General features: G+C 40.7%; 5 protein-coding genes across 9 annotated transcripts; 2 read left to right on the top strand and 3 right to left on the bottom strand.

Annotated features, from left to right (window-relative positions):
* Positions 1-15,330: 15,330 nt before the first annotated feature.
* LOC119730570 (SR-related and CTD-associated factor 4-like) lies at positions 15,331-36,358 on the bottom strand. Of its 2 annotated transcripts, none has more exons than XM_038203547.1 (13): positions 36,174-36,358; positions 31,384-31,512; positions 30,623-30,691; positions 29,885-30,077; positions 28,424-28,599; positions 27,277-27,585; positions 26,857-27,090; positions 25,893-26,128; positions 24,133-24,401; positions 23,378-23,478; positions 23,052-23,159; positions 22,482-22,659; positions 15,331-22,349 (listed from the first exon to the last, which is right to left on the bottom strand). In XM_038203547.1, exons 1-13 carry the CDS (start codon positions 36,201-36,203, stop codon positions 19,324-19,326), a joined length of 5,058 nt encoding a protein of 1,685 aa, XP_038059475.1. In that variant the 5' UTR covers positions 36,204-36,358; the 3' UTR covers positions 15,331-19,323. The 2 variants fall into 2 exon arrangements, with proteins under 2 accessions (XP_038059475.1, XP_038059476.1); XM_038203548.1 differs by having other exon boundaries at positions 28,424-28,596.
* A 336-nt stretch (positions 36,359-36,694) lies between these two features.
* On the bottom strand, positions 36,695-42,672 carry LOC119730342 (lanC-like protein 3). The gene is made up of 5 exons (XM_038203189.1): positions 42,132-42,672; positions 41,225-41,354; positions 40,820-40,943; positions 39,609-39,830; positions 36,695-38,693 (listed from the first exon to the last, which is right to left on the bottom strand). Exons 1-5 carry the CDS (start codon positions 42,539-42,541, stop codon positions 38,329-38,331), a joined length of 1,251 nt encoding a protein of 416 aa, XP_038059117.1. The 5' UTR covers positions 42,542-42,672; the 3' UTR covers positions 36,695-38,328.
* LOC119730341 (fatty-acid amide hydrolase 2-like) lies at positions 42,168-48,689 on the top strand. Of its 3 annotated transcripts, none has more exons than XM_038203188.1 (7): positions 42,168-42,286; positions 43,463-43,670; positions 43,982-44,201; positions 44,291-44,500; positions 44,836-44,955; positions 45,941-46,197; positions 46,666-48,689. In XM_038203188.1, exons 2-7 carry the CDS (start codon positions 43,497-43,499, stop codon positions 47,287-47,289), a joined length of 1,605 nt encoding a protein of 534 aa, XP_038059116.1. In that variant the 5' UTR covers positions 42,168-42,286; positions 43,463-43,496; the 3' UTR covers positions 47,290-48,689. The 3 variants fall into 3 exon arrangements, with proteins under 3 accessions (XP_038059116.1, XP_038059115.1, XP_038059114.1); XM_038203187.1 differs by lacking the exon at positions 42,168-42,286 and adding an exon at positions 42,809-42,938; XM_038203186.1 differs by lacking the exon at positions 42,168-42,286 and adding an exon at positions 42,809-42,996.
* A 15,829-nt stretch (positions 48,690-64,518) lies between these two features.
* On the top strand, positions 64,519-87,982 carry LOC119730456. Its single transcript, XM_038203373.1, has 3 exons — positions 64,519-64,941; positions 83,788-85,289; positions 87,213-87,982. Exons 2-3 carry the CDS (start codon positions 83,820-83,822, stop codon positions 87,420-87,422), a joined length of 1,680 nt encoding a protein of 559 aa, XP_038059301.1. The 5' UTR covers positions 64,519-64,941; positions 83,788-83,819; the 3' UTR covers positions 87,423-87,982.
* A 5,587-nt stretch (positions 87,983-93,569) lies between these two features.
* LOC119730455 lies at positions 93,570-126,272 on the bottom strand. 2 transcript variants are annotated; one of them, XM_038203371.1, is made up of 16 exons: positions 126,183-126,272; positions 118,935-119,098; positions 117,674-117,832; positions 116,366-116,467; positions 112,253-112,366; positions 110,572-110,660; positions 110,148-110,231; positions 107,129-107,243; positions 101,788-102,241; positions 100,006-100,759; positions 99,177-99,332; positions 98,244-98,319; positions 97,913-98,104; positions 96,968-97,096; positions 96,090-96,355; positions 93,570-95,579 (listed from the first exon to the last, which is right to left on the bottom strand). In XM_038203371.1, exons 1-16 carry the CDS (start codon positions 126,220-126,222, stop codon positions 93,641-93,643), a joined length of 4,833 nt encoding a protein of 1,610 aa, XP_038059299.1. In that variant the 5' UTR covers positions 126,223-126,272; the 3' UTR covers positions 93,570-93,640. The 2 variants fall into 2 exon arrangements, with proteins under 2 accessions (XP_038059299.1, XP_038059298.1); XM_038203370.1 differs by lacking the exon at positions 126,183-126,272 and adding an exon at positions 123,201-123,518.
* Between the last annotated feature and the right edge of the window lie 6,192 nt (positions 126,273-132,464).

Genomic DNA, 132,464 nt, shown 5'->3' with positions numbered 1-132,464 from the left:
ATGATTTTTCTCTCAATAAATCGATTATTTGTGCCCAAATCTTCGAAATGATGGCAGTTTTGAGTACTGTATATTTCTCTCCTTGCATCAAAAGTCACTTCTGCGTCGTTTGGAGAAAAGTCATTTTTTGGCCAAATTTGATGAAAAATGTAATTTTTTCATTTTTGGCAAAAAAATGAAATTGCGTCAAACCTCCAGGAAAGATGCCTAAAGGACCCTAGAACACATTCCAACTCGATTTGTGGATAGATTTGCCTTTAGACATGAACAATGCGTCGAAAATTTGGGTCAAAATCAGTGAAAAATATGATTTTTCTCTCAATAAATCGATTATTTGTGCCCAAATCTTCGAAATAATGGCAGTTTGAGTACTGTATGTTACTCTCCTTGCATCAAAAGTCATTTTTGCGTCGTTTGGAGAAAAGTCATTTTTTTGCCAAATTTGAAAAAAATATAAGGGGTTAGCCTTTCTTTTTTTCTCGATTTTGGCCAAAAAATGAATTTTCTCCAAATTACTCAGAAATGCTTAAGGATGCTTTGGGAGCATGATTTAATATTCAATGCCCAATCTGTCCAATGCAGCCAAATATGAAAAAAATGTAAGGGGTAAGACTTACTTTTTTTTCGATTTTTGCCAAAAAATGAATTTTCTCCAAATTAATCAGCAATGCTAAAGGATGCTTTGGGAGCATGATTTAATATTCAGACCGGCAAAATTTGCTAAATTTTGGCCAAAATTGTGACATTACTGGGTAAAAATTCATATATTTGACCTATTTCACCTCAAATCGACGACGTAATATTTCCTTTTTAAAGGCCTTTCTGTCCAATGTAGGAGTGGAAACGTGTTCTAGGGACCCTGAGGCATCTTCCTAGAGAGTTTCAAGAAATTTCATTTTTGGGCCAAATTTGAAAAAAATGTAAGGGGTTAGCCTTACTTTTTTTCTCGATTTTGGCCAAAAAATGAATTTTCTCCGAATTACTCAGCAATGCTTAAGGATGCTCTGGAACCATGATTTAATATTCAGACCGGCAAAATTTGCTAAATTTTGGCCAAAATTGTGACATTATTGGGTAAAATTCATATTTTTGACCTATTTCACCTAAAATTGAGGACGTAATATTTCCTTTTTAAAGGCCTATCTGTCTAATGTGGGAGTGGAAACGTGTTCTAGGGACCCTGAGGTATCTTCCTAGCAAGTTACAAGAAATTTCATTTTTTGGCCAAATTTGAAAAAAAATGTAAGGGGTTAGCCTTACTTTTTTTCTCGCTTTTGGCCAAAAAATGAATTTTCTCCGAATTACTCAGCAATGCTTAAGGATGCTCTGGAACCATGATTTAATATTCAGACCGGCAAAATTTGCTACATTTTGGCCAAAATTGTGACATTACTGGGTAAAAATTCATATTTTTGACCTATTTCACCGCAAATTGAGGACGTAATATTTCCTTTTTAAAGGCCTATCTGTCCAATGTGGGAGTGGAAACGTGTTCTAGGGACCCTGAGGTATCTTCCTAGCAAGTTACAAGAAATTTCATTTTTTGGCCAAATTTCAAAACAATATAGGGGGTTAGCCTTACTTTTCTTCTCGATTTTGGCCAAAAAATGAATTTTCTCCAAAATACTCAGGAATGCTTAAGGATGCTTTGGGAGCATGATTTAATATTCAGACCGGCGAAATTTGCTAAATTTTGCCCAAAATTGTGACATTACTGGGTAAAAATTCATATTTTTGACCTATTTCACCTCAAATCGACGACGTAATATTTCCTTTTTAAAGGCCTATCTGTCCAATGTAGGAGTGGAAACGTGTTCTAGGGACCCTGAGGCATCTTCCTAGAGAGTTTCAACAAATTTCATTTTTTGGCCAAATTTGAAAAAAATGTAAGGGGTTAGCCTTACTTTTTTTCTCGATTTTGGCCAAAAAATGAATTTTCTCCAAATTACTCAGCAATGCTTAAGGATGCTTTGGGAGCATGATTTAATATTCAGACCGGCGAAATTTGCTAAATTTTGGCCAAAATTGTGACATTATTGGGTAAAAATTCATATATTTTACATATTTTACCTCAAATTGATGACGTAATATTTCCTTTTTAAGGGCCTATCTGTCCAATGTAGGAGTGGAAACGTGTTCTAGGGACGCTGAGGCATCTTCCTAAAGAGTTTCAAGAAATTTCATTTTTTGGCCAAATTTGAAAAAAATGTAAGGGGTTAGCCTTACTTTTTTTCTCGCTTTTGGCCAAAAAATGAATTTTCTCCGAATTACTCAGCAATGCTTAAGGATGCTCTGGAACTATGATTTAATATTCAGACCGGCAAAATTTGCTAAATATTGGCCAAAATTGTGACATTACTGGGTAAAAATTCATATTTTTGACCTATTTCACCGCAAATTGAGGACGTAATATTTCCTTTTTAAAGGCCTATCTGTCCAATGTGGGAGTGGAAACGTGTTCTAGTGACCCTGAGGTATCTTCCTAGCAAGTTACAAGAAATTTCATTTTTTGGCCAAATTTCAAAACAATATAGGGGGTTAGCCTTACTTTTCTTCTCGATTTTGGCCAAAAAATGAATTTTCTCCAAAATACTCAGCAATGCTTAAAGATGCTTTGGGAGCATGATTTAATATTCAGACCGGCGAAATTTGCTAAATTTTGGCCAAAATTGTGACATTACTGGGTAAAAATTCATATATTTGACCTATTTCACCTCAAATCGACGACGTAATATTTCCTTTTTAAAGGCCTATCTGTCCAATGTAGGAGTGGAAACGTGTTCTAGGGACGCTGAGGCATCTTCCTAAAGAGTTTCAAGAAATTTCATTTTTTGGCCAAATTTGAAAAAAATGTAAGGGGTTAGCCTTACTTTTTTTCTCGATTTTGGCCAAAAAATGAATTTTCTCCAAATTACTCAGCAATGCTTAAGGATGCTTTGGGAGCATGATTTAATATTCAGACCGGCGAAATTTGCTAAATTTTGGCCAAAATTGTGACATTATTGGGTAAAAATTCATATATTTGACATATTTTACCTCAAATTGTCGACGTAATATTTCCTTTTTAAACGCCTATCTGTCCAATGTAGGAGTGGAAACGTGTTCTAGGGACGCTGAGGCATCTTCCTAAAGAGTTTCAAGAAATTTCATTTTTTGGCCATATTTGAAAAAAATATAAGGGGTTAGCCTTACTTTTTTTTTCGATTTTGGCCAAAAAATGAATTTTTTCCAAATTACTCAGCAATGCTTAAGGATGCTCTTGGACCATGATTTAATATTCAGACCGGCAAAATTTGCTAAATTTTGGCCAAAATTGTGACATTACTGGGTAAAAATTCATATTTTTGACCTATTTCACCTCAAATTGAGGACGTAATATTTCCTTTTTAAAGGCCTATCTGTCCAATGTGGGAGTGGAAACGTGTTTTAGGGACTCTGAGGTATCTTCCTAGCAAGTTACAAGAAATTTCATTTTTTGGCCAAATTTGAAAAAAATGTAAGGGGTTAGCCTTACTTTTTTTTCGATTTTTGCCAAAAAAATGAATTTTCTCCAAAATACTCAGGAATGCTTAAAGATGCTTTGGGAGCATGATTTAATATTCAGACCGGCAAAATTTGCTAAATTTTGGCCAAAATTGTGACATTACTGGGTAAAAATTCATATATTTGACCTATTTCACCTCAAATTGACGACGTAATATTTCCTTTTTAAAGGCCTTTCTGTCCAATGTAGGAGTGGAAACGTGTTCTAGGGACCCTGAGGCATCTTCCTAGAGAGTTTCAAGAAATTTCATTTTTTTGCCAAATTTGAAAAAAATGTAAGGGGTTAGACTTACTTTTTTTTGATTTTGGCCAAAAAATGAATTTTCTCCGAATTACTCAGCAATGCTTAAGGATGCTCTGGAACCATGATTTAATATTCAGACCGGCAAAATTTGCTACATTTTGGCCAAAATTGTGACATTACTGGGTAAAAATTCATATTTTGGACCTATTTCACCTCAAATTGACGACGTCATATTTCCTTTTTAAAGGCCTATCTGTCCAATGTGGGAGTGGAAACGTGTTCTAGGGACTCTGAGGTATCTTCCTAGCAAGTTACAAGAAATTTCATTTTTTGGCCAAATTTGAAAAAAATGTAAGGGGTTAGCCTTACTTTTTTTTCGATTTTGGCCAAAAAATGAATTTTCTCCAAAATACTCAGGAATGCTTAAAGATGCTTTGGGAGCATGATTTAATATTCAGACCGGCAAAATTTGCTAAATTTTCGCCAAAATTGTGACATTATTGGGTAAAATTCATATTTTTGACCTATTTCACCTCAAATTGACGACGTAATATTTCCTTTTTAAGGGCCTATCTGTTCAATGTAGGAGTGGAAACGTGTTCTAGGGACGCTGAGGCATCTTCCTAAAGAGTTTCAAGAAATTTCGTTTTTTTGCCATATTTGAAAAAAATGTAAGGGGTTAGCCTTACTTTTTTTTCAATTTTGGCCAAAAAATGAATTTTCTCCAAATTACTCAGCAATGCTTAAGGATGCTTTGGGAGCATGATTTAACATTCAGACCGGCGAAATTTGCTAAATTTTGGCCAAAATTGTGACATTATTGGGTAAAAATTCATATATTTGACATATTTTACCTCAAATTGTCGACGTAATATTTCCTTTTTAAAGGCCTATCTGTCCAATGTGGGAGTGGAAACGTGTTCTAGGGACCCTGAGGCATCTTCCTAGCAAGTTACACGAAATTTCATTTTTTGGCCAAATTTGAAAAAAATATAAGGGGTTAGCCTTACTTTTTTTCCGATTTTGGCCAAAAAATGAATTTTCTCCAAAATACTCAGCAATGCTTAAGGATGCTCTGGGACCATGATTTAATATTCACACCGGGAAAATTTGCTAAATATTGGCCAAAATTGTGACATTACTGGGTAAAAATTCATTTTTTTTGACGTATTTCATCTCAAATTGACGACGTATTATTTCCTTTTTAAATGCCTATCTGTCCAATGTGGGAGTGGAAACGTGTTCTAGGGACCCTGAGGCATCTTCCTAGAGAGTTTCAAGAAATTTCATTTTTTGGCCAAATTTGAAAAAAAAGGAAGGGGTTAGCCTTACTTTTTTTCTCGATTTTGGCCAAAAAATGAATTTTCTCCGAATTACTCAGCACTGCTTAAGGATGCTTTGGGAGCATGATTTAATATTGAGACCGGCAAAATTTGCTAAATTTTGGCCAAAATTGTGACATTACTGGGTAAAAATTCATATTTTTGACCTATTTCACCTCAAATTGAGGACGAAATATTTCCTTTTTAAAGGCCTATCTGTCCAATGTGGGAGTGGAAACGTGTTTTAGGGACTCTGAGGTATCTTCCTAGCAAGTTACACGAAATTTCATTTTTTGGCCAAATTTGAAAAAAATGTAAGGGGTTAGCCTTACTTTTTTTTCGATTTTGGCCAAAAAATGAATTTTCTCCAAATACTCAGGAATGCTTAAAGATGCTTTGGGAGCATGATTTAATATTCAGACCGGCGAAATTTGCTAAATTTTGCCCAAAATTGTGACATTACTGGGTAAAAATTCATATTTTTGACCTATTTCACCTCAAATCGACGACGTAATATTTCCTTTTTAAAGGCCTTTCTGTCCAATGTAGGAGTGGAAACGTGTTCTAGGGACCCTGAGGCATCTTCCTAGAGAGTTTCAACAAATTTCATTTTTTGGCCAAATTTGAAAAAAATGTAAGGGGTTAGCCTTACTTTTTTTTCGCTTTTGGCCAAAAAATGAATTTTCTCCGAATTACTCAGCAATGCTTAAGGATGCTCTGGGACCATGATTTAATACTCAGACCGGCAAAATTTGCTAAATTTTGGCCAAAATTGTGACATTACTGGGTAAAAATTCATATTTTTGACCTATTTCACCTCAAATTGAGGACGTAATATTTCCTTTTTAAAGGCCTATCTGTCTAATGTGGGAGTGGAAACGTGTTTTAGGGACTCTGAGGTATCTTCCTAGCAAGTTACAAGAAATTTCATTTTTTGGCCAAATTCGAAAAAAATGTAAGGGGTTAGCCTTACTTTTTTTTTCGATTTTGGCCAAAAAATGAATTTTCTCCAAAATACTCAGGAATGCTTAAAGATGCTTTGGGAGCATGATTTAATATTCAGACCGGCAAAATTTGCTAAATTTTCGCCAAAATTGTGACATTATTGGGTAAAATTCATATTTTTGACCTATTTCACCTCAAATTGACGACGTAATATTTCCTTTTTAAAGGCCTATCTGTCCAATGTGGGAGTGGAAACGTGTTCTAGGGACCCTGAGGTATCTTCCTAGCAAGTTACAAGAAATTTCATTTTTTGGCCAAATTTCAAAACAATATAGGGGGTTAGCCTTACTTTTTTCTCGATTTTGGCCAAAAAATGAATTTTCTCCAAAATACTCAGGAATGCTTAAGGATGCTTTGGGAGCATGATTTAATATTCAGACCGGCGAAATTTGCTAAATTTTGGCCAAAATTGTGACATTACTGGGTAAAAATTCATATTTTTGACCTATTTCACCTCAAATCGACGACGTAATATTTCCTTTTTAAAGGCCTATCTGTCCAATGTGGAGTGGAAACGTGTTCTAGGGACCCTGAGGCATCTTCCTAGAGAGTTTCAACAAATTTCATTTTTTGGCCAAATTTGAAAATAATGTAAGGGGTCAGCCTTACTTTTTTTCTCGATTTTGGCAAAAATATGAATTTTCTCCAAATTACTCAGCAATGCTTAAAGATGCTTTGGGAGCATGATTTAAAATTCAGACCGGCAAAATTTGCTAAATTTTGGCCAAAATTGTGACATTATGGGTAAAATTCATATTTTTGACCTATTTCACCTCAAATTGACGACGTAATATTTCCTTTTTAAGGGCCTTTCTGTCCAATGTAGGAGTGGAAACGTGTTCTAGGGACGCTGAGGCATCTTCCTAAAGAGTTTCAAGAAATTTCATTTTTTGGCCAAATTTGAAAAAAATGTAAGGGGTTAGCCTTACTTTTTTTTCGATTTTGGCCAAAAAATGAATTTTCTCCGAATTACTCAGCAATGCTTAAGGATGCTCTGGGACCATGATTTAATATTCAGACCGGCAAAATTTGCTAAATTTTTGCTAAAATTGTGACATTACTGGGTAAAAATTCATATTTTTGACCTATTTCACCTCAAATTGAGGACGTAATATTTCCTTTTTAAAGGCCTATCTGTCCAATGTGGGAGTGGAAACGTGTTCTAGGGACTCTGAGGTATCTTCCTAGCAAGTTACAAGAAATTTCATTTTTTGGCCAAATTTGAAAAAAATGTAAGGGGTTAGCCTTAATTTTTTTTTTGATTTTGGCCAAAAAATGAATTTTCTCCAAAATACTCAGGAATGCTTAAAGATGCTTGGGATCATGATTTAATATTCAGACCGGCAAAATTTGCTAATTTTGGCCAAAATTGTGACATTACTGGGTAAAAATTCATATTTTTGACCTATTTTACCTCAAATTGATGACGTAATATTTCCTTTTTAAGGGCCTATCTGTCCAATGTAGGAGTGGAAACGTGTTCTAGGGACGCTGAGGCATCTTCCTAAAGAGTTTCAAGAAATTTCATTTTTTGGCCAAATTTGAAAAAAATGTAAGGGGTTAGCCTTACTTTTTTTCTCGCTTTTGGCCAAAAAATGAATTTTCTCCGAATTACTCAGCAATGCTTAAGGATGCTCTGGGACCATGATTTAATACTCAGACCGGCAAAATTTGCTAAATTTTGGCCAAAATTGTGACATTACTGGGTAAAAATTCATATTTTTGACCTATTTCACCTCAAATTGAGGACGTAATATTTCCTTTTTAAAGGCCTATCTGTCTAATGTGGGAGTGGAAACGTGTTTTAGGTACTCTGAGGTATCTTCCTAGCAAGTTACAAGAAATTTCATTTTTTGGCCAAATTTGAAAAAAATGTAAGGGGTTAGCCTTACTTTTTTTTTCGATTTTGGCCAAAAAATGAATTTTCTCCAAAATACTCAGGAATGCTTAAAGATGCTTTGGGAGCATGATTTAATATTCAGACCGGCAAAATTTGCTAAATTTTCGCCAAAATTGTGACATTATTGGGTAAAATTCATATTTTTGACCTATTTCACCTCAAATTGACGACGTAATATTTCCTTTTTAAAGGCCTATCTGTCCAATGTGGGAGTGAAACGTGTTCTAGGGACCCTGAGGTATCTTCCTAGCAAGTTACAAGAAATTTCATTTTTTGGCCAAATTTCAAAAAAATATAGGGGTTAGCCTTACTTTTCTTCTCGATTTTGGCCAAAAAATGAATTTTCTCCAAATTACTCAGAAATGCTTAAGGATGCTTTGGGAGCATGATTTAATATTCAGACCGGCGAAATTTGCTAAATTTTGGCCAAAATTGTGACATTACTGGTAAAAATTCATATTTTTGACCTATTTCACCTCAAATCGACGACGTAATATTTCCTTTTTAAAGGCCTATCTGTCCAATGTAGGAGTGGAAACGTGTTCTAGGGACCCTGAGGCATCTTCCTAGAGAGTTTCAACAAATTTCATTTTTTGGCCAAATTTGAAAAATTTTTTTTCTCGATTTTGGCAAAAATATGAATTTTCTCCAAATTACTCAGCAATGCTTAAAGATGCTTTGGGAGCATGATTTAAAATTCAGACCGGCAAAATTTGCTAAATTTTGGCCAAAATTGTGACATTATTGGGTAAAATTCATATTTTTGACCTATTTCACCTCAATTGACGACGTAATATTTCCTTTTTAAAGGCCTTTCTGTCCAATGTAGGAGTGGAAACGTGTTCTAGGGACGCTGAGGCATCTTCCTAAAGAGTTTCAAGAAATTTCATTTTTTGGCCAAATTTGAAAAAAATGTAAGGGGTTAGCCTTACTTTTTTTCTCGATTTTGGCCAAAAAATGAATTTTCTCCGAATTACTCAGCAATGCTTAAGGATGCTCTGGGACCATGATTTAATATTCAGACCGGCAAAATTTGCTAAATTTTTGCTAAAATTGTGACATTACTGGGTAAAAATTCGTATTTTTGACCTATTTTACCTCAAATTGACGACGTAATATTTCCTTTTTAAAGGCCTATCTGTCCAATGTGGGAGTGGAAACGTGTTCTAGGGACCCTGAGGCATCTTCCTAGAGAGTTTCAAGAAATTTCATTTTTTGGCCAAATTTGAAAAAAATTAGGGGTTAGCCTTACTTTTTTTCTCGATTTTGGCCAAAAAATGAATTTTCTCCAAAATACTCAGCAATGCTTAAGGATGCTCTGGGACCATGATTTAATATTCAGACCGGCAAAATTTGCTAAATTTTTGCTAAAATTGTGACATTACTGGGTAAAAATTCATATTTTTGACCTATTTCACCTCAAATTGAGGACGTAATATTTCCTTTTTAAAGGCCTATCTGTCCAATGTGGGAGTGGAAACGTGTTCTAGGGACCCTGAGGTATCTTCCTAGCAAGTTACAAGAAATTTCATTTTTTGGCCAAATTTGAAAAAAATATAAGGGGTTAGCCTTACTTTTTTTTCGATTTTGGCCAAAAAATGAATTTTCTCCGAATTACTCAGCAATGCTTAAGGATGCTTTGGGAGCATGATTTAATATTCAGACCGGCAAAATTTGCTAATTTTGGCCAAAATTGTGACATTATTGGGTAAAATTCATATTTTTGACCTATTTCACCTAAATTGACGACGTAATATTTCCTTTTTAAGGCCTATCTGTCCAATGTAGGAGTGGAAACGTGTTCTACAGACGCTGAGGCATCTTCCTAAAGAGTTTCAAGAAATTTCATTTTTTGGCCATATTTGAAAAAAATGTAAGGGTTAGCCTTACTTTTTTTTCGATTTTGGCCAAAAAATGAATTTTCTCCAAAATACTCAGCAATGCTTAAGGATGCTCTGGGACCATGATTTAATATTCAGACCGGCAAAATTTGCTACATTTTGGCCAAAATTGTGACATTACTGGGTAAAAATTCATATTTTTGACCTATTTCACGTCAAATTGAGGACGTAATATTTCCTTTTTAAAGGGTTATCTGTCAATGTGGGGGTGGAAACGTGTTTTAGGGACCCTGAGGTATCTTACTAGCAAGTTTCAAAAAATTTCATTTTTTGGCCAAATTTGAAAGAAATATAGGGGTTAGCCTTACTTTTTTTTCGATTTTGGCCAAAAAATAAATTTTCTCCAAAATACTCAGCAATGCTTAAGGATGCTCTGGGACCATGATTTAATATTCAGACCGGGAAAATTTGCTAAATTTTGGCCAAAATTGTGACATTACTGGGTAAAAATTCATTTTTTGGACCTATTTCACCTCAAATTGACGACGTAATATTTCCTTTTTAAAGGCCTATCTGTCCAATGTAGGAGTGGAAACGTGTTCTAGTGACCCTGAGGCATCTTCCTAGAGAGTTTCAAGAAATTTCATTTTTTGGCCAAATTTGAAAAAAATGTAAGGGGTTAGCCTTACTTTTTTTTCTCGATTTTGGCCAAAAAATGAATTTTCTCCAAATTACTCAGCAATGCTTAAGGATGCTTTGGGAGCATGATTTAATATTCAGACCGGCAAAATTTGCTAAATTTTGGCCAAAATTGTGACATTACTGGGTAAAAATTCATATTTTTGACCTATTTCACCTCAAATTGAGGACGTAATATTTCCTTTTTAAGGCCTATCTGTCCAATGTGGGAGTCGAAACGTGTTTTAGGGACCCTGAGGTTCTTCCTAGCAACTTACAAGAAATTTCATTTTTTGGCCAAATTTGAAAAAAATATAAGGGGTTAGCCTTACTTTTTTTCGATTTTGGCCAAAAAATGAATTTTCTCCAATACTCAGCAATGCTTAAGGATGCTCTGGGACCATGATTTAATATTCAGACCGGGAAAATTTGCTAAATTTTGGCCAAAATTGTAACATTACTGGGTAAAAATTAATTTTTTGGGACCTATTTCACCTCAAATTGACGACGTAATATTTCCTTTTTAAGGGCCTATCTGTCCAATGTAGGAGTGGAAACGTGTTCTACAGACGCTGAGGCATCTTCCTAGCAAGTTTCAAGAAATTTCATTTTTTGGACGTATTTGAAAAAAATGTAAGGGGTTAGCCTTACTTTTTTTTCGATTTTGGCCAAAAAATGAATTTTCTCCAAATTACTCAGACAATGCTTAAGGATGCTCTGGGACCATGATTTAATATTCAGACCGGCAAAATTTGCTACATTTTGGCCAAAATTGTGACATTACTGGGTAAAAATTCATTTTTTTTGACCTATTTCACCTCAAATTGAGGACGTAATATTTCCTTTTTAAGGCCTATCTGTCCAATGTAGGAGTGGAAACTTGTTCTACAGACGCTGAGTTTCTTCCTAAAAGTTTCAAGAAATTTCATTTTTTGGCCATATTTGAAAAAAATGTAAGGGGTTAGCCTTACTTTTTTTTCGATTTTGGCCAAAAAATGAATTTTCTCCCAAATACTCAGCAATGCTTAAGGATGCTTTGGGACCATGATTTAATATTCAGACCGGCAAAATTTGCTACATTTTGGCCAAATTGTGACATTACTGGGTAAAAATTCATATTTTTACTGGGTAAAATTCATATTTTTGACCTATTTCACGTCAAATTGAGGACGTAATATTTCCTTTTTAAAGGGCTATCTGTCAATGTGGGAGTGGAACGTGTTTTAGGGACCCTGAGGTATCTTCCTAGCAAGTTACAAAAAAATTCATTTTTTGGCCAAATTTGAAAAAAATATAAGGGGTTAGCCTTACTTTTTTTTCGATTTTGGCCAAAAAATGAATTTTCTTCCAAATACTCAGCAATGCTTAAGGATGCTCTGGGACCATGATTTAATATTCAGACCGGAAAATTTGCTAAATATTGGCCAAAATTGTGACATTACTGGTAAAAATTCATTTTTTTGGACCTATTTCACCTCAAATTGAGGACGTAATATTTCCTTTTTCAAGGCCTATCTGTCCAATGTGGGAGTGGAAACGTGTTTTAGGGACCCTGAGGTTTCTTCCTAGCAACTTACAAGAAATTTCATTTTTTGGCCAAATTTGAAAAAAATATAAGGGGTTAGCCTTACTTTTTTTCTCGATTTTGGCCAAAAAATGAATTTTCTCCGAATTACTCAGCAATGCTTAAGGATGCTTTGGGAGCATGATTTAATATTCAGACCGGCAAAATTTGCTAAATTTTGGCCAAAATTGTGACATTACTGGGTAAAATTCATATTTTTGACCTATTTCACCTCAAATTGACGACGTAATATTTCCTTTTTAAGGGCCTATCTGTCCAATGTGGGAGTGGAAACGTGTTCTAGGGACCCTGAGGTATCTTCCTAAAGTTTCAAGAAATTTCATTTTTTGGCCAATTTGAAAAAAATGTAAGGGGTTAGCCTTACTTTTTTTTCGATTTTGGCCAAAAAATGAATTTTCTCCAAATTACTCAGCAATGCTTAAGGATGCTCTGGGACCATGATTAATATTCAGACCGGCAAAATTTGCTAAATTTTGGCCAAAATTGTGACATTACTGGGTAAAATTCAAATATTTTTGACCTATTTCCCCCTCAAATTGAGGACGTAATATTTCCTTTTTAAAGGCCTATCTGTCCAATGTGGGAGTGGAAACGTGTTTAGGGACCCTGAGGTATCTTCCTAAAGAGTTTCAAGAAATTTCATTTTTTGGCCAAATTTGAAAAAAATATAAGGGGTTAGCCTTACTTTTTTTTCGATTTTGGCCAAAAAATGAATTTTCTCCAAAATACTCAGCAATGCTTAAGGATGCTCTGGGACCATGATTTAATATTCAGACCGGGAAAATTTGCTAAATTTTGCCCAAAATTGTGACATTACTGGGTAAAAATTCATATATTTGACCTATTTCACCTCAAATTGAGGACGTAATATTTCCTTTTTAAAGCCTTATCTGTCCAATGTAGGAGTGGAAACGTGTTTAGGGACCCTGAGGCATCTTCCTAAGAGTTTCAAGAAATTTCATTTTTTGGCCAAATTTGAAAAAAATGTAAGGGGTTAGCCTTCTTTTTTTTCTCGATTTTGGCCAAAAAGAATTTTCTCCAAATTACTCAGCAATTCTTAAGGATGCTCTCGGACCATGATTTAATATTCAGACCGGCAAAATTTGCTAAATTTTGGCCAAAATTGTGACATTATTGGGTAAAAATTTATATATTTGACCTATTTCACCTCAAATTGACGACGTAATATTTCCTTTTTAAAGGCCTATCTGTCCAATGTAGGAGTGGAAACGTGTTCTAGGGACGCTGAGGCATCTTCCTAAGAGTTTCAAGAAATTTCATTCTTTGGCCATATTTGAAAAAAAGTAAGGCTAACGCCTTACTTTTTTTTCGATTTTGGCCAAAAAATGAATTTTCTCCAAATTACTCAGCAATGCATAAGGATGCTCTGGGACCATGATTTATATTCAGACCGGCAAAATTTGCTAAATTTTTGCTAAAATTGTGACATTACTGGGTAAAAATTCATATTTTTGACCTATTTCACCTCAAATTGAGGACGTAATATTTCCTTTTTAAAGGCCTATCTGTCCAATGTGGGAATGGAAACGTGTTCTAGGGACCCTGAGGTATCTTCCTAGCAAGTTACAAGAAATTTCATTTTTTGGCCAAATTTGAAAAAAATATAAGGGGTTAGCCTTACTTTTTTTCTCGATTTTGGCCACATAATGAATTTTCTCCAAAATACTCAGGAATGCTTAAAGATGCTTTGGGAGCATGATTTAATATACAGACCGGCAAAATTTGCTAAATTTTGGCCAAAATTGTGACATTACTGGGTAAAAATTCATATATTTGACATATTTCACCTCAAATTGACGACGTAATATTTCCTTTTTAAAGGCCTATCTGTCAAATGTAGGAGTGGAAACGTGTTCTAGGGACGCTGAGGCATCTTCCTAAAGAGTTTCAAGAAATTTCATTTTTTGGCCAAATTTGAAAAAAAATGTAAGGGGTTTAATAGACCCCATTTTGGCAAAAAAAATTGAATTTTCTCCAATTACTCAGCAATGCTTAAGGATGCTCTGGGACCATGATTTAATATTCAGACCAGCAAAATTTGCTAAATGTTGGCCAAAATTGAGACATCATTGGGTAAAAATTCATATATTTGAATATTTTACCTCAAATTGTCGACGTAATATTTCCTTTTCAAAGGCCTAATTTCATTTTTCAGCCAAATTTTAAAAAATTGCAAGGGGTTAAACCCCTTGCAATTTTTTTATTTTTGGCCAACAAATGAAATTGCGCCAAACCTCCAGGAAAGAAGCCTACAGGACCCTAGAACACATTGCAACTCGATTTGTGGACTGATGTGCCCTTAGACATGAACAGTGCGTCGAAAATTTGGGTTAAAATCAGTGAAAATATGATTTTTCTCTCAATAAATCGATTATTTGTGCCCAAATCTTCGAAATAATGTAAGTTTTGAGTACTGTATATTTCTCTCCTTGCATCAAAAGTCACTTCTGCGTCGTTTGGAGAAAAGTCATTTTTTTGCCAAATTTGATGAAAAATGTAATTTTTTCATTTTTGGCAAAAAAAATGAAATTGCGCCAAACCTCCAGGAAAGATGCCCCAAGGACCCTAGAATACATTCCAACTCGATTTGTGGACAGATGTGCCCTTAGACATGAACAATGCGTTGAAAATTTGGGTCAAAATCAGTGAAAAATATGATTTTTCTCCAAAGAAATCGATTATTTGTGCCCAAATCTTCGAAATAATGGCAGTTTGAATATTGTATGTTACTCTCCTTGCATCAAAAGTCATTTCTGCGTCGTTTGGAGAAAAGTCATTTTTTGGCCAAATTTGATGAAAAATGTAAGGCTTACCCCTTGCAATTTTTTTATTTTTTGACCAAAAAATGAAATTGCGCCAAACCTCCAGGAAAGATGCCTTAAGGACCCTAGAACTCATTCCAACTCGATTTCTGGACAGATTTGCCCTTAGACAGGAACAATGCGTCGGAAATTGTGTCAAAATCAGAGAAAAACATGTTTAATTTTAATTGTATATTGATTATTTGTGCACAAATCTTCCAAATAATGGCAGTCTAAATGTTGAATGTACCTGTCCTCATCAAATTATTTCTGCGTAGTAGTTTACCGTCACTTTTGCAAATTATCGCCCCCCACATTCCTGCACACAAGTTAAAGGCAAGAAGGAAATAAAACAAAAATAAAAGAAACTCACAATCAGAAACTAACAAATAATCTCACCGCCAAGAATTTAAATTTGTTGGTGTTTTTTTTGTGTGTGCCAATATTTAAACTTACATTTAGCTACAACATACAATCAAAAGTCAGAAAACAGTAAAGAGAAAAAGTAAATACTTGGCCTTTCACCTAGATTGCATAATTAAAAGACAAGCCATTTTGCACCCTTCTACTTTTGCCCCCGATTTAAGTTTGTTCCATTTTTAGCAATGTTATTGTCCCCCCTTATGATTTTAGTTTCTCATTATATAGGCTACAAGGCCCATGACATTTTCCCTTCTACAAATGCAAGAGATAAAACCGTCATTTGAAATTCAATGATGAATATTCATATTGTCCGAAAATGATTGTGAATATTCATGTCGATGGGAGGATTACAAATATTCAGAGCAAACCTTTCTGGGTCGCTTGGCTTTCCAGAGGCGCAATTCAGGGAAGGGTGGGGCAGGGCACGGGGAACGGAATCCATCCCCTTCCGTCGAGGCCCTGTCACCCCCTTACAAAATGTGCCTCCTCAATAGTTGGGCTCAAAATTTCAACAGGAAAGGAGCCTTTATATTGTTTGAAACAATCCAGAAAATGATTCCCCAAAAACTTCGTTTGAAATTGGACCTATTTACGCCACTGTAGCTTTCATCTCTAAAAAATAAAAACCCAAAGAATTTCCGGAATTTCTGGTTCAAACGAGTCAGCTTACAAATTATAATGAACGAGGCAAATCCGTTAAAGTGTCTGTAGGCTAATCGAGACTACTGTTGCGACCAAAATTAACACAAATTGTTAGCATTTCTGAAATTGTTAATTTTTTTTCTTCAAGACTGGTGCAGGATGGCAACTGGTTCCAGTGCCTCAATTGCGTAATATACATTTATTAAAGACGCATATCTTATATCTGAAATATTTAACAGTAAAAGCAAACACCATTTTTTTTTTATGCTGCAAGGACGAAATTCGCCGTAACAATTTTGTTTTTACACAAGTGCACATAAGACCATGCAACACGTTATTTACAAGTTCGCATAGATAACTGTACCTGGCATTTTGTTTCCCACGAAGTATGGTGTATTTCTAGATTTGCTTGCCAGCTTCATTTTTGCCTGCCAGTGTCATTCTACTGGTGGCGTCCGCATGGATAGCTACCCTTCCCACACCAGGTCTTCATAATTACATGTATTTACAGTTCAATAACACAGCATGCATATATTCCCATCCACTTTCAACAAGTCACAACCAAACATACTTCCTGTAATTACACTGGCGCTCGATTTGAGGCTAGTGCGAAGCTGGCAGAAAGTTCCAATGTTCTGAAGTCTCGGTCTTTCATTTGAAGTGTTCTCCACAAATTGTCCTTCCGTTTTCCGATGCAAACTTGACTGACGTTCGGCGAGGCTCGACGGTCGACTTGTCCATCGTCGAGACGGTCGACTTGTCCATCGTCGAGTCTCTATTTGAGACTATAGTTAATATTTACAAACCTTACCTTTTTAAACTACAGTGATTAACCACAACAATTAGATATGCAAATATTACAATCGGCTTCAAATGAGCTCAACAAACTGATTCCAATTCACTAAACTACAATTGTTCAGCTTTAGTATTTACAGGTTTTTAGCATTTCTGTTGAACTTGATACAAGCGCAATTTGTTACAGCACATACTTTTCATCAACTCCTTTGAAAACAACTAGCTAATAAAACAAAACAATTCACAGAACACCTGTTTCAATCATGAAATATACAACGTAGACAAAGAATCAAGTTGTTTGAACTCATTTGTCCACCAATTAAACAGAAAAAGGGATTAAAATAATCAGAAATCAAAGTCAGAAACCACGATTACCAAAATTTTCATCTTTGCAGCTCCGTTAACTTTCCTGCAGTTGATCTTGGAGCTTGACTGGTTGATTAACTCTGCATCTCAATTTGAATAATCAAGTCACCGACGTTCTAAAACAATCTGCTTGCCTTTATCAACAGGACTTTAAAAAAAAATGTTCAAACTGCTAGGAAATCACGAATATATGAGTTAACAACATTTTGTTAATTTTTTTTTTTTTTTTTTTTGTTTTTTGGTGGTTTTTTTTTTTTTTTTGGTGGTATGGACAGGGAAACACTGGATAGGCATTCGCAGAATTTTGTAAAAACACAAAAATAATAGAACATAGCATTTATATGCTGATTTGTGCAGTGATAATTTTACGCAACAATCCAAGTACATGTACACCCAAAGCCAAGACACAAGTTCTCATTTTTACGATATAAAAAAATTACCTCTGAATATTTTAATGCCTTCCAAAGACACCACAACATGAGATTTCTGGACGTTAATACAGTTCTGAAGAGAACACCATTAAACCTGAAGTAAACGCTGCTGCTGCAACAGGGCATGCGAAAAATGATATAGGTAGTCCCCCCCAAAAAAGAAGCTTTGAGCAGATTATGGCCGTGAACTGGCCGAGCGATGAGGCAAAATCTTGGACTATGTGCGTTTTTAATTCCGAAAACTATTTGAGCCGATTTGAAATTAGACACATTACTGGTAGGCATTTGTTTCTGAGAAATCCCCCCCCCCCCCTGAAAAAAAATACAAAAATACAAAAATAACAAATAAAAGCCCACTTTTCAAGTCTTAGTACTGTGATAGCTTGGTAGACCAGAACATAAAGTATCACAAAAATTTAAGAACAACATTCTCGTAGAGCGATTTAAAATAAAATATTATTTAAAAAAAATCAGCAAAACAATTTGTACACCTTTAAAACAGAGGGAAATTTTGGTAATTCAATTTTGCATCAAGTGACAAAACCTTCACTTTAAAGCCTTGTATATTAAACAGGAATTGGATAAGAAACATACACCACGCGCAAGAAAAAAGAATCATATTATTGTCATCGTCTGGCACTTCTCGGGGACACGAATCATCTTCCAAGACTCACCCTGTTGGGTTAACTCCCCCCCCCCCCCACCCCAAGAATAATGGCAGTGAATTCATTATTTCCGTTATGCAAGCCAATGTTTTAGAAAAGGCATGCAACAAAGGAGTTTTAAAGATTCAAAGAGAGTCTAGGTCCCAGACCCTGAAATTTTGAAAGCCTTCACCTAACAGATCAATCAATCTACAATCCTGGCCAAATCTGGCTGGGCCCCAACCCCCCGGCCCCCGTTCTATGTTGCACGGTGTGTGCTCCATCAGCTGGAGAGAACAACATTGACTGGGGAAGCGGGGGAGTGGGTGACCGTGGCAGGCTCAGGAAGTGTCCCAACCATTTTGGCCGGGATTGTAGGTGTCACCTTGTGCATGGTGTATGGTTATTATCTTCGCCATTGCAACACAACATTGCACATTTACAAAAGCTGAAGCGACATCAAGAACTCCAACGAAAAATGTTTTGTCTCTAGCAAAAGAGACATCACCCCTACCAAAACAAAGAAAAAATCTTTCATATTTGCATAACTTTTCTTTTTTGAGGAAGAACAGGAGTGATTCAGGCACATTCTGAAGTTGATTTTGTATGAAAACTTTCCAGAAGCTGCTACCAGTTAAATTAACAAGTTGGAATTCTTTTTGCCCACTTCAGTAAAGGCAGACACGTTCGCGACACACAAATTGTGAAAATAATATTTCATCAACTCAGCTGTTAAGTTCATCATAAAGAAACACAAAGACGTGTCGAGACATACTTCAAGCAAACACTCTCTGCTACTAAGCTACTAATTCAGAATTGAAGGTACCAAAGTTAAGTCTCGAAGAGAGCAGCTTAACATCTGTGAACTAGCAGTTAGCATTCGCAGGTCTTGAAGTATGGCTTGAGTGAAAGGAAATCAATGAACAATTGCAAGTCCATGTGACAACTTATTGGCCAATTTGAATAAGATTAAGTAGAAGGAGACCCATTTCTTGCAGAGCACGAGTCCGGGTTTCTTTAGAACGGATTCCAGACCAAAAATCCCAAAGTTTTGTTCAGCCATCTCCTTCAGCATCAGAGCTTCACGTATTTTCAGTCTCCTCGGCACTGACTGCATTCCCTTCCCCTCCCACTGCGACTTCACTCGCACTCTCTGTGGGGGGATTTTCTTTGGCTTTGCTGTCGCTCAACGAATTGCCCAAAGGTGGGGCTGAATTCACCTGGTCATTATCAGAGTTCCTTCTCTCATTTTCAATTGGAGGGATGTTGGGTAAAGGGCCATTGTTCTCTGGCCCTGATTCAAGAGCCTGTTGAGGTGGCTGAGTTTGAGGTTGCACTGGGTCCGGGACATCTGCATAGAGTCCCTGAGGGGTTTTTGCCCTTGGAGGTTCTTCAGCTCCACTGGGCACAAAAGCTTCCGCAAGGGGATTGAGCTTGTGCGGCTCAGGTGCAGCAGCAGCAATCACAGGCTCTTTATCAGCAGCTGGTGGTAGACCTTGGAATAGAGGGGACTTGGGAGGTACAGCCTGTGAAGGATTCGGGAGTGAAGAGCTGCTGGCTTCAGGAGTTTGATCCTTAGCAACTGCTTCTGGCTTAGCCGCTTCAGAGGGTTGTTTAAGAATTCCACTTGGAGGCTGGCCAACAGGTGCAGGACTCAACAATGGCTTCGGGGATTGTTGAGGACTGGGCTCAGGGGGTACTTTTTGGTCATCAACGGGCTCATCTCTGGTGCCTTCACGTGGTTTATCGTCATAGCGTTCCCTGCGATCTCGGTCCCGGTCGCGATCTCTCCTATCACGATCGCGGTCTCTGTCACGGCTCCGCATGACCTCTCTGTCACGATCTCTGTCTCGATCTCTGTCCCGTCCTCGCATAAAGTCCCGGTCGCGGTCCCGGAAGCCACCCCTGTCCTGTTCCCGGTTCCTTTCTGGCTCCCGACCACGGTCCACATCAGGTCGGAATGGTTCCCTCTCCATGTCTCTATCTCCTGGTCGTTTCCACTCGCGGCCAAAATCTGGCCGACGTATGTCTCTATCATCTGGTCTCACAAAGCCACGGTCATCTCGGTCTCGGTTCCAATCAGGTCCTCTTGGGCCTCCAGGTGGTAATCGCCAATCCTGGTCACGCATCCCAATCCCAACTCTCTCCCGATCATCCCGGTCATGCCAGCCCCTTTCAAGCCACTTCCTCTCTCGCATGTCAATGTCCCTCTCACTGAAATCCTTGTCTCCTTTACCCATCAAGGGTTCCGGGGCAGGTCTACCACGGTCAGGTAGCATACGTTCTCTCTCCCCAGCAGGAGGCACAGGAGGTCCCCATCGGCTACGTCCAGCTCCACTTCGTTCTGGTGCTCCATCCTGGTTGCGCTCGCTGTCAACCCTCCCTCCTTCAATCTGAGGTGGTCCGCCTCTCATGCCTGGCTGGAATGGCTCACGGGTTTCTGCCTCCTGTTGTCCTGCCTGATTACCTCTTGCTTGTGGTCTGCTGTTTGGAGGTACTCCAGAGGGCGGTGGCATAGCTCCACGAGGAGGTATTCCTCCTTGAGGAGGTTGCATACTGCCTTGTGGGAGCATTCCTCCAGGTGGCGGCATCCCACCTGGTTGAGGCATTCCACCTGGGGGTGCCATACCTCCTGGCCTGTGCATTCCTCCAGAGCTTGCTATCCCCTGAGGAGGGATCATTCCTCTAACAGATCCACCCATCATCCCTGGATGAAGCTGTCTCATGCCCATCATCTGGAGTTGGGGTCCCCCGGGCTGCATCCCTTGATTTGGGATGTGGATCATCTGTCCCTGCATTGCAAACTGCTGTCCAGGTCCAGGAAGTCTCATCCTAAATCCTGGTGCAACGGCTCTTTGAATCAACGGCTGCCCTTGGATGCCAATGAGCGGTCTCATCAGACGAACACCAGGAGGAAATCGATTAGCATCCGTGAGAATATGCTCCTGAGACATCGGAGGACGTAGACCCATCTTGTCTTGGTCAGTGTTGCCAGTGGCTGGGCCACCTTCCAAGTGATTGGTGCCAGTCAGGGGGACCTTCTCTTCCCTCATATCAATATCCTTCCTTCCGGGCATGCCAGGAGAGGGGACCCTTTGTGCCATGTGATCCTTGAATTTACCAAGAATTGAGGCTGGTGGCTTTGGCACTGCAAAGACACCCTGAGGGGGACCCACATCCCCTTTTTCATTTGCTCCAGAGGTCGGTGGTCGGCCCTCATCATTCTTAGCCTGTTTTGTTACATCCGAGTTACTTCCTTCCAGTTGTGAGATGGTGACAGGCCCAGGTGGTCTCATCATGGGCGGCCGCAATCCTAACCTGAGGTCTTGGGTGAATACTGGTGGCAGGGTTCCCGGCTGGCCTGGATGAACTCCCATCAGGCTGGTTGGAGTGCCTCCTTGTTGCTGTATGCTGCGCTGTAGGGAAGCCATAGAGAAGGGGAAGCCTGGACGTGGTACCCCCATCACTGGCACTCCTTGCAGCTGCAAATGGCTCTCCTGTGTTCTACCAGACACTGGATCTCCACCAAGTCCTGGGATTCTGAAGTCCGGCTTGTCATCACTTGTGTTTGGCTTACTTGATTCCACGGTGGTAGCTATTTTCATAGCAGTGGTTGCTGGCAGGCCTGGCTGGCTGGTAGGAGGGGGCACTCCCCTTGGGAAGAGTGAAGGCGGAGGTACGCCTGATGGAACCGTACTAACTGGAATGCTAGCTGTTGTGGGTGGAGCTTGGAAACCTGGAGCGAAGCGGAACCCTGGCGGTGGCATCTGTGGAGTGTATCCAACAAAGGGAGGGAACACGCCGGATTGGAACACAGGCATGCGGACCATCTCGGGAGTGGCGCTTGGCACTGTGGCCTGAGGTTGGCTAGTGGTGGGTGGAACAGGGCCAGGTATTCTGGGTCTGATTGACATGGGCTGAAGGGTGCTTGGCACTGTGAGGTCGACTGTGGGTATGGCCTGGGCCATGTTGGGCCTGACTAGACCCAGGCCTTGCATCATGATCCCAGGGGCCACAGGTTGGCCTCCCATGGCAGTCGCAATCATCTGAGTGGGATGAGTTATCCCAGGAGCTGGGGTTTCCTCTTCAATTTCTTCAACTGGCAACTCTGCAAGTACAAACATATTAAAAAAACATCAGTACTTGTACCACTAATGAACAAGCTTATCTACAGCAAACAAGGCACAGTTCTCGCACAAAGAATAAAACACATCTGGAGACGGTCATCTTTTGGACTCACCTAGCTTCATGCCAGGAGGAAGTGTGGCCTCGTCAATGGCTGCTCCCTCTGCCAGCTCGTTGAGGTCCACCTCCGAGGGCAGGTGGTCCCAGGGAATGTAGGTCACCCCCTTCTCTACCTCCCAAAAGTCATTGTACTGCTTGTACTCCTTCACACCCCTGCCAGGGGCCCAGGCAATCTGGAAGGCAAGAACAGGATGTCAGAATAATGCTGATGCAGAATCAGAAAGGCGTGGATCTTGTAGCCTACATAGGGCATCACAGATCATTTTATTGGTGTGATGTTCAACACATTTTACATTATCGCATCAGAATGGTTTAATAATAAGCCAGTCCGGTATTTCAACTGCGCATGCGCACAATAATCTTGGTCTCAGGTCATTCGGAATAATAAAACACTCATCGAAGGCGGGTGAACATGCAAGGAGATGCTCGCACAACGCCCCCGCATTAATTACGAGCGGAATAGGTGTTTGCTGAACATCGCGTTAGTGATCTTATCCCCCACAACCTCTGACCTGGACTAGTTCATCGAGATAGCGAACTGGCTCGTTATCAATGCTATATGTACCTTGGCCGAGTTTCCAAACATCTTGCCTCTCCGCAACCTCTCCAGTGCCTTGTAAGCATCCAGTCTGTTCTCCATGCAGACGTAAGCACATCCTCTCGGGGGTACCAACTGTTGAAAATAGATAATGAAGGATTCCACATAAATTGTAAGGTATCACTATTTGCAATTCACATTAAAAGTTCAATCTAATTTCCGAATAAGGTCAGTTTGGAGCTGAACGGCTGCAGTTTTTCAAGAGTGCTGAATATTTTGTAAAACACATACATGTTTTTGTTGAAATGCTCGACGAAAATACACTTTAAAATTTATCTGCATTTAAAGCTTACGTCAACTTTTGCAATGGGTCCAAAATCCTCGAGATAATTTTTCAGTTCACTCTCAGCTCCAAGCTTGGGCAATCGGCCAACCCAGAGTGTCTTGGTACAGACTGCAAAGAAAGGAATAACAAGGTAGAAAAATGCCTCTGTTAAAGCCAATTTCACATAAAAAAGGTCTACACTGCAAGTCAAAAAGATAACTACCTGAAAGTCTGAGTGCTATTCATCATCCAAGTCAGTACAAAATGATTGAGGCCAAGTCAAAAGTCACGTTTGCTTTTTCTTGTCTAAAATTTAATTTTGAATTCAGATGTATCCCAAATACTCAGGAATCTCCTAGCTCTGAGATTAGACACGCAGGAATCACCTACCGCTGAGATATTATACTCAGGAATCGGCAACCACCGAGATTCAATATGTGGGAATCTCTTACCTCTGAGGTGTTTTACACAATATCTCCTACCACTGAGATGTTAAACTCAGGAATCTCCTACTACTGAGATTCAATACTCAGGAATCTCTTACCACTAAGATGTGTTACACAATAGTCTCATTATAACCAGTAGTTATACTAAATCATCTCCTACTACTGAGATATTTAGGCATGCAACTAGAAATTTCGAGAAAAGAAAAACGAGGAAACTTCAATCCACACAAGACTTTGTACATTATTTTTCAATTTGTAATGGCATTAATGAGAAGAAAAAAACGAGCGGATCCAAGGAAAAGGCGCATGTCTGTATATTATCTCAGGAATATCCTACCACTGAGATGCTTCTCCTTGAGAGGTGGAAGACCCTTCTTCTCCCTCTCCCTCTCCTTCTCTCGCTTCTCTTTGTCCTTCCGGCGTTCCTCCTCGTCCCGATCCCTTCGCCTCTCGTGCTTGTCCCGGGACCTCGACCGCTTGGAGCGACGGGTGCGGCTGCGAGAACGTGACCTCTTCTTCCGCTTGGAACGGGACCGGGAGCGGGAGCCTGAGCGGGACCGGGAGTGGGACCGCGATCGCCTTCTCTTTGGGGACCGAGATCGGGATCTGCAACAAATATTCATAAGAGTTTTAGGAAATTTTGCGAGTTTTTCAGAACAGGCCAACATTCGTAACTATAATTTTTTGCCAATGGATGTTAGTAAAAACACTTCTACCACTACATTACCAAGTCTCTATAAGCACAATTCTACAAATGAGCTAAACAAGCTAAACAAAGGAAAGAAAGGAATGCAGACAATGCCTTCAGCTACCTCATTTCAGACTCAACCAAACATCCTCTATACTTAGACACAAAAGCAGCCTGAGTTTGAACTGTTGTAGCCTCAAACTTAGTCTCAAAAGACAAATGGCATGCACATGTTTTCGAAAAATGCGTGGAAGGTCTGCCAACATACAACTGACCTACCTTTGTCTGGTAATTCCGTGTGTAATATAAGAAGCAGCAAAGAAACAATACAGAGGAAAATTGGTTAAATACGTGCACAGTTTATGTTAAAGCGGAATCCGGCGACCAGAATTAGAAGCTGTTACTGCAGTGGTACCACGTTCATGCGCATGCTGCACGCATTCTTAAAAGACAAGGCAAGCGCGCATTTTGATAACGCAATTGGTCGAAGGAGCCCAGAGTGCCTGCGTACTACCTGAGCGCGACTCATGCAAGCCTGGTACCACCTCAGAAAATGGCGGTTGACAGATTAGTCAGTACGGAGCCTTGTTTAATACGTGTTAAGAACCATCAAATTCAGGTATAAGTCATAATTTTAATCTGTGACATCTTTGTCCAAGTAAACAATGGTAGTGTAACATAATAGTTATTAGTCCAAACCATGAAAATAAAACAGTTGATTAGTAATAAAGCAGAGCCAGACTGCATGGTCTTGGTCTTGCATTCACCCAAGCAGTTTTGTGTATATGAGGGTGTGTGCATTCAACAGTTGATCTGTCTATCAAAATTCTATATGCAGTCTTAAAACAAAATGACACTGAAAGACAAGCTTCTCATAGAGCTTGAAACCTCGCCCAATCCCATTGCACTATGGTAAGTTCAGATGGGTTTTGACTTTCAAGCACATAGGGCCGATGTCACAATACAAAACAGTTCGCCAAATGCCGAATGATTGCGCTGAATAATTAGCCAAATCATTTGGGTATTTTCTTTCCAACAGTTTGAGGTCCTCTAAAATGATGGGCCTCTTGCCATCCAGTCCAGCTGTGGAACAAAAAGGAGGGCATTTTCGCCCTTGCTTCCCCTATCAAAGACGTGTGTGTAATCCCAAACTTCAAAGGTTCACCCACCACTAATCTCCCAGAGCCAAGACTTTTGTTAACGCAACAGATTAAAATCTTGCATGCCAAGATCAGCACTGAATGATTCGGCCAAAGTGGAACTCCTTCCAACCTAACTTGTGAGCGGTGAAGCCTGAACTGCTTGGCACTCCATTCTGAAGTGGTTGGCAGGGCTATCTTTTTGGAACCGTTCAACGGTTAAGGAATTATCTCTATCGTGTGACATGGGACCTTAGCCTATATGCCTACCTGCTTCTGTCGCGGTGTCGAGACCGCTTGTGCGACGACACAATCTCCCCTTCCTCCTGATCCTCGTCGTGGTGCCGCCGCCCTGACCGCCGCTGCTGCTGCTGCTCCTCCTCCTCCATGGCTGCCGCTTCCTGCTGCAGCTTCTGCATCTGCAGCATCTCCTCGTCTGGGTCCTGGTCCAGATTGATGGTGGGCGCCTCGGTCGCTGGCTCTGGCGGAGCCTCGGGCTCCGGGGGCTGTGGAAGGAAAAACATTTGCAGTACTATAACAATCATCGTTTGTAGTGGTGGGGGAACAGTCCCATCCATAAACAGACATCATTGAGATCCAACTTCCAGTGAACATACACAATCTAATACAATGTAGTTCAGATCCTACTTGGTTAAGTCCCGCCCACCAGGAGTTTGAGGGCTCCGCGGGACTGAGTAGGGTACAGCCCAGCCCCGCTTACTTTGAATGAGATCTGATGCCCTTTAAAAGTTATACAAGGACAGTGTTACCAAACTCATTCACAGTGTATGAACAGCAATAGAAAGGAGTCATGTCTTCACACTTGAAATCAACAGCAACTTGCGTTGTAAGAAGCCACCTTTCAAGGCAATAGCCACAGTTGCGTGTCGTGTCTACTGAAGCATGAGCAGCCTGGCTCCTTAGTTCCCTTTGTTAGCTCAAAGCGATAGCTTCGGCATTATCAAAGAGGACTGAAACTGTCAATCAAGTGATTGCGAACAATGAGCAAGGACAGGCTTTTAACGGACAACCTATTAGTCAAGGGTAGGGAATATAGAAGCCAGAAAGCCGAAGTATGGCCTGGCTTTTGAACGGCGAGGCCCAACCCGTCAGAATTTCTCGCCCTAAGATTACAGAGGACTCAGACAGCTTCCTTGCCAAAATGCTTGGAGAGTTAGGCTTTTTGTGTTTTGGTTTTATATACATATTGTTGTCATCCCGGCCTAATCTTCACCTGCATCATCTTGGCATAGCCCGGAGGCATAGGCGGCATCGCCGGTTGTTGATGTCTCAGCTGCAGACGTAAGAACTCCTGCTGGCTCTGGGCGTTCTTGAGCTCCTCCGTCAATCTCTGGACGGCCTGTACGTTGGACTCCAGGCCTGAGGCCTTGGGCTGGGGGATGGACGTTGGGTGGGGCTCCTTGGTGTCTTCTTCCTCCTCGTCTCCGTAGTCAAAGTCTAGCAATGCCTGTGGATAAGAAAAATGTTGGGATCGTAAAAGTTTAAGGGCTTGAGGCCAACTGAACTATTCAGACCTACATTCGCGGTTCCCCATGTAGTCAATGTCTTTGTACAACTCGCATAGTCAAACCCTGCTCCAGTAAATTTCTTTGTTTCACTTTTTAAATATTGAAATAAGTTCACTTGGACTTACTTTATTGAAGCCAAGCGCCTTGGCTTCAGCCCCAGGCGCAGGGACCGGCGTTGGCACCGCTGGCTTGCTGCTCTCCATCGACTTGCTGTTGCTGCTGCTGCTGCCTGCGTTGTTGGTGCTGCTGCTGCCGGTGGCGTTCACCTTCCCAGTCAGGGTTGACAGGTAGGCTGTCAGCGTTTGGATCTGGTCCACGAGGCTGCTGTCCAGGACGAGGCCGGTGTTGCCGCTGCTCGCTGTCATGTCTGTCACTTGCTTCTGCCGCTCCAGCTGCTGCTGTAGCTGCTGCAACTGCTGCAGTTGCTGCTGCTGCTGTTGTGGGGAAACGTGAACCATGTTTATTTTTATATATAAGAAAAATTGACGTGAACTTCCGGGCAATGGATCATGCAAACGTGTGAGTTCTGTGCCTACACTAGTCAATGCCTGGTATCAAGACATGCTTATAAAAAAACGGGTGCGAACTTATGATACTATATTCAATATGCAAATTCAATATAAGTGTCTCCACCCTTTGCCTTTGGACTGTTTCCAATTTGCATATAAGCCCCTCCCACCACTGAATTGCATACATCTTACACAGTGCTTGCGATGGACCTTGATCGAGAAACCATGGTCACCTGACTGAAACTAATGATCTAATTGGTCAACAGACACAGTTTGATGGCCAGTCAGGAAGGATCCACAATTTTAAGTTGCATTCTTCGTGCTCTTCATCAAATTGATTTTATTTTCTATTAATAAAGTTCCAACTTGTATGTTTTATTCCAACCTCAAAACTCATTCAAATTTTTTTGGAAGTCTGAAATCCTCTGAACAAAGATTTCTGTTTTATAAACAAACAGATCAACTTAGCAAGAAGACTGGTTCCCAGTCCGTACATGTACATTAACGATACTGATTGTGGGGTGTGAGCCAGCCTATCCCATTACCCCTAATTCGAAATTGTACAGTAATAAACAATTCAGTAATAATACACAGCCAATTTTTTTTTTCAGTCCATGTCTCACTCAAAAGAGAATAACATTTGTTTTGCCAGAAAATTAGCAATTTAGAAAAGGGATCTATTTTTCGGGATGAAGCTCAAAAAGAGCATTGGGAACTTTCATAAAAAGAGCTGCTTTAACCTTCATAGACCCAGTTTACTTACAATCTGCTGTTGCTGGGTTTGTTGCAGGATCTGCTGGACCGTGCTCAGGGCATCATCTTTAGCAGGGGCGTCGTTCTTTCCCGCCTTGGGCTCGGTGGTTTGGGACAGCCACGCCTTGACATCTGGCTTGTCTGATTTGGGGACGGGCGGGGCTGTCACTGCGGCCTCTGCAGCTGCTGTGGGATGTAACCAAAAAAATAAAAAATAGAATGGTTTCATCCTCAATCCTAAACTACCTTACGGTAAAATGTGGATACTACCCTTAATCCTCCGAAATCGTTGGTTATTACTGTAATTTTCTGTGGAGGGGTGACCGCTGCCTCAATCCTTCAAAATCCTCCAACTCACTTAAAGACGTTGGAGCAGTGCGGATGATACACAGAAGCAGTACGGATGATATCCAGCATAATGTAGGCCTCCATTATGCATAGCTGAACATAAACAATGCAGGGTACAGCTTAAGACCTTGACACATTGCATCCTCCAAAATCAAGCCGCATCTAACAGGCGTACAGCCTCAAACCTCCAAAATCTTCCAAAAGCCCCCGGTTGATTTCAGAGGAAGGTGGGGATTAAAAGTAAACTTTCCTTTTAACCCTAACCCTTGGAGCACTTTTACAAGAAAATATACTGAATCTGCCAAAATCCACCAATTTTGTCACGAAAAAAATGTTGATGTCCCGAGTCCATCAGAATCCACCAGTGAGCCATCAGAATCCACCAGCGTAGTACATATACCGCGTACGCACTAAACATATCCAAGGAGTTAAAATGTTGAGATCCTGAATCCATCAAAGTCTCCCAACTGCTCAATACGGAGGTATCCTGAATCCATCAAAATTCTGCAGTACCGCTAGGCTTACTGTCCTGAATCCATCAAATTCCCCAAACGTTTTCAATATGGAGGTATCCTGAATACGCCGGAATCCTCCAAAACAGGGGTGTGGATTTTGATGGATTCAGGTACGTTAACCCTAACCCACCTCACTCCTCCAAAATCCTCCTAGCGGTTTTGGAGGATTCTAGAGGATTGAGGATGAATGGTGATTGAATCAAATGAGGATTCTGGAGGATTGAGGATGAATGGTGATTGAAGCACATGAGGATTTTGGAGGATTGAGGATGAATGGTGATTGAAGCACAAGAGGATTTTGGAAGATTGAGGATGAATGCATTTTGAGGCAGGACTGTCTGATGATTTTGAAGGATTTGGCGTTGGTTATCCTTCATTTAAACACGAGTGCAAAGTTTTGGGATGAGGAGAATTTTGGAGGATTGAGGATGAATGCATTTTGAGGCAGGACTGTCTGACAATTTTGAAAAATTTAGGCGGAGTTGCAAAATTTTGGAAAAATTTTGAGGATTTTTGAGGATTGAGGATGGTTGTAAGCAACAAGGGCCTAGAGGGTTAGGGTTAAGGTTAAATTTCAAAGTTATTTGGCATTAAGAGCTGAACTTTACCAGCTTTCTCCGGATTCGCCATGTCCAGCAGAGGCTGAATGAGATCCGCAGTGAAGACGGAGTTCTTCTGCCAGAGGTTCAGGACCCGGACGATCTTGGCCCGCCCCTCTGGGGGACACTTGAAGAGGAACTGGAAGGTGTTGACGATGTTCTTGGCAAAGCGAGGCGCGAAGACATCCTTCTCAGGTCCAAACTAATTTATTGAGAAACAAAAACAAAAACAGGATGAAAAATAAATTCCGAACAAAGGTTAGATTTTCAAATGTAAAATTGTTCATCATGTCATGATATCAAATTTCAATTTAGAGAAAGTACGATTTGTTTCCAATCAATATTAAGTGATCCTCCTGACAAATTAATCTGATCAGCGTGTTTGGATTTGGGAAATGCCACATAATTATGAACAATGCCAACATTTCAAAATGGTCCATATGCCACAAATGAAACATGTATATCATTTTGAAGCAAAAAAGCTCAATGACTAATTTCTTTGTTTTTTTAAAATCAGTAATATGCTTTATCGGAATTAAAATCCACTTTATGCTTATAACTGTAATTATGTACACCGTTGCACTGTCCAAAAATGTATGTCAGACAGAGTGGGACTGCCCAATCACAAATACACAATATTCCAACTTAACAATTATTTGTTCTCATTAGCTCAATACCCACGGTACAACATTCCAATAATTATGGGATTCCAGAATAAGCTTTGCATTTTGTGATTCTTGGACTTACCTGATGGCGTGACTGCCTGACGATAGAATCAATGACATAAAGGCCTGGCACCTTGTACTCTGGCCGACACTACCCAAAAAAAAAAAAAAAAAAAAGTTAATTTGTATGTTACGTTTACACAAACAGGGCTAAAATTACAGTGAACTAATAACCACAAAGCTAAATCCAACAAGAAAATGAAAAAGTTCGCTACTTTCAAATTTTTTCACCACCATTTTTGTTTCCTACAGATCAGTTTAACATCAAACAAAACAGCTGTTGAAGATGGATTTAGCCTTCAAACATTATTGCCTTTCAATCAAAATTCAAATTTGTGATTTTCTCTATTTTGGCAACAGTAGGCTATTATGAAAAGTGTGGGAGAATAGTGATTAGGGTTCGTGACTCATGAGCAGAGGGTCAGGGGTGCGAATCCAGCTGCTGGCCACATGTTGTGTCCTTGGGCAAGCCACTTTACTCCCACTACTCTCTCTCCACTCAGGAGTAGAACTGAGGACAGGCATTAGCCTGGGAGCAACCTGTGATGGACTGGCATCCCATTGGGGAGGGGTGGGGGGGGGGGGGAAGAAATATTCTCAGTAATTTCATGCAATAAAAGCAGAGATAAACACTGATAGGCCATATTGGATCATGACAGACTTTACTATCATGTAAAGTACTTAATATTTTGTAAATTTTGCAGTTAGTTCAAGATTTTCAGCTGAAGGTCAAGTCCTGTTCTCAATGGTGTGTCCTCTGCTTTGCTAACTTTTCTGACTCACCTTTTGTATGAATTTCTCCACACTCTGCACCACATGCTTGTAGAACTTGATGGCTTTGATGGCCAGCTTGGTGACCTGGGTCATCTTGGCCCGAGAGATGGGCGGTTTGCTCTCGTACAAGCTCGACAGCTGAAAAAGCAACACATGAGTACATCATTTAGCCCTTGCTGAACTGCACCTTCTAAAGCCCTTTCAATTAAAATTGTTATTTAAGCAGCCACAGACAGTCAAAATTTTCCATCCACTTCCCTTGATATAATTTTAACGCAGGCTAGTCACCAGCAGTCAGATCCAGAGATGCCACAGGGTCTGCTTGAAAAAAACGGAACTGGGTCTGCTTGAAAAAAAAAGGAACGGCTGCATGAAAAAAACGGACTCTTTTGTGTGTGAAAAAGCCACTCCGTGTCCGACACAAAGTCCCCGTTGTCATCTTTATCTTGTAGCCAAGCCAAGTTCTGTTTATTTTTTAATTTTGCTTCTATGGCCTTTAAAGCTGTCGGTTCGTTCAATCACTTTGACTTTTTCCAAATTCCTAATATTTATTCTGCCTACCCGAATTTCCAACGTAATATTCGACACGAAACATGCATGATTCCACAACACTGCTGTCGGTGTACATGATCCTTGCACTACGCGATGCGCTCAACGAAAACATGGTTGGTACCCGCAATTTTTGTATTCACATATATCACTGCGATCGGAAACCACCGATAGCTGAAATGATAGACTTGATTTCCAGGCTGAATGCTACGTGTGGTTAGCACACAACACACCCGCACGCGGTGAAGCACGCGCGAGGCGCCATTGTATACTGCGTGCAATTAAGTACGTTGGCCGCTTGTATCGCATGCAGGCTCGGCAACAACATACACAAAGACTGTTTTTAAGACTACTTCAACGAACAACGTTGTGCCATTCGTGCGCCTAAATGTACTAAATCGAGGTAAAAATCAACGCATTTCCACAGTTCTTCTTCTCTTTTCTGGTTAATTTGACGGCCGGAAAAACCGGAATTTGTGAGATTTTTTTTAAAAACCGGAATTCCGGTTAAAACCGGAAAAGTGGCATCTCTGCAGATCATAATGTTAAGCAAGCACTGTGGCTAGTCAAACACAGTCAACAGACCATGAACAAACAAAGCAGGCAAGTTGTGGGCACAGCTGGCTTCTCAATTACCTACAACCAAAGCAAAGCTGTGGTGAGTTACATAAAAACAGTCACGGCCATTCAATCTTGCTTTTTGTAGGCTGGGAGTTCTTAACTTTTGAAAACAGTCACTTGATTGATTTTGACTGAGGACTAATTGCACAGAATGTATGTTTGCATAGGAGGGTTAATGCAATCCTTGAATCTGCATTGTCCCATTTAACATTATTTTCAATTTGTGGTTTGCCACTTTAAAGGATATTTTGGTGTCCTTTTTGTTTTTATGCTAATGCAAATTTCCATATCCATAAGCAAAACTGTGATGTCATTCTGGGCAGAAAACTCAAATGTTACAGCTACATGTATTTCAGCACAAAAAGTTGCTAGAATTGGATATTTGGCTGTCGTAAATTTTCTTGTCTTTGGTGATTCTTTGTTTGGCAGTAAGCCAATGAGCAACCCTTTCTCACATGTGTTTTTAATGTGCACATTTTGGGTTCAAAATTTCAACAGAAAACCACTAAACTGAACAGTGTGTTCCTGAAATGACATCACAGCAACAGCGCTCTCAGTTGTCTGGGAAAGCCTGGAATATTTTAAATGTTTAAAGAAGTGCACTTTCCAATAAAATTAACCAAAAAGGAATGTCAAATCAGTTTCATACATTTAAGAGGAGCAGAAAGTTGCACAAAATGTGTTCCTAAGAAAGCTTCATCGCAGGAACCCTTTAAATCTTCAGAACTACAAGCACCACAACCTCAAATGTGGTATCAAATTTAAGGGGATAACAAGATCTTTCATTTGAGTGGAGTGCAAGTGAGATGAAATGAAGTATTTTTTTTTTGGCCACAAAAAAAAACCCTGGTTTTGGGCCAACATGGATTTCAGTAGTCATTTTGGCACCTTGTTTTAACATGCAAAACGTGAGTGTTATTGTGAGCTTTTGTTTTTAAGGCAAAGAGAAAGGTTCATATCCTATATCAAAAGAGCTTTTTTTTGTTAAGTAGTTTCTTATGTATGGCATTCTAACTTGTACCTAAGATTGGCGGAAAAACTGTAGCATAACTTAAACCGTAACAATAACTAACAAAGATTTGTTGCAATGCTTTACTCTGATGAGGGAAATTGAGAAATGTTATATGTCAAAACATTTGCCAGTAGGCCCCCCCCCCCCCTATAAGTAAGAAATTACAGAAATACTATAATTTGTTTCAGCTACATTCCAATTTGAGGAAACATTCTTTGCAATGACAAAACCAACCAAGATTAGATGTCGAATTGCAACTCACATAAGTAGTCTAAGTGATTTTGCTTATGCTTGTGTTACAATTGCTATTAACATTTCTGGAAAAACACCAAAATGGACAATTGATACCCACACATGTTGATATTGGAGCCGAAAGAGTGGAGCTCCATTCCTTAAAGCTATAGTCCATCATTTGCAACCATCCGAAAAAGTAACTGGCATTTTATTGTTGAAAAACATACTTGGTTGAAAGATAGTAAGTGGACAAAACTCCCTGTGAAATTAATCTTTCTGGCAAGCTATCATTTTGAAGTAATCAACGAAAGAAGGCCTTTCCAACGGTGCGTCTTAAGATGCACTGTAGGAAAATTTAAATTAGTAGTTCGTTTTGTTATTCGGTGCAGCGCGCGCAAGCATTGGCACGACGCACAGGCGCGCGCGGTTGCTATAATTCGTCGGATCAGTGCGCGACATCGCGTATAGCTGCAATTCAAAACAATTCAAAACATGATTCAGCAACTTTTGATTTGAAATTGAGATCCTAGAATGCTGTTTTTCTCGGAATATACAGCTGAAGCTGAGCTGAAACTTCATCAGGTTAGTTGTTCAGTATCCTTCATTAGATTTTGAACACTTTTGTTGCTTCAAACGAACAAAATACACAAATTACAAATGATGGACTATATCTTTAAAATGTAATGAAACTAACCGTGGAATTGCCCGTACACACTTTCACGGAAGAACAAAAGATTTTGAATCTAGTGTCCAAAATCTGAGATTTTGCACTTACGCTATCTAAAAGTTTTATGAAATTGATGTCAAAACCTCCACTAGACACCTACAAACACAGACATGTTTATGTTACATAACTAGTGTGGACATTCCTTTGTTTTCGTGTAGTTAAGAAAAATCTTTGAAAAAAAACCCTCATTTTACTCACACTGTGCAAACTCTTCCAAACCAATTTTTTTTTTATGATTCTCTTGAGTATTACTCTTCATTTTGCGACAAATAAACCTAACCCCAAAATGCCTCTAAAACTGTTTTCCAGAGAGGAGGAAACCTTGTGTGGGCGTGGGCAAGTCCACACAATGTATCTGAAAACTGGTTTATGTGGACAGCTTATGTTCGGAAGTCCACACAGTGAACGTAATGCTTGTACAGAATGAAAGTTGGCCACAAAACAGAAAATTGCAGATCCAAAAAATTGCAGATTTTGCAATCAACCGCACACTTCTATTATTTCCCCCGCTTGGTTGGAGGATTTTGCAGGATTGAGGTTACATCCTAGCAAAAATGCCTAGGGAGCTAGGGTTAACAGAAAGAATAATTACCCAAAAAGTACTGTACATTAGAAAAAAGTTGTTAAAAAAATTGTTGATTGGGAACTACATGTAGGCTTTTACTGATCTTTGAAAAATGTTGACAAGTCTTTCGTGACTCTGTAAATCCTCATATGACACTGTGTCCCTTTCAACTTTATAAAGTAACAAATTTGGTGATGATGAACGACCATCATTAGTTTGTATATCTGCCATCCTTTTTCCAACAAAAATAAAATTTAGTGTAATGAGATGAATTTAAAGTTACAAAATGCTGCATCGTACACAGAAGAATTGAAAGTGAAATGGGAAATTTTGCCATAAAAATAAATATTAAATTGTCTACAAAACTATGCAATTTATTTTTAATTCTAGAACTGATTTCATATGATGTTCACCATCCGATTTAAGAAATATTTAGGCGCCGTCTAATATTGAAAATTACCACACAATGTTTCCAAAACTATGGAACTTATTTTTTCATATACAATAAAAATTATAGAAAAGAAGGCCTATGGGCAGGTAACTATGGGGGCGGGGGGGGGGGGGAGCATATGCCTATTTCTATTTAATTTCAGAGATAGAAAACCACAAAAACACAAATATTAAAAAAAAGACTTGCAATTGCTGAAAAAAATACCTCTAAATAAGTTTCCCTGCGAATATCTTATTTGTCATGTTTGTGCAAATCTTAACATCTCCTTCAAATTGTGCCCATAACAGTTCATAAAATAAAACAAATCCAGATGCCACTTGATTTCAATGTTCGACCAACAGAGGGCGCTTTCATTTTTCATGCCTTTTCACGAGTTTTGTCTACATCAATCTCCATTTTCTCCCGTGTTCTTTCATACCACACTTTTCTAATAAAGGGTCGTATATTAAACAAACCTTTGTTAACATTATGGGGCAGAAATCGTTAATAAAATGGCCGTGCCTGGGCGAATAAAACGCCCAGACCGGCAGTCGATGACATGATGATCTTCGATTGTGTGAAAACTGCGGCAAAGCCGCAACCGGGTTGGTCATATCCAAAAATCATTACTTAAAAAAATTGCATGATTGCAAAATCTTACCTCATTGTTGAATACCCGCACGGCATCCATGATTATGAAAGAGTAATTCCAAGTTCCTAATGAGAAGATATTTCCTTCATTTCGGGTAAAATTCCACGTCCAAAAACAACGTTAAATAATCCACCGGGCGACTTTCCCCCACGCGATAGCGCAGAAATTCATGGCGCGCACGTGATATCCCATAATTTTTCCGAGCACTCCCACAACGCATTCGTTGATTGGCTAAAATTTTCCCGGTACTCATTTCTCAGCCAATCATATTCGCTTTGCCTTGAAAATAACTTCGTCACGGGTTCATCTGGTATCCGAACGCTTGATAATTATTTAACGTGTGTACGGGCTTCGGGTACCAACCTTTACTTCAGGGGAGGATTGAAGGGGCGGGGTTTAGGAGCTGCATCAGGGGAGGGGTAAAAAAAAAATCTTTTGCACAATATTGAGCTTGTATAGTTTTTGACGAATAGAGAGAGTTGAAATAAACAAACACATACTCAAAAAAATTAAACATTAATATAAAAGAGCTTGTTAATGATAAAATACAGTATATCTTTAATCATAACCACTTTTGAAAATATTGCTCAAAAGAATACATCAGGGTAAGAATTAAAAAGATTTTTATTTTTATATCTTCAGTTTCATTTCATCAAATAACAGCCATCTTGTAAGAAAGATATTTTGCCAACATCTTTAAGACGTGAAAACTTTCTAACTTGTAACTTTTCTAATCCTGATTTTAAAATGTCTTCCATAATCGTCCTACTTCAGCACGAAAGTTAATAATTCTCTGATCCACCTTAAGTTTGAACCATTTAAAATAAGTATTTCCTTTCCCTCATATTATTATCTCTTTAATTAACAAGAACACTGCTAACAGTGATAGTTTAATTAGGGTTTAACCCACTTGAGTTTCATACTATAATAATTAACACCATTCCCTTTCAAAAACACCTTAATTTCGATGAATTTTCAAGCAATATCATAAAACACCATTTCCACACTTAATACCTAAAGTTCAACAAACAAAATATTGTCTCAAAGACACCGAGTGAATTAAATTCAAACTTTTAAAAGAGGTTAGATTTCTTTGTTAATCGCTTTGAGCAATCTACAAAAGTATGAACTATAAACCTACTGGTAAATGTACCAGTATACATGCAGTATCTACTATGACTTGAAAACAAAACACTTGGAGTGAATTTATGATTTTGTATTGTTTTATTGTCTCATAACCAACAAAGGCTTGGCCTATTATTTCATCCCCATAAATGTCAATGAATCTATTATTAATGAGAATGCAAACAATTTTTTTTTGGGGGGGGCATCCATTGAGTAACAAAGGAATCTGATCTGACAAATATAGATCTGGCAAAGACAGCTTTAAACTGCTACTGTTAAATTTTAACGGCATGCGAATTCATGAATAATAAACAGCAAGTTTATACACCTGTATTCAGACTAATTGGGTATTGGTGCTGTGCTGTGGGCAAGTAACAATTACTGTACCTAATTGCAACTGTTAAATTGTCATGACATGCGAATATATGAATAATAAATAGCAAGTTTTGCATATACACCTGCATGAAGACTATTGGGTATTGATGCTATGCTATGGGCAAGATAACAATTACTGTACACTGCAACTGTTAACTTTTAACGACACGCGAATATATGAATAATAAATAGCAAGTTTCGCATGTGACCTGTATGGAGACTTATTGGGTATTGATGCTGTACTATGGGTAAGATAACAATTACTGTACCTAATTGTAATTGTTAACTTTTAGCGACATGCGAATACATGAATAATAAATAGCAAGTTTTGCATATACCCCTGTATAGAGACTAGCAAGGGCAAGATTACAATAATTTCACATTGTGCCTAAGCTCATGGAAATGATAAGCACAAATTAATGCTCACCAAATTATTGTGCTAAGCATAAATCAGCGGAGAGCCAGTTGCAAGCAATATACATCGCACGGCATTTTGGCTGGTTATCTATATCTGCTAAGCAAAATATATTCCGTGCTTAGCGCATTTCTGAGTTTCGCAGATCCACAAGGTAGGCCCAAGATCAAGGTTAGTTTTACACAACTACCAAGTCTTTGTTCAAGTGAAAGAAATTATCTACTGAAAATCAACGCTCCGAAAGTACGCTCAGAAGACATTGAAGAACGGAAACTCAGCTTTTTCCGGTTCCAGCAAGTCCGCCAGGAAGCACGCAGTGCCGGCCAGCCCCTCGTACAAGCTGTACGGTGCGTCTGGCACCCGCGCTTCTCTCCGGAACTGGTCCTCCTCCATGAATGCGGCAAACTGAAGAGCGCGGTGCAGGTGCTTCTTGTCGCCGGTCAAGCGGTGGAGGAGCAAGAAGACGTACCCACTGCCGGCGATGCCGTGGCAGAGTCCGGGACCTTTCTTGAGGAGACCTTTCTCCCAGGTCACGTCGCCGCATCTCAGGCAGGCTTGGAGGTAGGCTTCGTCCTTCCATGTCAGGTAGGCCTTGGCGAATAGGTAGACGACTCCTGATGGAGCAGACATAAAGAAAAAGAAAAAGTAAGTGAATATTTACTGTTTCACAGACATGAAGTACCCGGACCAGCTGTTCCTTACAAAAATACTGCAAGTTAAACTTGTGCGATTCCCCCGGCATCCTGTATACATGTACATGTACAGGCAGTTAGTAAGGACAATTTTCAGTGACGGCCTTGATTGTCCACCCAGCAGGTACCAGTTCTCAGTTGAATGGGGAGTTTGGGGTTGAATGGAGAGTTTGGGTGAGACACAGGACTAACATATGTGAGAGTCATTAGTAATACTGAGCTGAGCTCTCCAGAGACCTCATAAATATCCATATTTGAAAGGATTTTTTTTTTGGATGTCGGCCTTCACTCCACAGACCACCTTTCAAGTTTGCTTGAGATGATGACTGAACTGACAGTGAACTGGAACACACACACGGACACACGGCCACTTGATTGATTTTGACTTCTGGGACAAATTTGTTCAATTTCTCAGGAAGAGGAGAGTCAACAAAGAACAGGATAAACAGAACTCAGTGAGCAGACTTTTTCCTTTGACATAATATAAAACATAGGGGAGTCAGGTTGGCGAAGCGGTACTTTCCTCGCCTTCCACCGCCGTGACCCGGGCTCGAATCCCGCCTGGGCCAACATGTGGATTGGGTTTTCAGTCCCTACCTGATTCCGTGGGTTTCCCCATAATATTCTTCTGGGGTTTTCCTCCCACCTCTAAAACTGTAATTCTTCTCATTTTCTCCTCTCTACAGGTTTCTTCAGGCTTGCGAGCTACAGTGCCTTGGGCATTTTTGAGGATTCCTTGGTTTCATTACCAAGAAATAATAATAATAATTTTCAGGAACGAATCGCAACTCTATGGAAGCGAACACATCTTCTTATGGAAACAGTCTGTGAACTCACCTGGTGCCCCATGACACCAATGCACCAACTCATGCTCTGCGGGTCTAGTCTGGCGTCCGCATTCGTCCAGGGCTGGTGGGATGTTCCCGCCGTGTTCCGTCTGGCATTTCACCAGGAAGTCAACAGAATCTCGGATGTCCTTTTCGATGGAGGGATCGGACTTGATGAAATCAGGAAAGCCCAGCAGGACTTGTAAGATTCCCGACAGACCATGCGCTGCTCCTGTGGGGAAAAAAGCAGACAAAAAAACCCACTTTTTTCGCTCAAATGTAATCAGAAAAGAAGAATCTGTCCACTGCAATGAATTTTACTGGCCCAGCATGGACTGACCCTTACTCCTGCGCATGATTTACTAGAAACCATACCCATCCTGGCAAATTTAAGCACCATTTTGGAAACTGCACACGCATATTTCTAACTTTCATTCTGGAGGTGTTAATCACAACTCAATCACAAAGTCAGGACACGATCATCATCATCATTGTCGGTTTTGAGGCCGTTGTCCAGTCTGTTCTGGGTTGGCCTGCTTTCTCCCTATGGCTCTCCTCTCCTTGGCCCTGTCCGTCGCTTCCCTCGCATTGACTTCAAGCAGTCGCATGTCATCTGTCACTGAGCTCTGCCACGTCTTGTGCGGTCGGCCAAGAGGTGTGGGCCCACCCACAACTATTTTGGTACAGCTCTTGACTCAGCTGGCACCATCCTTTCAATCACATGTCAATCACAAGTCAGGTCACAAGTCAATAATAAGTCAAATCACTACATAATCTCAAGTGAAGTCACTAGACATATCACAAGTAAATTCAGTCACAAGTCAAATCACAAGTCAATTACCAGATAAATCAAAAGTAAATAGCTTCTTGCCTGACTTGACACAAAAGGACTTGTGATATGAATTTGTGACTGACTAGTGATTGACTAGTGATGGACTTGTGATGACTTGTGATTGACTTGTAAGGGACTTGTGACTGACTTGTGATTGAGTTGTGATTGACTTGTGATTGACTTGTGATTGACTTGTGATTGACTTGCGATTGACTTGCGATTGCCTTGAGATTGACTGTGATTGACTTGAGATTGCCTTGTGATTGACTTGTGATTGACTTGTGATTGACTTGAGATTGACTTGTGATTGCCTTGCGATTGCCTTGCGATTGACTTGAGATTGACTTGTGATTGAATTGCAATTTGTAAAGAGGGACAAAGCTGCAAACCTAGATATTCTGTGTCATAGTACGAGTACATCAGGGGTGACTGAGAATGGTGACGTTTGGAGTAGTTACGGCCGGATTCGACGACCACCTTGCACAGGGTATGGAGGGCCTCTTGGCTCAAAACCTGAAAGGAAAAGAAAACAATTTGTGATCACTCTGAACAAAATGGACAAAAACTCCAAGAAGAGTGCACAAGGCTTCTGAATACAGCTGAGTCAAAGTATTAAATATTTGAATATTCAAGATAGGGCCGAGACAATTTGAATTATTTAATATTCAAATATTCAAATTAAAGTTTATCAGAAAATGTACACATATTGTAATCAGAGGACTGGGCAATGATTCAATCATGCTGCAAGGCTCATGGAAGAGGGTTAATTCCTTAATTAATGTTTTTTTGTTCACCTGTTTGCCAAGTTTCTGGGCCAGCAGTTGAACTCCACACAAGTATCCAGCCCTACCGACCAGCAACTCGTCCGATCCACTCGGCCCCAGAAATTTGACTGGGGTACAGACCTTGGCAAAACCTGCATAACTGGGGGAAAAATATATCAAGCGAAATTACTTACTGAATTTATTTGGGAAGAAAAAGAGTGATTTTCCAAAATTAACCCTACAGTATGCAACTTGCTCGATTATAAAAACCGTTTCAAAGGTGATTTTGTGTAATCGCAGATGGAAGGGGATAAGGTACATTTTATGTGAACTATTTTTTTCATGAATGCAACTTGGAAGTAGCCAAAAAAGAGGAAACTCCCATTTTTACAAGACTACTCGAACAGTGTTTTTCAATTTTTAGTAGCGTAAGTATGAAGTGAAAACGAGGAAATCAGTTGATCCCAATGGAAAAAAATGCAAAAAAATTTTTTCCTAGTTTTCCCACAATGCTTAAAGGTATAGTCCATCATTTGTAATTTGTGCATTTTGTTCGTTTGAAGCAACAAAAGTGCTCAAGATCTAAAGAAGGGTGCTGAACAACTAACCTGATGAAGTTTCAGCTCTGTATATTTTGAGAAAAACAACATTCTAGGATCTCGATTTCAAATCAAAAGTTGCCGAGTCATGTTTTCAATTTTTATTTCTTCCAAATGACAGCTTGCCAGAAAGAATAATTCCACTACCACAGGGAGTTTAGTCCCCTACTATCTTTCAACCAAGTATGTTTTTCAACAATATTATGCAAGTTACTTTTTGGACATGTTGGATAGCTGCAAATGATGGACTCTGGCTTAAAATGTATAATCGTAGCTCTTTGAGTCTTGTCGTGTCTTGTGCTAAAATCACCTAAGTGCAATTTTTTTTATCTGCAAACCTTTCAAGATATTGTGCGGCTGCATGATTGCTGGCCTCAGACTTGGATGACGAAGAGTACAGCGCCCCCACGGCATGCACTCCACACGCGCCACAGAGGAAAGACGCTCCGGCCTCCTTCTTGCTTCGACTCTCGTACTCCACGCACCCTACCAGGTACTGCTTGCACAGGCCCAGGTATCGTAGGGACTCCTTGGGAAACTGCCCGGTCCGAGTGATGTGAAGCAGAGAGTAGGCTACCCCGGCCGAGCCCACGTACAGCCCCCCTTCGCAGTTCTGCAGGTGACGGGGCTGCACGTGCTGGGCCACGGCATCCACAATCGAGGTCACCCGCTCACGGAAGTGTTCGTGCGGGATTTCCACGGGAGTGCCTGCCTTGTAATCCGGAAGTCGATTTGTGAAATACCTCATTGTGATTTGCGCTAAATATCTTCGAAATTGACGAGCAATTTTGAAGTTAAAAGGACGTCAAAAAGAGAGCAGTTGAGTTTCTCCTTCATTCAACTTCAGTTCACACTGATCAGGCAAGAAGAATAATATTAGAGGGCGACCTCTCTCGTTGTTGCAGTTGCAGACTCTGCATCTTAAAGCACGCCCTCTTGCGCCAAATGATGCCAAATAACAAAAAAACTGTCGACAGAGGGCGCTCAGCCAAATTTATGTTATCGCGCCGGCGCGCCGGTTGTTGTTGATCAAAAAGGCCACCCACACTGTAGACAGGGAGGTTTTGCAATTCATCTTACGATTTCATCAGTTTACCGACTCTTATTAACGAAGATCAGAAACAGACAAGAAGCTAGAACAACAGGTGCAAACAGCATGCTATTTTTTTTCTGTGACCACACTTTCAAACATCATTTAATTTGGTGAGTTTATCATCATCAACACTGATCAAGCGGTCAGACTATCACAATCATGAGGGTATTTCTTGGGCCAAAGTCAACGAAAGTACTTGGCCGGCGATCGTCATGATCGTGTAGTCTGGTAATCGGCATCTTCATTTTCGTGATGCGTTTTGTCGTTGTCATCGTCATTTTACCCTCATAATTCCCTCAAAAATTCAAAACCCTGCCCTTTAAATTATCAATAGGCCTACCCGTATGTTCTTTTTTCACCAACTAGTTTGGTATCTCAAACAATTTAAGAATTGATTTTGTTCCCTTCTCATAATTAATATCAATATCATGCTTATACTAGAACCGGGCCTGTAGATACACGATTGCCCTTAGCTTAGGCCTAGGCCTATCGCTTTTTTAACTATTGCCCGACCATGTAATCCATTGTTAAAAATGGCAAAAAAAGTAGTCTTTTCATTTTTCTTGACTTGGATAGAACTGAGAAAATTTTCCAGCCAAATTTGGTCAGAATGGAGGTGAAGATATTGTTCCAGTCGCTTCTCAACAGCTTAGTGACATTCGTCTTTGGCTTCATGTCTTTTATCATCAATGGCGACCGTCCCCTGGCAAAGATCCCACCAGTCCGCAACCCACTTCTCCTGGAGAGTGCTTCCAGTTTGGCCAAGAAGATCAGATCACGGAAGGTATATTAATCCTAACATCTGAAATTCAACCACTGTTCAATTCTCCGTGAGTTTTTTTTAGGGGGGTTGGCTGTCCTGCTTAAACTTATACTATCCTGCTACTTTCGACATCATTCTAAAGCAAGACTTCCGCACTTCAGCATGGATTCCTGATTTCTAAACATGTGGAAAAACAAGAAAGCAAAGGTGCATGTTTGTGAAAGCAACCATGATCATGAAGTGTTCTAGTTGCCACAATCCAAAAGCTTTACTTTCACAATCGCAATCATTAATCTTCAGGAATATCGTGATCTTTGGCATTTTTTTTTCAGCTCAAAAGCCTGACAATCGTCGAAGCCTACATCGATCGCATCAAGGAAGTCAATGGCCTCTTGAATGCCATGGTGTCATATCGTTTCAGCGAGGCGCGGGACGAAGCCCAACAGATCGACGAAATGCTGGACTCCGGCCAGGTCCCGGAACGCTACTCGGAGAAGAACGCTCCGTTTCTTGGGGTACCGTTGACGGTCAAGGAAGCTTTTTCCGTCATAGGTAAGCAAAAAAATAAAAGCCTCCTTCATACATTTATGTTTTTATTGACAAATTTGACTATTTAGAGGCTTCTAAATCATTCTCCACAGATCAACCGAACACTAGTGGGCTCATCAACCGTAAGGACATTGTGTGCGACCGCGACGCACCGGTGGTAGACAACCTACGCCGCTCCGGTTGCATCATACTGGGCGTGACTAACGTCAGTGAGCTGTGCATGTGGTACGAGTCAGCCAACTTTGTCTACGGCCGGTCCAACAACCCTTACGACATCCGCAGGATCGTCGGCGGAAGTTCAGGTTTGTTGTACTTCATACAGTGCTTACAAGCTGGGCTAGTTTGTAGTTATTATGTGGAAAAAAATCAGTACAAAACAAGATCAGGGAAACCTAGTAAAATTGGTTCCAGAAATTCTAGTCCGTTGATTCAGAATGACTATTCACTGGAAGTCTTTTCACACATCTGCTGTATACAATGGGCCAGATTTAGCCCACTCATTGGTATTACTGGGTAATCCTATATGATAGCACTGCCCGACTCACAAAGTGACAGTCGTCAGGGACACTAGACTGGCTCTCTGGGACTAGCAAATATATAACATTTCTTTGTTTCTGCTTTCATTTTCTGTGTTCAGGGGGAGAGGGTTGCATTTTGGGAGCAGCAGGGTCGGTGATTGGCATTGGGTCAGACATAGGGGGCAGTATTCGCATGCCGGCTTTCTTCAATGGCGTATTTGGCCACAAGCCAAGTCCAGGTGAGCTAGTAGAGCTTCAAGTGTAAACCATAACTTTCTAAAATGTTTTAGCTAGAAACTCAGCCCAACGCAACCATACGCACCACTTGTCAATGTGACGAGCCTGCCCGATGTAGTGAGACACAGCAGTTCCAAAATTCTCAAGGCCAAAGTGCCTCAGAGTCCGTGGTCACCAACTGCAGCAGGATACAACTGTGGCATTGTTCAATGGGACTAGCTACCATTGTCTCAGAATTGGCCGTTTGTGCACTGGTGTTGATGGCTCAGTGCAGCAAGATCCCACAGACTTTTGCACTTGTTTACCATGTTGCATCTGGCAGGGCCAGGTGTCATGCAGCGTCCCAAACAGTCCTGCCTGTACTCCCTGTACTACCGCCAACCACCCTGCCTGTAACTCCCTGTAACCCCCCAAAATTGCCCTCTGTAACTCCCTGCAGCACCCCAAACCGCCCTGCCTGTTACTCCCTGTACTGCCCCAAACAGCCCTACCTGTAACTCCCCGTACTGCCCCAAACCGCCCTGCCCGTTACTTCCTGTACCACCCCCAAAGAGCCCTACCTGTGACTCCCTGTACCGCCCCACACCGCCCTGCCTGTTACTTCCTGTACCATCCCCAAACAGTCCTGCCTGATACTCCCTGTACCGCCCAAAACCGCCCTGCCTGTTACTCCCTGTACTGCCCCAAACAGCCCTGCCTGTTACTCCCTGTACTGCCCCAAACAGCCGTACCTGTAACTCCCCGTACTGCCCCAAACCGCTCTGCCCGTTACTTCCTGTACCACCCCCAAACAGCCCTACCTGTGACTCCCTGTACCGCCCCAAACTGTCCTACTTTATGGATTCATCAGGGAATAAATACAATGTAATGCAATGTAATACAATGTATAACAATGTAATACAGTGTATTACAATGTAATACAATGTAATACAATGTAATGCAATTTACAATGTAATACAAGTATTGATGCGTTTTTTTCTCCAACAGGTGTGGTGCTGAACTCTGGTCAGTTTCCCCCGGCAAGTAAGGAGCGTAGCTGCATGCTGGGCACAGGTCCAATGTGCCGCTTTGCCGTCGACCTCGACCCAATGCTCCGCGTCATGGCCGGCAGTTACGGGCTCTCCAAACTCAGACTGGACGCTCCCGTGGACCTGAGGAATCTGCGGTTCTTCAGCATGGGCGACGACGTCCGATTGAATATGGCGTCGGCCTTGGATCCCGAACTTGTGGAGGCTCAGGCCCAGGTAGTTCAATTCAGATTTAGACCTCGAGTGCAGAAAAACATTCAAATACACATCACGGCAGTTAATTTCATGACAAATTCTTGGTCATTGTGATGATGCTCTTTGTCAGTCTTACACAAACACAGTACAATAACAAAACCAAGCATGCCTAGTTGAAAGTCTCAGTTTATACTCCGTCAAAGTCAGTCAGCCAGTCAGTGAGTCAGTCAGCTAGGCTGGCCAATCAGGTCCGGGAAAAATATTCCAAAAATTCCATAAAGCAAAACTAAAGTACTGAGTATATCCCCAACCAAGTTGGAAGTCTCAGTTCATACAAGTAGAGTCTTCATTTTTTTTTTGCACCGGAGAATGAAATGAGAGAAAAAATCCACACATAAAAAGATGACTGCATTTTAATCTTGGTCAATTGAAGAGCATGCAAGTTTTAAAAGTTTAAATGAGTTACTAAACTTGGTTCTATTTCACCAGGTGAGGACGTACCTGCAGACAAAATTGGGCGTGACGGTCCAGCGACTGCAGCTGTACCGCCTGAAGTACACGGTGGACATGTGGTTCAGCATGATGTCCACCATCGACACCGAGTCCTTTACCCACATGCTGGGCAACAACGGGCCGCGGGTCTACCCCCTGTGGGAGTTGCTGAAACGCACGGTGGGCTTGTCCAGCCACACGCTGCCGGCCATCATGCTGGGTCTGATCGAGGGGCTGGACAAGCTGATACCGGAGCGCACCCAACGCCTCTTGGCCAAACTCGGCAAACTCCGGGAGGAGTTGGAGAACATCCTCGGCGACGACGGCGTGCTGATCTACCCGTCCCACCCCAAATTGGCGCCGTTCCACAACGCGCCGCTGCTATACCCGTGCAACTTCGCCCCGACGGCCACCTTCAATATGCTCAGCCTGCCCGCGACACAAGTCCCGCTCGGGCTTAGCGCGCAGGGTCTACCGTTGGGGATTCAGGTTGTCGCGAATCGGTACAATGATCACTTGACGTTGGCCGTAGCCCGGGAGCTTGAGAAGGGGTTTGGCGGGTGGGCGGCCCCTATAGGAATGGGTATGTATCACGAAGCTATCGAACACGACACCACTTAGAGATAAACGTGAATTTGACGAAAGTGTATTCCATTGCAGCTTTAGCTTCAAAACCCTCCTCAGGTTTATTTTATGAACAGCCAGCACAATGTTTGTATAAGAGATGCATATTCATATTCAGAAAAGCAGCTCTAATTCTTGAATGAAATGATGCCAGACTGTATCAGGTGATGGTCTGTGATTGGACATTCTCTGCATGATGTCATCCTATTAATATGTATTTATGCGTGTACAGTACTACAAGCGTCTGCAAAGGTGCGACTTGCTAAAGACCCTGTCAAAGTAGAATGCAGTTTGTTTTTCTGTTTCTAATAAAAATTGAAATTGTGCTTGATTTGAATGAAAAGTTGTAAAAAGTCAGCTGTAAAAAAATTAATAAATCAATGTTTTGCTTCAAAATCTTAGACGGATAAAGAAAGCTGCATTTTACTAAATCTGTATTTAAATTGCCAAAAAAGAAGAAAAATAATGAAGAACAAATGAATGTGATTGCTGTATATTTTACTTGAACAGCGCCCTCTATTGACAGCTTGTGCCTTTTGATATTTTTGTCTGTATAAAACGAGTGCTCAAATCTACGTTAATACACAAGTGTGAAAAATTTACTTGTTTTAAACTGCACAAAGTATTTATGTATTAGAGTTTATTTGTAACTAGCTATGATTCTAATTAAAACCTTGTTTTTTTTGTAATAGGTTGCAGTACAGATGGTTAAAAAAAATTTTTTCAATTCAATAATAGTTTTCCATCAAAAATAAGGTAAAAGAACCGTGGGAACAATAAGTTGCTATGTAAGACATGGATGGTTTGCAGGCTATTTTGTTTGCAAAATATTTTTGTGAAATTGTGCCTTGGGCGTTAGTGTTAGTACCAACAATTCAGTGAACAGTTTTTATTTAGATAAATATGAGTTTTATCTTTTTTTTATAATCAATTTCACAATGTGTAATATTTTCTATAATTTCATTTGAATTCTGTTACAAATGTTGCCTGTTTATAAAAATGAAAAGGTACTTTTAAATTTTCTTTTACATCTGTGAAAAGTGAGTAAGATTCAAGACTATATGAATTTTCATAAATTCTTATTTAAATTGTGCAATAATTTGGCGTCACTGATTTTAATAAGTCAGAATCTTTTGGTCTGGTAACCAGACTACTGAGTGAAGGCACATAATGCAATTCTTTCAGAAACTTGACGCACATTGTAGCTTGTTTAGTGTTATTTATATTGCACTTTGTGGCATGAAAAAAAGGCGGTTGATTTTCAAGTTTAATTATTGGCATCCCCAAACAAATAACTATTGTGTTTTGAGGAAAATTCATCATGCCTCCTTCTAAGAGAGAAAATTCAAATGAATAAAAAATAACAAAATAAATAAAATAAAATATATTGAAGCACATGAAACTGGAGAACTTTACTTTTTTTCTGGAGTATTTATTTGTCCAAGAATTGTCCTCAGAAAATAAAACAGTAAAATTATATACAAGTTTGGCTAACTTTTGTTAACGAACCAATCTTTTAAAAAAACTCACTGATCTAGTTAATCATTCTATCATGTTCAGGAAAATATATATACAATCATTAATTTGTGCATATTTTGAATGTTAAGTTTGTTCTTATCTCCTCTTTTTTTCCGTTCCAAACTTTAAATTGATACCTTGCCAAACTATTAATACTGCATTTGAGTTTACTTTGCACTTCTTCTTTTAAGAAGGCCAACGTAAAAAAAAAATAATGAAAAGACACTAGAAAAGACAACCTTACTCTAAAATTTGACAGAATGCGAAGTTTCAACCCATAATATTGTCTAGATCATTCATGTCGTCTCCATCCGCACAGCTGGATTTCCTGCAGTGCTTTCTGACATGAACCAATCAATTAAAGAACGAGTGAGTTACTGAGAACATACAGCTCGACTTTAAATTTTTCTTGAGAAAATTGATTGTGTAAGGTCTGGTTTGTCCACGTCAATCACTAAAACGTAAGCCATCAGACAAGATCATGATTTTTCGCTGCGTATGGAACCGTTAGCGATTGACTCTTAATGTCCAGATTTTAGATAAGCAAGCGTGAAAGATGAGAGCTTTTAGCAAAACGACATTGCTCCATCAGCAACCCACGTCGATTTCTTCCCCCCCCCCCCCCCAAATGGAATAAAGCATAATTCAGTGTCACAAATAGCTGCAGATGGAACTCTCGACCTGCACAAATCACCAAATAGGGGCGCCTAATGATTGCAAAGCATGCTTAATTGCAAAAGTTGGCGACAAAAATCAAAAACGCACCAAGCGTGGCGTGACGGTGCATGCTTGTCACTGCGGCTTTATTTCTCCGTCACTGTCCAAATAGTCGGCAAAATGTATTTTCATTGCAGGTGGAAATGAAAACTGAAAACAACTTGACATTCGACAAAGCAACAATTTGCTACATTTGGTCGCTCTGATCAAGTAGCGAGTACGACAAATGTAAACATTGATAACAGTTTATAGAAAGGTTAATTAGTGCTTAGCAGTGTTGACTCTGTTAAGTGGTTAAAAGCAGTGCTTATGGCGGCAAGTTCTGTTCAACTATCGGATGATTGTAATGAGTGGGCAGTTAGATAACTGTAAATATGGTTGATGAACGTTATCGAGAAATCACGCATGCCTGCTGGGATTTTCCATTGCTGGGGCGGGGGAGGGGTGAGAGAATTCTGAAAGTTGATAGTTGAAGGATGGGTTCCTTTGGGGGCAGGAAATTACCATAAACTTGTCACATGACCAGTTGCCAGCTAATCTGGTCTCTCGAATATTAACCCATAGGGGTTGATTTTTTAAAATGTGGGTGGGTGAGTCAAGGAAAGTAACTGAAAATCAAAATTCAATTTTCAATTAAAAAGAAATGAACTGTTTGAATAGACAGTCATTTCTTTAAAATTGAAAATTGTTGGGGGGGTTAAACATTTTTTTTAAAACTATTAAATTGGAAACAAATCGAAACCATTGATAATTTCGAATACCCCCTACTCACGATGAATTATTGATGAAATAATAAGATTTCCCTATCGAGAAATGGAAGTTGAACGAAGAAAACTTGATGCAACCAAAATATTAGTGTCTTGAAAGAATGCTATATCCTGAAATGTTTTAAACTGGAAATGTTCAGGATTTTTTTTGTAAAACATTTTCTTTTCAGAAATATTAGGTCTTCTTTGTCCAAAACCACTGCCAGAAAGCGCAATTGTGTTGAGGGATTTTGGGGCATTCATATTTTCTTCTTATATGTGAGGGTGATACACTTTTTTGCAAAAAAAAGGTCCACCCTGATTTCATTCTTGAAATGAATTCGCATTCAGCTTACAAATACTGTTTCATTTCATGGTTGCTACAAATTCAGGGGAGTCGGGTTGGCGTAGCGGTACTTTGCTCGCCTTCCACCGCTGTGACCAGGGTTCGAATCCCGCCTGGGCCAATATGTGGATTGGGTTTTCGGTCCCTGCCTGATTCCGTGGGTTTTCCCCAGAATATTCTTCTGGGCTTTTCCTCCCACCTCTAAAACTGTAACTTTTTCTCATTGTCTTCTCTCCACAGGTTTCTTCAGGCTTGCGAGCTACAGTGCCTAGGGCGCTTTTGAGGAATCCTTGGTTTCATTACAAGAAATGATTAATAATTAATAATAATAATAAAAATGGCAAGATAATGAGAGTGAATAAACAGAAAAAAGCTGTGACATTAAACACAGTTAACTATAATAAATTGGCTTAAAAAAAGTTCCCAGATAGATATTTCACGTATATTGCTAAAGATACAATAGAAACGACAAGACATTTATTGATGTTTTTCAAACATTAATGCTTTGTGTACAAAGTAATCACTGAAGCAAAGGCCCTTGAATAAAAAAAAGAGTAAATGCTACTGAAGAACATCTGTTTCTTACTAACGAAGTTGAATAATATCAATTCCCTGACACCGATATTGCTTTAGATGCGCCAGTTTTGACTGTTTGATCCGTGCAAGCTTCTGGCGCAAACAGTCCTACAGTGACTGTTTGAAGATCTATCGTTTGGCTAGGAGAAGCAGACAGAAATCACTCAACGCAGTGTCTATAAACTGAGTAATTGCAGATGGAGGCACCTGCTAGTGAGCCAATTTGCACTGCGAACCCGACCTACTGTGTTCACAGTCTATGTAATAGACTGCACAATGCATGGACACCGTATGATGAGATATATCAATGCTATTACTAAGTGTTGATGAAATCTACAGTATACCTAAAAGGTGACTGTCTTAAAGGGAATATACAACATTTGCAAACATCGGAAAACAAAACTACCCTTTTTTTATGAAAAGCCTTACTAGGATGTTGGTAAATGACAGTTTAAAGCATCCTGTAAAATTATGGCACCAGGTGTGAAGTCATTTTCAAGAAAATTGGTATTTAGTATAAATTTCCAACGGTATTTAGTATAAATTTCCAACTCCTCGAACATTTTTGTTTTTCTTAGTTTTTCCAGCATTTTCGAACACAAAACTTCAAACATGTCAGTGTAACAATATTTGATCTATTACACTAACCCCTCAAATAGTTCATTTCTGAAAATTACAACAAGTGCCAATGATGTACATTCCCTTTAAAAGGGCCATGTTGTAGATTTTTTTTCTAAATGCAATCCATGAATTGTACCTGTTTGAGTTCCATTTTTAACTTAATTTGTAATTTTTGTTCATAACTGAGGAATTCTGGCAAAATGAGACTGGGCAGAGGTCGAAATAAAGTTTGCAGGTATTAGGAAAGAGAATAAAACTCTCCTTACATTAAGTTACAATAATGCTCCTTAAAATTAGACTCTGTTCACAAGTATTTTCAGGGCTGTTTAAAGTTTGAATTTGTAGACATGTCAAAAAGGTAAAATATTGAGAAAAATGCCATTAAAGTTTCCAGGGTTTTTTTTATGTGAGAATGGAAGATGCCAATTGTTTTTCCGTAAAAAACATTTTTATTCCGCATATTTCTGACATGTTATTAATTGGGGCTTCTGCAGTAGTCAACGGAAGATTACAAATGAAATACGTTGTCAGATGTAGTCTTGAAGTTGGGGCCCTGCAAACAGAACGTCTGCAAAACGGGAAGTCGGCAAAATCATCACTGAATAAAGAAATTGAATTGAATTGAAATGACTAAAAATGCCAAATTTGGTCAAACAATGAAAATCAAGATTGATGTGAGCTTTTTCCAATGATACCACAAAGTAGCAATTCAAAAATGTCTTTCAGGTTGAAATAAGATCTAGTTAGAGATATCTGATGAAATGAAATGGATATAAGATTGCATCAGTTCCCCCGGCTGTTGCTAGTAGCAACCGGTCGTTACATCACGGTGGGAGTTTTCGAGCGACCAACTGATAACTAATCCCTCGGATTTCCGAAACTTGGGAGAAAACACACGCACTGCAGGCGAAGACTGCGTCACGCCTTCTTGAACAGACTTAAGGATGTCGCGGCCGGTGTTAGGCCTGGCACGTACAGGTTCGGGTATGGCTGCGCTTGCTCATGGAGAGATAATCTATGCCGTCTCACGCTCTCGGGCTCGCAGCTGGCTACTCTCCAGGGAGTTTGAATTAGGATCAAGAGGGCTGGCGCGTAGGATCTAGATACATCTCCCGACTCGAAATCTCTCACGTCTTTCTCTACTGTGTCGTTCAGCCCCATAATCATCACTACTGCTATCGCCTCTTCGTCGCATCTGGTTCAATCAAATCATCGTCTTCCAACCTCATAACAACAAAGACCTTTGGTGGGTTTTTTTTTTTTTGCTTTTCAATTTAATCTCTCCGAAATTATTTTCCTAAATTAGAATGACAACTGTCAACTTGTAGCAACTCTGACCCTCATCAGAATGACTACTGTCTTTTCTCCGACGTTCGTCCCCAAATCAGCATGACTACCACCTCTTCGACTCATCTGACGCAATTCAATCATCGTCAGACCTCAAAAACGAGAACGGCCTTGAATTGTGTTTTTGTTTTTCAGTTTAATCTCTCCTGTTTTTAATCAATTACAACCGCTGACATCAGCATCGTGCGTGAGGCAAAATTTTCATTCTGTCTTCAAGAGCCACTCGTCAACAAATGCTGACCGATGACGCTACTTTGTCCGAGTTCAATTTTGAGGGTTTTTTTGTTCGTCTATTGGCTTATGTCATACCTTTGTTTTCATCATAACATCCTGTTTCTGATGTCCGAATCGTGACATTTTTTACAAGCGACAAATTTCAAACCTCTGGCGGCACACTTTTTATCTCTTTGTGAAAACAGTGACATGCATGCAGCTACACTAGTGAGAATATCTAATGAAGTAAAATTTTGATCTAAGCTTCGAGCTTCAGTCACACAAAAACTGCAACATGTACATATACAAGGAAAGTGTTTTCCGGAAGTTACAAAAATTCCAAAAACTGTTGATCACATACATGTACATCTCTGCTGGTGATAGAGTGCGAATGCAAGATTTTGACATTAAAAACTAATCCTTCAAAACAAAAGCATTCATCAATAGTGTTCATTTATTGATGTTTATAATATAGTTTTGCTTAAACCTAAAAATCAGTTTTTACAGCAATCCAAGTGCTTTTTGGAAAAAGGATTAAATAGTTGATATTTGAGGGTTTTTTTTACAGTGGTAAAATTTCCTGGTTATCATGTTTATAACACTTTCTATAATTTCTTAGTTTTACAAATTATGTACATATCAGGAATTATTAAGCTATAATACATGAGGTGTGTGTGGCGAAACTGACTTTTATTAATTCAAACCTGGGTGATTGACTCATTTGTTTTGCTAAACCAGTTGTTTTGACTCCATCTGCGTTGGGAGGGCTCTAGTCTTCTTTGTTTTGTTTTTGGAGTTCGGCACTCCAACTTGAGTGCAGTTGTTGTTGGAGTTTGGAGAGGTCCTTCCCTGTTTCAAGGCGTGACTGTTAGCTCCAAGTTTCTTCAGGTTTCCGTTTGTCGAATCGTCCTTCTTCTGTTTTGTGATCCGGGGACTTCTCGGGGGGCTGACCCGTGTCTGGATGCTGCAGTTCCCCGCCAGGTGCTTGTTGGTGGGGATCTTGGAGTGTCCAGGAGAGCTGGCCCCCTGGTTGCTGGCAGAGCCCCGCCGGCCCTTAGCGCCGGGGTTCAGGCCCATCTCAGCGGCAGAGCTTCTGGTGGAGAGGGCTGTGGACTTCTGGTAGAGGCTGGGCTCTGAGCGGCAGGACTTCAAGGCTGGCAGGTGGCTGGGCCGTTTCATCTTGCTCTTGCAGGGGGAGTTGGAGGTGTGGCTGTTGGCGCCGGCCCGGTTGGCCGTGGGACGACTTCGGTTGGATGACGAATCAGTTGGGGTATCTGATGGCTTCGCCTAAAGGCAAGAAAAGAAATCAACTTTTGTGTTTCATCTTCAGAACAATGCCAGGCAAACACAATGAAGTGGAAATACCAGGCATTCATGCAATCCATCAGTGCAAGAACATGCATCATTTAAAAACCAAAAAAGAAATATGTCAATTTCGGACACCAATTTCGTTTCATGTGAGATGTTACAGCAGGGTTGTTCTAAACCGAATGGGTAGAGAGAGGCGATTGTAGTAAAGTGTCTTGCCCAAGAACACAAGCACCATATTCCCGTCAGGGTTCAAACCCACGTACATGTACCACGGCACGTGAGTCAAACACCCTATAACCACTGGACCACAGCGCTCCACACGACGTGATTGGTAAGGGACAGGGTCTCATTCTTCATGAATAACAGGGATGTCCTGGTAAATTGACTCTGATATTTTTTGGCCAGAAATCTGAAGCATAATGGAAAAGTATACATGTTATGTTGCCAATAGGTTATTGACAATTTGAAAAGAAAAGGAAACCAGGCAATTGTCGCTTTGAAGGACTTCCCCGGATTAAGCATTCCAGTAAAAAAAAAATAACAGCGTTGCTGTTGAAACCCCTCAGCCAGAGTCAAGTTATCATCCGGAAACCATTAACCTTTAACTCACGTGGTGACCTTGACCTTTGGCCTTTGACCCCAGAACCAGTCCCAACATGCCTGTACCAATGGGAAACCCCCTACCGAAGTTAGACACCAACATTTCATTTCTAACTCAAGTTATCATTCGGAACCATTTACATTGAACTCACCACGGTGACCTTGACCTTTGACCTTTTGACCCCAAAACCAATCCCAACTTGCCTGTACCCAAGGGCAAACCCCTACCTCAGTCAGACACCAAAATCTCATTTCTAACTCAAGTTATCATCCGGAAACCATTTACCTTTAACTCACCATGCTGACCTTGACCTTTGACCTTTTGACCCCCAAACCAATCCCAACTTGCCTTCTCCCAAGGGGAACCCTCTTCCAAAGTTAGACACCAAAATTGCATTTCTAACTCAAGTTATCATCCGGAAACCATTTACCTTTAACTCACAATGGTGACCTTGACCTTTGACCTTTTGACCCAAAAACCAATCCCAACTTGCCTACTCCCAAGGGCAACCCTCTACCAAAGTTAGACACCAAAATCTCATTTCTAACTCAAGTTATCATCCGGAAACCATTTACATTTAACTCACCACGGTGACCTTGACCTTTGCCCTTTTGACCCCAAACCCAATCCCAACTTGCCTACTCCCAAGGGCAACCCCCTACCAAAGTTAGACACCAAAATCTCATTTCTAACTCAAGTTATCATCCGGAAACCATTTACATTTAACTCACCACGGTGACCTTGACCTTTGACCTTTTGACCTCAAAACCAATCCCAACTTGCCTACTCCCAAGGGCAACCCCCTACCAAAGTTAGACACCAAAATCTCATTTCTAACTCAAGTTATCATCCGGAAACCATTTACATTTAACTCACCACGGTGACCTTGACCTTTGACCTTTTGACCTCAAAACCAATCCCAACTTGCCTACTCCCAAGGGCAACCCCCTACCAAAGTTAGACACCAAAATCTCATTTCTAACTCAAGTTATCATCCGGAAACCATTTACATTTAACTCACCACGGTGACCTTGACCTTTGACTTTTTGACCCCAAAACCAATCCCAACTTGCCTACTCCCAAGGGCAACCCCCTACCAAAGTTAGACACCAAAATCTCATTTCTAACTCAAGTTATCATCCGGAAACCATTTACATTTAACTCACCACGGTGACCTTGACCTTTGACCTTTTGACCCCAAAACCAATCCCAACTTGCCTACTCCCAAGGGCAACCCCCTACCAAAGTTAGACACCAAAATCTCATTTCTAACTCAAGTTATCATCCGGAAACCATTTACATTTAACTCACCACGGTGACCTTGACCTTTGACCTTTTGACCTCAAAACCAATCCCAACTTGCCTACTCCCAAGGGCAACCCCCTACCGAAGTTACAACCCCAAACAACATTTCTAACTCAAGTTATCATCCGGAAACTAAGCTGCCCGGACGGACGGACGGACGGACGGACGGACAGACATACATACATCCGGACGGACGGACGCCCTAGGCGATGACAATACCCCTCGAGCCTCTCGGCTGAGGGGTAAAAAACGGAAGTGACAAACACCAGATGCTCAATGCCAGTTCGTTGACAACCCTGGATTCTACAAATGTAGATGACCTTCAGTTTTTAGCGCCTTTGTCAGTTGCTCAAATTAAATAAATTAAAAAAATCTTTCTGATTAGAATGGCGCAGCTCGAGGACATGCCTCGGATCAAATCGATATTGCTGTCGCTTGTTTTAAAGGCTTAATAAGTAAAAAATAAATAAATAACAAAAGCTCTGATTTTGCACCTGAACCCCACAATAATTGATTATAATAAATAAATCTAATCTGAATCAATTATATTTTTGTCATTGACAGATGCACTTTTTTCCTGTTAACAGTTCATTAACCCTACCCTTCTCAAATCCTCCAAAATCCTCTTTGCAAAATGGGGATTTTGCAGGATTGAGGCTATTTGGCAAAAATGTGTGGCTGATTTTGGAGGATGCACTGTGTCAAGGTCTTGGGCCGGACCTTGTGTTGTTTATGCTCATCTGTGCAAAAATTGAGGCCTAGATTATACTTGAAATCCCGAAAACTGCTTCAGGATGTCACTGGCTCTGCCTCAAAATAATGACAGTGATTGCTGGAGGATTTTGCAGGATTGAGGCAGTGGTCACCCCTCCAAGGACCACGTTCAAGAAATAACGGAGGATTTTGCAGGATTGAGGTTGATCCAAGCAACAGTACCTAGGGAGTTAATCTAACAATTTCTGTTATTTTTTTTTACAGTGATGAAAATAATTGTGATGGCATTGTGTTGGCCGTGTCTGTGCATAATTTGTTCCAAATGCCTAATATCATGCAGAACACGTCCCAAAATACCCATACCTTTTTCTTTTGCGAGTCTGTAGCGTTGGCGCGAAAACACATACCGCCATTATTTTTATACCATTTTAAAGCTTGGAATCTGAATAAAACTGTAATCAGACTAGAGAAACTTCACATGGATTGAGAATTTAATGCTGTTACTTTAGTATAATTATTTTTTGTATGATTGTGGAAACTGTAACATCAATGCGGTGCTTCAAATAAAAAAATGATTCAGATGTTTCAATTCTGTCAAGTTCTGCTTCAAAACATATCGCCGTCAAATTTGCTTACTAATAATGAATCAGCTTTCATAAATCATGATTCATCATTGAAACTACCCCCGACGGACCGCTTATCACACTTTTCACACGTGATATAACCCTGACCTTCAATTGAAAAGGAAACCGCCCCCCCCCCTCCCCCAATTTGTCAAAACTAGAAAGCACAAGTCCTGTGTTTCCAAACAGTATCACGAACTCAACCGGTGGTTTTGCGTAGTGTGTACACATGCTAATGCGCTGGTCGAATGTGTATTACATGTACATGCATACACAATGCATTGATTGAAGTTAAACACGCGCTGACATAAAACGAATCTCATAAAGTGAAAACCGATTACCAGCTGATGGGGTTTTTTTTGGTCCCGGGAAACTGGAGTGAGTACCGATGTGCGTTTGCAGCGGGCTTGGGCACCAACATCTGGCCCTTGTAACGGAACTAGTCGATAACCATATGAATGTCAAGTGTTGCGGTCGATGGATATAAAGAATAAAGGAAAACCAGCTGTTCTACTTCGATTTGGAGTAAGTTGTTCTAATAAAGGGTGAGTATGACAGATGAATTGTCACAAGCTTAATTTGATTAGGTTTTTATTTCTTTCTTTCTTTCCTTTTCTTTGTTTAAGGGTTAATTATCTGTTTGTCTTCAAGAGAATTTTTAGAACAATAAAAACCACTTCACGACTTTCATTTGATGATAATAGTGATAAAAGAGATATTTTTTTCCCATTTACAAAAAATATATGTATTTATTTGTTTATATATTTATTCCATTTCGTTACCCAGGGTGTGCCCAAACAGTTAACAACTGGTTTCCTCAAAAACCCTTTTGGGGGAAAAAATGCATGGAAAATCCCGATCCGGCTCCAAAATTATTACCATGGCAACCAAGTATATAATTCCGTAGATCAGCGCATTTTGAACTAAATGCGCAAGACACTTTGATTATCACAAGTACTAACAACCAAACAACATTGGGCAAGATTAATTAATGACAAAATTGATACCAAAAATGTACTTTGTTAAACACATTGGTCTCTGTACCGCCCCCGAAAACCACCCTGCCTATAAGGCCAAGTGAAAAAAATAAGCCAGTTTCCCGTCCCCACCCTGTCCATATTTACCCGGCCACCTCTCTTTTTTTAATTTTATTTTTAAATTCATTTATTTGCAATATATTTTGCACACATATATTGTCAATATATTGTCTTTTTATTTTTTGACCAGCAAAATTGTAGATAGGTAGAAATGGTTACATTGGACACAATTTTTGTATCAGTAAAATAATCGAGAAAATTGAAATATCCGTCCATCCCCCAGCTTGGAAAATCCACCATCTTGAGGGGGGGGGGGGGGGGGGGGGGGGCGGAGTGCCCGCCTCCTTTATTTTTTGAAAAGACGGGATGAGAACCTCTCTATTTGTTTTTACTCAGACTTACTCCCTGCAGCATCCAATATCACCCGGGCACTCAATGGGAAAATGCATTTGGGTGATATATATTGTAGGAAAATTTGATGTGTTTTTAATGGTTGAAAGCTTTTAATGGACAAACGCCACGGCGCCTCTTCTTAACAAATTGAGTAAAATATACAAGAGATTTAGGAATTAAATCCACAAGGCACACAAATAACTTCTTTTCTTGTGAAAAGTGACAGAAGGAAGTACTCTCTGGCTTAATTTCAAGACAAAACTGCTCATTTTACCGAGCTACAAAACAAGAGCAAGCCCGCGGCTGTGAGAGATTACCGCGCCGCACTTGTCAACAAAATAACGGCCGTCTTCGTAATTGACAAACTGACACGCCTACTCCCACGCCTCATCAACACGATCAAAAACAAGATGACGATATTGTCGTGAATAGGCCGGAATTGTTCAATACCGCAAATCCTGTATATTTGCCGATGAGGAGATCCGTTAAGAGTCTTGGAGGCTCGACAAACAAATCTGTCACGGGCGGTGTATCGGAGCAGCGGCGCACTCGAGTATTTTGGACAATCCCGGCTTTCGGGTTGAAGAGCCCCGCGTTAAGCCCGCGCGGCGTTCTGAGATCAATTTGCAATTCGCCGGGGATGGGACAGAAACCGATAGTGTTTGACGCACTGCCTGTCGGTCCATTCATCGGTGATCAATGGGGTCGTGGAAAGTGGTGGGCGGAGAGGAGGGGAGACGTGGGATCAGAAAAAGCCGGGACAGAATTAGGGAACCTGAAGTTAATTACTGATTGCAAATCTCCCATTAGCCGTTGCGGCTCAAGGAGTCAACGTCAGATGCAACCATTGCGACAATAAAAAGCTGCTTGAACAGGAAATAATAAATAAATTGGTTATCCCCAAATTACTTGCACAATTTGCCAATAAGGGAGCAGAATATAGATTAACCAAGATACAGCTCTGTTTTGGAGAAAAGCTCGTTAGGTAATTTGTGCTGGTATTGAGAGTTCGGAGAATTGGTGAAACGTCCGGTGGAGTCATTTAATTTTGCATTTTACTGCAGACATTACGGTCTTTCCGTATTAGAAACACAATATGTATTAATCAAAGGTTTAAAAAAAAATAGAAAAAAAAGCTAGAAACAAAAATAAAAGGGTTGTTTTTGTCGATGGAGTACGAAGAATGATTATTTTTTTAGCATCAAGTCTAGCAAAGACTGAATCACAAAAATACTCCAAATTTATTAGGTTTGTTATTTTTATTATTTAAACCTTCACCTTGTATGACTCTCTGAAAATTGGATTCAGTTTCAATCCTCCAAAAAAACATCCGTTATTTTTTTGAATTTGTTCAGTGGAGGGGTGACCACTGCCTCAATCCTTCAAAATCATTCAACAATCACTGTTATTGTGTCATCCAAAGTCAACCAAACACTTTTCTTGTCATTCAACCTAAATCCTCAAAAAAACTTCTTGACTTCTTGTATGTTTGACAATATTTGACAATTACAAGCACTCCCTGCTGCTCAGTTCGATTTTTCATCAAAGATTCATCATAATTTTCTCAACGTTGCACTTGAGCCAAAGTTATGGGAACTTAACAGCTGTAGTAGAAAATTAACCTGCTTCCTAAATTTCATAAACAGCGGTTGTAAATGCCTGTATTATGTTTGTAAATTTATTACAGAATTGTACTAATTGGTACATGTATTCTTGGATATAAACCGTAACTCTCTAGGCATTTTCGCTAGGATGCAACCTCAATCCTGCAAATTCCTCCAACTGCCTCCAGTAAAAAATGCGTCATCCGTTATTTCTTGAATGTGGTCCTTGGAGGGGTGACCACTGCCTCAATCCTGCAAAATCCTCTATCAAACACTGTCAATATGTTGAGGCAGAGCCAGTGACATCCTGGAGCAATGCACCGATAAGCCTTAATTTATGTGTGGCTGAGTGTAAACAACACAAGGTCCGACCCAAGACCTTGACACAGTGCATCCTCCAAAATCAGCACACCTTTTTGCCATGTGGGCTCCGTGCGCCAACAAAGAGGGTGCCCTTTTACCTAGCAACGACGTCACATGGGAAGCACATTTAGCTGGTTGACGCGCACCGTTCCTTTCGTGTGACACACGTACCGGTACACCAGGGAATTTGTACTATGTACACCCAGTGGTACGGCTGCACATTGCGGCAAAATTGCAGTCAGGCAAGATGGCGTCGGTCTGTCACCCCCAACTCTACTTTCTTTGCCGGTGAGGGGGTACTTGTTAACGGAGCGAATAGCCTCAATCTGGTAAAATCCTCCATTTTGCAAAGAAGATTTTGGAGGATTTGGGAAGGGTAGGGTTAATGATACCTGAATGGCAAATTACAAAGTTCAGAGGTAAGAAGGACATGAAAATATCACATTTTGGATCCTAAAGTTGTAGAATGACCCACAAGTCAGTCAGAGCAGGATTCTAAACCGAGTCACAACTGTGGAAGGGAAGGAAGTACCCTCTTGCCCCATTTTCTTTATACAAAATCTGCATCAGTATGTTGTAGAGCCTAAGCTTGAGTGCAGTTTTCGTTCCTCATCATGTTTTCAGCAACCCTGGATGGTTTTACTTGTACCCATCGCCAAAACATCCCGCTTCGACTCCCAAAAGGGGCGAAAAAACAAAGGTCACTCCGATCTAAAAATAATTCCCGTCATCCTGTTCTGAAACGTGAATATAGGGCAGTTCAACTGCAAGTTTCCCTTTTAAAAAAATCCAGCTTTTCAATTCAACGAGCTCTGACTTGTGCTCCCCAAACTCTAATGAGTGTTTGAGTTGATAAATGCTGTAAACTGGAAACTGGCTGTGGGCGTGTGTCAACGAAAGTTGTAACGGTCACGGAAGTTGAGCTAAGATTACGGTGAAATTGCATCTTGTGGGGGCTTGAGAGTGGGTAGGCACATGTTGGAGTGATTACCGAATCAAAAATTGAGGTTCAAAAACTACTCTTCTTACAAACATTTCCTTAAACAAAGTAAGAAGTTGATGATGGGAAACACTACTTTTCTTACAAAGACAAGGATACTTTGGCAACATTCCCACAAACCCCTTGCCATTAAACAAAATATACCCTTTGTAGGGGAAACTGTGTTTGATTTCCCAAGCAATTGGTTTGAAATTATTAGCAATTATGCTTTCCTTAAACAAGAAACAAGTTGATGGTGAAAAACTATTCTTCTAATTCAAAGGCTCATGTTTTGTTATGGGGTGAGGCATCAATCATTTTTTAGTATTAAAGTTGATCATTTGCATTTATCTTAAAAGTAACCTACCAAATTATTATCAAAAATTTTACTTGGATTGAAGATCGTACTGGTACTAAACACCCTGTGAAATGATTCAGTCTGGCTTGCTGTCATTTAGAAGCAATCAAGGAATGTAGGTGATTTCCAACGATCAGTCAATTGACAGATTCTTGGAATAAAGAGTGCTACTAACAAAATCGTGTTTTGTGATCAAAAGGTTGTGCATGTTTTCTTACTCTGTATTCTCGATAAGTGCTGAGCTGAAACTGCAACAGGTTAGGTTTTGAACATTCTTCTTTGCATTTTGAGCGGTATTATTGGAAAAGTACAAAATGCATGAAAAGCTAATGATGCTGATAGGGGCAATTCCATGGTTTGAAGGACATGGCTAAGAAAAAAGAAAAAAATGTTTAACTGAGTTTCACATATGCCTTTAACATTTTCTGGTTCATTCATTTCAAATGAAAATTGTAAGTTGATGACGAAAAATCTATGGCTCTTTGGTCCTATTTTTCCCTCTCGTGTTAAAAACTAAAAAAACTTTTGTAACCATTCTTATAGTGTTATCATTAAGGAGTGAACCAGAACGATGAAATCTCAGATGTCGGATGTAACAGGGACAAGAAAACGCGGACCCAAATTTTATAGAATGACCACTGTGGATTTAGTTTTCAGCCCCTACCTGATTCAGTGGGTTCCCCGGAATATTGTTCCTACGACTAAAAATCTGAAAGAAAGCGTATTGTCACTACTTCAGTTTCTTCAGGGTTCTGACATACACTGACTTGTGCGCATACTTGGCTATTTTTTATTATTAGAAATAGTCAAATTTTGGCCAGTTTGAAATGTTCTCAAAATTTTGCTAGAAAAGGTATTTAAATAATTGGGGATCCAGAGGTGGATTGTTACATTCAATTAAAGATGGTGAAGCTAAAGATTGTGGTGATTTTGGCAATTTGAAAATCTAGCTTGCTAAAGTTTTGCTAGAAATCCTTTTTTTTAAAGGCTGCTTTTGCCCTGTGAAATCTACTGGAATCATATTAATGTTTTTATCTACATAAAGGCTTATCTGATCTGCCACACTGCCTGCCACGTTAATTTTACGGTCAGAATGATCCTCGATTCACAACGACGGCGGAAAGTCTAAGACCGACACAATGACTGATATGCAAACAGCTCAATGGCAGCATTACGACACAATTGCAAAGAAATTGCCATCAAAAATCATAGTCCCTGCTCCCTGGGGCCCTGTTTATATTAATCCAATTGATCGGGGGAGTGAGGAGGGGGAGGCCAATTTTGATCGTAGCTCAGTGGACAAAAGCTTTGCGCTGGTTAGATATGCGCATTTAAAGCGATACAGCCGGTGGGAGTTTTCAAGGGCAGAAGGATTGATGGTGTGAAATGTTTGCTTTTCCTTTGGCTGTTTGGTGATTGCGTCAAACACTTTTGTTTCCGATGCCCGGCCCGGCCGGATGGTTTGAGTTCATCGATGCGACGTCATCAGAGCCGTTTATTTCAAGGCGGCCCCAACAGCATGCGTGATCAAAACTAGCTGCTGCCTGCAGTGGCCACCGGCTGGGACCTCATTTGCATAAATCAATGAATAATTCACGATCAGCTGACTTCTCCCAACCATAAGCCGGTGATGAAATGTATTACATCTGGTGCAGGATAATCCAATTACAAGTGTACACAACCGGAGGTTTACAGTAAAAAAAAAAAAATAGAAGAAAAGAAAGGTCAATGTTTTGGCAATCAAAAAATCAATATTCCCCAGAGAACTGTGTCAGAGAAACGGGGAAAAAAATCCTTGTGTCTCCCACCCGGTTCTTGCGTCCCAGTCGATTAAATACACCGAGCCTAATCCGTCTCTCAGCGAGGGGTAATTAGAGGCAAAATACCCCCTCAATGATGCAATGGAAGACTCCGGATCACTCAGGCAGAGCTGGGAAAACAGAGAGAGAGAGAGTGGCAGAGTCTGGTTTAGGAATTGAGAAGCCGCAGAGGAGTAGTGGTGGTGTTTTTTCGGAAGACACGAGGTGGAAACTATAATGTCAAAACGGCATGTGTATATTAGGTTGCCTCTCTTGCGTAAGCTGGATAAAGTCCCTCGCGATATTGTTTTAGATCGAGTACGGGGTGCTAAAGTTAGACGTGGGATCATCGGGGACACTGACATCTTGTACTCTGTCCAGTGGAAGTGTTTTTCTTTCAGGTAATTTTTGTTGACGTCAAAGTTGAACAGCGCAGACAGTTGCTACAAATGGATTAACCCAGCGCCTACTTTTTGAGGTAAGACACCACAAGGGTGAAGAGAATATGGGATTTGTGACTAGGTACCTTTGTAGGTGTACCCATGGAGTACCATAGATTGGGTTCTGGATATGGGATTTATGACTAGGTACCTTTGTAGGTGTTCCCATGGAGTACCGTAGATTGGGTTCTCGATAAGAGGCAACTTTGCCTGGATATGGATGTGAACTACGGATGTGATGTTAACACGTTTAAAGAACGAAAATTCTATAGCTGTTTACAAATTTTCCAAAACCCGAATTATAAGAAAGGGACACGCAATCTTACGTTGAGTTTATAAACTACATAGCACAAACATTTATTGATGTTTTCAAACCTATTTCATTTACAAGACCTTAGAAACACTGCAGTGCTCAATGATATATTCAGGGTCCATGTAGTTAACTTTTACGTTTCCATTGACTGCCCGCTATTTATTATGTCAATCAATGTTGGTTTATCATGTCAATCACGCTGGTCTACAATATTACAGACACGATGGGCAAGTGTCAGTCTTTGTGAAATGGCTAAATGTTTAAACTGTTCTTAAAATAGTTGCTAAAGGTTCACACAACTAAACGCAAAGTCATCAAGTATAAATGGGTACCGGCATTAGATGGAGAGTAACCTGCGATGGACTAGCATCCCATCCAGGGGGAGTAGAAATATTCCCGGTCGTTTCATACTACTAAAACTGTAAATAAACGCCGGCCTGGCCACATTGGCTCGTGACAGACTTTACGAATATTATTACTCACATCATTAATGTGAACCCCGGACCAACTTTAATACTGGAACGAAGCATTCCTGCTTCTAACACATCTAAAAGCCTTGAGCAGTTAATACTGAACCCTACTGTGATATTTTAAAAATTGAGTTCACAATTTGGGAAGAATTTAGCTCTTCGTCCTAATATTGGAGCAATACTGCCCCTGCGTTCTTGAGTGTGGTTTCGCCAAAAGAACTGAAATTTCAACTGTCAAGTTGAATTTCTGTCTCTTACACTGGATTTTGAATGAATGAAATGTTGGCATTTTATTCCGAAAACAAAACATTCCTTTTCTAATTGGCTATTTTTCTAACATCACAAAAGTTATACACTTTTGAATGAAACAGCGGTATTGAATTTTTACTTTCAAATTTTAAATTGTTGGCTGCCAGACAATAGGTAGGCTGGATCCTGCCCCACAATCAGTATTGATAATACACAGACCCGGAGCCAGTCTGCTTGCAAAGCGGATCTGCTTGTGCACAGAACAAAACAATTTTTTTTTAGAGGGTTAGGCCAACAGACGTCGCCCAAAAAAGGGGAAATGGAGATTTTTGGTTGGAATAAAACATACAAGTTGAAAATGTATTAACAGTCAAAAACATAACAAATGTGTTGGAGAGCACCGGAACGCAACTTTAATGTGTGTTTTGAAACACTAATTGCTGTAGTTACCAGAGAGTAGAAGTCAACAGAGACAGCGAAGCTACGCTGTCCTCATGCTAAGCATAGCAGAGCCATCTCTATATACACATTCCGCACAGTCGTTGGTATTATTATCCAGGCCAGTTATGATAAACACCCCACCGTGGGGTAAACCGGGAGCCTGGCTGGACCCCAACCAATTGAATTAGGGGCCCACCAACTTGATCCCAGTCCCAAAAACGGTTCGGACGAGCATGATCATGCCGGCGACATATCTATCCAGCTTCTGAACAGATGACGACTTTATATAACAAGTTCATCTGTCTGACTATCAGGGAGAATGACACAGAGGTAGAAATGCGTGCACCGGTATGCGTGACCCTTGAGCATGAAATGAAGTCCGAAAAACAACTGAAAACAGGTTGGAGATCGCCAGCATTTCCGTGGGTGAAAAGTTTGTTTCGAGATTTCTGGAAACACGAGCCAGGTTTGACACAAACATATGTTTACAGTATTTGTCCGGATTCATTACTTAATAGACTATGATAAAAGAAGTATAAAACTTGAAATGTTTGAAAACTTAAACTTGCATTCAAATTGTTCATAGACCTTCAACATTTACGAGGTTTTTGAAGAATTTTTGCAGGATTTAGAAAAGTACATTAGAAGCCAGTGACAAATAATTTATATAACTTCACTGTTTGTGTTGGAAGCAACAACATTGCTCAAAATCTTAAGGGTGCATAAAACTTGTTTTAAGTTTTAGCTCAATGGATAGATTTTGAGAAATCAGAGAAAACATAATTTTTGGGGTCTCATTACTTGATTCTGTTGCTAACGTAAAAAAAAAATGTACAGTCTGTAGTTTCTTAAACCAAACTCAATGATTGTTTTCTTCCAAATAATACCATTTCAGTTGGAATAATTCCACAGGGTGTTTGTTACAACTCTGGTCTTAAATTTGAACAAGGATTTTCTCGTTTAATCAAACCTGCACTATTCAGTGTTTCTAATTTAGATACCAGGGTACTTTCAGAAAGATGTCAACTCATGTCTGGTTTTGCCGTGAAACCAAGTGTTAGATTTAACACCAACGTAATTTCGTAAGAAGAAACGAAACACAGTGCTATTATCAAGAACTTGCAAGAAAAAAAATGTTTTGAATTTTTTCTTCATCTCAGCCCAGCACTGAGTTTCTCATAAATTCAATTATGTCAGTGAAGGTCAGTACCCAAGACACTGACACCTTTCCCAAGAATCTTTCAGAAGCCTCTAAAATCTCTAATTTTGCAAGAAACCAAGCGCGCAGCCTGAAACTTTAAAAGCGTATCAAGCCCTATGTAAAGTAACACTGGCTGCTTCTTCCCTTGGAGTAGGGTTCTCGAACGCTCTGTAAAAATTTTGTTGTGCAGTGATTTTCGCAGCAATATCGCCGGAGTGCATGAAGTATTCAGTGCTGAGGTACTGGTCTTCCAAATATTCATATCTAGCTCGGTATATTATATGCGAGATGCCTGGCCCAGCATGCTTCCCGCAATTATCATTCCAGGAAAGCTCGCTCGCATTACATGCATCGGCCCAACTCAGCGGCCATGCTTTACCGCAGTCGGCAATAGTTTATACATACATGTACACACACCAGTCGCTCTGCTAAATATACTCTTTTATTTTTAAAGGGACCGTACATAATTGTGATCTGTGAAGGTTTAAGTTGTGTTCTCCGTGCCAATTTCGAGTTTCATCCCAAAACAATTTCCTTTTCTAAATTGCTGTTTTGTCTAGCAATACAAAGATTATTCACTTTTGGATGCGACATCGACTGAAAAAATAAACCAATGTTTACTCATTGAAATATAACTTTACAAGTTTGAGTTATTGGCTGCTAGTCCATCGCAGGTTACTCGGCCCCAGCTAATGCCGGTACTGGGTGGAGAGAGGCAAGTGGGGTGAAGTGGCTTGCCCAAGGACACAACATATGACAATCAGCTGTATATGAACCCCTGACCCTCTGATCATGAGTCACGAACCCTAACCAATAGGCCACACTCCCCCCAAGTCAAAGCTTACCATGAATTTATGTGAATTTGAGTGAATGTGTATATTGAGCTCTAAAGTTGTTTAACTTTAGAAACCTTATGAATAATCCCCAAATGTTTATTAGTGAACAAGGTCCCAATTCCTTTTTCTGACAACTGAACATTTTACACGACTTATCACCATAAAATGGTGCATTTATAACATAAAGTTTTCCAAATGTGGTTCATTGTTTGGTCAATTAAGGCCAATGATTTTTGAAGAAATCGCCCCTTGCCTCCCTTACAAATTGTGAGGGAAGTTTCACTAAAGTGATTTTCCAGGGGAATCATCCATTTTTCAAATATTCACACAACTTTGAACCTTACATATTTGTCCATTGTTTCATTTGAAAAGTGTTCGAACAATATCTGCCTTCAAAGTGTGCTTACAATGTACATGTACATTACAATTTGTTGTAGTAGCTATGAAAGCTTAAATGCAAACTTTTATTCTTGTTAGTGACTAACACGGCTACCCACCGCCCACATTGATCACATGTGTTTTAAGTTTATACCCCAAAACCTGTTTTTCTCATTTTTGATTATTTTTTTTGGATTTCAAGCTTTAATCCTCTCCCTTGAGATAAGACCTGGGGATAAACAAAACAACATATCGTCATCCGAGACCCGAACGGATAGAAACTGTGATAAAACCCTGGTTTCACTTTATCCCCAACTTGTCCTGAAGTTTCGTGGGAACATGTCACTGTTTTCCCCCATGAGTTGCGCCTGTAGGCCTGCTAGACTATCATACTTCGTGGGAAGCGAAGGACCTAATGTAACCTTTTATCCTTCTCAACTTAGCAACAAAAAATTTGACCACTTCTTTGTCTTTCAAGTGACTCTAATCACTGTAGTGTGAGGGTGCTTTCTCCGTAACCGAAGTTTTCATAATACATCTTGAGTCAAGTAAATCAAATTTGAATCAAGTACGAATTCGGCCTTTACACAAGAAATTCGACTAATCATTGGAAACGTGTAGTTTAATAACCTTGTTAAGAAACTACCCTAGACAAACTGAATGCGATTAGCCAGGATATATTCTAGGCATTCTACATAATCGGTAACTGTTTCTGTTAATAGAAGCTGGTTACTTTTGTAACTGGTTTAATTCGGTAACTGGTTTAAGTCACTAACTGGTTTAACATTAAGTCAGAAACAGGATTAAAGTCTGCACTAAATGGGTAACTATCAATATAGCAGTAAATGCTCTGAATTTGTTCTCCAGTAAGCGTTTGTTATTTGGCATCTGTTTTTATGCAATATCTATTTATATTTGGCACATTATGTGGTGACTGGTTAATTCAGTAACTGGGTCAAGTCACCAACTGGTTCAAGAAAGAAACAGGATTAATTTCTTAAAACTGGGGTACTACCATAACTATGGGTAACTACTCTGCTTGTTCTACAGAAATAAATTGTTTGCTCTATGGCAGCTGTGTTTATGACATGTCTGTTTATAGTCAAGACAAATTATTTGATAACTGGTTTAATTTTCTAAACGGGTTTAAGTCAGAAACAGGATTTAATTCTCAACTGGTTTACTGCCTGATGGTAAACTATTCTGAATTTGTTCTTCAATAATTGTTTTATATTTGACATCTGTTTTTATGCAATGTCTATTTTTATTTGGAAACTATTTTATTTGATGCATTTTGAAAATGTCAGCGGACGACAACTTATCCAGATGGTCCTGAAATCAAGTTATCCGGTTTCTTTTGATGATAGAGCAGAGATATAGACTATTTGATGTGTACAGGGTGAGTCGGAAAGAATCGAACGAGATGAGTAGCAGCTTTTTGTTTTTTGAAATGAAAATGATGATTTTTGTCTGTTTTCCTTTGCAAAGTTTCGGTCGTTGTATGTAACGTGTATTCATCAATGTGCATTGGTTCAATTTTGTGGTATTTCTATTAAAATAGAAATAACTTGTCAATAGAGTTGGCAAATTATGTGAAATTGACACATTTACTTAATCAATAACACATACTTTATTCCTCTACTCTTTTTATTAAATGGAGCAAGTCTAATATGTTGTAATATTTTTTTAATCACTCGGTCACTAATACTTTTTGATTCACCCTGTAACTGTACATGTAACACTGCATAAATCATGGACATAAACCGAACGATTTTTCTATTTTGTTCCGCGCCCGACCGAAACGACCGAAGCATGTATGTCGACCGGTACAATGTACGTGATGGGATTTTAGCGTGTTGGGTGAACCGAAGCGCTTCGCATTAGTGTTATGGGCTGCTGTTGGTGCATCAAACTCATCAGGGCGTTGCCTAATGATAAAATCGCATTAGAGTGCTCATGAGCAGAAACACAGACATGATAGTCGTTAAGTCCGAGCGTGGGAGGGGGGGGGGTTAAGCTCTGAAATGAATTATCCTGGTCACAACCTTTCCTGCAAAGATGCTTTGTTAGTTGTGGGTTGATGTCTTATTGATTTCTTTTGCATCTTGTGGAGTGCTATGGTCTGATTATTCTTCTTAGTTGCGCTGTCGAACCTAATCACCGCAAAGATTCCAAAATTGTGTACATGTAAAGTTCCACGCATGAAGCAATTAGCAGGGCCTTAAACAGAATATTGAAAGTTGCAGTCATTCGGAAATGCCTCCAGAGTTCAGTCAATGGAAATTTAACACAAAGTTTAGCTGTCTAAAAACAAAGTCTTTCTTGCTTGCATTTTATTCGTTTTCCAAAATAGCACCACTCAAAGTCCAAACAAGAATGTTCCCAACCTAACCTGTTGGAGTTTCAGCTCAGTGGATATTGCACTTTTTTGAGAAAACAGTGAAAAACCATGTGCACAACCTTTTGATTTAATACAAGATATGATTTCATCAATATCGTACTCTTTATTCCCCAAATCAGTCGGAAATCACCCAGGTTACTTGATTTCTTCTCAATGGCAGCAAGCCAGACGGAATCATTTCACGGGGTGTTTAGTACCAGTACGATCTTTAATCCAAGTAAGCTTTTTGATAATAATTCGGTAGGTTACTGGGAGAAATGCAAATGATGTATGCCTTTAAATTTGTTTCCATAATTGAAACTTCCATATTTGGAAGGGAGGGGTGGGGGGTGGGAGGTGGGGGCAGGAAGGAGAAACAAGTCAGAGAACGCACACTAAGGGAAATATGCCAAGAAAGCCCAGACTCACCAGGGGTTCGACACCATCCATGGGGGGAAAAACCCACAGGAAAACAGCCCGAGGAAAGTCAAGTCAACACAGCAAACAAGAAAAGGGCAGGGCAGGGAAATGGGTTCTTGGAGAATTTCATTTCAAAACTCCTCGGTTCCCATAAGGTGTGACATTTGATTAGATGTTCATGTGACCGGACTTGGCTGTGTAAAGCTCGTCTGTGTAGTCCTGATGTCGTTAAGACTCCCTTTACAGATCGCAAATTCATTTTTCGGCTGATTGCTAGCGGGACAAATCCTCAGTGTGCTAGGATCAATTGTTGGGAGACGAAGCAATAAGACATCTCCCCCCCCCCCCAACAAAAAAAATCAAGCCACAATGGACGGGGCTTACGCCTTCTGCCCCTGATAAGGTTGGTGGAAATTCCCGGCGCGAGAGGGAAGTGGGAAAACGGGAGAGACGGGACGGAAAAAATGGAGGGAAACAAATAAATATGAGGAGGCTTAAGGCTCAGGTGGCGAAGATTATCGTTGAGTACCTCTTGAAATGATTGGATATGTTCCTTCGCTGTGCGTATACAAAAAAAAAAATTTGCAAAGATACGAATACGGGATATTTCTTTTCCAAATGTCCGTACAATGGGCTTCACTTCTATCGACAGAAGCTGAATACAAAGTCTTCAAAATGAGTGTCGGAAGTTTTTCAAAGCACTGCCAAAAATATTTGAAAAGTTTTTTTCCAAAATGCGACATGTCCACTTGAAAACAGTGGAAATTCTGCACAATTATGAAACTTTAAAGACTAAAAACGGTAAAACAGCTGTTTCTAAACCTCATTTTTTGCTCTATTGGATTCTTAAGTTGTGTTTAAGTATATAACAGGCGTCGAAATTGACTAAGGTCAGCCAGGAGAGAGCAGGATTCTAAACGGGAACAAAATGGCGTATATCGCATTTTTAGGGAAAAAAACCTTCATTTCCCAAATGAGGCAAATTTTGAAAAAGATAAGAGAGTCCTGACTTTTCAATCCTAGCAAAAAAAAGTACATTCATTATCAGAAACACTTAAGTTCCTCAATTTAATTTGAATTTTACTGCAGAAAAAGAAAAGTATTCTAGCTTTTTAACTATATTACATTTTGTATCATGAGAACACACAGTATGCAAGTTGTGTAGTTAGCAATAATACCCATCTGTTGGCTACAATATTTGTTTGTTTTTAAAAATAAAAATATCCTTAACCTAACGTACATCATACCGGGATATTTGTTCTTAAAATACTGAAAAAAGCCACCAATTCAATGCTTACATGTATAAGCCCTCCTATTTAAAGACCTTCCGTCGATATTCGCCATTCATAAAAGTGTGGACGAACCTTGGGGTTGACCCCAGCGCTTTGTTCGGTCGGACAAAAGGAAATCAATCAAATCAATCAGGGGTAATAAGCGAGAACAATAGGTTTTTATAATTAGGTTCTGGCTAGAAGGAGGGTGTTGCAAAGCTGAGGGGTGATTTGCTGGGGGGAGGGAGTAGGGGACGGGGAGTGTTTATGATAGGGCTGTGATTACCTGATGTGGTGATTACAAGATATGGGGGGAAGGGTTCATGTGTGGTAAGTAGAAGGGTTACGGTTATATCATGCGGTAATTACAAGATAGCGGGCAGTAAATTGGTGCAAGGGTGCTGGGGGTAGGGGTTTGTTTCTGCGTTCAATAGGGGACGTTGAACAATAGAGAGCAATAGGGTCCCCAATTTCCGAGAGGTCCCCAATTTGGATTTGTGTACAACACATATGGGAGGTATTCCTAAAAAGTTTAAGTACAACCAAAAGAGGGACAATAGGGGTCACCGATTAGAGGCAAATACACACTTGAGGGGGTTTGTGTGGATGGGGGTGTGGATGGGGGTGTGGATGGGTGTGGAAGGGTGTGTGAATGAGGTTGCAGGTTAGGGAGTGGGTGCATCGGGTGTGGATGGGGGTGTGGATGGGGGTGTGGATGGGGTGTGGATGAGGATGTGGATGAGGATGTGGATGGGTGTGGAAGGGGGTGTGAATGAGGTTGCAGGTTAGGGAGTGGGTGCATGGGGTGTGGATGGGGGTGTGGATGGGGGTGTGGATGGGGGTGTGGATGGGGGTGTGGATGGGGTGTGGATGGGGTGTGGATGGGGGTGTGGATGAGGTTGCAGGTTGGGAGTGGTTGGGGAGTGGGTGGGGTGTGGGTGGGGTGTGGATGGGGGTATGGATGGGGTGTGAATGTGCGGTGGGCCGTCAACGTATTATGGCGAATTATTTTATTGTTAGGGAAATTCATAAGGACCAACTTATGGGGACTTTCTACTCTCCCATAGCGTCTTCGGTCCCCATAATAACATGGGACAACACGCGCGTAGTCCCCACATTTACGGAACAAACATGTGTTCAAACAGTAGGAGGTTTAAAGGTTTGAATGATAGTTGTGGTATCTTACGGCTCTCTCATGAGGTAATTACAAGACAACTGGGTAGCACATTAATCTGGTGAAGTGGACGGGGCAAATTTGCATATTGGATTACTGTTACCTACCGGTAGGCTAAACGAAACAGGGCTTTAAGTGAACGTGGGTGTTCAACACGTCAAGCGAAATGACGTAATATATTGGATAAGAAGGCATCCTTAATTAAGAACTTAAAGTGGTTTTTAATCATCTCAGTTTGTACCTATAATTACACCCACAGAACAAATACCCTTTACATTACAAAGCCAAGATGTTTTATTTAATCTGGTAAGAAAGACATTTATATGAGTGGTGGCTGATACTAGAACCAATTTTGTGGGGGCGGGGAAAAATTCTTTTACCAATTTTTTTAAAATGCCTCTGGGGTTTGACAGTCGGTGCATTGACACACTGGATGATTGTAATCATTTGAGTGGAATATAGAATTTGATTCGTGTGTGTGGGAGGGTGATGGTGCATTGATGAGATTAAAGTGGTGGGCAGCAGTGTTAGTTGGGGAGATGTTCATGAAAGTAAGATTGTTTTTTTTAGCCCTTTTACCACTATTCAAAGCATGAACTTTGTCAAACAAGATGAATCAGTGCTTGGCAAGAAAGCTGGAAAGTTGTTGCCTTAACCCTAACAAAACTCAACCCATCAAACCCCAACGGCATGTTTTGTTGGAATCTGTCAGGATGGGTACAGTACCCCTAAACTGACAGTCTTTTACATTGGGTTGGCACACCTCCAGAATCCTAGTAAATCATGCTAGGGAGTACTGCTACGTTAGTTAATCCCTAACCCCCTAGGCCCTTTTGGCTAGGAACCATCCTCAATCCTGCAAAATCCTCCAATTGCCACCATGTAAAAATTGGATTCAGCCTCATTCTTCCAAAACTATCCGTTACTTCTTGAAGTTTTTCAGTGGAGGGGTGACCATTGCCTCAATCCTTCAAAATCCTCCAACAACCACTGTTAATGGGTTGAGGCAGTGCCGAAGACATTCAGAAGCAGTGCGGATGATATCGAGCATAATGCAGGGCTCAGTTATGCATGGCTGGGGGGGGGGGGGAGGGGGGGGGAAAGGGGGTTGGCCGGACTAATCGGAAGTACCTTTCACCCTTCCCCCCAAAAGTATTTTTCATACAGTGGTTGATAGAACAATATATGTTTTTTTTATAACAAATAAGGCAATTATAGATGTTTGTCATAGCCAGAAAGTGTCATAAGGCCCAAAAAGAAGTCTCCGGTTTCTGGTATGGAGCTTGCCCAAAAAATCGTGAGGCGACGCGGCTTTTTTTTAAAAAATTTTTTTTTCCCCTTTTTTTCCTTCAAATGTCGGCTGATGACTGCAAATGGTGCCCGACTAAACTTAGTACAAATATACAATGTATGGGAGTCCAGAGGGGCCACATAAAGCTTATTCTCGATTGTAACCCCATCTAAAACACGTTAAAATTGTGCAGCAACAGGATTCCAGTCAAACCAATGAGTTTGGTGGTTTTGAGACATCATCTTTTTATGAAAAAAAACCTTTTCAATTTTGCCGATGTGCATGGCTACAGCGAAGCACGCGCATACCAGAAACCGGAGACTTTTTTTTGGCCTAATGCTGTTTGCTATAACAGCATTCAAAGACAAAAAGGAAGAACTCAGAGCCAGAAATCAAACTGGATCTGGCAGAATGTCTATCTCGATTCTAAAGATAAGTTACAATTTCACCAGTTCTTTATTGATACATCAGAAAGCCATTACAAAACATGTAATTGTAGACTTCCTATAATTTGCAAGTTAGAAACATGTAGTGTATATTATTAAGGCCAACTAAAAAACAATAGTTCTGCTTCCTGTTACCCTACCTACCCTATTTTGACAGCCCCTACCTTAAATTTTTGGGAGGGAAAATTAGAAGAAAAAACCCTGAAAACCATCAATTACTACCTTTTACCCTTCACTACACGCAGACACCTCCATATGATCCTACACAAAAAAGGGGAAAAAAACAAATTCCCTACCTACCTACCCTATTTTCAAATGCCATGTAATTGGAAGCAGATGTATTTATTTTTTGGCCTAACACCTGTTTTTAATTAGATTGATCAATCATAACATTGTATACTGTATAATGTGGGGAGGGGGGGGGGATAACCAATTATGCGCGCATCTTATTTGTGATTGAGAAGGTCATTTTAGGTGTTTGTTAAAGGTAGTTTTTTTTATGTACATATTTGAAAATATTAAGAAACAATTCTACCAAATTATTATGAAATAAGTGGATAATAGCCTCAAGCATGCTGTTAGATCATGGCATCTGGTGTGCTGTAATTTTCAAGAAAAGTGGAAGTTTTGTGTCAATTTCCAACGATGGTCAGCCGACCATCATTGGGAAAAAACTGACTTAAAAAAAAACACAATTTATACAGTCCCGAATTTAACAACTTTAGTTAGTCCACATTTGATTTTGCAATCAAATACACATCCAGGAACGGGTGCAAGAACAGCTACCAGTAGTCTGGTTCCCTGACCTGGCAAAGTTCAGCATGACATCATTTCGTCTGAAGTAGTGTCAGGGGACCAGACTACAAGAAACTCTAAGAATAGAAGTTTTGTTTTGTTTTTCCAGCATCTTTTAAGACAAAACTTTTAACAGGTCGGTGTAACAATATCTGCTATAACATACTCACCCCCGAATCCGTCCATTTCTGAAAATTACGGCAAAAGCAAATATTGTACACAAATATTACCTTTATTAACTCGACAGTGTCATTAACAATGGTTACAAGGAATTCACCTATTTTCCTAAAAGTTTGTAATTCAGTGCCTTTGTCTTTAATGAAAAAGAAATAGTCATATTATAAGTTATTGATAGAGACAAGATAAACACTGTAAAAACGACGTCTACTTTGATTTCAAGCCTCTTATCACTTTGAATGCCACTGTATTAAATAACACTATGACGCACATTTGATCACATGAGAAACACTGCCTTGAGCTCACTAATTAATCTGATACGGTACACATAAGGATAATTAAAGTACTTCCCGAAGCCTAGCAACGGTTAATGACAAACAAAGCAACCCTTTCAACGATGCAAGGCTTTTTCTTCTCTCTAACAAACAGGAACTGGACAAACAATGCACATCAATGAAGCCTAATCTTTGTTTGTTACTTCTTCTCTTTTTAGGGCCCTGTCATTTTCATTGAACTGCCCACCATATGTCCCTTCAAAGGAATTATTAACAAAGATCGAAGGTTGCATCTTGTTATCAAAGTAGTTGACCAATTTCGTTTCATTCATCAAACATCTGTTGCCCTTTCATTTCATTGAGCATGCAAAGAGTCAAATCGATGACAAATTCCAAGAACAATTTTTGTTGTTGCTAAGAACTCGGATGAGATCTCACGACTAGGGCCGAGATGAGATATCAAGGTCCGACTCGATTTCAATCAAAGTGGTATTAAAAAAAGGAGTAAAGTCTGTCCTGAGCCAATATTGCCGTTCAGACAACTTGCGGGATTTGAATTTTGGGGCTGGGTTTCTTTAACGGCAGGCGCGGATCCAGGGAGGGGGGGGGGGGTTTCGGGTCCCAAAAAAACAAAAACAGCTTAGACTCAAATTTTGTTTTTGCATAGAAATATATTAAAAATAATGTAAAACTCCCCCCCCCCCCCATGCTATGACACCCCAAAAAAATTATGGCATGTGTACAATTAATAATGTCTGCCTGTATATAACATTCGGACTGAGCAAGCTGGGATGCGTGGTATTTGTACACTATTCTGTAATGTAGTGTTCACGATCGTCAGATTTGAACAGCGCTCCCATTGGAAGTATGGTACGAGCCCAGCCACCCCCCCCCCCCCCCAGCCCAGTGTCCGAAGAGAAAAACCTGTCTACATTTCAGCAATTGATGATGAAACCCTCCCCCCAGGCTGCAAAAATTCCTGGATCCGCCCATGTACAGGTACCCATGTTTTACTTCCATATGTACATGTAGGTCACCCGAATCCTGTACTGCCCGTAAATGCACGTCGCTATTTGATTGATGAAAATCGTTTCAGCGTTTAACTGTTTAAAAGTCTCTCTCCTAAATTCATCCATAACCCACAGTGATAAACCCAATTTATATTCATAGCTTTCTGTCCACTCTTCAGTGACTTCAACTTGGATAAGGAGAAGGAATCGATGTAAATGGCAGCGAAACAATGAGGGATGCATTGTGGGGGCGAGACATTGATGAATTGGACATTTTACCGGACTGTCGGGCACTTGATCTCGGGAACTCATTAGCCTAGAATTAAAGTTCATATCTCCAGCTTGAAATGATTTGAAAAACCAGGCAAGTTGGTGGTGTGCATAAATTTATGGGTAGTGTGGGAACCATGGTATCTATTGAAGTAAAACACGAGTACCCAGTACCTGTAGAAGAAACCCACCCTAAAATTCAAATCCTGAAAGTTGTCTGAAGGGCTTTAACATTCTAAGGCCCCCCCCCCCCAAAAAAAGTCTTCGGTTTCTGGTGTGGAGCTTGCCTCAAAAGGTGTGGCGATGCTCTTCAAATGTCGGCTGATGACTGCAAATGGTGCCCAACTAAATTCAGTGCACAATGTATGGGAACCCAGAGAGGCCACATAAAGCTTATACTCGATCGTAACCCCATCTAAAAACACGTTAAAGTTGTGCAGCAGCAGGATTCCAGTCAAACCAGTGAGTTTGGCAGTTTTGAGACATCATCTTACATTGAAAAAAAGAATGTTTAATTTTGCCAACGTGCATGGCTATGGCGACGCGCATGCAGACCAGAAACTGAAGCCTTTTGGGGGGGGGGGGGGGCCTAAACTGCAACATTTGCAAGCATCATCGGTCTCATGTCAAACCTCATGCAAAACCTTTCTTTGTCACTGTCTTTGGTAATTTGTTAAGTTGGGTACGAGTACCCGATCCCTTAATATGGAACTAGTAATCCTGACATCAGCTGTCTGGAAACCAGTGCGCGTGTAATTATTTTCAATTGATTCAGAGTGGCTATTTACTGGAAGTCTCCTCATCAGGCATGCAACTGGGAATGTAGCAAATACAATGAAACCCCAAAACAAACTAGAGTTTGTACAGTGTTTTTCAATTTGTAACGGCATTCATGAGAAATTAAAAAACCAGGAAATCAGCGGATCCGAGGAAAAGTTGCATGCCTGTCTCATACAGCCTTAAAGCTATAGTCCATCATTTGTAATTTGTGCATTTTGTTCGTTTGAAGCGACAAAAGTGTTCAAAATCTAATGAAGGATACTGAACAACTAACCTGATGAAGTTTCAGCTCAGCTTCAGCTGTATATTCCGAGAAAAACAGCATTCTAGGATCTCAATTTCAAATCAAAAGCTGCTGAATCATGTTTTGAATTGTTTTGAATTGCAGCAATACGCGATGTCGCGCACTGATCCGACGAATTATAGCAACCGCGCGCGCCTGTGCGTCGTGCCAATGCTTGCGAGCGCTGCGCAAGGGCGGATCCAGAACACAATTTTTGGGGGGCCAAAAAAAATTTTGGTCCCCCAAAAAAGTGGGTAAAAAAAATTACGGCGTGGGGTTCGGGGCCCGCTTAAGGGCCCCGAAAAATTTTTGGATTCTAGATGCTCTGTGGTGCGATCTGAGGCAATTTCTGACCACTTTAACCAATGTGTTTTTGAGAAAAAGATGGTGGTGTACTCATTGCCTGCCTTTATTGCGATGTCACATAAAAAAAAAAAAAATTGGTTTCGTTTTTGGGGGGGGCCATGGCCCCCTTTGGCCCCCCCCTGGATCCGCCCTTGGCGCTGCGCCGAATAACAAAACGAACTACTAATTTAAATTTTCCTACGGTGCGTCTTAAGACGCACCTTTGGAAAGGCCTTCTTTCATTGATTACTTCAAAATGATAGCTTGCCAGAAAGATTAATTTCACAGGGAGTTTAGTCCACTTACTATCTTTCAACCAAGTATGTTTTTCAACAATAATACGCCAGTTACTTTTTCGGATGGCTGCAAATGATGGACTATAGCTTTAAGGCCAATTCATACTTCATGCAAATAAAAATGCAATGGGATTTGACTTCATTAAGCGTTCCCTACGCAATTCACTGGAGTTGAAATTTGCATTAAACTTTTGCGAATCTACAGTGCAAAAAGCTGCCCTGACGTCACAAATTCGCATTCACATTCGCTTTCTCACCGAGTATGAACCGGTCTTTATGCCAGATTTAGCCCGTTCGTTGGCGTAACTATTTCAAACTTTTGGACCACAGTGAGACTTGTGCAAGTCTAATTCACAAGTGGCAGTTGGTATTAGTGAGGAAAAGTCAGCTGCGAAGGAGACTACAGGCTTGCCCATAGCGACCAGCAAAAAAAATCTCTTCATGGTCATTTTATAGAATTATACAGTTCGGATCAACTGAAACTTGATTTCGGAATTTTTTTTTATGAATAGCACGGTACAAGTCAAGACCTCTGTAACTTGCGTCAATGGCCACATTTGTTTTGTACAACTGTGTAATTGGCACTAACAAGCGACCCTTTTGGGACACACAGTGAATTTTCTGAGAAGGATTTTTATTGAGTTTTGCGTTATGATTGTCAAAACTGAAGTGATGATATATTTGATTTCGGATCAATAGGTTGTGTCAAAAACAGTTTTGGATAAATTTATTATTTTACTGCCCCCAATCTCTAGGTAATGGACTACGTAAGAACTCTGTGTTTTGGGTGTTTTTTTTCAAATTCTTGAGAAAAACCTGTTGGACACATCCATCCACAGTGACAAATTTGGACAATATCTAGAGTACACTGACAAAAAGCAGGTTTTTTCCTTCCCAATAAGAAATGTGATCATTTCCCTTGAGGCCTTGACAAAAAAAATAAAGTGGGAAATTCAATTTACAGAGTATCACTCATCGTAACACATATTGTTGCGATGTCGTGTTACACAAACACCACCCACGCATAGCCAGGGTCTGGAAAGATCGCCGTTTCCGACCACAGTTCAAATTGTGTTTCATAACAACAACAAAAGTATTTATTTTAAAGATTTTTTTCTGGATATTTTTTTCTGGTTTGATTTTTTTTCATTTGCTAAGCAAGTTACTCAACTGTTTCTCCCTCCTGCCGCTCTGGCTGGCAAATTTCAACAAGGCCAGCCCAGCAGTCCAAATAAATCAAGTGACTGTTTTTAACAGTTGAGTGCTCCCTGCCTTCATAAAGCAGGATTGACTGGCTGTGATTGTTAGAAGCCAGATACAGCTATGCTTTGACTGTAGGAGATTGATAAGCCAGCTGTGCCTACCAGTCACCTGCTTTTATCTGTTGATGGAATTTGACTGTCACAGTGCCTGCAAGAATATGATCTGACTGTTGATGACTAGCCTGTGTAAAAGGCATGGCAGGGGAACTGGATTGAATTTTTGACTGTCTGTGACTGATCAAACAAAAGGAGGGTTACAACATTGAAGCCCAAAGATTAATATTTTTATTAGAGTGGGCTTAAAGGGAAAATACAACATTTGCAAACATCAAAAAATAAAACTACCAAATCATTTTGAAATACCTTGCTGGACTGTTAGTGAATGACAGTGTATAGCATCCTGTAAAATCATGGCACCTGGTATACTGTCATTTTCAAGAAAAGTGGTATTTTTGTATCAATTTCCAATGCTGGTCGGCCGACCAGCGTTGGAAAAAACTGGCTTTTTTTCAAATACTGGCCCCAATTGACCATCGCACTTGTTTGCAATCGATTACACACCTATGAACGGGTACAAGCCAGCGTACTGGTTCCCTGACCTTACAATTCCCCAATGTATGTAAACTGCTCTGTTTCTTCTTATATGGAGTCAGGGAATCAGACTACAGGAAAATGATTGTTTTTCTTGGTTTTTATAGCATTTTCGAACCCAAAACCTCAAAAAAGTCAGTGTAACTATATTTGCTATATATTTCCAACCCCCCAATTCCATCCATTTCTGAAAATTACAGCAAAAGCAAATGATGTATATTCCCTTTAAAAAGATACTGGTGATTCGAATAGCTTGTCCTAAGGTTCAGATTTTGCAATAAGATTGAAGATTGTCTCTGCCAAAAAGTCATATTGAAGACATTTTAATTAATGTGGTTTTTGAGTTTTTTGTGTGTTTCATTTGCTAAGAATAGCCATTTGACATTTGCTTTGAATCAGTGCACAAGAGATAAGAATTAGCTAAAACAAATTTGGGGTCTAAATAGCTTGTCCTGATATACAATGTTGTGTTAAGACGTCAAGATGCAAAATAGGAGAAATGTGTACTTTCATTATCCGATTAACTGGATATGGTCTGGGAGATGGATTAAAAGGGCATTTGGGTCATAACTTTGTTCCCATTGAATAGCTGAACAATATACCCCAGGCCCGCAATATTGCCCTTTGTGGGGTAAATAACAGTCACTTAATTTCTTTTGTTGGAGCCTCCTGGTCTAAAATGCCATTTTAACACTTCGGGACAGAAAGGTCACCAATAAATGCTCCCAAAAGCGATTCTATCGACGTGAAACTTGAAACTGCCAATTTGGCAATTTTTCTATTTTTTTTTTTTTCTCTCTTAAAAAAAATATCCAGCTATCCTAAAAAGCTTTTCAATTTTTTTCATCTGGCAGAATTGTAAATGTTATATTCAAGGAGATCTTTGAGCAGAGGAATAATTTGTATTCCTTTTTTATGTTTTTTTATGCTGATAAAAGGCTAAAGAAATATTTTTGTGGCCTTTGTGTCTCTGACTTCCTGACTTCCTCTAAAAGTGTGATTAAATAACAATCAGCGAAGAAAAGAAAAGGGTCTTTTTGTTGTGACATTCTTAATTAAAGTGAAACCGTACACGTGAAAAGGAGGGGGCTGGCAATCTGAAATAGTCCGCCGTTTTTCGGTGACGTACCCTGAAACGCCCTGCCCACTGGATCAATTTTGGATATGTTATTAATAGTGCACGGAGTGTCAGAATGGAATTACCATCACCTTAAAGGTGACAATCACTTGCAATTTAATTTTGTTGAGTGACGCTGGCACTCATTCCAAAATAAAGACAGTTTAACTTCCTCCAACCCACATAAATCAATGTGAGAGTTCTATTTCAGTCGGAGTTCTGCTTCCATTGATCCTGGGATGATTTGGTCGATTTGTTTTTTCCCTCTCCATTAAGAAAGTTTATATAACCCCATGTTTCCACTTCTGTGAACCACTTGCGTTCTGCCTGTCAACAGAGAAGCATCTTTTTTTTCGGCCGACTGTTCTACAAATGTCAATTTCAACTAGATCTATTTCAGCTTTATCAACGCTAAGCGGATGTGACTGTAATGCAATGTGAGTGCGTCGGTAGTGAGTTGAAACAGTAATTAACCCTTACTCCCTAGTAGTTCCTCAGGACTACCCTGCTAAATCCAACAGAGTCCAACCGGAGTTTCCTGCTCAATCTAGTGTGCCTTATTTTTAGTTGTCGGCTGAGTCCCGTTGAGGGACGGAATAGCCTGCTGAAACACGGAACCATTCCCAACCCACTTCCGCAACGATCAGATTACTTCATGCTAAGTGGTGTAACCATACACCTTTGCAGTTTCATTTCTTGTCTCTCCACAGATTTCTTCAGGCTTGCCAGCCACGGCACCTTTCGAGGAAACTATGGCTGCATAACAAGAAAGAGTAATCTTTTTATTTTTCTGTTTTTGATAAATTTTTCTAGATAATCCAGAGACGACTCTGCCGCAACCCAAGATGCCCCATCACAACGCCCGGTTCCTCGTAATCCTCCTCCTGTTCCTCCTCCAGCCACTCCCGAGCCGGACGGCCGCGACACCAAAGCCCCGCAGCGAAACCTTCTGGCGCAAGTTCTGCGGCTTCTTCTGTCCTTACCAGCTGAGCTGCGACTCGGACGTCTACCTGAGCAGCCAGCAGCAGCTGGAGCTGCTCAACAGCCAAGAGTTCCTAGACATCTTAGAGCTCTTCCCGCAGATCCTCTTGGAGAACGAGAAGCTCCAGCACACCACTCTCGTCCGGCTTGAGGACCACCAGCGTGACTTGATCCTCTTACGCTATAAAGATTTCTTCCACCCTCGAGAAACCTTACCCCTGGCCAGGCAGAGAGTTGTCAGTCAGTTGGCCAAGGATCAGCAAGGCTTTCAGGGAGACCCTGTCGCTGAGCCTCTGCCAAACGAGATCCATCTCACGGTGGATCAGGTGCAACAGCTCCTCGAGAAAAACGCCCATCTCAAAGACAACCAGGTCCATGATGAAGTTCTTCCAGAGGACGAGGTAGTCGGTACGCCCAATTGGGATGAAGCTGAGAGCTTTATACGTGATTACGTCAACAAGCAACGGATTCAGCAATCTGAGAAAAAGGAGACGCATTTGCCGGACGTGACGTCTCAAATTCCGAGCAACAGAGTGAGTGGAAAGAAGGCTGCTCACAAAACGCCAAGCAAAAAGGATAAACCAATCGCCTTGAATATTAATCAGCTCCAAGACCACGCTGAACATCTGAACGTCGAGCAGATTCTCAAGGAGCTTGAAAAGATGGGGCACTCTTTTGATCTCAACAACCTTGTATCAGACCAGGACCGGGACTCCTCAGAAGCTCAGTACTCACAACCTGAGCCCCACAGAACTACAGATTCAGACCCAACAGTACTACAGCAAGTCCCGACCAAAACCGGGGACAGCAACCACAACAGTAGTCGCAAGAAATCCGCCCACAGGAAAGGACCCCATGCGAAACACGTAAACCGCATAACCGATAAAAAGTCCAAAAACAGCAAGGAGCCTTACTCGGACTCTCACGACGCCAGGACACTGGAGGAGCATTTCTACAGCCACCAACAAACAAATCTGCCTTCTAAACAGCAAATCGCGCAAGCGTTAGAGTTCTTAAACAGTCCGCCATCCTCAGCTCAGTACAGCAGTGTACAGAGTAGGACAGGCAAAAAAAGGACGTCATCGAGCGAGTCAAATTCTGGTCATAGGCGACGAGTTGGCCAGAAACGACCCTCGGGCTTTGTGTATGAGCCCGGTGGGTCAGGTGAGGAAGGGGGTACGGATGAGGGGGACAGAGAGTCCCAAGAGGTGAGCAAGAGACACTCCCGGAGAAAGAGGGAGGTGCTCAGCATGCAGGTGTGTCCCGTGGTGGAGACGTGGTCTAATATAGTGCTAGCTGAGACTGTGAACGGGACTCTTGTACAAATAGCACAGGTGAGTTTAAACAAAAGTCAGCAATCATTCTTGGGGGGGGGGGGGTCTCACAGAGTAAGTTCGGGCGAGAATCATCAGTTGACTAGTGGTGGATTTGTGATGTAACATTATGCCTGCACACTTAAATAGCAATGCGCAAACACCTCCAGTCAAACGATGATCAAAAGGTCATCTCAAAACCTCTGGCTCTTGGCTCCCCGCTGTGCTTTATGATGCGCGCCGCTGTTGGCAACCAGTGATGGAAGTATTCCAAATGGTGAATTTTGGAATAAAGAGTGCTATTGACGAAAACATGTTTCCTGATTATTAAGGTTGTCCACACTTTTTCGCTATTTTCTCGAAAAGTATAAAAATCCACTGTGCCGAAACTTCAACTGGTTAAGTTTTGAACACTCTTCTTGATTTTGAGTGGTTTTATACATGTAATTGGAAATAAACAAAATGCATGAAAAGCAAATGATCCTGCGGTATATACCTTTAACATAAACGTCGGTGAAAACGTCGACAGTTCCTGTTGATTTTCATTTTGCATTTTTTTCTTTTTACGTGCCTGTGACACAAAAGTCGTGTTTGCAACTTCCGACTCACTTTATCCAATTGGTGTCAACTTATTCTACAAAAAAATAACACCCGATGGAGAAAATGTACCATAGAAGACACAAATTTCAGGGGAAAAACAGTGACAAAGCCATCTCGAGATTCGCTGTGAAGAATCGAAAAGGACGCTCCAATTTAATAGAGGGTTATCGGAGAGTGCATAAATGTCTCTTGGGAGGTGGATCTCTGAGTGGGAGGATTATTAAAGGGATCACTGGGGACATATCGTCAATTGTCCACCATCCATCTTCTGATAAAAACCGAGCCAAACAACACCGCAGGAATTTGAACAAGGACGTTTATTGTGTTGAACCTTCTCATTACGATATTTGGCCTGTCTTGGTTGATGGAGTGGTCTGTTTTGGCAAAATCCGATTCCCTGGTGGACATAAGCTCAGTGCCTGATTGAAATTTTATGGAGCCTTGAAAGCGGGATGTGTACTCTCTGTCTTTCTGAAGTGTGTCCTTCAATTTGTGGCTATCTTGTTTAAACAAAATGCAACAAGGCTTAATAATAGAAGACGCTTAAACATGTAACAATTCACAACGCAAGAGGTTTCCAGTTTGATTATCATGAATGTGTGACTAAGTGGACATGTACTTGTACTTTGTTTGATTTCTTGTTTTATTTTTGTGTCAAATGATTAAAGCTTGTGATGCAGGACAGAAATTTGCTAAACTTAGAATAAATATGCTCAGCAAAAAAACAGGTTACATTTGAACCACCCAAATTGTAATGAGATTTATATCAATTGTAATTGGTTCTAACACAATTTGTTTTTCTTCTTCAGATGTTTTTTTGACAAGCAATATTTTCTGCTAGCAGGATACTGAGTGCGAAATATTTTTTTTTAAATTAGGGAAGACCGCAAATTTTTGCAAATGCAGAGCACAAAGTGATGCCGCTTGGCATTTTGCGATGTTTTCATTTTGAGTCTCAAGCACAAGGTGCCGCCGAATATTATTCCATCATAAAGCAAACGATGAACGCAAAGTATAATCACAATTGGGAGATTTCTTTTGAGGATAATCTTATGTGTTTTCGATACTTTCGATATGATTCTTCATTATTGAACATTTCGACATTTCCACATGATTAACAACTTGCTATCAGCGATATCGATATCATAATAATATCGAATAATTGAGTAATATCGAATAGAAACTTGTTACACGGTGTAACCGTTACACTACTTGGTCTGTGCAAACCTTTCAAACTTGGTGCCACAGCAGAAAATGGATGTCGCCGAATAAGTCTCCACAATGTTAGGTCAAAAACCAATACTGAAGGTTTCTGTTCATATTTCCCTTGTTCTCCGAGTCTAGTTTCCCGAGGTCAACCTAGAGCAGTGGTTTCTGGAGGAGCGTTGCCTCTACAAGGAGTCACAGATCATCAATGGAGTGACCTGCGAGATCAGAGAGCGGCTAGTAGACGCCGTGGTCATCCCCGTGGTCAACCCTTCCCAGCCGATCCAGCGAGCCCAGATCAAAGTGGACTGCTGTATGAGTATGTTTAACGTAGACTTGGGCTTTTAATGACGCTTTGTTCTTAGGTGTGTGCTTGTAAAATCGTGTGTGTTTGTAAGCAATTGGATGAAGGTCCTCAGTTGGAATTCATGTTCGACACCCATGTGGGACATAGCACTTGGGTGAAGTGACCTTGAACAATAGGGTCCTCAGTTTGGTGAAGGTCCACAATTGGAAATCATGTATAAAGCCAATAGTGGACTTTTTTTCCATTCCTGAACAAGAGAGGACATTTAATACCGTCAATATTTCAGGGAAGGTCCACGGTTGGAAATCATGTCCAAAACCAATGTGGGATATTAGGGTCCACAAATGGGTGAAGGTCCACAGTTGGAAATCATACAAAATTGTACAAAACCAATAGTGGACTTTTTCCAACTCTTGAACAAGGGTCCCCTATAAGGTCAAGGTCCACAGTTGGTAGATGTACAAAACCAATGAAGGTTTTTTCCAGGTGACCTTGAACTATAGGGTCCTCGATTGGGTGAAAGTCCTCAGTTGCAGATCATGTACAAAACCAATAGGACTTTTTCCATTCTTGAACAAGGGAGGGCATTAAGGTTCCCGGTTGGGTGTACATGTACATGTAGGTCCACATTTGGAAATCATGTATAAAACCAATGGGGGTCTTTAGGGTCCACACATGGGTGAAGGTCCTCTATTGGAAATCACGTAAAAAGCCAATGCTGGACAGTATCAACTCATGAAATAAAGAGGACATAGGGTCTTTGACTAGGTGAAAGTCCTCAGATAGAACTCATGTACAAAACCAATGGGGAACTTCCCAAAAAGTCACTAACAATACGAGGACAACAGGAGGTCCTCAACTGAAGGTGTTCATACACTTGTGTGTGATGTACATTGTACATGCACAGGTTTTTCAATGATGACTGAGGACTTGCAACAAAGGCTTTATAACCTAACAGGAACTCTGAGGACCTGAACCCAAGTCCTCGGTACATTTTGTGTACAAACCTTATGGGACATGTCAAGAAATGTTTTTAAAGTCCTAAGTTTTTAAAGAACATAAGATGGTACAGATCATTGGTAGTAAACATGTAGTAATCATAGATTGTGTGTAGAACGTTGTCCAGATCATTACAGAATCCTAACTTATTTTGGCGATTTTTTATTTTTATGGAAAATTAAGTGACTGGGATTGAATTGTTTCTTATAGAAATGTATTTATGTGACTGGAATTGTATTCATGGGATTTATGAATTTCAACTCCATTCACACTCAAGATAAAATAAATGATCAAACACGTTTCCCGAAAATGAGGCACATTTGTAACTTAGATCTTAACCTTCAGTATTAAGAAAACTCTCAATTCAGACAACTTCACAAAGTGACAACAAAAATCGTCACTGCTCTCTATTACAATTCCAAATCCCTAAACAAAGCCCTATTTATGGCCACATGATGTATTGTATTTTATTGATTTCAGTTTAAATGGTCAGTATTGTAATGTATTCCATTGTGTAAATAATAATAAAAAATAGTTAAATTGTACATGAAGAAATCACGCATTTGACAAACGTAAACCAGTCATACCTCATTATAATTCACAGAAAATTTCAAATGGGAAAGTGGGACCTCACTGAATGTAGATTTAAGAGGATTTTTTATGTAAAACTGTTCAAAATAGCTCGACAGATTGAAAACCTACAGGTATCTTAAAAGGTATTTGTTATTTTAATATTTTCTGTTAAAACTTGTTCTCCCTAAGCTTTTCCAAATAATATCCGATTTTTTTTCTGACAGGTTTTTTTATTTTGCAAGTTTTATTTTGAGAAAAAATCCTATTTTTTTTTAAACTATTTTTTTGGAAATCCTCTGAAAAAAACTTTTAATTTTGGTTGCTTTTAAGCATTTAACAATTTTTTTTTCAAAAGTGAACGACTTTTGTATTGATGGGGGAAATGCAATAAAAAAAGGTTATTTTTTTTCGCGATGAAACAGGGAAAGAGCACAGAAAGAGCAACTTAAAAGGCATCATTTGCTTTTCATGCATTTTGTTTGTTTCCAATAATAACACCACTCACAATCCAAAGAAGAATGTTCAAAACCCAACCTGTTGAAGTTTCAGCTCAGTCGGGATTATACTTTTCGAGAAATCACTGGGGAAAAAAACCCATGTGCAACGTTTTGATCACTCTATCGAGTTACTATTTCCCCCAAAAATAGGTCAACTAAACTGATCGAGCGTTGGAAATCACCTTCATTTCTTGATTGCTTCTACGGTAAATGACAGCAAGTCAGAGGGAACAGTTTCACGGGTGTTTATTACCAATATGATCTTTAATCCAAGTAAGCTTTTGAGATAATAATTTGCCAGCTCACAATGTACTTTTGGAATAACTGCAATTTGCAAATGATCCTATATGCCTTCAAGCGACTGATAAATTCCGATGTATAAATTCAAAAATTGGAGCTGGCTTATGACTAAAAGACACCTAGACACCCCTCTGGCAAAAATCCATGCAGTAAAAGATTTTCTAGAGAAAGCATCCTGCTATGAGGAGACCTGTGTACTAAACAATGCCGGTAGCACGAAAGCAAACGAAGGGAAAGCAAAATTGGAATCAACAATCACCATGAGGACGATCAAACATGGTCCTCCAGCAATCATGCCACTTACACCGGCCAAATTACTGGGGGTGATCAGCATGCGGCTGCACGTATGTGTCGCGTCAAATTGCGGGACGTGTAAATTAGCATGAATTTTTTTCTGGGGGGATATCCATGAAAAGAAGAGGAGCAGGGATGATACGGAGGAATTAAGAAGCAGCTTAGGTAAAGCCTTCCCCATGTGCGAGCCGTCGCCCGTTGCAATCAACTTCGGCCGGCTGGTTTCATTTTCAAAAAGAGAGGGGAAAAAAAAAGAAATAAAAGAGAAATTCGGGGATGAAAACAGCAAATGTCAACAGGGTCGGCTGGTAGCAATCAGACAGATCCTGTTCTAAGGTTTTCTGAAGCGAGGGGAAGTAATGAAGAAAGCTTCAGGTTAATTTTCGGTGACGTCTTCGGGAAGATGTTCGCAATAACAAATTCGGCAGCGGCACGAGAACAGATACAGTCAGAGGCTTTTAAGATTGGGGTTTTAAGACGCATTTGTGGGTGTGAAAGGTGTTACAGATGTATAAAATTGATCTTGATGTTTGAGTTTATTTATTTATTTATTTATTTATTTATTTATGGAGAGCCTCAAACAGAGCTAATATGTGGTGCAGGTGCGGCAATCAATAGAGAAAGTACATGGCGCAGGGTAATAAGTGAGTAACCACAGACGATATTGCGGGTTTTTCTCCTCAGGCGCACAACCTCAATTGTCAGGAAATTCATCCTAGCAATCAGAAGAATGTTTAGACAAGTGAATCCCATGGACATACTTTACACTGACTTTTACATGATGCTTTGAAAGTTGCAAGCACTGTCCATAACATATGAGTGTTTTACCAAGCCCAAGACTTCTGTATTCCCCCCCCCCCCCTGTTTTTCATGATATATCGATAACCAGGATACAGAACTCGGGGTTCCTAAGCTAAAGGATCTTGCCAGTGAGAAGTGTAACCCTAACCCTGCTAAATCCAACAGGATCCAACTACCGGTATTTCACATACCCAATGGAGCCTGTTGGATTGAGCAGTTAACCCCTTGTGAACATTCCTCATGCAAAATGTTGGATTCAGCAGGCAACTGAACCGCATTATAACGCCATGTTGGACTCCGTTGGATTCAGCAGACAACTGAAAATGAGGCACAGTGGATTGAACAGCAAAGTCCGGTTGGATTTAGCAGGGTAGTCCTGAGGAAGTACTAGGGGGTTAGGGCTATGTTTTTTGATAATTTTTTTTTTTCTGGTTTGGGTGTGGCATAGCTCAAAAAATATGTATATTTAGCACAAATGAATATTCATTGTATAAACCATAATATCAGAAACATATGAACTTAAATATTACGATACACTGTAGTAAAGACTCATGTATCGTATTTACAATAACTTAAAACACGAAATAAAAATTATGTAAAAATTCTCTAAATCAATAAAAAAAACAAGGATGATCATAAAATCTATTTTGGATGTACAATAATTTTGAAATTTAATGAAGTAAAGTAAATCAGTGTATGTTTCTGTCAGTAGCCAGTATTTAGTAGTTCCGTACGGTACGTGGTGTGTATGTAGTTTTTGGCTGCTTTTAGGTTGTACATTTTAAAAATGAAAAAGTAGTTACGAGTGAGAAAATGTACGTTACGTGTAATGTCTTTTAAGGTGATGTACATAATTGTTATTAATGGTGAAGGCATGGACATGCGTCAATAAACACAGGCAATGGTGACAGGAAGAAATTAAAGTACATGCAAATGGTGTCGTTACATTTATCTTGTTTTGTATTATCTTTAGTAGGAGGGGGGAGAACATGATGCACAGAAACCACTCCCCTTTCTTTCGACCCTATATTGTTGATGTGCCCTAACGTGGCGCGGCCCCTAACGTGGCGCACTTTGATTTTTCGCCTGTAGCACCTACACCTAGAGTAAAAGTTTTAACTGAAATTTCACAGAAAGTGAAATTTCATCAAGTTCTAAACATTCCTGTTCATAAATCGTGAGTTTATTTACCCGTAACAAAGTGAGAAGTAAAAGTTATTTTGGCGTGATTTTCCGATTTTATTTTCAAGTGCAAAGTGAACCCTTTGAAAATGCCCCGAAAAATAAGAAAATAATTTTCTGACAAACATCTGGCTGGGTATGTAAGTAGAGATAATAATTATTTATCAGAATTTATCAAGTTTACAGAAATCCTTAAATGTTAATTTGGAATTTCCGAGATTTATTCAAGTGCGCCACGTTAGGGAACACTCCGCCAATTTGTGCATAATTTCCGGACGCCACCGTTTTTGAATTTCAGATCAAATTTTATGAAACCGAAATTGTTCACAGAGGATATTGGTAAAAGTACTAGTATTTTACTGCATGAATTAGAGGTTTGTCAAAAAAGAGGTTTGGCAACACTACACAAGTAAAGTCGGGTAAGCTTCGAAGTGCGCCACGTTAGGGAACACGCCTATAATTAGAGCCCAAGGCATCTGCAACTACCGAGGTAGGGGTGTGCATTTAAGGGTAGTACGGAACCGGGTACCCGATAGAAAAAAACATGGGAACCCAGAAAGCCGAACCCAACACAAAATTCAAATCTCTGAAGTTGCTGTTCAGATTGCACAAAAACAATTTCAGTGCCCCCTTGAAAAACTAGTGCACCCCCAGGTGTCTACCGCCCCCCCCCCCCCCCCCCCCCCCCCCTCGGAAAAAGTTTAACCCTAGTTAAGGTACGCCACTGGGTGGAAACCATCCTACCCCACAAAAACAGAATTATTGGCTATCTGCAAAGAATTTCAAAAATTGCAAAATATACGAATTCAACAACTACACAATGGCAAATTTTTTTCGGTTGACGTCTCATTAAAAAATGCATAGTTTTTTGGTATTGCTAGAAAAATTGCCAAATAGAAAAGGAATCTAGTTTGGGAATGAATCGCAAAAGTAGCACAGGAATACAACTTTAATAATTTAGAACACATGAAAGGAAAACAAAAAACAAAAAAAAAAAAAAAATCCAAAGACAAAAGGCAAGGAAGCGCGATGGAGACAAAGTGGCGACAAGGATCATGCATGACAAAACCATAAATGCAGTTCAGGAATAGGTAACCATGGTAACAGCCATTTCAAAACTGTTAATAACACACACGGTGCGTTAATGCAATTCTTGGACAAAGGATTAACTACGAATATGATTTGAATAGTTAGAATAGCAATTAAATCTCCATTGACGTGCAACAAAAATCTTTTCGTGACAAAATTTTCCCTTTCAAAGGCAATACACTAGAGGTTGTTTTGTTGCAGGTTGTACATGTGTATTCGCACTCCCAAGAGTCACTGAAATATTTTTATTGCTTTTCAGAACAAAACAAAAAATAGAATACAAAATGTGCAGGCATACAACTGGGAAGTTGAAACGGAAAGAGGAATTTTCTAGCTTTGCAAGACTCTAGATTCAGTAATTTTCAATTTTTAATGGCATAAGTGTGTAGTGAAAAACAAGGAAATCAGCTAAATCCAAAAGTTACGCGGACGTGTGGCCATTCACTATAAAATACCTCAGCACATTCACAGTCGCAACAATAATGTTTTGTTGGCCTTCACAGCTCAGGATAACAAACAGATCCTCAAAACCATTTCAAATTTAGCACAATTACAAAATGAGAAAGCAGAGATGGTTGACTTACCTTGTCTGGTTTGCTCTTCCCGTTGCCAAAGAAATGAGATGTCTTCTTCTTCGGAGATACTGTCTTGGTTGACGGGGAAGCCGACCTTGCTCTGGGCTCGGGGATCCCGCAGAACATCCTTGGTAGTCTGCTTTTCCCTGGCGACCCCAGGCTTGTCGGGCTTCTCTGATTTGCCCTGGCAGACTCCAAGTTTGGCTCGGGTTGGTGGGTTTCTTTGATCTGTTTGGCAGCGCCCGAGGCGTTGTGCTTCTTGTAGAGGGAGCCGTGTTTGACGAACCTCCTGCCAGGGGCAACCTCACTGTCCGGGTCGCTTGAGGAAGCTTGCGGAGAGGGCTCCAAGATGGAGGCATCCGAGTGGCTTTTCTCCAGGGAGGCCGGCAGACCTGAATCTGAGCCGCTGTCCAGGGTTCCTTCTGGTGATGCCAAACGTACTAAGCCTGGAGGAGTGTCATAACCATTCAAGGTACAGGCATTACTCCCATCTGCTTCTAACCTACTCATAATCCTGGATACCTCATTAAGACCCGCGGAGGCATCATTACTAAGATAATCCTGCCGACTCGTATCCTTCTCATAAATGTCCTTGCTTAGTTTCAATGAAGACAGCTCCAAGTTTAAGGCTTCGAGTTCAGTGCTCGTAGGACGTTCAAAATCATACTGTCCTGTGGAGAAGGCTTCTGGTTTCGCTTGTGAGAAATTGATGGCCAGTTTGCTGGTCTTGGGCTTAAACTCGCGGAGCTCAGGCGATTTCTGGTGCTCTGGGGCGGTGTGTGACATCGACCGCTGCTTGCAGGGTCTCTTGGGAGATGGGCTCCGGCTGCCATTGTCTCGCATTAACAAGTTCCTCATGACCTCCCTGGCTCCTCTGAAGGGGTTCTCCAATGACCTGTGGGTCCAAGTCTTGGAGCTGCTAGAGGACTGTCCTGACTGAGTCTTGAAGGGATCAGTGGCACGCCTTTTGCTGGATAGGACACTGCAGGCAGTGGAGAAGGCTGAATTCTCAGCCGAGCCGAGCTGATTTGGCCCCTCGATGCTGAAGACTGGTAAGTAGAGGTCATTCTTGGAGGTTGAGCCTTCTCGAACATTGCCAGATTTGTCTCCCAGGTTGCTCGGCGAGGTTCGGAGCCCCGTCTTCTGATCCTTCACTGGGAAGGAGAAGACATCATCATCTCCTTCCTCGTCTCTCTGATCACTCTGTTGAGATGTCGCAAAGACCTCTGAGAAAGCTTCCCTAAGCCCAACTTTTCCATCGGGAGTCTCTGGGCTTTCCTTGGATCGAGATTGGTGGTCATCATGTGCCACACCCTGCTGCACTGATGTAACGTTGGTGTTTGGGTTGCTACCATCTTGGGATAACTCTGTGGTAGGACTCTTGGAAGCCTTGTCGCTGACTCCTCCTCCTCCTCCACTTCCTCCGGAGGTCCCACCTCCGGATGAACTATCCCCGTTAGGGTCATCTCTCGTTGGGGGGACACCAAAACAACCATCTCCGGACGAACCAACCCCATTTAGAGCTGCCTCCATGGCCTGCTCAACAATCGCAAGGCTCATTTCACGAGCCACTGTGTAAGCGGCTATATTCTCAAGCATGGCATCATCAATGACGGCTTGGACGAGGGGCGGCTCCGGAGAAGGAGGCAGGCTATTGAGGTGTGCATCCTCAAAGGCTTCTTGGCTTTCAGCATCATCAGAATCGACAGTACCATCTACGCGTTTGCAGGCGTCCTCTGTGACACCATCTACGCGTTGCTGGGCCTCTGCGGGAGCATCTTCTGTCTTGCCCTGTTCAGCATACTTGCTTATTGGAGGAATGTCAACACAAACGGCATCCGACTCTTCTGACGTCTGATTGGCTGCTGTGAAGGCTTGCACCGTGAATCTGCAAAAGGTCAAAGGTCACAAATTGGCAAATGGAGGACACTCACTGAATTTTCCAATTGATGTTGAAAAGATTTATGAATGGGGCCACTGAATATACATAAAAAGATGATGAATATGGATAATTTGCATATTTGTGGAATGTACCCCTTGATCATACTTTAGTTCTCCATCTCTTACTTTGTTTCATTTCAAACTAATTCAACAAAAAATCTCCAAGAAGTGCAAATTCTTCTTTGAATTTCACATACTCAGACCAGTTTTGTTTAAAACTGCTTCCAAACTGTAAAGTGAGTTGAAATTTTAACACCAAAAAAAATATGTTGATGATGGGCAAACCCAGTACTACATAAAATTCCATCATAAGTAATTTCCAAATTCTTGCTTACTGGGGGTCAGAGGGAGTTAACAAGTGCAAAATTAATTGACCATCTCTGTGGGGTATACGTAGGGGAGGGTGACATTTTAGAAATTCCAAGATTGATTTCCAGCTATCCGTTTGCGGACTCACCTATAGGTCCCTGGCAGCAGTCCCCCCAAGATTGCCTGGGAGGTCGGCACCTCAATCGCCTCTTGAGGGCGCTCATCCTTGTTGACCAGCAACCGATAGCCACATACAGAGAGACCAGAAGTGGATGGCGATGGTTCCTCGCTGACTGTAGAGGGCTCCCAGCTCAGGGAGAGGCTCGTGTCGGAGTGCAGGGTTGCGCGCAGGTTCTGCGGAGTGCTCGGCTTCGGCAAGGAGATTCCTGACGAATCTCGTGGTGATGACACAGTCTCAAGAAGAAAAAGAAGGCGAGGGAATAAGAATTAGAGGTTTTCACTTTGGCACTGAGATGAAGGCATTCCCTAGTCATTGCTCATCCTCTGTTACGTTTTTCCGTGTGGTCGACTCGGTTACGAATCAAGACGCAGGAGGAGTAAAAAAAGGAAACCCAAATGTCAGGACCATTGTTTTAATGAAGTTTTGCATGTAGCACTTTCAAAATCTAGGATATGAAAGCCTAATTAATAAGCTTTCTTTTAGTACAAGACTCATTCAAATCACTCATGTACTTTTCAACAGAAACACAAACACCGTTTCAAACTTCCTCGGATCACAAAAAAGGAAGTGTTCTTTCAGCAAAAGGAAAACAATTCACATGCATCCCTGTGAGAATTGTTTTTTCGTTTTGCTGACAGAACACTTTTTCGTGACCCGTAGACAGAACTTTAAAACGATGTTTGTATTCAAAATTCTGTAACTTGAAAAGTACTGGGTGATTTGAATGATTCTTGTACTAATAGAAAGCTCATTGATTGGGCTTTCCTATCCTAGATTTTGAAAGCGCTACAGGCAAAACCACATTAAAAAATTTGTTATGACATTTGTGTTGTTTGCAATCTCACCTGTGGTCTCTTGATTTTGCGGAGCGGGGAGGGCGACTGCGGCGGCTGATTTGAAGACTGTGCCTCATTCAATCCACCAGCAGCTATCAGGCTGACAATAGCATCCATGGACTCCTGTAGCCTCTTAACCTGTCGTTAAACGAAAAATGTTCAAAACATTCAAATCAATAGATTAATCCATTCAGACCTGCCCACTGCATACACGCGACACAACACATGAATGTTCCAACCACTTGTATCCTACACAAGTGCATGCATGTCGGACTTTTGCCAAGGATTTGGTTCCGGGATCACAGCGACGACTGGTCAAAACAGCGTGGACCCGGCACTTGGTATGCTCAGAATTCTTGAGTTCCAATGCCAAAATTCTCAACTCTTGATTTAATTCATTTGTTGATATCATCCTCTATCGCTGCCGCGGTTTCGCTGTGCTTGCCTGGGAGGAAATTGCTACTTTACAGGAGCACAATCCAAAAATCTAGTCTTGGATCAAGACAAGATTAGACCCACCTCCTGTTGAAAGCCTTCTTGACTAGCGTCAGCCTGGCTGGCAGCCTTGGGCTCTGGGAAGGCAAGCTCTAGCCCTCCCTTGCTGTTCCTGGTGAACAACGGGGAGGTGGCAGAGCATCTTCAAGTAAGACTAGATTGGACTCATGTGCTATTGGAGGCCTTCTTGACCAGCGTCGGCCTAGCTGGCAGCCTTGGGCTCTGGGGAGACAAACTCTTGCCCTCCCTTGCCATTCCTGGTGAACAGCAGGGAGGTGGCACAGCACCTTGGACCAAGACAAGACTGGACTCACCTTCTGTTGGAGGCCTTCTCTACCAGCATCGGCATGGCTGGCAGCCTTGGGCTCTAGGAAGACACACTCTTGCCCTCCCTTGCCATTCCTGGAGAACAGCAGGGAGGTGACAGACCACCATGGACCAATACTAGATCGGACTCACCTGCTGTTGGAGGCCTTCTTGTCCAGCATCAGCATGGCTGGCAGCCTTGGGCTCTGGGAAGACAAACTCTTGTCCTCCCTCTCCGTTCCTGGTGAACAGTGGTGAGGTGGCTACGCTCTTGGTCTGTCTACGGCCGGGCGAGGCTTCAGCCTTCACCTCCATGTCATGCTTCCAGTCGTGCAATGTCTTCACCTGAAAATGAAAAGGAAAGGGCAGCGACTGGGGCATCTTTAGACATCACCTCAATAATACCAGCAGAAAATTGTAGAGAAAATTTTCCCCTGTAAGCTGATTGAATCTACGTCAGCAATATCTAGCTACGGTTACTTACCTGTGACCAGAGCAGTTTCAACGCTTCCATCTGAAGAGTGCGTAGCTGCCTTTCCTGCTCGTACAATTGCCTCGTCCTTGTCAAAACAAATAAATAAATCAACCAATATACAATTTAATCTGGTACGGAAGTGAAGTCAAATGTGAAATCATCAACTCATATCAATATTCATGCTGAATACACTTCAAGTTGTTACCTCACTCATACACACACACAGAATACTTCAATGGGGTTGCATTTAGGCAACCCCACCCATACTGAAATTTGTATCCTAGTGGAGACATTATTTTGTTCTTGTGTACTAAAGTTTTCGAGTTTGAAAGTACAGTTTCAAAATGCTCTTATTTTTACCAGAATTAATCTCCTTGGCTGAAATTCGGACTTAATATCCCTTTTCTAAAACTCTTCCATTTGCGACAGATCAACATACCTTGGAAATTCCTAGTTTTTTAGTAAATCCATATGTCTATTTTGTGAAAACCTTGTGGAGACGCATCAATCTAAAGAAATTGCTCTGTGAAAGACGTATACAATCTTTTGTTCCCTATTGTGTGCATGTCTCCAGCGGGCACGGTGTATCAGATCATCGGTCCACATACTATTGAGTGTACACACACATACATGGTTCCTAGTAGGAAACCAAGCACAAAGAGTAACAATTGGGACACTAGATTCCACCAGTCAGTCTTCAGAAATCATGTGCCCCATATGTACTACTTTTCCATGACAGACCCGGCACTAGACACTTCCTGTGACATATGGGTTCCGTGCACATCAGATTTTGCAAGCTGCTCTTTGACGGTTGAAAATGATCACGATTTTTTTTTCTCCATATTTTTCCAGCACCAATGGATACAAAACATTGAACAGCTCAGTGGAACCATCTCTGCTAGGTTCATTTCACGCAACTACGACAATTACAAGGTCCCATACCTTTCTAGCTCACTGTTGAGGAACTTGATGTGGTCGTCCACACGTTGGACTCGGATGGCGTTCCGGGTGTCGACGACCACGGGGTCACGTCGTCTGGCACGATGGCCTCGCCAGTAAGCTTGGATCTTGATGGCTGCTTTCTCCTCTTTCTCCATGCTAGTGAATGGGTCATGATGGAAAGAGGATCACTTTTCAAGTTTGTCTTTTCTTCTTTTTTAAGTTGAACACAGACATTGACTGGAGCAGGGCTGGGGTATGAACCTGCAACCTCCGGATTGCCGTTCTGGTGCTCTACCAACTGAGCTATCCAGCCCCATGTTGGCAGTTCCCCATTTTGTCAATATCCTTGTTCAATGGGGCATAAACAAATCTATGCCATGTAGCCAGGAATCACGCCCAAAGTCTCGATACTGGCAAACATTTAGCAATGACGCAAACCTGGCATATAGCAAACTGGGATCACTCAAAGAGGATTTTGCCTTTCTGTATCAAAATTATTACATTTTTTATGAGACAGGCTAGGCTCCCAGAATGGGTAAAATTCCAATATAGGATTTTGTCCTACATTTATGTAATATTCCATAAAATCTGATAAATCTTTGAAAATTTCTCGAGGGCCAAATGCACTCCAAGGATCAAGATACATATCTGACATGGATTTATATTATAACTCTTCAATGCCATTTCCCCAGTGTTGTAGTCTGGGCAGCATTTTGGCGCTGTGACCATAAGCAGTTTTTGGTTCGGGACCGTTTTGGCGCTTCGGTTACGCTGCCCTTTTCAAAGACAGAGTCAACTAAAAAAAAGCTACATTCCAAAAAAATCTCACCTTTTACTTCTGGTTGCACCCTTTGCTTGATTATCCCTGCTGACGTCCTGGTTAGACGAGGCCCTGCCCAACACCTGCGGCTGATGACCTTGACCTTCGACCTGATGACCTCTGGGGTCGAGCCTTTCCACGGTGACCCCCCGCCGGTCCCTCTTCTTGCTCTGCTTGGTCGGAGACGGCGAGGACAGTGAAGATGGCGCGGAGGGCGATTTGCTTATCTTCCGGCTGTTGGCGATTTCCTTGATTCGTTTCAGCTCCGCGCTACTGTAGGTGTCATCTCTCCTGGATGCCTCAGGGTTGGGGGAGCGGTTCCTTGTTGGTGTTCCGGGGGTAGGGGTGCCGGGGGTAGGGGTGCTGGGATTGGAATGCCTGGTCTGGGATCTCGGCTTGCGGGTTGCCTTAGAGCTTGGCGTGGTGTGGACGGCGAGTTTGGCAGTCCCGAGCTTCTTCTTAGCTAGCGGTTTCATAGGCCTGCTGTCGTACGCCTCGTATTTTGTGACCCCGTGCGTGGGGGTGTAAGAGTCGTGACCAGGGTCAAGATGCCCCGACACATGACCCAGATCGGAGTTAAAGGTGAATGCCGTCGCAGGTCGTTGTGACTTGGTGTCGCCTAGCACATCAATGTCGCGGGAGGGGATGGTGTGGGGCGGGGCGGTGACTGGTCGTTCGTCGTGGGTTGTGGGCGAGGACTCGGTGACGGGTAAGTAGTAGGACTCGGAAACCAGCTGACTGGTATTACTCATCGTTTCCTCATCTGTTTCAACAAAAATGTATTCACAATGAATGTGGCTCAAATGGCTGTGCCGTCACGGATCCTTGTATTGAAGCTTTGTAAACTGGAGTGCCTTGGCCTACTGGTTTTGAGCCTTGATCTTAAGATTTTGGGTCTGAATTTTTCAGCCTATGTTGATTTTGGCATAAAGTGTCCATAGGCAAGACACTTTATCATAATAATTGTTTCTCCCCTCCTAGGAGATGTTTAGGATGCTTGGCAACATGTGAGCAGTGTAAGAAAGAACAGCAAGTTTTTAGGACTGTCGGCATTGTCCCATCATTTCCTTCAACATCCTTCAACATCCAATACCAATATGAGCGATTCCCAATACAGTGGGCCACGGTAGAGGTTGCCACAGAGACCTCATTTTTTCAAGTTTAGGTCCACAAAAACATGGCCGACTTCCCGCGATTTGAATGAATGTCAGTGGACAACTTGATGACATTTTTGATAGATCAGTGCATAGCATTCTACCGCCTCACAAAAAAAAAAAAATTGACAAAAAGAAAAGAAAAGAAAAAAAGAAACTTGAAAATCTTACGCTTATGAAACTACTGACCGGACAAACTATTTTAAGTGTCTCGCGCCGTGGCAAATTTGGCGACCGCCTCCCACAATGCACTGCAAAAAAGTGGACTCTCTGTGGTATCCTCTTGGTGGCGCTCTGTATAGGTCTCTCCCAATGACGGCCATCTCTGTAGGCGAACTGCAACTGCAAAAGCACGCATTGCGCAGTGTTGAAAATGTTCCAAACACGCGCTCTTGTTGCTCGAAATGTGTTCGAAATGCGACGCAGCCGATGTGTGTACATGTGTGCAAGTTGACGCTCAAAATGCCAAGGCACGTGGCTGGTCTGTAGGAAATGACGTAATTTGAGAGAGACCTATTGGGAATCGCCCATATTACCAATAGTGTAACCACTATAAGGATCTATTCACAGATACATGAAAATCTCATTGCTTATTTCCTTTTTTAAAATTTAACTCCCTGTGTACTAGAGATAGTACCTTCCAGATCCTGTAGCACCATATCGAGTAAATTCTCTCGCTCCGTGGATGCTGGTTTGAAGTTCAAATGCACCTGCTCCAAGTCCCACGCAGCCTTCCCTACTAGCTGTCGCCCATCGGCCACGCCCTGGGGAGATGGGGAGGCAACAGGGGCGGGTGAGACCACAGCCACGCCCATGGTCACGCCCGGGGGCTTAGGGGAGGTGCTTTTGGGGAGGTTCTTGGTGTTTCTCGCAGGGGAATGCCGGGTCGGCGAAGACGCGCCGGCCCTTGTCGTTGGGGAGTGCTTGAGGTGTGCGGGCGTGGGCGTGAGGGGGGCCTGCTGGGGCGAGCGGTGTGGGTGTGACTCGGGTTGGGCCGGGTGGGGCTGGGCGGGGCCCCGTCGTAGCTGCTTCTGGTGCAGCCGCTGCTGCTTCAGCACTTTGACCAATTTCTCGTCTTCTTTGCACTGCAGCTGTCGATATCAGATAAATTTTTTCAATGGAAAAAAAATTACGTTAAAAATTAAAGCATTTCACAAAATTGAAGCTCAAAATTGTTATTATAATGCACATTTATTATGAAAAAAAGGATGGATGGTAAACAACGTCACACGTTTTGTTCCTTAGTTCCTTCTAAGTAAATACTAATTTACAAAATCATCATCAAAACATTTTAACAAAGTTGAACAAAATGGTTATACTCAAATCTAAATATCAAGTGTTTTTTTTCTTTTTAGTCTTTAGGAGGTCATAATCTAAGTTTTATACAGGATTACGCTTAGAATTTGTCTTCACATTAATAATCAATTTGACCACACACTGGCTTTTTTTTTACAACCTGCACCTGCTAAAAACACAGGCTTCTAAAAATGGGAAAAGTCAGGCAAGGTGCCCCGAAGCCGTGATGCTTAATTTGGTATGTGTGTGTACCACCCGGAGTATTTATAGGTATCCTGATGAAATATCCTGACAGATGGTCAAGGGATACCCTCGGGTTTTTAACGGTTTACTGTAAAACAATGCCTAAGAGTACTAGACAGAATTCCGAGGCTGTCCCTATAAATTAAAAGTTGTATAGTAATCACATCTTAAGGCCTATTTACACATACGCGACAAAGTCGCACGTTTACACGACAAAGTCGCGCGTTTCAATAAATATGCACAAAGGAGTGCGTTTAAAATTATTCATAAGATTGAATTTGCATCGGGGGGATGTAAATTCAATATAAGGTTTTGCCCTTGACCGACATATAAACACTGTATACTCAATGTGTCCCCTCCCCCCTTCCCCCCCCCCCCCCCCCCCGAGTGAAAGTGAGAAAAAAATCACTAGGGTGGGACTCGAACCCACGACCTGCTGCTTTCTAGTGCAGACGTCTTTACCACTTGACCACCGAGCTTGCCAGGACGGCTGGTTGGTTTGAATCTGATGTAGCAGTGGGTTTCGCAATGAAACTATTCATAAGATGGAATTGACGTCGGGGCGATGTAAATTCAATATCAGGTTTTGCCCTTCACCGACGTATAAACACTGTACACTACCGGTATGTGTTTACATTGACATGACGACAAAGTCGTGCAACTTATCGCACGATTTTTCTAAATCGAATTAGAAGGGATTTTTACTGCGCGACATGATATGTCTCATACGCATTTCACTTGGATTCTGGGCCTGAATTGATTGGTTGTCAAAAAAGGACAAAAACATAGCGACGTATCACATGTTTGTGGACACATGCGCATCCTAGGCAGATTGTTTATCACAGAATGCATAGTGTCGAATCTTCACGTGCGTGCAAGCAGTTGGAAGACCAAGCTGGCTAAGTATATCAATACCCTACATGACTTGCTAGACACATTAAAATTCAACTAGTATATTCTAGGGACACACTTTCTAGTAAATTATTTAACATTAGGGAGACACCGGGCATTAGGGAGATATATGAATGTCTCTTTAATGTTGTCTGGAAGGATTTTTTTCAATTGAAAGTTGCCTACACCCATTCCCTAAGTCGGGAATAGTATATTTGAACAGTTCGAGGTAGGGAAAGTTTTTAGAAACGGGGTTATGGGAGAGTTTTTGGTTGTACGCATGTCTATGAGAATGGCTCCCTGTTTTAGTTACCATCTTCGGTGAGTTATATTCTCACATTTGGCCAAAAAAAATACAATTTGTGAATAAGTACTAAAATACAGCTGTAATGAACATAATTGCGTAAGTGAATTTCGACATGAAACGTGGCCCCCGTTTGGTGTCGCGCAGACCCTGCCAAGTCAGATTAGAGGCGAGGGCATCCGCGACAGGAAACGAGGCCCCAAGGCCCGCACCACGTGGTCCTAATGAGTGCTGACGGATAGATCCTGAAGAGCGGATGCCGTGATGGCATCAACGAGGGAGGGGACAGACAGGGAGGGGGAGGGGTAATCATAGCTGCACTGGGATGATAACGTTGCCCTGCAGGTTGACCTCTTAGGGGTAATGGGGGGAGGGAGGTAGGGGGCTCAAATCATAACACTGCCAAGCACAGATAATTGTGACCTACTGAGGCTAAATCAGGAATGTCTACCCGAAACCTTGTTTTGAGTATAAATCAGCACCTGAAGTCGCCTATACTTGAAAAATCTTGTCAAAATCAATTTATTTTGGGTTTTTTTTTGGGGGGGGGGTCTATTTTTGGGATGCCAAGGTATCTTAGGCTGCATCCGAATCAGCTGTCTAGGGCTAGGTCTAGGTCTGGGCCCATTGAAAATATGCGGGGACGCGCTGACAATAGACGTAGCCGTAGCTCTGGAAGCCCTTTTCGGACACGGCCTAAGATTCACACCGTGCATTTTGGTTGTGAATAAAAATACCCCCAAAAGCGAAGAAAAAAAATTGATTTCTGAAAGACGTTTGTTTGAAGTTTTTCAAAAAGCGTCAATAATTTTATCTGAGTGACTAAAAATGACCCAAGTTCACAGTGAAATTTTCAAGAGAATAGAAAAGTACGTATACCTTTGTGTGGCACCATATGCGTACACATCGCACATAAAGCTTGCAATGCGCAACACGCAACGCAGAGCTGTCTTTCTCGACGAAATGCACACGGCAAACGTCGGAGATTTTCGGGAACGGGAGGCATGCCTCCCGTTTTGGTCATGTGCCATGTATATACTAGCGGTTACCAGACCTAAGATTCATCAGAAATGAGGTAGTGGGAGATTGCCGAAGCACAACCGACTTACCCGCAACATTTCTTTGAAATTAATTGAGCTACAGAAATAACTTTGGCACCATTAGCAAGCTAAAGAGTTGCTCTTTTACATGGTGTATATAAAACTCAAAAAGTCAACCATGGTACAATGTTTTTTTTACCATTTTTCTGGAAAAGTGTAATATCCGCTGAGCTGAAACTTCAACAAGTTAGCTTTAACCCTACATGTAACTCCCTAGCATAATTTACTAGGAACCATACCCATTCTAGCAAATTCCAACACCCACATGGGAAATTGTACACACACACTGTTGGACTTACTTTCTGGAGGTGTGCTAAACCCTATGTAAGAGACCATCAGTTTAGGGGTACTGTACCTACCGGTATCCCAACAGATTTCAACAAAACCTGCTGTTGGGCTTTGATGGGTTGAGTTCGGTTAAGGTTAAGCATGTTAAATTTCCAAAGCAGAGATTTGTGCTTAATGCCCCGCGAAATTTTGGCCCAGACGAGAGGTTCACAAGTTACCAGAGGATTAAGGTCAGACCTGACACCCTGGGGGGCAGATCAGATTAGTGTGGCTTATGGGATTATCGGGATTAAGCTGGTATTATATCTTATTCAAATTGATCACAAGGATAATTCGATTCCTCTGTAAAGAAGCTGATAATTTTTCACAGCAGACTCACAAAATGTAATTAAATTACAGCGATGGCTTCTTCAGATTTCGCTTATTTATGGTACGTCTGCTGACCAAACAACTCAAGAGGGTGTGGGATGAGCGATGCAGCGCCAAGATTCCTCAACCTAGGAGTAGGCTTTCGTTTGGAGTACTGTGTCTTGAAACTTTCTTTACAACAATATCAAAATTGCTCTTTAAAGCATAAACCTTTCTCAACAACAATTATTTTTCTCAGGAACACATTTTGTGCAACTTTCTACTCCTCTTAAATGTATGAAAGCTATTTGACATCCCGTTCTGGCTAATTTTATTCAAAAGTGCACTTATTTTAATATTTTCCATGCTTTTTCCGGACTTAACTGAGGCCGCTGTTGCTGTTGCTGTGATGTCAGTACGACACTGTTCAGTTTAGGGGTTTTTCTGTTCAAACGTGAACCCAGAAATCTGCCCATTGAAAACATCTGTGATAAATGTTTGCTCATAATTGGCTTACTGCCATGTACCGACACAACGAATCACCAAAGAAAATTTTACGACAGTACAATATCCAAAAATCTAGTACATTTTGTGTACAAATACATGTAGTTGTAACGTTGAAGTTTCTGCCTGAAATGACATCACACTTTTGCTCATAAATATGGAAATCTGCATCAGCATACAAACCCAAAAGGCACCAAAATACCCTTGAAAATGGCAAAACGAAAATAAGGTTAAATGGGGCACACAGGGGCACTTTCAAGGATTGCATTAATTCCATTCCATGGGCCTCATAAGCATAGAAATTACTGCATCAAACTTTAAATGTCATTTGATACATGCAAAGTGAAGAAAAAGTTGGGCAAAAGTGATGAAGGCATTTGATAAAAAAATTGCTTTCTTCTCACTTTCGGGATAATTTCTTTATAAGGAGAGTGGTGTTGGATTGCCCCCGTTTTAATTGGATTAAGATCGTGCTTAAGCATAAGAATGCTGCCGCAATGCTTCTTTTCACTTATTTATCACTTTCAGCTAAAAAGCTTTCTTTACCCTCCTTGCAAACATAAAGTCTGTACCAAGTAGTCCTTTCAGTCAAAATCAAACAAGTGACTGTTTTCACAAAGCAGGATTGACTGGCTGGGACTGTTTAAGTAACTTGATACAGCTATGCTTTGACTCCTGGTCAGTGATAAAACAGCTGTGCCTACAACTTGCCTGCTTTGTCTGTTGACATAGTTTGACTAGACACAGTGCTTGCTTCACATGTGATCTGACTGCTGGTGACTAGCGTTTGTTAAAAGTATAGCAGGGGAAGTGGAAGTGAATTTTGACTGTCTGTGACTGTTTAAATAGCTGGAGGATTACGGTTCCAATAAAATGAAGATCAGCTAGGTGTACCCATTAAAGCACAAACTGGGTGGCGTGAATTTGGGCCCTGATAGGGTTATGATTTAAGTGCCACACAAGAGATTTTGAGACAAGACTTCCTGTTTGCGTAAAATACTCACCTCCGTTTCATTAGTCAGTGGGCAGGTATGGCTCAGGTACTCAATGAGCTGAGCGTGCTGACCAGGATGAAACCACCGACCTTTACCCTGGCTGTACAACCACTCGCCCTTCAAACTTAAATACACACACAGAAAGGTTCCGTAATTAGTAGAGAGCTATAGACTCTTTGCACAAGTACCCCCTCAACGGTCACGAGGGGAGAGTTGGGGGAGACCACTCGGAGGGACATTCGAACGCATAGCTCTCAACGCCTTAACCTTAACCATCCCAAATCCTCCAAAATCCTTTTTGCAAATTGGAGGAATTTGCAGGATTGAGGTTACATGGCAAAAGTGTGTTGCTGATTTCGGATTTTATACTTGGAAATCCTCCGCACTGCTCCGGGATGTCACTGCCTCTGCCTCAGCCTATTGACAGTCATAGCCGGAGGATTTTGCAGGATTCAGGCAGTGGTCACCTCTCCATGGACCATATTCAAGAAATAATGGAGGAATTTGCAGGATTGAGACTATATGCTATTTTTCCATAAGGCCAATTGGAGGATTTTGCATGATTGAGGCTACAAAAAGGCAAAAAGGCCTAGGGAGTTAAGGTCATGCAAAGACACAGTGGGTTCTGGATATCATTTAACTGCCTCAACGTAAAACAGTGATTGTTGGGGGATTTTGCAGGATTGAGGCAGTGGTTAAACCCCTCCGATGCCCAAATTCAAGAAATAACAGATGATTTCGCAGGATTGAGACTGTATCAAATGTCTGCAAGGAGGCAGCGGATGATTTTGAATGATGGAGGATGCGGTGTTTTTATTTGCAGCACACATCGTCAATGGATCATGATTATTCAGCTAGTTCGATGTTTATTCATAAGGAATAACAATGACGTCACACCATTGCTATCACTCAGTCATGCATGTTTATTAAAGCATTTCAAAGAACAGCTTTCGTCGAGCTGCCACAGTGGCCTAGTGAATAGTGGAACTATGGATCCCCAGATCTGTGGTTCGAAGCTATGTCCATTTCCATCAAACATTTTTGTTGGTTGGGATAAGTTTAACTGAAGGGAAAACACTACCTAAATGAACCTAAGTGTCCTCCATCCACACAGCGTGATAAATGTGATACGATCAAGCTACATGTTGGGAATTTTTATTTGGAAATACAGGCCTAAATAGGGCCACTTCAGCACATCACTTCATCACATTACTTGGTGTTCCGACTTCCATAATTTTTAAACTAAAGATGGTATCTGGATGCGGTTTTCACAGCAGTAATGCTGACATTGTGCTCTTTTCAAATCTGTAATAAACCAAATTTTGACCGGGGTCAACAAACGACTCATTTAGCTTGATCTCATCACAAATATTCATGTTAGGGTGGGTGATGGGATTTGTTTAAAATACAACGTATGCTGCAAAAAAAAAGAAATACGCATGGAGGATGCATCCTAGCTATTACGAAAAAGCTTTTAGGTCTGGATCCAAGACTCCCAGGTCACAAGGCCCATAGGCGGCAACCTTCCTGCACTTCCTCCCAGGTCAATCCAGATCATCCCCGGACTAATTTCCTCTTATTTACTCTCCAAACTGCGCTTCTGGTTTCTGTGAAAGCGTGCCGGCACGTGCGCCTTGAGCGTGGAAGGCCAGAGGGTAGCAACGTTACGGTTGCCTCCTGTCTACGGCTTCCGGGATAAGCTAACTACCCGTTCCTCTCATTAAAGGCCATGCAAGGTTTAAAGGGCCTAACTGTTTGAAATCTTTTCCTTGATTTGCAAAAGTCTTTTCATAGAAACCTCTCCAAATGAATGGAATATGTTGACAAATGAGGTAAACGTACTTCAATATTAGTTTCAATTAATTGCAAGTGACAGTGTTCGTGCAGCTTAAAAGATAAGGCCCAAGGATATCAAACCTAATTCCTGGAAATTATTCCATGGTGTGTGTTGTAGTCATTTTGTAGTCATGACAGCGGCAACCACATGCACGGTCGCTTGTATCATCACCAGACACAAGATTTTTTATTGCACTCGTAAAAATTTGCGATTTCCTGTTTCAATACATCTATGGAATTTAAAGGTGCATGTAGTTTATAAATATGCTTGGAGCTTCTTTCGATCAAGTGTTCATTTCTAGATTTAGCCACTTGCGATTGACTTGTGATTAAATAATGATTGACTTATGATTGAAATGTGATTTGATTTGTGATTCGTTTTTGGTTCAACTGGTGACTGACTCTAACCTTTCAGCTTGTGATTGGCTTGTTACTGGCTTGCAATTGATCTGTGATTGTCTTGTGATTTAACTTCACACTGTCTTGTGATTCGGTTTCAGACTGATGTGTGATTTAACTTGTGATTGACATTTGATTCAACTGGTTATTCAACTGAGTGAGCCCCCTAAATTGCTAGTGATTGAGTTTCGATAGTCTTGTGACTTGACTTGTGACTTGACTTGTGATTATCTGTGATTGACTTTTGCTTTGACTTGTGATTATCTGTGATTGACTTTTGCTTTGACTTGTGTTTTCCATGTGATTTCCTTGAGATTTCCTTGTGATTGACTGCGAAAATTGTCCATTGTGACTGGATTATGATTCACTTGTCATTATCTGTGATTGGCTTGTTATTGGCTTGTGATTATCTGTGATTGACTTATTTTACTTCTCGTTTCCTTGTGACTAGAAGGTTGTTTGCGTTCTGATTGGCTTGTGATTGTCTGTGACTGACTTGTGATTTGACTAGTAATTTCCTTGTGATTGACTTGAAAGTTTTTGCCTAGTGATTGGCTTGTGATTAGCTTGTGTTTATCTGTGATTGACTTGCAATTTCACTTGTGATTATCTGCGACAGACTTGTGAATTGACTTAAGTGATAGACTCATGATCGACTGATGACACACTTATAATAAAACAATTAAACTGAGATTGACTTTAAATTTTACTCATGATCAACTTGTAATGACTCGACAATGATTCTGAAATTTTCCTCCTTTTTAAAATTTAAAAATTAAAAGTTTATCCCAACCTTTCTTTCTGGGTGATTGCATAGCCGTCCAGTATATGCAGGCTCAGGCACCAGTTGACGATGTAGGGCCTGTAGTCAAAGCAGCTGGTGTGAATCAAAATGTCAAGGAAACTCATTTATTAGATCAGTTTCCGGAGTTCCGACCCCCGAAAAAAAGGCATTTCTGATCAGGGAAAGCTTTAAAGAGGTAAACACGTAAGTTTGGAATGGTTTTTGGAACGTTTGGCTTGAGGTTTAAAAAAATACATTCAACTGATCAGATTATGTTAATTATTGCTGTAATGAAACCAAGGATTCCTAAAAAGTGTTCATGGCACTGTGGCACACAAGCCTGAAGAAAGCTGTGGGAAGAATGCAGTTTTAAAGGTGGGAGGAAAACCCAAGATGTCAGGATTTCTGGGTCGGTATTTGATAGAAAGGATACAAGTCTGAGGACGACGTGGCCATCATGACGCAAGGGTTGTTCATGATGGAGAGCTGCTGTAGCCTGGACAAACAGGACAGATAGGATACCTGTGGAGTGAAAAGTAAAATGAAGATTTTTTAAAAACTGATGTCTGACTTGTCATGCTTATTTTGTAGGAAGACCTGTGAGGACTTATGAGGATTTGTGAGGACTAGTGAGGACTTATGAGGACTGGTGAGGACTTGTGGTGAATTGAGAGGACTGTTGAGGACTTGTGAGGACTTGTGAGGACTTGTGAGGACTGGTGAGGACTGGTGAGGACTGGTGAGGATTGGTGAGGACTGGTGAGGCTTTGTGATGAATTGAGAGGACTGGTGAGGACTGGTGAGGACTGGTGAGGACTGGTGAGGACTGGTGAGGACTGGTGAGGACTGGTGAGGACTTGTGAGGACTTGTAAGGACTTGTGAGGACTGGTGAGGACTGGTGATCATTGGTGAGGACTGGTGAGGACTTGTGAGGACTTGTGGGGACTTGTGAGGACTTGTGGGGACTTGTGAGGACTTGTGAGGACTTGTGAGGACTTGTGAGGACTTGTAAGGACTTGTGAGGACTTGTGAGAACTTGTAAGGACTTGTGGTGAATTGAGAGGACTGGTGAAGACTTGTGTGGACTTGTGGCAACTGGTGAGGACTTGTGAGGACTTTTGAGGACTTGTGGTGACTTGTGAGGACTGGTGAGGTCTTGTGATGACTGGTGAGGATTTGTGAGGATTTGTGAGGACTTGTGAGGATTTGTGAGGATTCGTGAGGACTTGTGATGACTTGTGATAACTTGTGATGACTTGCAATGACTTGTGTGAACTCATGATGACTTTTGATGAACCAGATTACAACTCTTGTATAAAAACAGTCAACAGCCAGACTCAAAGTGACTTCTTAACACTATAACAGCAACTTAGCCCCTTTAAGCAAACTTTGAGATATCTGACCATGAAACGCTTCAGACTAGATGCTCTACAGGAAATGGCTTCATCCAGCGCCAAATCCCCCCTCCATGAGACGGTGTAATGAGTTAAGCTCTAGGCTGAGCTTAACTCTGACCACCTCCCATAAACATAGTGCTGGAGAGGTCACAGGGTCAGTCAAAAATGCAACCACTCTGAAGGTACATGTGTTGAAAGGGTAACAAAATAGTTTACCCGCTCTGCAATAAGGGGTGTTATGGGTCAAAAATTTGGAATGTACCAGTATTGCTGTTTAGAAATGGATATGGTGAAAACTTTTAACTACATGTGGATTCCATGTGTTATTTTGTAATCAGTTTTTGAAAGTCTTAGTTTAGAAGTCACAAAAGCATATTTAATCAGTGTCTAAAAAAGGAAGAAAGATTTTTTCTGGACCATTGTTGGTTTTGTTGCAGAGTATAAGCTACTTTTTTAAAGCCCATTTTCTCAAGTTTGACTTTCCAAGCTACATGTTCCGGTAGGTTGAAAAGTATCTAGAATGAAACACGCCAACGAAAGATCCTAAAAACCTCATTTTGAAGGCAATTTTTTTCAAAAACAACTCAAATTTGAAGAGCAGTCATATACTGAATAACATTTATTTTTAAAAAAAGTTAAAATGACAACAAGATATGAGTAAAATAAGAGTAATTTACTTTGTGCAAAACATGGAGTCACTGCATATTTTAATTTACCTCTGCCAGGTCGGAGATTTCATTTTCTGCCAGGGATAGGATTTCAATGCACGTTGGGAAGTAGGCCGGCACGCTCCTGAGGGACGTTAGGATGTTGCCGTGAAGTAACAGAGTCTGTGTCAAAAAAATTGGCAAAAATTACATGGGGATTCAATTAAATGTGCACTATCTTTGCCTACTAGTGGGAACGGTAGAAGATTACAGGCTTCCTAGCAGACCCACGTGAAAAAGTAGGAGAACAGTAGGAGCAAACTAAAAAAAAGGAGGATTTTGGAGGACAAAATCAGGATTAAAGGGAATATACATGTACAACATTTGCAAACATCGAAAAATAAAACTACCTCGTTTTTACGAAATACCTTACTAGGATGTTGGTAAATGACAGTCTAAAGCATCCTGTAAAATTATGGCACCTAGTGTGAAGTCATTTTCAAGAAAATGGTATTTTTGTAAAAATTTCCAACGGTGGTCGACCGACCACCGTTGGAAAAACCTAACTATTTTTTCAACTACTGCTCCAAATTAACCAATTATCTTTCAGTCCAAATTTTGTTTGCTATTGGTTACATGTTCATGAACGGGTGCAGGCCGGCTAGACTGGTTCCATTACCTTACAAGTTTCCGGCATCTGTAAATTGATCCATTTTATATTTAGTGGAGTCAGGGAGCCAAACTACTTGAACATTTTTGTTTTTCTTGTTTTTTTTCCAGCATTTTCGAACACAAACCTTCAAACATGTCAGTCTAACAATATTTGATCTATTATACTAACCCCTCAAATAGTTCATTTCTGAAAATTACAGCAAAAGCCAATCATGTATATTCCCTTTAAAGTAGGACTTTTGTCGGCTTTCGGTAGTTTTCGTTGACACTCACCCATGTCCACAGCATCATAAGCCTCATTTTGACATGTTTTTGCATGTTCTGTACTCACATGTTGCAGTACTCCTGCGCCCAAGCCCTTCATTGTGTGATTTACATTTGACAGTGTGTAACAATGTTATGAAAAATATTCAATGAGATTTCATTTTTTGGAGTAGTGGGACAAAAATAGAAATTTCCAAAAAAAAAGTAGGAAAAGTAGGACCAAGGTTACAAAAATAATAGTAGGGCCAAGAGGGGGGTCTCAGAGGTGGGAGGACAAGTGCCCCCTTAACCCCCCCCCCCCCCACCTTGGAACGCTCATGGGCACTATCTCAAAATATACAGCTGAGAAAAATCAGGAAACTGACACCTCAAAACAGCTACAAAAATAATCAAATGTCAGGGAACCAACAGCCAGGCTGGTTAGCACCGCCACACAGCTGCAGAGTGCCTCGTGGGAACCCACTGAACGCCAGCCCCCGGACGCGACATTTCCCCCAATCGCAGCTCCAATTTCTTCCGCTTTTCAACTTCAATCTGTCATGTTTGTTCATTTTTGAAGTCTAGTTCCTGGACCCGTCACTCACCAGTGCCCAGGTGTCCTATTTTTTTAAATTCTACAGTTTCCTTTTTGTAATAACCTTAGGACTCGGTACACTAGCACGCAACTCGTTGAAAACAAAATAAGCGAAGGGTAAGTTTTTTTGAAGGAGAAATTAACACTACTGACGTGTACTGGAATTCACGATGTGGAATTGTTGCTTATTATGTAATTCTAATTATAAGATCATTTGCTTTTCATGCATTTGGTTCATTTCCAATAACACCACCACTCAAACTCCAAAGAAGAATGTTCAAAACCGAAACCGTTGAAGTTCCAGCTCGGTGGATATTACACTTTTCAAGAAAACAATGAAAAACCCATGCACAACCTTTTGATTACGAAATACAATTTTGTTGATAGCACTCTTTCTTTTCGAAAATCAGTCAATTGACTGATCGTTGGAAATCGCCTAAATGAGACGGAACTGGGCAGAAGCAGAAGTCGAGAAGGTACCCCCCCCCCCCCCCCGCCAAAAAAAAAATGGGGTGATATGTCTTTGATTTGGGTGATTTATTGACATTGTAATCTTTGATATGTCAACTGCACATATTTCATGTCTGCTGCACATAAACGAAATAGTCAGGCATGCAACTGGGAATTTAGAAAAAAACGAGGAATCGCCAAACCACACAAGACTTTGTACAGTGTTTTTCAATTTGTAATGGCATTCATGAGAAGTCAAAAACGAGGAAATCAGCAGATCCAAGGAAAGTTGCATGCCTGAATAGTATAAAAATCATGGAATAAAAATGTTTAGGAAAATAATTGGAATCTGTCATATTCACGACTGCAAAACAGTCAAAACTTTATTAGTGCCCTTTTTCTCAGCATTTTAATTTTTTGACATGTTGATAAACGTGAACTTTAAACGGCCATAACTTGTCAATGGAATGCCCGATTGAAGTACATGTACAACAAACAGTCTTTTAAGGAGAATTTTATTCTCTTTCCTAATACCCGCAAACCCTTATTTCGACTTCTGCCCAGTTCTGTCTCATTTTGCCAGAACGCCTCGAAAAATTATCTTCGACAAATGAACCATAAAATGTCTTTCAAGGGTGGATGGTTACAGATTTCGATGTGATTCCAGACGGCTCATAATTGCATTAGAATCAAAGGCTTTAATCTCCATGATGCATAGCACTGTGCAAACAGTGTTGCTAAACTTAGCTGTATTATGGCTATATCCTGAACGTGGTTCCGTAGGCCCCCCAAAAAAAGTCTCCGGTTTCTGGTATGGAGCTTGCCCAAAAAGTGGTGCGGCGACGCGGCTTTTTTTTTTTTTTTTACCTGACTTTTTTGCTTCAAATGTCGGCTGATGACTGCAAATGGTGCCCGACTAAACTTAGTGCAAATATATGGGAGTCCAGAGAGGCCACATAAAGCTTATTCTCGATCATAACCCCATCTAAAAACACGTTAAAATCGTGCAGCAGCAGGATTCCAGTCAAACCAGTGAGTTTGGCGGTTTTGAGACATCATCTTTCATTGAAAAAAAAACTTTTTCATTTTGCCGACGCGCATGGCTACGGCGACGCGCGCGCATACCAGAAACCGGAGACTTTTTTGTTTGGCCTTATCAAGGACCGCCAAATTTTTTTTTAGGTTTTTTTTGTCAAAGGCTTGTTACCTAGGAGCTATCTGTGGTTTGTACTGGGCGGGGCACCATATTCCACAAAGCGTTTTATTGGGCGCATTTCCCTCCACGCTGCGATAACACTAGAGGTCAGTACGCGTTCACGGGCGTTGCCATGGCAGGTTTACGAAACTGTGGTTCATAAATCAGATTTGCGTCCATTCTTGGCTTTAATCATTCAGAATTCTTTAATGTCGCAAACAACATTGAAATACCGTGAGCTTTTAATAGGCCTCATATTATATCTGTTTTAATGCTCTAGAAACACAGAAAGGGAGATCTAATCACGAAGGTATACGAAGGTCCGGTACATGTCTATGTATTTACACACTCAGTCGTGTAGTGTGTAGTTTGTAATGTGACTCTGCACACGTGAACGTCTGAACCTCAGATAACACATTTTTGATGGGTATTATCCAATTAAGGGGAGTGTGGCCTAGTGGTTAGGGTTTGTGACTCATGATCAGAGGGTCAGGGGTTCGAATCCAGCTGCTGGTCATATGTTGTGTCCTTGGGCAAGTCACTTCACCCCCACTTGCCTCTCTCCATCCAGGAGTATAAATGGGTACCGGCATTAGCTGGGGAGTAACCTGCGATGGACTAGCATCCCATCCAGGGGGAGTAGAAATATTCTCGGTCGTTTCGTGCTACGGAAACTGGAGATAAACGCCGGCCTGATTGGCCACACTGGCCCGTGACAGACTTTACTTTTATCCGATAAAAAGCAACTGGTGCCGAGTTGTCATACGCTTCCCGCATAATTGAAACCTGATTTATATTTTTCCGTCCTCGGCTTAATATATCCATGATACCTCGCAACAGGTATCATCAATTTCCTGTTGATTCTCAATTTGGTACAATTTTGGAATGAAAAAGGACAAGGTCGACCACTTAACCCACTTTGCAATTCAAACCTGCGTTACTACCATCCACTGCGACAAAAAGCTGCCTGACAGGCTGTTCTGGTTACCAGACTAACTGTCTGGCACCAGACTCTCTAGGGTCTCACCTTGAGATTGGTGAGCATGGAGATGTCCGTTATCGACGATATGCTGTTGTCGGATAGGTCCAGATGCTTCAGTTTCATGTTGCAGTTGAGATGATCAATAGCCTATAATCAATAAGATGAAATATTTCATTTATTGACAATATCTGAGGTACTGATTAGTCCTCCAGTCCCAAGTCAAATCACGAGCTACTCAAATGAACTGTGACAAAGTCATTCCTTTAAACCCGTTACTTGTGACTAGACCGGTGTTTTAACTCTGACTTGACGTGTGAGGACGTTTGACCAGACTTGTGAGGACTTGTGATTAAATTGTATAAGAACTTGTGAATGGACTTGATTAACTTGTGGCCAGACTTTGCAAATGGCCTTGTGAGGACTTTTGACCAGACTTGTGAGGACCTTTGACCAGACTTGTGAGGACGTTTGACCAGACTTTATGAGGACTTGTGATTAAATTGTATAGGGACTTGTGAATGGTCTTGTGATGAACTTGTGACCAGACTTTGCAAATTGCCTAGTGAGGACTTTTGACCAGACTTGTGAGGACCTTTGACCAGACTTGTGAGGACTTGTGATTAAATTGTATAGGGACTTTTGAATGGGCTTGTGATTAACTTGTGACCAGACTTTGCAAATGGCCTTGTGAGGACTTTTGACCAGACTTGTGAGGACTTTTGACCAGACTTGTGAGGACCTTTGACCAGACTTGTGAGGACGTTTGACCAGACTTGTGAGGACTTGTGATTGAATTGTATAGGGACTTGTGAATTGACTTGTGATTAACTTGTGACCAGACTTTGCAAATGGCCTTGTGAGGACTTTTGACCAGACTTAGGATGACCTTTGACCAGACTTGTGAGGACTTGTGATTAAATTGTATAGGGACTTGTGAATGGACTTGTGATTAATTTGTGACCAGACTTTGCAAATGGCCTAGTGAGGACTTTTGACCAGACTTGTGATTGAATTGTATAATGACTTGTGAATGGACTTGTGACTAAATCATGACCAAACTTTGTGAATGGCCTTGTGAGGACTTTTAACCAGACTTGACCAGACTTGCGATTGAATTGTATAAAGACTTGTGATTAATTTGTGACCAGATGTTGTGACCAGCCTGGTTTAATACTGTCTTGTGATCAGATTTTTTTAACCAGCCTTGTGACTGACTTGTGACAAGACTTGTGACTGTCTTGCGACTGGACTGGTGATTTACTTGTGACTGGAATTTCAATTGACCCGACTGCAACAACGGCTGAAAGTAAGGAATTGATTTCAAATGGAATTTCAGTATTTTTCTTGATTTACCTTGATGCTGTTCCCGGATAGGTTAAGCCACTCCAGGTTGATGAGGTCTCTCAGACCCTCGATGGCCTGAATGCTGTTGTTGGGAAGGTTGAGCACGCGCAACGTGGCTATCCTCGACACGCCGCTCATGCGAACCAAACGGTTACTGGCGATGGACAACTGTAGAGGGAGAAAGAAAAAAGTGAGGGCAAGTTGGAGAAGTGTGAAGCATGCCTGGTGTTTTGCGTCCCTAGGCAAGACACTTTCCTCTAACGCAGGATTCTAATGGCTTGAGGTGGACAAGAGCAAGATAGAGCGGATATTCCCAGCGCAAGATATTTAGCAAAGTTCAATAACTCTAGCTGCAAGACAGGAGTTATTTTTAGATAAGACAATGCATGTCCCCAAGAAAGATATTTTACACCACTAACGTATTGTACAACACATGATTATATGCAAGTAAAGGTAAAATGGACCATTTGTCAGTTTTGCAATTTTTTCGTTTGAAGCAACGAAAGGGCTCAAAATCTAAAGACGGATGCTTGACAACAAACCTGATGACATTTTAGCTCTTTGAATGCTGTTTATCTCGATTTCAGTTCAAAAGTTGGTCATACTTTGAATTGCGCCCTCTCGTGACACAATCCTGAAATCCGCATTCGAGACACGATTCTCATTCAGCTGATTGTAGCTACATGATGTCACACACTGAACCGACGAATAAAAGCAGCCGCGCGGGTGTGCGTTGGGTCAACGCTTGCACCCAATCACAGATTCGACCATTTACAAACCAACTACAAATGGAAATTCCAAAAATTTGTCACTTCACACATCTTTGGAAATGACCTTTTGTTTTCTTTAAAATGACAGCACGCCAGAAGGAATAATTTCACAGGGAGACTAGTCTTTAAACCAAGTAAGTTTTTTAGCAATGATTTGGTCGGTTACATTTTGGGTAGCTGCAAAATGGTCCACTAAATGCAGAGTATGTCCCTGAGCAAGATATTTTTCTTCAATATTTCCTTGTACAACACAGGGGCTATTGATTACAGACGGTGCATGTCCCTAAGCGAACTACTTTGCAGCAATTACTTCTTCTATATTCTAGGGGTCTATAAGGCTAAAAACGCAGTGAGCGAGATATACAGTGACAAAGGCGTTATACCCTTTTCAAATAAGTATTTGATTTGTTACGGGTAAACAGGATGCATTATAAGGAGCATGACTACAAGAAACCTGCAAGATGCAACAGTTAAAAATATATCCCCAGGGTCCTCCTCACCTGCTGCAGCATGTGGTATTCCTCCAAGTGTTCGATTTTAGAGATAGCGTTCCTGTCCAGGATGAGGGTGGTGCACGAAGAGGGCGTGGCCTCGTCCGCCGCGGGCCGCACCCTGTCTAGCCGCTTTAAGCCCCGCCCGGATAGGTCCAGGATCACCATGTTTTCTGTGGGGATCAATCAGTGACATGAGGGGTGAGAAACGGGGTGATAACTCGGATGCATAGGAAAGCTCATAAAATTGAAGATATTAACCGAATAATCCTTTAGTGCCTGTGTTTTGCAAAGTGTTGATCACCCCTGAGCAAGAAAGGTTGATCAGCAAAAATGAGCGGGGAACCAGCCACATGCAGTATAACTCACAACATATTGGCTGGTAACCTGTTTTGTTAAGCAAATATCTTCTGTGCTTATCAAATTCCTGTGCTTTTACAATGTTATGAAATTGGAACCAAGTGGTATGGCACCGCAGCAGCACCTTAGTCTCTGTGTTTGTGTCCCTGTCTCCTTTTGCCTCGAAACCTGCGTCACCAGACTGAAAATTAGGCACCAGACTCTCAACAGTCTCATTTCCCGTCCAAATTACTTCACTGAGCAGCTGAGAACTAACTGTAATTACCGTTAAGCAAAATTTTATATATAATGGACAACACCGTGTGCTGTTATTCTATGAAGCCAAAGCATTAAGGGTGGAGTTTTTTCACAGATCCCTTGCAGTTAAGTTATTTACTATGGAAAAAAAAGCCAACAAAATAAAATTCTGTTGGTTTGACAATATGTATTATTTATCGGTAACTCACGTTACCTTAAAAGAAAAAGGGCAGGGCAAAAATTTAAATACCTCGCATTTGAATATGTTCTCATACTGTGCACTGTTGGTAAAATCTGTCAGTGTCCTGACATCATTAGGGATCTATACTGAGATCTAAGTGGGGGATATATTAAGGTAACTCGCATTACGGAAACTTGCATTAGAGTTTTTTTCTGCCCAAATTTGGTGCAAATAAAAACAAGAAAATAAAAATCATATAAAAAACTCTTTCAGCACAAAGTATGAACCTTTCTCTCTGCCTTAAAAACAAAAACTCACAATAACACTTGCATTTTGCATGTGAAAACAAGATGCCAAAATGACCAAGGATAAGTCTCTGCATCAAATTTCAGCCTTCAAAGGCGCCATAAATTTAACCCTGGAAAAATAAAGGAAAGTCGATCACCTCATTTCGCAATTTCCCAATATTTTTAGACATGTAACCAAATTTGTCGATCTTGCCTAACGGATGTCAATGCAAATTATTCTGACCACATTAAATAATTGCTGGCCAAGGCAGAATTATTAAAAAAACGAAAACCACAGAAGTGAGCGACAAAGTGGTTAAAATAAAAGCCAGAAATTAGGATGACATAAAGGCAAATTTTTGATTAACTGTGTACACTTAACATCTTTTATGCAAGCATCTCGCACACATAATGGAAAAATTGACATCATACATACATCGTAGGCTTGGGAACATTGTGCATGCAAAGCGTTTAATGGCATCCCATAAAATATTGACAATTTCATTGTGCGTGTCCGTTCCCCGTGAAATTGAAGGCAATTTTAATTTACTGTTTCACTGATGCGCTTGTACATTACGTAAATGTCAACTGTACGTGCACTTGCTACTCGGTACTTGCGTGTAATTGGAAATGATCCATGCAAAAATAAATACATTGTATTCAAGTTATTGCTTACATTGTGTTATTGTATACTCGGAGCTTCATACAGCTAATTACAACAACAATGTACATCAATCTCCTGTGGAACACTTTGCCTAATTAAACCTCGAGAAGGTTACAAAATGGTAGGTCGACATAAAATTGAGCCCAATTTAAAAAAAAATTCAAGGTTACAATTCCCCAAAGCAGCATACGAGCTACTGTAGGATTTAGGAAAAATAATAATTAAAGTGAAACAAAAACATTCTAAAATAATTTCATTCAACTTTTTGCACAAAAGCATAGTATTTTTATCAAAAATTCTGCATTGTTTTTACAACATTACTATTCTGTTAGTAAAATTTCTCCACAGTAATTATATTTCTATGAAATACAATTCTTATTTTTGCTTTTGTTATTAAAAATTATCTGTACAGTTTTAATTCCAAGTTCAAGTCCTTACTCAAATAATGAACTCTCCTATTTTTATTATAACGATTTATATAATTCCAGCAATTACCAATTTATGCACAGGTAATACACAGGCAATGTTGTCTTAAAATATATCCAAAAAGACGTCATCGTCCCTAAGCATTTTTTTTTAAAGTTGAACAAAGAATTTGACTGGCACGAGGATTGAACCTGCGACCTATGGACTGCTGTTTGGTGCTCTACCAACTGAGCTATTCAGCCCTATGTTGGCGGTTCCCTAGTTTGTCGTTGTCTTTGTTCAAGGGGCGCTAGTCAGAAGCCATAAACCATGTAGCCAGGCAGTGTTTCCCCTGGCTAATGAACTGAGCGAGGTGGTAACAATTCAAGTTGATTATTGAAACGAAATTTACAGTCTGCAAACTGAAAAGAATGCAGCGCTCACAAAAATGCGCGATGATTCCAAAAACACATCGAAACTGTGAGTTCTTGAAAGATGGTGGTAAAGGAAAATGCTCATATATTACACAAAATGAAAATTGTTCAATTGATATTTCCTTTTTTGCCAATCTTCACAACGAGGTGGTGATATTGGCAAAAATTGAGCGAGGTGGTCACTGAAAGTAGCGAGGTGGGCCACCTCATGTTTGAATGGGCAGGGGAAACACTGTAGCCAGGGATCACGCCCAAAGTCATGATGCTAGCAACATTAGAAATGCTACAAACCCGCGAAATAGCAAACGGGGATCACTCATACAGGATACGGTTTCCGTATTATTTTTAACCCCCTCCCCAATTTTCCCATCTAGCCCCGCCCCTGCAATCATGATCTGTGTAAGTCTGAAAGGCCAGTAGCATGAGTAAGAGACACAGCCAGGAAATCCTCAATCATACCATAGTGTGCACCTAGGGAGGAAATGATTATCCTTGCACAACACACCCTATCATCAAAATGTACAATGTATGCTCTCTGAAAGACAAGAAGACTGTTCACAGGAGTTTGGGGGTAGGGGTGGAGACAGGGGTTGAAGGACAGGGTTAGTGGTGAGGGTCGGGATGGGGTAGGGCTGGCTGTCGGGGGTCAGTGTAGGGTCTGGGTTGGGTGGGGTACAGATTGTGACTGCTCTATGTTCCGACACCCCTACCGGTATGTTCCGATAACCCACACACGAGATTGTGTTACTCCCGGTTAGGGTTAGGGTTAGGAATATGTGCAGTCGGAACATAGGGGTGTCAGAACATACGGGTGTAGGAACATAGGGGTGTCGGAACATAGAGGTGTAACCGGTGGGGGTACCAATTGAGGTATGTCAGGGTATGAGTAGGGGTTAGGGTGAGGATATGGGTGGGGTGGGGTGGGGTGAGGATATGGGTAGGGTGGGGATAGGAGTCGGGGTTAAGGGTCAGGATAGGGATGGAGGTAGGGGTTGGACAGTGGTGGGGGAAGGGCGGAGGTCGTGGTTGTGGAAGGATTGGGACAGAGGCAAGGCTTATGCAACACTGCAAGAGAATCAAATAGACATGATAGAACTGATTCAAAATTTAGAATTGGAAACATGACTCTACTTTCGTGAGGAATCCGCAGTATTGTATCTTGGTCCCTAAGAACAGATCCCAAGCAGTCCAGACAGTTCTGAAGACAGGTTGTCTACAGATGTTCAAGATCAAGGCTCTATGCCTCATTATCAATGTTCTACACACATACTGGGGCAGGGAGAAGGTGTTTGCTACAGGTTCAAAAAGTGAGTAAGTACATTGTCTTTAACTGAATACTCCTATAAACTCTTTCCTTATGGAACTGGTTGGCGAATTAAGACCAAATTACAACAACAACGTGCTAACATTAAAGCAAATACACTGGCTTGAGCAAACACTCTCGTTTTACTATACTCTCGAGGACAATGCTTTGTTTTTCCCTTTGTCCCTGTATAACACTCTCCCATAGAGGACAGTTTCCAACAAAAGACCCAACTCCCGAGGACTGAAAGGATCTGTATGTAGTTCTCCCTTTGTGTGTCAGTCCTAGGAGGTTATGTAGAACACGTACTTTCCTAGCCTGTAGCATTTCATAGCAAATTCATTGGCTTAACTGACACACAGAGTCACAACACGGCGAGACTTCAAACCTGATCCACAGCCTACCTTCAAGTTCCTTCTCTCCAATGTAGCGTTCCATCTCTGATTTCTCCAGCATAATGGGATCCCACGGCGGATAACTCACTAAAGATTCCATAGCTCAAGCCTCAACGTAAACTCAAAATCCGAAACACAGGAAGACCTCAGATCATTTAATATAGCATCCTTCCAGAACGTTTTCTTGATGTTAAGTGTTTCCCAGACAGCGTTCAGAGACGTTAGCGTAACACTGCCAACACCATGGCGTCAGAACCAGCCAGTCAAGTCGAAGAGAAAAAACTCCACTCCTACAATCTTCCTGCTCAGGGAAGCTTTCATAAGACAATCTGGACGTGCCAAAGCGGGCGCCCTTTTTTTTTTTTTTTAGTCATCGGCATGCTAATGGCTCATCAGCTGGGCTGCGAAACGGAATGATCCAAAACTTGCAGCGGGGGTGGACAAAATGATAGAGGTCAATCCAAAATTCGGTACAAATTAACAAGCGCCCATGACAAATCACATAATCTCTGACAGGAACTTAATTAAATTTTCATCTTTGTTTTTAAAAACTTCTGGTGAAAAATTTACAATCATGACAAATAAACTTTTAACATCTTTTAAATCTTTTAAATTTTGGCTGTTTGTGTGGGTTTTTTTAACTCTAGAAGAAAAGTTTAGCCTTGTAGTTATTATTTTTCAAGCTTGCACACAGAATTTTGGCTTACAGTACAAATGAGGTTTTTTTAAAGATATGGTGGACAGAATAGCGGAGCGTTATTTGAAGTTGGAAAAATTTGCGGTAATGCAAAGGAGTTTCAAATGGGCCCTTCCTATTGTCTTCACGGTATCTCAAGAAAGTTTAACCCCCTATGCAAACATGCATTCTGTGCCAAGTAGTCCTTTAAGTCCAATCAATCAAGTGACTGTTTTTAACAGTTGAGAATTCCCAACCTACATAAAGCATAGCAAGATTAACTGGCTGTGACTGTTTATGTAACTTGATAAAGCTATGCTTTGGCTGTGGGTAATTGATAAGCAACCTGTGCCCCCAACTTGCCTGCTTTGTCTGTTCATGGTCTGTTGACTGAGTTTGACTAGTCACAGTGCTTGCTTAACTTACATTTGACAGCTGGTGACTAGCCTGTGTTAAAAGTATAGCAGGGGAAGTGGATGGAAACTTTGACTGTCTGTGACTGTTCAAATAGCAGGAGGGTTCATAGTTAGCAAGGTAATGAAAATTGGTCCTTTGGAAATATCCAATCTGTCACTACACAGTACACCAGTGTTATTGCAATAGCTTAATTTTGCACAAATTGCTTTTCTAGAATTATTCACAGAAATATTAACATTCTGGTTTGAACTAAACCACGGAGTGATCCACCGAGCCAAAACACAGGGAAACACAAGGTGAGTCAACGCCACGACTATTAATATGCGCACACCGGCATTTGCCTGTAATCTGATACCCAAAGCCCACTCGCGCAAGGGGGCACTAGTAATCACCGACTTCCACCCAGATTATACCATATTGGGGGCTTCCTCTAGGAACAATGAATGTTTGTGAGGATGGAAACGGCCGCGGCCGGCAGACGAATTAACCATTCATTCTTCCTTGTGTGCACCCCACCCATAAAGTGGCAATCAACATCCTTTTGATTAATGTTACTTAATATAAAAGCACCTGTTACTATCAGTTTTTATATTTGATTTGACAGTCTGGAAAGGGTTGTACTGCCCCTTCCACCGCCCCCTCCCCCCCCCCCCCCATTTTATACTGGTATTTTCTTTTACTTGGCCTCATGTAAATTTTTGCTTTTGTTTTTGTTTTGATTGTTTGTTTAATTGGGTTTTTACAAACCGACAGCATTTTGGCTACAAAATTTTTTCAATTTCCATTCATGGTCTTTAAAATTTGGTAAAATTTTGTCGAGTTATTGAATTTCTAATAAATATAACTATAACTTTATTTTAAACTAGTTCAAGTAGGCCATAGTGGCCTAGGCCTATTTTAATAATAAAAGTAATTACTTAAAGGCATAATATTACTATTTCATTATGATTAAAAATTAAATATTTGTGAGGCATATTTATGTACATTGTACTACCAAGTCCGCCCAGGCGTAATTCCGTTACCGTGATTAAAATGCAAATTATGAAAAGAGTGATTATTTTTTCAACTTTGTTCTGCATTGAAGTTAACAACAACCCTGAACTCTACAAATAACAGGTAGTGTCCAATTTTAAAATTTCAAAACTTCAGAGAGTTTTATTGATTTATGCGAGAACTCAAATATGCTTGTCCTCAGTCCGTAATTCCGTTACCGATATTAAGCTCCGCCCCTTAAAGGGTAATCTTGTGGGATTTTTTTTTTTTAGCGGTCAATCAATTCTATTGGGTCTTGGCTCCCTTTCCATGTTTAGATTAGTTGCCTAGCATAGAACATATTTTCTTGGGAAAGAATAATCCTTGACAAAGTGACAAATGGGCAAATTCCGTTACCAAAGAATTGCCCATTTGAACATGTCTCAAACATTTTATTGCAGAGTATTACATTTTCTTTTTCAGATTTGTGGCTCTGGAGGATTTTTTTTAAAAGGGAAATAAAGTCTGAAATTATAAAATGGTCTGAATCCCATCTTGTGAATACGACTTTACGAGGTTACAACGATAATATTGGCATGGTGGAGTCAGACTAAAATTTGTCACCGGAAAATGTTGAAGTACAAAAAAACAGTAACTGCACATGTTCAGTGCATATCCGGCAAACTAACGTTTACTAAAGGTTTGCCGTCACCGGCAAAATATCCACTGCCTAACAAAATTGGAAGTGTTTATTCATGACTTGCATTGCAAATGCATTGACTGACCTTCATTAAGTTCATATTGAGATGATAAATGAAGAAAAAGCAGCGTCAGGTTGCAACATTTTTTTTCCACACAAGCTTCTTAAGTTAAGTTTCCAGACTAAGTAGCCTAAAAAGAACATAAAATAAAAGAAAATTGTTTACCTTTCTCTTGCAGACGAATGTGCCCATGATGGTCCGCCATTTTGAAGATCCGCGCTTATTTATTTATTTTTTTACTTTGCCGTTTTTAATCGCAAGAGGGCGTGCTTCTAGTTTAGTGGACTTAATTTTTTTTCGTGGGGACCCGTACCCCCCTGGCCCTCCGCCCTTCCAATTTCCAAACCCAGTACTCTGGGGGGGGGGGGGGGAATCAACAAAGTTTCGAAAGGAAAACCGTAATTAAATAACAACATGTGAAGGAATTAAATCAAAACGTTGTTGTGTGATTATGATAAACGCCCGTGGAATACAAACAAAAAACCAATCAAATTGGCCATGGTACATCATGGGTACATTAATAAAGAACATCAAGTGGATGCATGGAGGAAGAAAAACAGGTCAATTTTGGGGGGTCACAGATTTTCTTTATTTTCCGTCTAGGAAGTTTAAGTCCTTGATAATACCAAATCATTGTTTTTATTCGAATTAAGTTTATATTTTTTTATAAGAAGTTTAGGCTAGCGGGTAGTGTCTCCAGGTGGCTCGCACATTGCATGCAGAATTAGACTGGCGCCCTCTATTGATACCAGAGTGAACCTGGCCGCGTATTCGGCCAGATACCACAGCCGCGCATTCAGCCGTGTATTCAGCCGCGTATTCATAAAGTACGGAGGCCAATAAACAACATTATTGATATGATAAATGTTTATATATTTAATGCGGATTTCATCGAGGAGTGTACCAAAAATGAAGGACGTCAGTATTATGCTTGATGGTCAGTTATTTAGGTCTCGTGGCTTCCTATAAATTATTTTGGTTTCAGATCTAGGGCAGCTATGAGTCACGTGATACTTGTCCTGAGAAAAGTCGTACTAAAATAGCATTTTGCGGTAATTGTACATTTATTAAAACTTAAGTTAAATTTCGAGACAAAGTGTACCAAACAGTGTAGGAGAAAAGGTCAAATCGCCGATGTCATCTTAAAGAGTGGTGTCCCGCCTACACTCTATTTTGGTTTCAGGTGTGTAGGGTGTATCTGTCACGTGACAATGGCATAACAAAATGGGCTTTCACCGCCAAATTTACTCTATTTTATTATATTTAATGCGGATTTCAGGAAAAAGTGTACCGAAAAATCAACATGTACGAATTATGTTTGATGGTCAGTTATTGAGGCCCAGAGGCTTCCTATAAATTATTTTGGTTTCAGATCCAGGGCAGCTATGAATCACGTGATACTCGTCCTGGAAAATTCGCACTAAAAAAAAAGGTATTTTGCGGTTAAACAACATTTATGCCTTTACTTTGAGACAAAGTGTACCAAACAGTGTCGGAGAAAAAGTCAAATCGCCGGTGTCATCGTAAAGAGTGGTGTCCCGCCTACACTCTATTTTGGTTTCAGGTGTGTAGGGTGTATCTGTCACGTGACAATGGCATAACAAAATGGGCTTTCACCGCCAAATTTACTTTATTTTATATATTTAATGGGGATTTCAGGAAAAAGTGTACCGAAAATGCAACATGTTCGAATTATGTTTGATGGTCAGTTATTGAGGACTAGAGGCTTCCTATAAATTATTTTGGTTTCAGATCTAGGGCAGCTATGAATCACGTGATACTCGTCCTGAGAAAAATCGTACTAAAATAGCATTTTGCGGTAATTGTAAATTATTAAAACTTAAGTTAAACTTCGAGACAAAGTGTACCAAACAGTGTAGGAGAAAAAGTCAAATCGCCGGTGTCATCTTAAAGAGTGGTGTCCCGCCTACACTCTATTTTGGTTTCAGGTGTATGGGGTGTATCTGTCACGTGACAATGGCAATACAAAATGGGCTTTCACCGCCAAATTTACTTTTATTATTTTATATATTTAATGCATATTTCAGGAAAAAGTGTACCGAAAATGCAACATATCCGAATTATGTTTGATGGTCAGTTATTGAGGACTAGAGGCTTCCTATAAATTATTTTGGTTTCAGATCTAGGGCAGCTATGAATCACGTGATACTCGTCCTGAGAAAAATCGTACTAAAATAGCATTTTGCGGTTGTACAACATTAAACTTAAGTTAAAATTCGAGAGAAAGTGCACCAAACAGTGAAGGAGAAAAAGTGAAATCGCCGATGACATCTTAAAGTTAGAGTGGTTGCCCGTCTGTTCAATTATTGAGGACTAGAGGCGTCGTAATGTTATACATGCTGCAAAATGTGATCTGTTTTCCAGATAGATAATTTATGTTATTCAACGAATTTTTCAAAATATACGACAAATATCAATATTTTTCTATACTGTATCAGAGTTCACAATAAAGCAACCATGTCGTCAACAAGTTTTGAAAATTTGATGCACTAATTACTTAGAAATTAACTGCTTAATGCGAATCATCACATTTAACGTAATTTTCGAACGCTTTTAGAGATGTTGAAAAATAAATGCATCATTTAAAACAGAGTGTACCTCACAATGTTGTCAAAAACTCATAATTTTATTGCATAATCTACGAGATCATGTGACTGGGCATGTTTTATTTTAGTATTGGTTTCAGCCGAGCACTAATTAGTGCCTAATTAGCCTCTTAAAGCGACCCCATTTTCCAAGCACTATCAGCATACATTCTTTTCAACTGCGTATATCACTGCTTCTTTAAAACAAAGTGTACCTCATATGTTGCCAAAAACTTGCAGTTTTATTTCATAATCTACGAGATCATATCACTGGACACACTTAATATTTTGGTATTGGCTTCATCCAAGGACTAATTAGTGCCTAATTAGCCCCTTAAATTGACCCAAGTTTCAAAGCACTATCAGCATGCATTCTTTTCAACTGCATACATCACTGGTCCTTTAAAACAAAGTGTACCTCACATGTTGTCAAAAACTCATCATTTTATTGCATAATCTACGAGATCATATCACTGGGCACACTCTATTTTGGTATTGGCTTCAGCCGAACACTAATTAGTGCCTAATTGGCCCCTTAAAGTGACCCAATTTTCCCGGCACTATCAGAATGCATTCTTTTCAACTGCGTATATCACTGCTCCTTTAAAACAAAGTGTACCTCACATGTTGTCAAAAACTCATCATTTTATTGCATAATCTACGAGTTCATGTGACCGGGCACACTTAATTTTGGTATTGGCTTCATCCAAGTACTAATTAGTGCCTAATCGGCCCCTTAAAGTGACCCCATTTTCCCGGCACTATCAGAATGCATTCTTCTCAACTGCGTATATCACTGCTCCTTTAAAACAAAGTGTACCTCACATGTTGTCAAAAACTCATCATTTTATTGCATAATCTACGAGTTCATGTGACCGGGCACACTTAATTTTGGTATTGGCTTCATCCAAGTACTAATTAGTGCCTAATCGGCCCCTTAAAGTGACCCCATTTTCCCGGCACTATCAGAATGCATTCTTCTCAACTGCGTATATCACTGCTCCTTTAAAACAAAGTGTACCTCACATGTTGTCGAAAACTCATAATTTTATTGCATAATCTACGAGATCATATCACTGGGCACACTCAATTTTGGTATTGACTTCAGCCGAACACTAATTAGTGCCTAATTAACCCCTTAAAGTGACCCAATTTTCCCGGCACTATCAGCATGCATTCTTTTCAACTACGTATATCACTGCTCCTTTAAAACAAAGTGTACCTCACATGTTGCCAAAAACTCATCATTTTATTGCATAATCTACGAGATCATGTGACCGGGCACACTCAATTTTGGTATTGGCTTCATCCAATGACTAATTAGTGACTAATCGGCCCCTAAAAGTGACCCTATTTTCCCAGCACTATCAGCATGCATTCTTTTCAACTGCATACATCACTGCTCCTTTTAAACTAAGTGTGCCCAGTGATATGATCTCGCAACTTGGGAGGTACACTTTGTTTTAAAGGTGCAGTGATGTACGCAGTTGAAAAGAATGCATGCTGATAGTGCTGGGAAAATTGGGTCACTTTAAGGGGCTAATTAGGCACTAATTAGTCCTTGGATGAAGCCAATACCAAAAGTAAGTGTGCCCAGTCACATGATCTCGTAGATTATGCAATAAAATTATGAGTTTTGAAAACATGTGAGGTACACTTTGTTTTAAAGGACCAGTGATGTATGCAGTTGAAAAGAATGCATGCTGATAGTGCCTTGAAAATTGGGTCAATTTAAGGGGCTAATTAGTCACTAATTAGTCCTTGGATGAAGCCAATACCAAAAAATTAAGTGTGTCCAGTGATATGATCTCGTAGATTATGAAATAAAACTGCAAGTTTTTGGCAACATATGAGGTACACTTTGTTTTAAAGAAGCAGTGATATACGCAGTTGAGAAGAATGCATTCTGATAGTGCCGGGAAAATGTGGTCACTTTAAGGGGCCGATTAGTCACTAATTAGTACTAATTTGAAGCCAATACCAAAATCAAGTGTGCCCGGTCACATGATCTCGTAGATTAAGCAATAACATTATGAGTTTTTGACAACATGTGAGGTACACTTTGTTTTAAAGGAGCAGTGATATACGCAGTTGAAAAGAATGCATTCTCATAGTGCCTGGAAAATGGGGTCACTTTAAGAGGCTAACTAGGCACTAATTAGTGCTCGGCTGAAGCCAATACTAAAATGAAGCGTGCCCAGTCACATGATCTCGTAGATTATGCAATAAAATTATGAGTTTTTGACAACATGTGAGGTACACTCTGTTTTAAATGATGCATTTATTTTTCAACATCTCTAAAAGCGTTCGAAAATTACGTTAAATGTGATGATTCGCATTATAAGCAGTTAATTTCTAAGTAATTATTGCATCAAATTTTCAAAACGCGTTGACGACATGGTTGCTTTAATGTGAACTCTGATACAGCATAGAAAAATATTGATATTTGTCGTTTATTTTGAAAAATTCGTTGAATAAAATAAATTATCTATCTGGAAAACAGATCACCTTTTGCAGCATGTATAACATTTTATAGGACGCCTCTAGTCCTCAATAACTAAACATCAAACATAATTCGGACATGTTGCATTTTCGGTACACTTTTTCCTGAAATCCGCATTAAATAATAAAAAAAAGTAAATTTGGCGGTGAAAGCCCATTATGTTATGCCACTGTCACGTGACAGACACATCCCATACACCTGAAACCAAAATAAAGTGTAGGCGGGAGACCACCCTTTAAGATGACATCGGCGATTGACTTTTTCTTCTTCACTGTTTGGTACACTTTGTCTCGAACTTTAACTTTAAAAAGTTTTAATAATGTTGTTGTACAACCGCAAAATGCTATTTTGGTACGATTTTCCTCAGGACGAGTATCACGTGCCCTAGATCTGAAACCAAAATAATTTATAGGAAGCCTCTAGTCCTCAATAACTGACCATCAAACATAATTCGGACATGTTGCATTTTCGGTACACTTTTTCCTGAAATATGCATTAAATATATAAAATAATAAATGAGTAAATTTGGCGGTGAAAGCCCATTTTGTATTGCCATTGTCACGTGACAGATAGACACCCCATACACCTGAAACCAAAATAGAGTGTAGGCGGGACACCACTCTTTAAGATGACACCGGCGATTTGACTTTTTCTCCTACACTGTTTAGTACACTTTGTCTCGAAGTTTAACTTAAGTTTTAATAATGTACAATTACCGCAAAATGCTATTTTAGTACGATTTTTCTCAGGCCGAGTATCACGTGACTCATAGCTGCCCTAGATCTGAAACCAAAATAAATTATAGGAAGCCTCTAGTCCTCAATAACTGACCATCAAACATAATTCGGACATGCTGCATTTTCGGTACACTTTTTCCTGAAATATGCATTAAATATATAAAATATAGTAAATTTGGCGGTGAAAGCCCATTTTGTATTGCCATTGTCACGTGACAGATACACCCCACACACCTGAAACCAAAATAGTGTAGGCGGGACACCACTCTTTAAGATGTCATCGGCGATTTGACTTTTTCTCCTACACTGTTTGGTACACTTTGTCTCAAAGTTTAACTTAAGTTTAATGTTGTACAACCGCAAAATGCTATTTGTACGATTTTTTCAGGACGGGTATCACGTGATTCATAACTGCCCTAGATCTGAAACCAAAATAATTAATAGGAAGCCTCTAGTCCTCAATAACTGACCATCAAACATAATTCGGACATGTTGCATTTTCAGTACACTTTTTCCTGAAATCCGCATTAAATATATAAAAAAAAAAGTAAATTTGGCGGTGAAAGCCCATTATGTTATGCCACTGTCACGTGACAGACAA

Source organism: Patiria miniata, unplaced genomic scaffold (genome assembly GCF_015706575.1).
Source record: "Patiria miniata isolate m_02_andy unplaced genomic scaffold, ASM1570657v1 HiC_scaffold_22, whole genome shotgun sequence".
NCBI lineage: Eukaryota > Metazoa > Echinodermata > Asteroidea > Valvatida > Asterinidae > Patiria > Patiria miniata.
Note: the sequence above shows the minus strand (reverse complement) of the source record. Positions and strands in the feature narration are given on the sequence as shown.

Excerpts from the sequence above, each read along its gene's own strand:
- LOC119730570 (XM_038203547.1), bottom strand. The coding sequence starts at position 36,203 with ATGGATGCCGTGCGGGTATTCAACAATGAG. Across the intron at positions 27,091-27,276 it reads AGGCGCTTGGCTTCAATAAA|GCATTGCTAGACTTTGACTA; the intron begins GTAAGTCCAAGT and ends TCTTATCCACAG. Across the intron at positions 23,160-23,377 it reads GACCCATTGCAAAAGTTGAC|TTGGTACCCCCGAGAGGATG; the intron begins GTAAGCTTTAAA and ends TATTTTCAACAG.
- LOC119730342 (XM_038203189.1), bottom strand. The coding sequence starts at position 42,541 with ATGAGGTATTTCACAAATCGACTTCCGGATTACAAGGCAGGCACTCCC. Across the intron at positions 40,944-41,224 it reads CCCAGAAACTTGGCAAACAG|GTTTTGAGCCAAGAGGCCCT; the intron begins GTGAACAAAAAA and ends TTTTCCTTTCAG. Across the intron at positions 38,694-39,608 it reads TTGGTGTCATGGGGCACCAG|GAGTCGTCTACCTATTCGCC; the intron begins GTGAGTTCACAG and ends CTGCTCCATCAG.
- LOC119730341 (XM_038203188.1), top strand. The coding sequence starts at position 43,497 with ATGGAGGTGAAGATATTGTTCCAGTCGCTTCTCAACAGCTTAGTGACA. Across the intron at positions 44,202-44,290 it reads GGAAGCTTTTTCCGTCATAG|ATCAACCGAACACTAGTGGG; the intron begins GTAAGCAAAAAA and ends CATTCTCCACAG. Across the intron at positions 46,198-46,665 it reads TTGTGGAGGCTCAGGCCCAG|GTGAGGACGTACCTGCAGAC; the intron begins GTAGTTCAATTC and ends CTATTTCACCAG.
- LOC119730456 (XM_038203373.1), top strand. The coding sequence starts at position 83,820 with ATGCCCCATCACAACGCCCGGTTCCTCGTAATCCTCCTCCTGTTCCTC. Across the intron at positions 85,290-87,212 it reads CTCTTGTACAAATAGCACAG|TTTCCCGAGGTCAACCTAGA; the intron begins GTGAGTTTAAAC and ends CTCCGAGTCTAG.
- LOC119730455 (XM_038203370.1), bottom strand. The coding sequence starts at position 123,291 with ATGGAATCTTTAGTGAGTTATCCGCCGTGGGATCCCATTATGCTGGAG. Across the intron at positions 112,367-116,365 it reads CCATGCTCACCAATCTCAAG|ACTCTGTTACTTCACGGCAA; the intron begins GTGAGACCCTAG and ends TTTTTGACACAG. Across the intron at positions 95,580-96,089 it reads CTGCTGCCAGGGACCTATAG|ATTCACGGTGCAAGCCTTCA; the intron begins GTGAGTCCGCAA and ends GACCTTTTGCAG.